This window comes from Mobula hypostoma, chromosome 17 (genome assembly GCF_963921235.1).
Source record: "Mobula hypostoma chromosome 17, sMobHyp1.1, whole genome shotgun sequence".
NCBI classification, from domain to species: Eukaryota; Metazoa; Chordata; class Chondrichthyes; order Myliobatiformes; family Myliobatidae; genus Mobula; species Mobula hypostoma.
In genome coordinates this window covers 53,203,818-53,308,079 of record NC_086113.1, presented here as the reverse complement: position 1 = coordinate 53,308,079, position 104,262 = coordinate 53,203,818, and the positions used below count along the sequence as shown (strand labels likewise).

General features: G+C 42.7%; 1 protein-coding gene across 3 annotated transcripts; it reads left to right on the top strand.

Annotated features, from left to right (window-relative positions):
- The first annotated feature begins 30,402 nt into the window (after positions 1-30,402).
- Positions 30,403-90,064, top strand: LOC134358038 (N-acetyllactosaminide beta-1,6-N-acetylglucosaminyl-transferase-like). Of its 3 annotated transcripts, none has more exons than XM_063069917.1 (3): positions 30,411-31,560; positions 67,873-67,968; positions 75,788-76,021. In XM_063069917.1, the coding sequence occupies exons 1-3, from the start codon at positions 30,594-30,596 to the stop codon at positions 75,856-75,858; spliced, it is 1,134 nt and encodes a 377-aa protein (XP_062925987.1). In that variant the 5' UTR covers positions 30,411-30,593; the 3' UTR covers positions 75,859-76,021. The 3 variants fall into 3 exon arrangements, with proteins under 3 accessions (XP_062925986.1, XP_062925987.1, XP_062925985.1); XM_063069915.1 differs by lacking the exon at positions 75,788-76,021 and adding an exon at positions 82,790-90,064 and having other exon boundaries at positions 30,418-31,560; XM_063069916.1 differs by lacking the exons at positions 67,873-67,968; positions 75,788-76,021 and adding an exon at positions 62,054-63,070 and having other exon boundaries at positions 30,403-31,560.
- The last annotated feature ends 14,198 nt before the right edge of the window (positions 90,065-104,262 follow it).

Below are 104,262 nucleotides of genomic sequence, written 5' to 3'. Positions count from 1 at the left end.
ACTCTCCAGCTGGCACAGACCTCCCTCGGAACCTCAGTCGATAGGTCTCTGGCGATATGTCAAATTTTGCCAGGAGCACCTCCTTCAGGTCAGGGTAACAGCTGGACCTTTCCTCATCCATTGTTGAGTAGGCTTCCAATGCTCTATCAGTCAGGAAAGGGACAAGTCGACACGCCCACTCCTCCATGGGCCACCCCCATGTCTTAGCCAGCCATTCGAACCCCAGGAGGTATTTCTCGATATCGTTTCCCTCTTGGAAGACTGGCATCTTGGCTCCTTCAGGTCATTGTAACAGCTGGACCTTTCCTCATCCATTTTTGAGTAGGCTTCCAATGCACACGGAGGCGCAAATAACAGAGAGCGCCAGGGTGATGGTGGTGGAAGCAGCACTCTTGGGTTTCTGCTATCTGAGGAGACTGGAGACGCTATGAACCTTGGGGGTCCTGATGCGGTGGGTGCTCCCAGGTCAACACTTGTCTCTGGTGGTGGCTCTGCTCAGGGTAGTTTGTAGCTCTTGGAACCACTGTAGAAGTTTTTCTTCCCAGTCCTGCTGCATGGAGAGGAACTGGCCAAGAAGAGCTGCCAGCTCGGACATCCCCACAGACTGCCCTGGCTCCTCAGGACCCCGACGTGTCTTGGGCCATGCACCTTGGGCCACGTAATCTTTCCCGGATTCCAATCTGTCCAACCATCCACCTTCATGAGACTCCATCCCTGGCACATCTGGTTTTACTCTGGACCTGTGAGCACAGCACAGCTCTTCGATATCTTCACCCCTTTTTGGCTAACACTCCCACCGCTGCCACCATTTGTCACACCTCACTATCAGGTGCGAGTAAGTGTGCCCAACAAGGGTCACCATTTTTTTAAAAATGCCAAAGCATGTTAGTGCAAGGGGTTTTTTTTACAGCCAGGTGGAAAAAGGCAAAAACTGCCCAAAAGTTTTGAAGAAAAGATGTACTTACAAATAGACCAATGAAAAAAAAATGTATGTGCAAAAATTTACAAACATACAGAGGCTTCCTCCACAACACACTAGTCTTTAACTTTCCAGTATAACTGTTCACCAGCCATCCAATCAACCTCCACACCTCTCTAGCAAAGCCAGACTGAGGGTTTAAATCTGTCTCCGCCGGCCTAGAAGGACCAGGAAATTCTCCTGTTGGTTTGAGCCGGGGGTGGGGGGGCATAATCACATGACTAGACCATAATAAATATTTCAGATGCAGAATTGGAACATTTTAGACAGGGATTCTAACATTCTACAGTTTTATTCCACAACAAATGCCTTAGTTAAACGCATAGATCAGTGTCCACATGCTCAGATGAATAGAAATGAATAATGCCTCCCCGCCACCAGTGGTGTTGCCCGTGTAGGGTGTGGTGCGCCTGTTTCCACTAACACAGGCGTTATTTCAGGACTTCCAAACTGTCCCTTGGGTCTTCTGGGGTTGATCTGCTGTCTATAAACCGATGTAACAGTGTGACAGAATATAAATTAATCTGTTTGTAATGCCTGTGTCTAGAATCCTTATTTTTGTGAGTCATAAACCAGTAGAGCATGTTACTGAAGTTTTGATTAGCTAAGCTAGCAATTGTTTTACTGTTGGGGTAGTGGTCACCAACCAGTCGATTGTGATCGACCGGTCGATCTTTGAGACTCCCAGTAGATCCCGAAAAAAAAAGAAAAATGAATACACACATGCATTATGCCTGATAAACCTTTTGATGCAAAAGCAAATTTTACCCCTAGGGCACATACGTGAGTCATTTTTAACTCACATTTAGTTGCTTTCCCTGGTTATTGTGTTTCTCTTTTTCCACAGCCCAGTGTCATATGTCACATGTGTGCTGGCATCATGTGACTATTACTGCTATCTGTCAAATTTCCATGGAGCGTGGGAGAGCTGATAAAGTGTTTAAGATAAACAAACGAACGGGCAAACTGTCCAATGGCAAAAGAAAACAACACATGAGGTTAAAAATGACTCACTTATGCATTCATGACTTAACTAGAACATTTCTCAGTATAGCGCAGACTTCTGCCGAGGGGGCAGTTAACTGAGGAGTAATTATTAAAGTCTGTAATTCAGATAATGTAATTGCAAAATGCAGTCCTCATTGGCATAAAAATTTGATCAACTTTAATTGGTTTTGACTCTATTATGCTGCTATCTATATTACGTCAGTTATGCAAAAGTTTGATCATTTGTACTGCTCTTTCTTTCTTTCTTTTGAATTTTTTGCCTTTGATTGCGTGAATTCATGTTTAGCACTTTGGATAGTGTGCTAGTAATTAGCATTAATTTTAGTTTTTACTGAAAAGTTAGCCCCTCTCTCTCTCTTTTGATTTAGCTGCTGTATTTTTTTCAGCTTAGCTTGCGCTGCATCAAAGTGACCGATTAGATTAGATAAGAGTACAGACTGTCGCAAAAATCAATATATGGCACTTGCTTGTGATACTTTCCCAACTTGGAGGAAGTGTTACAGGCCATCAAGGAAAAAAAAGCTTTTTGCCCTGAGCAGTACTGTGCTTACCTAGACAAACTGGCAATAGAGTTCGATCAGTGTTTTGGGGGGGGTTAAACGTCATGAAAGATATTGCTGCATTTATTTCAAACCCATTTCTGCCGACCGATATAGAACAGATAGCAGCCAAATTCCAGCAAGTATTTGGTGTGCCAAGTGATATTGAAATGGAAATAATTGATTTGCAAAATGACATTGAGCTTAAAGGAAGATCAAGGAATGGTGACTTTCGGGGGCTTGTCAGCAGGGAGAAGTTTCCTCATCTCACCACATGTGCACTAAAAGTCAGTGCCTACTTCGGGTCAACTTGTCTGTGTGGAATTTGATTTTCACAGGTGAAAATTATTAAATCTAAGTACAGGAGCTGTCTTAATGACAGATACCTCACAGACTGTCTCAGACTGGCTGTCTGTAGTTATGAGCCAAATTTCAGGGAACTAGCAGAAAGTATTCAGCCCCAGTCATCACACTGAGTGCAACAGTCAATTTTTATTCATTTATTTTTTGTGTTGAAATAAAATTAAATAATGAAACTTAGAATTAAAGGTATGAAGTATGGTAATATTCTTAAAGAAAGACAGCTATGGCTTGTTTGATATGCTAGTTACAGTGTTTTCTTGATTGAATTAATTTGAAAGTTTGACAAAAGCATTTTATGTAATTCAAAAACAATTAGCCCAAATAAAAGGTCTCAAATTGGAAGTACAATCTGAGCTGTTTTTTTCTCTAAATGATTTAGTAGGTCGATCTTGCCTTTCTCTAAGGTCGAGGTAGGGGATCTTGGGCTTAAAAAGTTTGACAACCACTATGTTGGGGTGTGTAAATGGTGAACTCCCAAGAACTGCAGAATGGAAGGGCAACGTGTGTGAGCTACTGGGGAAACCAGACCAGGGACAGAACAAGGAGGAGTGACTATCCAGGCAAAGGGGCATGGTTAGTGGGAGAATTAGCATTGCCAACCTGTTCAGCCACATTACCTCCAACCTCTTCTGAATTGCACGAGGTGGGCGATCGGGAGAGATAGTCTGCCATGAATTAGCATTGCCAACCTGTTCTGTTATAGTCACCGTATACAATTCTGAGATACATTTTCTTATGGGCATACTCAATAAATCTCTAGAAAAACAGCCATAACAGAATCAATGAAAGACCGCCTATCTAGGGCATTCAGCCAGATAGAAATAGAAGAAATAATTAGATTAGATTAGATTATGAGGACACTCAGTCCTCATTTATTGTCATTTAGAAATGCATGCATTAAGAAGTGATATGATGTTCCTCCAGAGTGATATCACAAAAAAAACAGGACAAACCAAAGACTAACACTGACAGTTACAGCAGTGCAAAGCAATACCATAATTTGATAAAGAGCAGACCATGGGCACTGTAAAAAAAAAGTCTCAAAGTTCCGATCAACTCCCGATAGTCCTGATAGCAGGTGGCAAAAGGGAGAAACTCTCCCTGCCATAAACCTCCAGGCACCGACAGCTGCCAATGCATTGGAAGCACCCGACCACAGCCAACTCTGAGTCCATCCGAAAACTTCGAGCCTTCGACCAGCCCCTCCAATACAGCCTCCCGAGCACCATCCTCTTCCGAGCACTTCAACACCGCCCTGGCCGCCGAGCAACAAGCAAAGCCAAGGACTCAGTGCCTTCTCCTCCGGAGATTTTGGATCATACAGTAGCAGCGACAGCGAAGGAGGCATTTCAGAAATTTCTCCAGATGTTCCTCCGTGCTCTCATGTCTGTCTCCATCAAACCAGGATTGTGCACGGCACCCTACTTGACAAATAACAGATATGATTCACCGGAGTGGCCACTGTGTGCTGTGTCGCGCTGCCATCTTCTCCTCCCTAATAATTAATATTTAATAATTAATAAGCAATAAATATTGAGAACATGAGATGATGAGTCCTTGAAAGTGAGTCTATTGGTTGTGGGAACATATCAGTGATGGGGCAAGTGAAGAGCCTTTGGTTCAAGAGCCAGATGGATGTGGGGTAATAACTACTCCTGTATCTGGTGGTGTACGTCCTGAGGCCCTTGTACTTTCTTCCTGATGGTAGCAGCGAAAGGAGAGCATGTCCTGGGTAGTGGGGTTCCCTGATGATGGATGCTACTTTCCTGTGACAGCCTTCCATGTAGATGTGCTCAGTAGTTGGGAGGGCTTTACTTCTGATGGAATGGACGATATCCACTGATTTTGTAGGATTTTCTGATCAACGGCATTGGTGTTTCCATACCAGTTGTGATGCAGCCAGTCAATAAGCTCTCCACTCCACAGCTATAGAAGTTTATGAAAGATTTAGATGTCACGCCAAATCTCCACGAACTCCTTCATAATTGCACTTGCGTGCTGGGCCCAGGACGGGTTCTCTGAAGTTTAGGAATTTAAAGTTGCTAACCCTCCCTACCTCTGATCCTCTGATGAGGACTGGTTCATGGACCTCTGGTTTCCTACTCCTAAAGTCAATAATCATCTCCTTGGTCTTGCTGATATTGAGTAAGAGGTTGTTGTTGTGGCACTACTCAGCCAGACTTTCAATCTGCCTCCTGCTTGCTGATTCATCACCAACTTTGATTCAGCCCACAATAGTGGTGTCATCAGCAAACTTGAATATGACACAGGAGCTGTGCTTAGCCTCCTAGTCATAATGTAAAGCGAGTAGAACTGAGGTCTAAGCACACAGCCCGTGGTGCACCTATGCTGATGGAGATCATGGAGGAGATGCTGTTGCCAATCTGCACTGACTGGGGTCTGCCAGTGATCCAATTGCACAAGGAGGTATTGAGGCCAAGGGTTTGGCCTAAATATTGATTAGTTTTGAGGGGATGATTGTGTTGAATGCTGAGCTGTAGTCAATGAAGAGCATTCAGACATATGCATCTTTGTTGTCCAGATGCTCTAGGGTTGAGTGACGAGCCACTGAGATGGCATCTGCTGGGGACCTGTTGTAACCCGGCAGCCGCCTGTAAGTATGGTCTAGAGTTATCCTGAGAGCTACATAGGCTCGATGAACTGAATAGTCTCCTTCTATGTCATAAGAAAACATGAAAACATTAAAAACATAATTAAAGAAAGATATAAGACAGAACAGATGCTGGAAATTGGAGCAAGAAAGAAAAAGCTGGAGAAACTCAGCAGGTCAGATACTAACCAGATAAAGTATCTCGACATGAAATGTCAACTCTCCATTTCTATTCACTGTGCTTCTATAGCCTGAGCTGCCGAGTTCCTCCAGCTTTTGGGTGTTAATTAGAGAGAGAGCCTGCAGTGTCCTCAGTTCTAATTATTCAACTTAATTTCTATCCCAGCCATTCATTAACAAGTCAAAGTCGAAGTATGTATAGTTCATAGAACATAAAACATAGAAAACCTACAGCACAATACAGGCCCTTTGGCCCACAAAGGCATGCTGAACATGTCTCTACCTTAGAAATTACTAGGCTTACCGACAGCCCTCTATTTTACTAAGCTCCATGTACCTATCTAAATGTCTCTAAAAAGACCCTATCATATCCGCCTCCACCACCGTTGCTGGCAGCCCATTCCACGCACTCACCACTCTCTGAGTAAAAAACTTATCCCTGACATCTCCTCTGTACCTACTCCCCAGCACCTTAAACTTGTGTCCTCTTGTGGCAACCATTTCAGCCCTGGAAAAAAGCCTCTGACTATCCACACAACACACATCAAAGTTGCTGGTGAACGCAACAGGCCAGGCAGCATCTCTAGGAAGAGGTACAGTTGACGTTTCAGGCCGAGACCCTTCGTCAGGACTATCCACATGATCAATGCCTCTCATCATCTTATGTACCTCTATCAGGTCACCTCTCATCCTCCATCGCTCCAAGGAGAAAAGGCCGAGTTCACTCAACCTGTTTTCATAAGGCATGCTCCCCAATCCAGGCAAGATCCTTGTAAATCTCCTCTGCACCCTTTCTATGGCTTCCACATCCTTCCTGTAGTGAGGCGACCAGAACTGCGCATAGTACTCCAAGTGGGGCCTGACCAGGGTCCTATATGGCTGCAATATTACCTCTCGGCTCCTAAATTCAATTCAATGATTGATGAAGGCCAACACACCGTACGCCTTCTTAACCATAGAGTCAACCTGTGCAGTTGCTTTGAGCGTCCTATGGACTCGGACCCCAAGTTCCCTCTGATCCTCCACACTGCCAAGAGTCTTACTATTAATACTATATTCTGCCATCATATTTGACCTACCAAAATGAACCACTTCACACTTATCTGGGTTGAACTCCATCTGCCACTTCTCAGCCCAATTTTCCATCCTATCAATGAAACCGCTGTAACCTCTGACAGCCCTCCACACTATCCACAACACCTCCAACATTTGTGTCATCAGCAAATTTACTAACACATCCCTCCACTTCTTCATCCAGGTCATTTATAAAAATCACAAAGAGTAAGGGTTCCAGAACAGATCTCTGAGGCACTCCACTGGTGACCGACTTCCTTGCAGAATATGACCCGTCCACAACCACTCTTTGCCTTCTGTGGGCAAGCCAGTTCTGGATCCAAAAAGCAATGTCCCCTTGGATCCCATGCCTCCTTACTTTCTCAATAAGCCTTACATGGGGTACATTATCAAATGTCCTGCTGAAATCCATATACACTACATCTACTGCTCTTCCTTCATCAATGTGTTTAGTCACATCCTCAGAAAATTCAATCAGGGTCATAAGGCACGACCTGCCCTTGACAAAGCCATGCTGACTACTCCTAATCATATTATACCTCTCCGAATGTTTATACAAATGTAAATCCTGCCTCTCAGGATCCTCTGATACCAACCACTGAGGTAAGACTCACTGGTCTATAATTCCCTGGGCTATCTCTACTCACTTTCTTGAATAAAGGAACAATATTTGCAACCCTCCAATCCTCTGGAACCTCTCTCGTCCCCATTGATGATGCAAAGATCATCACCAGAGGCTCAGAAATCTCTTCCCTCGCCTCTTACAGTAGCCTGGGATACATCTCATCCGGTCCCGGCGACTTATCCAACTTGATGCTTTCCAAAAGCTCCAGCACATCCTCTTTCTTAATATCTACATGCTCAAGCTTTTCAGTCTGCTGCAAGTCATCACAACAATCACCAAGATCCTTTTCTATAGTGAATACTGAAGTAAAATATTCGTTAAGTACCTCTGCTATTTCCTCCGGTTCCATACACACTTTCCCACTGTCACACTTGATAGATCCTATTCTTTCACGTCTTATCCTCTTGCTCTTCACATACTTGTAGAATTCCTTGGGGTTTTCCTTAATCCTGCCCGCTAAGGCCTCTTCTGGCTTTCCTAATTTCCTTCTTAAGCTCCTTCCTAATAATCTTCTAGATCTCTATCATTACCTAGCTCTCTGAACCTTTTGTAAGCTTTTCTTTCCTTCTTGACTAGATTTATTATAGCCTTTGTACACCACAGTTCCTGTACCTTACCATAACTTCCCTGTTTCATTGGAACGTACCTATACAGAACTCCACACAAATATCCCCTGAACATTTGCCACATTTCTTCTGTACTTTTCCCTGAGAACATCTGTTTCCAATTTAAGCCTCCAATTTTCTGATAGCCTCATAATTCTCCTTACTCCAATTAAATGCTTTTCTAACTTGTTTTTTCCTATCTCTCTCCAATGCTAATGTAAAGGAGACAGAATTGTGATCACTATCTCCAAAATGCTCTCCCACTGAGAGATCTGACACCTGACCGGGTTCATTTCCCAATAGCAAATCAAGTACAGCCTCTCCTCTTGTAGGCTTATCTACATATTGTGTCAAGAAACTTTCCTGAACACACCTAACAACCCTACCCCATCTAAATCCCTCGCTCTAGGGAGATGCCAATCGATATTTGAGATGTTAAAATCTCCCATCATGACAACTCTGTTACTGTTACACCTTTCCAGGATCTGTTTCCCTATTTGCTCCTCGATATCCCTGTTACTATTGGGCGGCCTTTAAAAAACACCCAGTAAAGTTATTGATCCCTTCCTGTTCCTAACCTCCACCCACAGAGACTCCGTAGACAATCCCTCCATGATGTCCACCTTTCCTGCAGCCGTGACACTATCTCTGATCAACAGTGCCACGCCCCCACCTCTTTTGCCTCCCTCCCTGTCCTTTCTGAAGCATCTAAAACCCGGCACTTGAAGTAACCATTCCTGTCCCTGAGCCATCCAAGTCTCTGCAATGGCCACCACATCATATCTCCAAGTACTGATCCATGCTCTAAGCTCATCAGCTTTGTTCACAACACTCCTTGCGTTAAAATAGAGACTTCTGAAACCTTCGGTCTGAGCACGTCCCTTCTCTACCACCTGTCTATCCTCCCTCTTGCACTGTCTCCAAGCTTCCTCTATTTCTGAGCCAACCTCCTCTTCCCCAGTCTCTTCAGTTCGGTTCCCACTCCTCAACAATTCTAGTTTAAACTCTCCCCAGTAGCCTTAGCAAACCTTCCCACCAGGATATTGGTCCCCCTGGAATTCAAGTGCAACCCGTCTTTTTTGTATAGGTCACACCTGCCCCAAAAGAGATTCCAATGATCCAGAATTCTGAATCCCTGCCCCCTGCTCCAATCCCTCAGCCGCGTTATCTTGAGATTTATTTTCTTGCTGGCATTTACCAGAAACTAAAGCAATCCAATAGAACTTGTGAAAAACTATAAAAAGGCAGACAACCAACATGCAAAAGAAAACAAATTGTCCAAATAAAAATAAGTATATATACGAACATATATATAGTAATATATATATATATATATAAAATACTGAAAACACAAGTTGTAACGTCCTTGAAAGTGAGGCTGTAGGCTGGGAGACCAGTTCAGAATTAAGGAAAGTGTAGTTATCCACACCAGTTCAGGAGCCTGATGATTGTAGGGTAATAACTATTCCTGAAACTGGCTCCTGTACCTCCTACCCAATGGTAGTAATGAGAGGAGAGCACGGCCTGGATGGTGGGGTCCTCGATACTGGATGTTCTTTTTTTGTGGCAGTGTTCCTTGTAAATGTGCTCAGTGGTGGGGAGGGCTTTGCCTGGGATGGACACGCTTGCATTCCAGTCCATCAAAGGCAAAAGTCTACTATCTGTAGACATTTTGGTTAAGGGGCATTGATATTTCCATACAGGCTGTGATACAACCAGTTAGGATACTTTCCACTGTGCATCTGAAGAAATTTATCAATGTTTTAGGTGACATGCCAAATCTATGCAAACTTGGAAGCAATCAGATCTTGTCCAAGAACCTCATTTGAAATGGGAAGCTTCATAAACTATTTATCCATTTTGTAGAAGTAAAACATTGTCTTTTAATGCAGTTAATTTTAAAACTGGTCACAATCACATAATGCAACTCAATCTCTCCACTATGAATACACCACAATCTGCTGTCTACAATTGAGGAAGAAAAGTTGCTGAAGTCATTCATTCTCGGATAGAGATGACTTTCCTACCAGAACATTGCCTGCAGATTCAGCTTGTCATTTCACTGGCACTCATCCAATTAAATGTAGACATTGAACTTTGTGGGTAAATAAAGTTGCTGAGTTATACTACCACAGAAAGTGATTCAACCCCCTCAGGGACAAGCTGTACTTGGAATCTTCAGGTTCTTGCTTGTTGTTCCTGTCAGCAGAAAAGAGGCTTTCATTCTCTGTATGTCTACTGCACCAGATGAACTATGAGAACAATCCAAAGAGTGACTACTAGGTTCTAAGGACTGAACAGCATGAAGCCATTTCCAAACCCTACACTGCTTAGCAGCATGCAGGCAGTGAAAATCATGTTCTGATCTGTGTTGTGGTGAAGTAGAGCCCAGACATACCACAACAGTAAATGTAAAACTCCAATAATCCAGCATCCGTTTGTTCAGGAATCCTGTTTTCCGACATTTGGTTCACTCATCAGTCTGACGTGTGAGCCATGGGTACAGAGTGCAAGTGGGAAATGCAGCCACACCCAGGAGTGTGAGCTGAACATGTGGCTAGCATCATAATTCTCCCTCCCCCAATTAAATACTTTTCTATACTTTCTGGTCCTATTGCTGTCCAGGGCTATGGTAAATGTGAAGGAATTGTGGTCACTGTCTCCGAAGTGCTCACCCATCAAGAGATTTGTCACCTCCCCATATTCATTACCTGGTACTAGATCCAATCTGGCAACTGCTCTAGTTTTCCTGTCCACATGTTCTGTCAGGTATACTTCCTTGACCTGCATAACAAATTCTGCCCCATCAAAACCTTTTGCAGTAAAGAGGTGTCAATCAATAGTGAGGAAGTTGAAGTCGCTCATGACAACAACTCTATTATTTTTGCTTCCTTCCAAAATCTGCCTCCTGATCTGCCCCTCAGTGTCTCTCTTGTTATTTGGGCATCAATTGAATACTCCAAATAGACTGATTGCTCCTTTCCTCATTCTGATTTCCAGCCATGGCGCCCTTATCTTTTGTAGCTGTGATCCTAATTAACTATCCTTAATTTGCTTTGCTGTTCCCCCACCTCTTTTTCCTCCCTCCCTACTCCTTTTCAAATGTATAAACCCTGAAACATCCAGCAGCCATTGCTGCCCTTGTGACAGTGAAGTCTCTGTAATGGCCACAATGTTGTACTGATCTATGCTCTAAGTTCATCACCCTTGTTCCTGATTCTTCTTGCATTAATGTAAGCACATTTTCACCCATCCAACTGAGTACATTTATGCCCTGACTATCCTTCCTCTCAGTTTCTCTGCACCCTGCCTCTACCTTTACTGCTCCATCCTCTGCCCTATCACTCTGCCATCCTCCTGCCAACTTCACTTAAATCCTCCCCAACAGCTCGAGCAAACCTACCTGCAGGGATATCGGTCCCCCTTGAGTTCAGGTGTCACCTGTTCCTTTTGTACATTTCCCAGCAGAAATTCCAAAGATCCACGAATCTGAAACACTGACCCCCGCATCAGTTCTTTGGCCACACATTCACCTCCCATATCATCCTGTTCCTACCCTCACTGGCATGTGTCACAGGTATATAGTCACTCTTCAGGACCTCATCCCTTTATCTACCTATGTTGGTAGTACCAATGTGTACAACCACTTCTGCCTCCTCACCCTAACCGTTATGACTTGATCTGACACGTCCCTGACCCTGGCATCTGGGAAGCAACAGACTATTTGGGAGACTCATTCACATCCATAGAATCTCCTGTCTGTTTCCCTAACTATTGAATCTTCTATCAGTACCACTCTCCTCTTCCCACCTCCTTCTTTTCTGAGCCACAGAGGCTCAGAAACTCAGTGCCAGAAACAGGGTCACTGGAGGTTTCCTCTGGTAAGTCATTTCCCCAACCCCCACAACCCCAACAATGTCTAAGGCATTGTACTTCTTATTGAGGGAAATGGCCATGGAAGTGTTCTGCACTGTCTGCCAATTCCCTTTCCCCCTCTCCTGACCCTTAGGTGTGACTGCCTCCCCGTAGTTCCTACCTACCAACCCTTTGTTCTCACCAATGAGCTGTAGGTCATTCAGCTCCAGCTCCATTTCCCTAATATGGTCTGTATGGAGCTACACTCAGATGCACTTTTCGCAAATGGAGCAATAAGGGACGCTGAAGGTCTCCCAGATTTCCCAAATCTTGCAAGTGAGCACACCGCTGCCCTGGAATTCATTCTCGAGTGCTCTAGCTAGGCTCTAATAAAGAAAGAAACAGAAACCTCAACGTAGCCTTTGCCTGGGTCTCTTGAGCCAAAGCCTCAGCTCCCTGCTGTTCACTCTCACTACAACTGCTCCCACAATGTCTGATCCACTTAAATCTAACTTCTTTCCATTGGCTTAATATCCCAAATGATCTCAAGATTGGCAGAAATCTCAACAGATCCATTTGTTTTTGTTTTAAACTGGCTCTGCTCACCACAAATAACAGCCCCCATGATCTCATACTCAGTAGGATTAAGTAATCATTTAAAAAATAATGAAAAAACAAAAGTCAACACCAAGTATAAAACTTAGTAAATACCCCAACTAATGGCTCTTGTGCTTTCCTTTCATGCCTATCACTTGCAACCCTCTGCTGAAATGTTCCTGTGCGGTGCTACCTTTTTGGGTTGTTGGACATGTGCTGTATTTGAAGGGAGGAGACAGCAAATATCCTTAAGTAATTCTGGGGATGGAAAGTTCACCTTCTGATTGTACTCCTGATTTATTTCCTTACTTAAGATGTATTCTAAAGATGTTACAAGCCATTTTTAAAGGTTTACTAGATTAATACCTGGAATAGAGGATGATAGGGTAGAGGATGGAGCAGGAAAAGCACAGACGGATTGCCTTATTGGAATAGATGAGAAAAAGTTGGACAGGTCACTCTTGCGAGTGATGGAGTTCAGAGGAGTAAGAGCAGACTTGATTGATAGATCCTCAATGGTCTTGACGGCGTGGATGTGGAGAGGATTTTTCCACTTGTGCACCGATCTAAAACTAAGGATTACCGTTTGAAAATGAGGGGTGAGGGATGAGAAAAGATGAGGGATTTTTTTTCTCACAAATGTTAGCAAGTCTTTGGAACTCTGCCTCAAAGGATGGTGGAAGCAGACACTTTCAATATATTTAAGGATGTGTAGATCTGTGAGAAGCATGAGAGTGAAAGATTACCATGGGCAGATGGGAATGTGTAGATGGAGTTGCGATCAATGGAGCATGTTTGAGGGCTTACTGCTGCTCCTAGTTCACATATACAGTATTCCGCTTGTCTTGATCTCCAACTTCATACAATACTACCTCCTCATGGGAATTGATATTTGAGACTGAATTGATGGAAAGCCCTTTAGTTGGTATGCTATCTGCATAGTGACGAGAATCTCTAAGGCATCTATTACTTACCTCCCATGTGGCAATAACAGCATGGAAGCATAACTGTATATTGACGGTATCTGCTAATGCACATTAGGGCTTTCTGTACTAACTTACAAGAGCCTAGGATTCTCATTTAATGTTAAACCTAACCTACTCCATTAGCCTTTGTTAGCCCTCGCAGGTGACTCACCACAGACCATTGTTGACAGATAGACCTTGAAGTTAATTTAGCTCTTTCGTTACCTTGGTAACAACCTCTCTCAACTGTTAATATCATTGAGACAGTACAGGATCTAGTGCATAAGTGATTCCTTTCAGAAATGACTGTTGCATTTTTATTGCTGGTAACCTATGGAAGACACCAAGATCAAAGATGTCACCAGTAATTATTATGATCTTACCAACAATAAGGGCACTGACTGAATGTCAAGGGTGGGATCACAAACAGAAAAGAAATTTCTGGAGGAATTCAGCAGGTTGAGAAACATCAATGAAGGCAAAAAGATAGTCAATATTTTGGGTCAAGACCCTTCATCTTGATCACAGTATCTTGTGCTTCCATTTCTAAGCTGGTCTGGTTTGCCTAACTAGCACCTAATTAGGTGCAGCAAACCACAAACATGAGTAAGTATGCCAATGCTGGAAATCCAGAGCAACACACACACAAAATGCTGGAGGAACTCAGCAGGTCAGGCAGCATCTGTGGTGATGGATAAACAGTTAACATTTTGGGCTAAGATACTTCTTCAGGACTGAGAAGGAAGGGGGAAGTTGTCAGAAGAAAAGGTGGGGGGAGGGAAAGAGGTTAGCCGGAAGGTGAAGCCAGGTGGGTGGGAAAGGTCAACGGCTGGAGAAGAAGGAATCTGATAGGAGATGAGAGTGGACCATGGGCGAAAGGGAAGGAGGAGAGGACCCAGGGGGATGTGATAGGCAGGTGACAAGAGGCAGTAGTTCTGAGTGGGGAATAAAGGGGGGGGGAGATTTTTTTTGACCAGAAGGAGAAATAGATATTCATGCCATCAGGTTGGAAGCTAACCAGACAGAACATAAGGTATTGTTCCTCCACCCTGAGGGTAGTCTCACCTTGGCACAGGAAGAGGCCATGGACCAATATATCAGAATGGGAATGGGAATTGGAATTAATATGTTTGGCCACCAGGAGATTCCACTTCTGATAGATGGAGCTAGTTAGGTGGATTCAAAATTGTCCCAGAAGTAGAAATCAGACAGTTGAGGGGATGGTTAAAGTTTCATTTTTGAAATGGAGGCGATGATTAGTAGTCTGTCACAGGGGTTAGTGTTGTGACCCTTGTTATTTGTTATTTACAGAGATGACTTGGATGCAAATGTACAAGGCGTGATCAGTAAGTTTGCAAATAATATGAAATTAGGAGGTTCAGTTGATAATGAAGATGGTTGTCAGGGGAATCGTGATCATTCGGGGGAAGAGGGCTCAGGGCCGGCAAATGGATTTCAGTACAGATAAATGTGGCATGATACACCTTGGAAAGTCTAACCTGCACAGAGCATTCTATGAATGATATTGCACTAGGGAGTAAAATGGAACAGAGGGAATTAGAGGTGCAAGTGCATAATTCATTGAAAGCAGTGTCATGGTTAGACAGGGTGGTGAAAAAGACATTTAGCACCTGGTTTTCATCATACAGGGCATTGAGTATAGGAGATGCAGCATTATGTTACGGTTGTATAAATCGTTGGTGAGGCTGCACTTGGAGTACTGTGTACAATTTTGGTCTCCCTGTCATGGAAAGGGTGTAGTTAAACTAGAAAGAGTGCAGGAATGATTTACGAAGATGTGGCCAGGACTAGACAGTCTTAGTATTAAGAAGAGGTTGCTCAGTTTAGGAAACATAGGAGAATGAGGGATGACCTTACAGAAATATTTTAAATTATGAGAGGCATCGATGAGGTTGGACGGTCCTGAGCCTGGTTTTGAAAGGAAGGGTGACTGTGGAGCTAGCAACCTCTTTCCATAAAAACCCAGAGCTACAGAAACTCCAACAGAAGCTCCGGGGACCTTATCCCCGGGGTACAGCCTGAAAGCTAGCCCAGGATGGAGGAATCAGGCTAGCTGCTGCCAGCGGCCTATGCCCCAGTAGGGGTGAAGGGCTGAAGAAGGAGAAAAGGTAGGGTGGACGGTAACTTTTGCCCCAGGGTAGGGGACTCCAAAACAAAGGGGCATAGGTTTAGGGTGAGAGTGGAAAGATTTAGAAGGGACCTGAGGAACAACTTTTCCATGCATAGGGTGATGAGTATATGGAACGTACTGCCAGAAGTGGTTGTATGGTACAATAGGATCATTTATGAAGCAATTGGATGGGCGAGGCTCGGAGGGATACGGGGTGAACACAGGAACTTGGGACGAGCTGGATGGGCAGTGGGATTGGTATGGACTCTTTGGGCCAAATTGCAAAATGCCATATTGTTCTATGGCTTTAAGACTCCATTTTATGATTCTATTTTAAAAGCTAACTGGGATGCTGACATCATGAGCAGCATTCATGCTTTCTAAACATCTGCTGCAAGACTGGCTGGCTCCTGCATATGCTGCATTGGAAGCTGAGGTAACCCTTCAGATTCGGCATTATCCTGAGTCCACATCTCTGCTCAGGGAGTATCTCACTGCTTTCACGCTGGAAGAAAGAAATGGGTGGCGAGCTCCCAGGTAAAAGCTTAACAGAATTACATTGTTCAAAACCTCCAGCTTGCACCTATGGCTTGCTTTGTCAAAATGTGTCCTTTGCAGCCAAACTTATCTCTCTGGTCTCATCCGCCAGAGAGATGGTATCTTCACTATCCACACCCTCTGCCGAGTTTGAGGTCACTAGGTCCTGCATATAATTCATCTCTAAGTTACACATGGTGGCCAAGAGTTTGAGATGGATTGTGGCAGGTTTGATGCTCTTTGACTGCAGCTTGGTCGAGTTGAACTGCTCTTGTAACTGTCAGGAGGATGGAACAAGAGTAATGTTGACGTCAGAGGGAGAAAGGCAGATTCAATTCAATTCAAGTTTAATTGTCATTCAACCATACGTGAATACTCATGAATACGAATGAGACAGTGTTACTATGGAGTCAAGGTGCAAAGACACGTTACTGACAGTCACACACAAGATCACAATCACATAAATAAGATCACAATCACATAAATAAGAGTTCCGCCCCCTGTGACACTGCAGCTTTGAGGTCTAGTCCTCATCTATACAAGGATATGTACAGAATTAGTGAAAACACAACCACACAAATACATATGTATGTAGTCCATATGTACTGTATGTGTATATACGCACTTGACACTACATGCAGCCTTGAAATTACAGGGATGAAGTGGCAGGATGATGTGAGAAGAATACTATCTGATGGTGAACTCACTTTGTATCTCTTCAGTCTCACTTTTGCCCCCTGCCTTAGGATTAGGCCCATTGGCCTACTAGCAGCCAGGTTTAGTGAGTATTTCCAGAACTTATTGTCGTTATTTCAGCTTAGTTTACATTATTTTCTCTCAAACTTTTTTTAAAGTTTAGTTATTTATTTGTTAAACGGACATCACATTTCAGTACGGTGAAACTTTACAAACTCTTTGCTGTCAACAGATTATTATCCATTTAAGCTATGAGTAAAATCACTTCCAAGAAAATGCATTGGCCATGGAGACTAGAAGCTTTAAAGAGATTATCTTTCGTATATTGTAAAAATGATTTAGGTATTAAAATAACCAACTGTAATGATTTTTCCAAAATTTTAATAGGAAAGGAAATTAGTCATATTTTTCAGAAAACCCATGACATACGATTTTGGTCTGGCACATGAAATTGCTCTTGGGATATGTGTATCTTGCAAAACCGTAAGAAAGGACTGGGCTATCTCTTCAACTTGGAAATCTATGTTTTGAAACTACTTTCACAATAACTTTAGTTAGAGATCTTCCTTTACTTCATGAAGTAATGGATGACAGTGAGTCTTCAGGTCCATTACTGTTCATATAGCAAAACCAAGCACCAGTCTTGGAAGAGGGAATAAAGAAGAATTGGTCCAAATACCAAGCTGAAGATGTATTAATCCACTGGTACACCAAAATTACCAATTAAACCATTAACCACTCAACACAAAGCAAAGCTTAATACAGCAAAGTAATTGTACTTCATTACACAAACAGAAATATATGATTGTTTATGAAGTGTGAATTGATTTTTTAACCTCGTGCATAGGTGTTTGTGAATACTTTGCAACTTGGTACTTACCACAGTTTAACTTGCCATACCATTTCTGTGTGTGTATGACCTTGAAATTACTAACATTATCCCCAAAGTGTAAACTCTGCAGATAACAAAATTATGCAAACATTTTGTATAATTTTCAGTACATGCCAAATTTATATTACAAAAGTAACTATTAAGTGTAGTGTTTATATTCTACATAAGGCTTCCACTACTTAAATCTCTTCCTACCCCATTCCCAAGTTTCTCTTTACTTATATCCCTCATGATGGACAAATATATGTCCCAATATATTCATGGGATGAAAGTCTTCATCCAATATCATCCTAGTGTTATTTAACAGTTTTTTTCTGTGTAACAATTAAAATCTGGTAAGAGAAACTGAAATGCTATGTTATAAGTCAGCAAGGAACATTCAGAAGGTGCATTATCATCTAGTCTTGCAATTTAACCAGGAATGTAGAAAGGTTTAAACAGAGGTTGGACCTCTTTTGTTCACTAAAATACATGAGAGAAAAGACCTTAGTTTTAACATCTGCAAAACAAATACCATGATTTCCTACTGGAAATATGGGGTTAAGATGATTCAAAAAGAAGATATTGAGTAACATTAAAAGCTTCACATGAGAAACTCTTAACTCAAGGGATATAGGAAACTTGGTTCGGAAAAAGAGAGGGATTTACAATAAATATAGGCAGCTTGGAGTTAATGAGTTGCTCGAGGAATATAAAGAATGTAAAAAGAATCTTAAGAAAGAAATTAGTAAAGCTAAAAGAAGATACGAGGTGGCTTTAGCAAGTAGGGTGAAAATAAATCCAAACGGTTTTCTACAGTTATATAAATAGCAAAAGGATAGTGAGGGATAAAATTGGTCCCTTAGAGAATCAGAGTGGACAGCTATGTGCAGAGCCAAAAGGGATGGGGGAGATTTTGAATGATTTCTTTTCTTCGGTATTCACTAAGGAGAAGGATATTGAATTGTGTAAGGGAAAGGAAACAAGAAGGGTAGTTATAGAAAGTATGACAATTAAAGAAGAGGAAGTACTGGTGCTTTTAAGGAATATAAAAGTGGATAAGTCTCTGGGTCCAGACAAGATATTCCCTAGGACCTTGAGGGAAGTTAGTGTGGAAATAGCAGGGGCTCTGACAGAAATATTTCAAACATCATTAGAAACGGGGATGGTGCTGGAGGATTGACCTATTGCTCATGTGGTTCCATTGTTTAAAAAGGGTTCTAAGAGTAAACCTGGCAATTATCAGCCTCTGAGTTTGACATCAGTGGTGGGTAAATTGATGGAAAGTATTCTTAGAGATGGTATATATAATTATCTGAATACACAGGGTCTGATTAGGAACAGTCAACATGGATTTGTGCATGGAAGGTCATGTTTGACAAATCTTATTGAATTTTTTGAAGAGGTTAGTAGGAAAGTTGATGAGGGTAAAATGGTGGATGTTGTCAATATGGACTTCAGTAAGGTCTTTGACAAGGTTCCACATGGAAGGTTAGTTAGGAAGGTTCAATCGTTGGGCATTAATATCAAAGTAGTAAAACGGATTCAGCAGTGGCTGGATGGGAGACGCCAGAGAGTAGTGGTGGATAACTGTGTGTCAGATTGGAGGACGGTGTGTAGTGGTGTGCCTCAGGGATCTGTACTGTGTCCAATGTTGTTTGTCATATATATTAATGATCTGGATGATGGGGTGGTAAATTGGATTAGTAAGTATGCAGATGATACTAAGATAGGTGAAGTTGTGGATAATGAAGTAGGTTTTCAAAGCTTGCAGAGAGATTTAGGCCAGTTAGAAGAGTAGGCTGAAAGATGGCAGATGGAGTTTAATGCTGAAAAATGTGAGCTGCTACATTTTGGTAGGACTAATCAAAATAGGACATACATGGTAAATGGTAGGGCATTGAAGAATGCTGTAGAACAGGGGGATCTAGGGATAATGGTGCATAGTTCCCTGAAGGTGGAATCTCATGTGGATAGGGTGGTGAAGAAAGCTTTTGGTATGCTGGCCTTTATTAATCAGAGCATTGAATATAGGAGTTGGGATGTAATGTTGAAATTGTATAAGGCATTGGTAAGGCCAAATTTGGAGTATTGTGTACAGTTCTGGTCACCGAATTATAGGAAAGATGTCAATAAAATTGAGAGAGTACAGAGGAGGTTTACTAAAATGTTGCCTGGGTTTCAACTCCTAAGTTACAGAGAATGGTTGAACAAGTTAGGTCTTTATTCTTTGGAGCGTAGAAGGTTGAGAGGGGACTTGATAGAGGTGTTTAAAATTATGAGGGGGATTGATAGAGTTGACGTGGATAGGCTTTTTCCATTGAGAGTAGGGGAGATTCAAACAAGAGGACATGAGTTGAGAGTTAAAGGGCAAAAGTTTAGGGGTAACATGAGGGGGAACTTCTTTACTCAGAGAGTGGTGGCTGTGTGGAACGAGCTCCCAGCAGAAGTGGTTGAGGCAGCGATATTGTCATTTAAAGTAAAATTGGATAGATATATGGACAGGAAGGGAATAAAGGGTTATGGACCGAGTGCAGGTCGGTGGGACTAGGTGAGAGTAGGAGTTCGGCTTGGACTACAAGAGCCAAGATGGCCCATTTCCGTGCTGTCATTGTTATATGGTTATCTGGTTATTGCAGGTATTTAGACAATTACAGCAACATTCCTAGGCAAATTAAACTACAATTTGTGAACATTCCAGAAACCCTACCCTCGAATGTAGACTAATAACCACCGTCCTCTTTATTGCCTCAGAAAAACAATGGCAAATATGAAATGTCACTTTGCACTTATTCCTTGACTTATTTTAATGTTTAATTGAAAGATAAATGTAGGGATGGTGACAGAATTTTTTCAACAAAGAAATACAGAGCACGTTGTTCTACAGGAATTCCTGATATTACAGCCCAACCTTAAATCACATTGTTTTTAAAAAGACATTCTATTGTGCAGCTTTGATAGTTACAATAGCTTATTGTCTATTTGCTGAATTTTATTATGACAATTTGGGCATAGCACTTCCTGATTTTTCTCCCACAGCTAGGAATAATGTGATTAAATGTTCAAAACACTGCCCCTTTGAGTCATTGAAACAAGAGTTGCTAAGACCACAGGCTATTGCCTCAGATAGGCTGTAATTGTAACCACCTTCAAAAGTGTCTCTGTAGCCTTGGAGGGTGATAGGAGCAGATGGTATGGGAAATTATTTAATTCAGCAACAACGAATTATAGTGTTATTAGGCAAAAACTGGGAGGTGTGCATAAACTGGAAAAAAAAAGGTGCTCAGCTAAATGGACAACAGAAGTGTGGAGGTTGTTTAGCGAGCACTTGCTGGGTGTTCTGGATAGGTTTTGTTCTATTGAGGCAGGGAAAGGATACATGAATCAAGGAACCATGGTTGACAAGAGGGGAAGGATGCACACTTAAAGTTTATGTCACAATGGGGTGCTGGGAATGGACCCAAGTGCAAGACACAGACACTGAAGTACTATGAACAGGACTTGACTAGAGTAGGGACATGACAGGATACAGACGAGGAGCAGGGACAAGAACACAGACTTGGGCTAGGATATGGACAAGACAGGGAATCCGTACAAGGAACAATGCACTAGGAGCCTGGGCTTGGGCTCCGAGCCAGAGACTGGACAAGGACCCAGAACCTGGGTCTTGCCTTGGGCTTGGGCCCCAGAATCAGGCAAGGACATGACATGACTACAGGACAGGATGTGGCTGGGGTCTAGAGACTTGGGGCTGCAGGCTGGGGTCTTGGGTCTTGAGGCTTGAGGCTGGGGTCTTGGTCTAGACCTTGGAAACAGGCTGGGGTCTTGGTCTTGAGCTTGGAGACAAGCTGGGGTCTTGGTCTTGAGCTTGGAGACAGGCTGGGATCTTGGGTCTTGAGGCTGCGGAGGCTGATAATTCGGAGGCTGGAGCTCGGAGACAGACTGGGAACTGTACATCAACAAAGAGCTAGGTCTCATCTTTAACACGACACTAACATGAGGCTGGACAGTACATAGATATAGAGCCGGGACTCATCCTTGGACAAGCCGGGACTCAACTTTATCTCCACACCAAGGTGGGACAGGTCCACCTGTTGGGTAACGGCAGAATGGCCGGACTTACCCATCAGAGGCAAATACAAGACAAGACAGGTCCTCCCGCAGGGCAACGGCAGAAAGGCCTGACTTACCCCATGGAGGCAAGCACAGGACAGAACAGCAGAACGGCCTGACTTACCCCACAGAGGCGAGGACAAGACAAGACAGATTCCCCCGCAGTGCAATGGCAGAACACCGAAGAACGACAGACAGTTCCATCTCTGCATTGAGTCACAGTTTGGCCAGCAACCTCAGCTGGCTACGGAAACAGCTGGATCCCTACCTAGCTCGGAGTGGCTGGCAGCCACTCAGCTGGCCCCCGAATCCATACTGCAACGACAGCTCTGACTACCGACAGCAAGGCTCGATGAAGCGATGGTTCTCCAATGCGGCCCAAAGATGACAAGTGGCCACCCCAGCCTTCCACCGGCAGTTTGCTACCACGAAATCTTGACAAGACAAACCAGTAGCCCACAGTCATCCCCAAGGCTACTTATATTCCAAGCCCCAGGATGGGAAACAGGTGCCTGTGATTAACTCGACCAAAACAGGGGACAGCTGGAAGACCCAGAGTCCTGAGTCCACGGACTGGACCGTGAACCGGAATGCGGACTTCAAGGACCGGACCACAACAGTTTAGGAAGCAAAGGTCTGAAGTACCTGCTTCCATATGACCTTTTCAATGAGGTCTGTCCTTTCAGATGGTTGGAAAAGGTCCCAAATTTAAACAAGAATTTGCCAGAAATAATCTGCAGCTCAGGCAGCATATTGTCTTGTTGGGGGTCAATTGTATCCTGTTACTGATTTGTGCCATCAACTGTGTGCAACATTCTGAGAACCGATCTCAAGGGAAAGGAGAATTTGACCAAGTAAATCTGATAAAGAGTTAAAAAGTCCGAAGTGGGCAAAGTACAAGGCAATTAAGAAAATCGGAAAATGTTGATTCTACTCATAAGTGTAATACACTGTAATCCAACAAATCAGTAAGTGATTTAACACCCTGAACTTTAACTCTAAACCTAAATACGCCTAGACTGGACAATGTGTGGCCAAGTTTACTTGGCTCTCTCCTTGCATTCTATTTTGAGCTCAGATGGAATGTGAAGGTGATCACTCAGAATTAGATGGAATTGATCTGTATGTACACAATAAGAACAGATTGGAGGCACAGAAGACTGCAGGCTTGTTCAAACCACAGACTATCCTGACTACAGTGAAAGATCATTGGGGAGAGAGGACTTCTTCGAGCATAATAAAAGAAATGATTCAATCCTCAGTGTTTATGTCAGTACTGATTTCAGTTCCCCAATCTTGCATTTTTCCTTTCCACACACAAGTTATATTTTTGTCTTTCCCCGGAGATATGGCCTAACCAGAACACTTATCGCTGTTTATAACTTTTGCTGACTTACTGGCAGCCCTTTATCATACAGTTTAAGATACATTTAGCTTTCTTCATCTTTTCTCTGCATTGATTGCATTTTGAGTGCCAAATCTGCTAAGATTCCTAGATCATTTTCAGTTTTATGCATCAGTTCATCTACGAGGGGTGATTGATAAGTTTGTGGCCTATGGTAGAAGGAGTCAATTGTAGAAAACCTAGCACATTTATTTTTCAACATAGTCCCCCCCTACATTTACACACTTAGTCCAGCGGTCGTGGAGCATACGGATCCCTTTTTTGTAGAAGTCAGCATTTTGGACCTCCAGAAAGTGGTCCACTGCAGGGGTGATTGATAAGTTCGTGGCCTTAGGTAGAAGGAGATGAGTTATACAGCTCTCGTTACATGCACTGCATAATCACTCAAAAGATTATGCAGAAAGTTTGAAGTTAATAACTCATCTCCTTCTACATTAGGCCACGAACTTATCATTCACCCCTGCTGTGGACCACTTTCTGGAGGTCCAAGACGCCGACTTCTACAAAGAAGGGATCCGTATACTCCACGTCCGCTGGACTAAGTGTGTAAATGTAGGAGGGGACTATGTTGAAAAATAAATGTGCTAGGTTTTCTAAAATTGACTCCTTAGGCCACGAACTTATCAATCACCGCCCCCCCCCCCCGTAGTATACTGTATATGTCACCATTTTTTCGACCCTAAATGCTACTTTTTTGAAATTGCTTCAAGGAATGTTCCAAGAACAAATTTTTACTGATCCCTATTAAGATAGCATTGGGTCTTCATTGTTAACCACAAGGTTGGTAGGCCATTTCTGAAGCATTTGAGAGTGAGACCTGCGGTGCAGCACAGGAGCCAAATGGGAAGCTTAGGGTCACTACTGTGGACTGAATGGAGGTATTCAGAAAGTTGACACGCAATCTGCATTTGATCAGATGCACGTGAACTCTGGCAGGGTTTGCAGGCCATTACTTCCTAGAAAGCGAAACCCTGACATCATGAATGGCAGAGATGCTTCACTCCCAGGTGGGCTCAACACCCCTTTTATGCTCGCTTTCAAAGGATGATCTGTCCTGGTGGCCGATGGCAAATTGTCTTTCTGGAAGATGAACCCTCGCAAGGCGACAGGCCCCGATGGGGTACCTGGCAGGGCTCTGAAAACATGTGCCAACCAACTGGCAGGTGTGTTCAAAGATGCCTTCAATCTTTCATTGCTACAGTCAGAAGTTCCCACCTTCTTCAAAAGGGCAACAATCACACCAGTGCCTAAGAAGAGGAGGGTGAGCTGCCTTAACAACTATCGTCCAGGAACACTCCACATCTAGAGTGATAAAGCGCTTTGAGATGTTGGTTATGGCCAGAATCAACTCCTGTCTCAGCAAGGACTTGGACCCACTACAATCTGCCTATGACCACAATAGGTCTACAGTGGATGCGATCTCAATGGCTCTTCACACGGCCTTGGATCACCTGGACGGCACTAATACTTATGTCAGGCTGCTGTTTATTGACTATAGCTCAGCACTTAACACAATTAATCCTATACTTCTGATCAAAAAGCTCCAAAACTTGGGCCTTTGCACCTCCCTCTGCAACTGGATCTTCGACTTCCTCACCAGAAGACCACAGTCTGTGCGGATCAGAAAAAACATCTCCACCTCACTGATAATCAAAACTAGTGCACCTCAAGGATGTGTACTTAGACTACTGCTCTACTCTCTTTGCATGTCATGTGAGTCTCTATGTCTTTGTGGCCAGGCACAGCTCAAATGCCATCTATAAGTTTGCTGACGACACAACTATTGTTGGCAGAACTCCAGATAGTGATGAAAAGGCGTACAGGAGCGAGATATACCAGCTAGTTGAGTGGTGTCGCAGCAATAACGTTGCCCTCAGCATCAGTAAGAGCAAAGAATGGATTGTGAACTTCAGAAAGGGTAAGATGAGGGAACACACACCAGTCCTCATAGAGTGATCAGTAGTGGAAAGCATGAGCAATTTCAAATTCCTGTGTCAACATCTCGGAGGATCTACACTGGGCCAAACATATTGATGCAGTTACAAAGAAGGCACAACAGCAGCTGTATTTCATTAGAGTCTGAGGAGGTTTGGTATGTCACCAAACATACTCATAAATTTCTACAGATATACCGTGGCATTCTAACTGGCTGCATCACCATCTGGTATGGTGGGTGCAGGTTGAAAGAAGCTGCAGAAAGTTGTATACTCAGCTCCACCATGGGCACTAGCCTCCGCAGCATCCAGGACATCTTCAAGGAGCCATGCCTCAGAAAGGTGGTGTCCATCATTAAGGACCCCCATCACCCAGGGCATGCCCTCTTCTCATAGCCACCGAGGTACAGGAGCCTGAAGACAGACACACACACACACAATGATTCAGGAACAGCTTCTTCCCCTGTGCTATCAGATTTCTGAATGGATATTGAACCCACAAACACTGCCTCCCTACTTATTTAATTTAACTATGTAATTCACAGTTTTTGTCATTAAGTTTAGCAGAGTCCTGCTGCCACATAGCAACACAATTCGGAACAAATGCTGGTGATTTTAAACCTGATTCTGCTTTCCCCAGTGTTGGCCGCATTGTGAGCACCAAGTGTGGTACGCTAGATTGGAAGAAGTGCTAATGAATTCTGTTTGGAACAACAATTTGGATTTCCAGTGACTAGGGATCTATTTTTCTCTTTCTCTCTTTTACCCTCATTGATATCCCTCTATTTTCATCTCTTCTATGCAGGTCAATGATCAACAAATGTCCCTGCTTTCTTACATCTCACCACCGGAAGATGTGCCATCTGAATTCTCTTGATCTCTGCACAATCGCAGATAGTCATCTTGATATCCTCACCCACCCCTCCCTTGCTTACCACTTAAAACATGCATGTTTCTCTCACTTGTCCCATCCTGCCGAAAGGACATTGACATGAAAGATAAACTCAGCTCTCAGCCCTTCAGAGATACTGCCTAAACCTGGTGTGCATTTCAGCATTCTCTGATTTTATTTGATATGACCTGTCATATTGCAAATTATCATAATGTAAAAATTAGCTGGTCATGAACAAAAACCATCTTGGTGCCTCATTTTCGGGTAGCTTCTTTCTGGTTACCTAGAGGCTTCCTACAGTGTCACCTCATTTGTTAGCCAACAATTTCGTCACTTTCATCACTGATAAATTCCATCAGTAGGACTAAGAAACAGCATTCCACAGACTAAGTAATCTATTGAGAAATTAAAATGAATCTCTGAATAATGCTGGGCTTTGCATGCATCAGCAGCCTTCTTTTACAGTGCCCTGAAAAAGTATTCAGCCCCCAGACCTTTGTTCACACAAATGAGTATTACAACGCAGGGATTTTGAACAATTTAACTGGGAATATTTATTTGTGAATCATATGCTACACTTTTCACAGCAGAGCTCCAAAAAACAGGGAAAATTGTAAAGCATGAAAAACTAGAAACTCAAAAATTGAAATGTCAGTAGTTCAAAAGTATTCATCCCCCTCTGCTCAGTACTAACCCTCGCAGCTATTTCAGCCAGTAGTCGTTTTGGATAAAGTCTCTGTTGGCTTTGCACAATGTGATGGAGCAAGATTTGCCCATTCCTCCATGCAAAATTGCTGAAGCTGTGCCAGGTTAGTTGGGGAGCGGCAGTGGACAGCAGTCGTGAGGTCTCGCCAGAGATGTTCAATCGGGTAAAGATCGGGACTCTGACCGGGCCACTTAAGGACATCATTTTCTTCTTTTGAAGCCGCTCCATAGTTGCTCTGGCAGTGTGCCCTGCTGAAAGACCAACTTTCACCCCAGTTTAAGCTTTCTAGGAGAGGCTAGCACGTTTTTATCTAGGATCTCTCTGCAGATTTCTTTTCTTTTTCAATCTTTTTATTAAGTTTCAGATTAATATACCTAACAATATTAATGATACAAAGAGATCGGTGTAACATTGATAATGGTTAACATATACAAACATAATTCGAGTAAAATATATAATTCAAGCTCTGAGTAATTGAACATAAAAAAAGAATTTTATAAAGAACCCCCTAAACTAAAAAAAAACAAAACTGGGATGTCCTATTCCTTCGGATAAGAACGTTATTTGTCATTAACTCCGCTCCTCCATAGATAAACAAAAGATTATTTTAAAAAAGGGTTCCGAAAAGGACAACTTACATCATACGAAAATGTTGAATAAATGGTCTCCAGGTTTCTTCAAATTTAACTTAAGAATCAACCATACCACACCTAATTTTTTCCAGGTTTAAACATAATATAGTTTGAGAAAACCATTGAATACTGTATTCAATACTGCAGAAAAGCATTAAGGATTCAAATTGCATTTATTATCAAAGAATGTATAAATTATACAACCTGGAAATTTGTTTGCTTACAGGCAGTTGCAAAGCAAAGAACCTGAAAAAACCCAAATAAAAAAATAAGACCAACCCCCAGTGCCCACAGAGAAACAGAAGAAAAAACAGAACTAATCATGCTAACAACAGAAGCGAGCAACAACACCTGCATTCTGAAGCAAATTGAGTCCTTGGATTCAAATCCCCAGCGCAGCCCAGAGTTAGGCCCAAAGCCTCAGTATACAGCTCCTCATATTAGCAGGGCAGCCTCACAAACTTAGTTTCATGGAGAGAAGTGCTCCCAGACTATCTGGGCCGGCACTTAAATTGTCCGAATCACGCACCAGGACCCAGACCCAGCTGTGATGAATTGTACTGGGCCTAGGTTTTGCTGCTAGAGAAGCCAATCCGGACCTCTCCAAATCGGCTCAGTGCTTAGAGCAAACCAACCTCACCTGACTCTCGACACCCTGTCTATTTGGGCCGGCATTTAGATTGTCCAGACAGCATATTGAAGGATAGCATGATGCTGCCTCCACCATACTTTACAGCAGGGATAATCTTACCCGGCTGATGTACAGTATTGGATTTACGCCACACATACCGCTAGTGTTGAGGCCAAAAACTTCCACTTTACTCTCATCCGACCACAAAACCTTCTTCCACATCTTTACAGTATGTTCTAAATGACACTTTGCAAAGTCTTTATGGACAAGGCTTTTGTTTTAGTGGTACATCAGACTATTGAAAAACTCAAAAGTGGTTCACTTCACTCAACTTAATTTGCCCCATTAGTGAAATGATTCCACAGCCTATATACTCACTTTCAAGGACTTCTCATCTCATGTTCTCAATATCATTTGCTTATTTATTGATTATTATTATTTATTTATTTTTGTATTTGCACAGCTTGTTGTCTTTTGCACACTGGTTGAAAGCCCACATTAGTACAGTCTTCCATTAATTCTATTATGGATTTATTGAGTATGCCTGCAAAAAAATGAATCTTAGAGTTGTTAATGGTGACACAGATGTACTTTGATAATAAATTTACTTTGAATTTAATTGAACCTCCTCCGGCATTTACTTGGGCAGCTCATTCCACATTCTACACTGTGAGGTAAAACCACATCTCAAATCACTTTTTATCTTTTCCATCTCACTTTAAATATTGTTCAAAGTGAAAAAGAGAGCAGAGGTGGAGAGAAAAGCTAAGAAAAGGAAAAGAAAGGCACCCAGATCTGTCAGAACCTCTTCCTACAGTCTCAGCATCAATGCCTACAACCACCATGGAGGAGGACCCAGAACCTGAGTTTCATAGAAACATAGAAAACCCACAGCACAATACGGGCCTTTCAGCCCTCAAAGTTGTGCCGTACATGTCCCTACCTTAGAAATTACTAGGTTTACCTATAGCCCTCTATTTTTCTAAGCTCCATGTACATATCCAAAGATCTCTTAAAAGACCCTATCGTATCCGCCTCCACCACCATTGCCAGCAGCCTATTCCACGCACTCACCACTCTCTGAGTAAAAAACTTACCCCTGGCATCTCCTCTGTACCTACTCCCCAGCACCTTAAACCTGTGTCCTCTTGTGGCCACCATTTCAGCCCTGGAAAAAAGCCTCTGACTATCCACATGACCAATGTGTCACGACGTTTGTTTCACAGCCACAAGTCTCACCTGCCAACCAGAAGGATAGAACCGCCCCTCCCCCCCAAGAGTAAGAAAGCATCCACAGTGATTAAATCTTTAAGGCTGAATGGGACAATTTAAAATTTTCTGTTCTGTGGATGCTTGTATATAATAGTTGTACTATATAATATACTGTGTATGTAGTTGAGATGCATTCTCTATTGAGTTGGAGTTTACAGCTGAGCAGGGAGGACTGTTATATATTTAATAGTTCAGTAATATTCAAGAAATATTGTAAATATATTGTTTGATTAAGTATACTTTGTTGTTTATATAATGCACTGCAGGTTTTATGTAAAAGTAAGAAAATGGCATATGTCATTATGGCACAACGTCATACGTGTGCACCTCACTTAAAGTAAAAGCAAAATTAATGTACATAGTTATCTTCCAGCTCCTTTCTTTTCCTTTCAATTAGTTTTTATGTTTTGGAGTTACAAAACATAGAAGTCACCCTTTAGCCTATTTAATTCCAGGAAAAGCAATCCCAGCTTCTCCTCATAATTCAAGCGGTATAGTCCAGAAAACTTTCCTGTGAATCTTTTCTGCACCTTTAGCTTAATGACATCCTCCTTGTGGTGTGACAAACGGGAACAGCACACAATACAGGAACAGTTATTACCATCAAGCTCCTGAGCTAGCGTGGCTAACTTCACTCACCTCAACTCTGGACTGATTGCAAAACCTATGGACTCATCTTCAAGGACTCTAAACTGATACTCTCAGTAATATCTGTCTTCTTTTGCACATTGGTTATTTGTCAGTGTTTGTGTGTAATTTTTCTTTGATTCTACTGTATTTCTTTGTTTTCCGTGAATGCCCGCAAGAAAATGAGTCTCAAGGTAGTAAACAACAGGAATTCTGCAGATGCTGGAAATTCAAGCAACACACATCAAAGTTGCTGGTGAATGCAGCAGGCCAGGCAGCATCTCTAGGAAGAGGCGCAGTCGACGTTTCAGGCCGAGACCCTTCGTCAGGACTTCCTTCAGTTAGTCCTGACGAAGGGTCTCGGCCTGAAACGTCGACTGCGCCTCTTCCTATAGATGCTGCCTGGCCTGCTGCGTTCACCAGCAACTTTGATGTGTGTCTCAAGGTAGTATATGGTTTAATATACGTACTTTGATAATAAATTTACTTTGAACAATGTTCCAAGTACAGCCTAACAAAAGCAGTAACGTGGGGAGGGAGGAGAGTTGAAGTTGGGGGTAGTGCGGGAGTCAGGGCTGGCGGAGGGCAATGTTATGAGGGTGGAGCCGAAATAAGAGAAGAACCGGGCAGCCAATGCCATGGACGGGAGGCTGGCCCTAATCCGTGACACGCCGCTGGCTGGCTTGTCTCGCTCGAAATCTGAGGCGGATGGCTGCGCCGGGACTCTGAGGCGCCACGGACGCCAATGAATCCGGCCAAACTGAGCGTCCTGTTTTGCGCGGCCGTTAGCATTCTCGTCTGCGTGTGCATTTATCTGGTGACCAAGACCAAAACGCCGGTGGCTCGGGGCTGGAGCTTCGATTGCGCCCAGTGCGGCGACTATCCGGACGAGCTGTGCTCGGCGCTTTTCGATGGCAAGTCAGTCGCCGCTGTACTAGGAGCGCAGTGCGAACAAGTACACCGGCAGCGGCCCGGACTCGCAGCCGGCCTGCCCGTTAACTGCTCCCGGCTGCTAGTTGACTACTCCTACATCACTAAACCCCTGTCTCAAGAGGAGGCGGATTTCCCCTTGGCCTATATTTTGGTGGTGCACAAGAACCTGGAGACCTTGGAATGGCTCTTCCGAGCCATCTATATGCCCCAGAACGTCTACTGCATTCATGTCGACCAGAAGACGCCGGTCGAGTTCAGACAAGCGGTGGAGGGGCTGGCTGCCTGCTTCGATAACGTGTTCCTGGCGTCCAGGGCTGAGAACGTGGTGTACGGCGGGTTCTCGCGTCTCCAGGCCGACCTCAATTGTATGCAAGACCTGGTCTCCTCCAGCGTCCCGTGGAAGTACGCGCTGAACTTGTGCGGCCAGGATTTCCCGCTAAAGAGCAACCGGGAGCTGGTGCAGCACCTGAAGCAGCGTTGGAAGGATAAGAACATCACCCCGGGCATCCCGCAGCCCGATCACATCAAACAGAGGACCACGCATGTCCATCGCGAGGTCATCTCCCAGTCCGAGTCGTACATGGTGAAGACATCGAGGACAAAAACTGGGAGCGTGCCCCACGGGCTGAAACTGTACTTTGGTTCGGCTTATTACGCTGTCACCAGGGAGTTTGTGAACTTCGTACTGAAGGATGAGCGGGCTAAGGATTTGCTACAGTGGTCGAGGGATACCTACAGCCCCGACGAGCATTACTGGGTCACTTTAAATCGCATCTCAGGTAACTCGAGGAGGCAAAGGGTGAATGTGTCACAGACAGAATTCAGGATCGGGCCTTTAACTCTACGGAGCAATGATTTTCTCTTGTTTGTGATTGAACTAAACGTATTCTGATCATCCGTGTATCTCCACTTCCTGCGTATTCATGTTAAAAGTCATGATCGTACATGTCTGCATCCCGTTTCAATCATCACCCTCTTTAAAAAAAAACTTGCCCGTACGCGTCTTTTAAACTTTCCATCTCAGTTTAGATGCACGTGTTCTGGTAATGATATCCTTGGGGGAACTAAAGTTCCTGGAACGACGCGATTTTCGGCAGTGTGTCTCCCAACAAATGTAATTTTGTTACAGAGTCCAAACTCTTTTAAAGTAATTAATTACTTACCTTTTGAGGGAGATTAATGGTAGTTCCTTCAGAGGTTCGTGAGAACATTTACCACCTGAACCTTCCCCCGACCTTGGCTCGAATTCTTTCCGTAGCTACTAAATGTCGTCTTCCATTTTAAGCAACTATTGCCACACTCATTTTGTATATTTATATAAAAAGAGGGAGGGGGTTGGAAGCTTGGAGAAACACGTTATGGAGCCAAAGGCAGGGTTTGAGACATGTTTTGAAACCTACTTTATTCGTAAGAATTTGTCACTGCCTGCTTCCGTGCCTTGGAGTAAGTACTAATTTGATTTTTCCTACTTTATACATCCACCCCACCCTTAGCTGTGACTGTGAGTTATTTAGCTTCCTCTGATAACGTTCTGAACATGTATTTGTCTACTTGTGCCTGATCCACCATTTATGGTGGTCATAGCTAAGCCTTCATCTCAGTATCTTTCTCCTGCACCAACTCCAATACTCCACAAGTCCTCCAATATCCACACCCATCGGGTCACTTTTGAATGGATTCAGCAGCAGCCCTCTAGTATAATCAAATCATTGATTCATTTGGTACAGGAGGCCATTGAGCCAATTTTCTGTGTCAACCTCTACCAGCAGAATTAATTAGTTCCACTCACCAGTCTTTTTTCATTGTAGCTTTGGAAATTAAAATTATCAAATTTTCTTCATCTAGAATGCCAAAGATTCCCCAGCATCTGTGTGAAGAAATTATTTTTCATTTCAACCTCACATAGCCTATTCTTTATCTTGAAATTGTGCTTTCTAGTTCTGGACTCAGTAAACAGGGGAAACGTCCTCCAAGTCTCTATCCAGTTGAGCCTTTTGTCAATCTTTGGTGAACAATTTTCCGTTGGAAGGTTGGTTTCATCTGAATCTCTGGAATGTACCAGGTACCAGTCTGTCCCTCCCTGCTGTTAACAGAGAAGTTTTATTGAAGCTTTGGATGAGAACAGTTTACTGGTAATCATTTATATCAGACCTCCACATGGTACCTATTAGCACAATATATGATAATTTCAAGGGCAGCGTATGCTGTTCACCAGCTTTAGTTTATTACTTGTTGTTTGTATTGGATCCAGGCCACATGTAGTGGTGATCTAGCATTTTTTTTGTAATTTATTTTTTATTGAAGTTCATCAAACAAACATTTCCATAAGATGTACTTCAAATACTGTACATATATATCATAGTCATATTTGTCACGAATTCCCACAATTATCTGAGGTGTACACTTATAGAAAGGAGAGGGAAGATAGAACAATCAAAAGAAGAAAACTATGTACAAAGTAGGGAGTGATTTTTTTTACAACATGTTCATTGACTTGTGAGAATAAAATCAGGCCTATGAGGTGTTATGTAGTTAAAACATTTTTCCCAGTATAAATCAAATTGCTCCAACTTATGATTAACAGATGCTGTTATCTTCTCCATTTTGTAAATGTCCATTGTAATTTCCATGCATACATTTAAAGTTGGGCTCTCCTGTGATAACCATTTCCTGGTAAGGGTCTTTTTACCAGCCACTAGCAGTATATTTATTAAATATTTATCTCTTTTCAACCATTCTTGAGGTATATACCCAAAATATATGGTCTTACTTTCTAAGGGTATTTCACATTTAAAGATGTCTTGTAGGGCATTATGTGTCCCACTCCAATAGTCTTTGATAATGGGCATTCCCAGAAAATATGATAATGGTTTGCATTTTGATTTCCACAATTTCTCCAGCAAACAGGGAGGTTACTATCATAATGGGATTTCTGAGAGGGTGTCATAAAATATCTTATCAAGTTGTTCCACCCAAACTCCCTCCATTTCTGTGAACTGGTACACTTCCATTGATATCTCCATATTATTGTCCATTCTTCCTCATATTATTATCACTCCTTCCTTCTCCCATTTTGTTTTAATGTATGAAGTTGAATGTGTTTTAAGATTTGACAAACCTTTATATTTGCTTGAAATGATACTACTACTGTTGTCTGAATTATATGCTTTTCTAAGTAGCTCTATCAGACATGTACTTGCCTTGGTTACATTTTTAACTGTCCTATTAACATACTGTCACATCTGCAAATACAGATAAGAGTCTTGTTTTTCTAACACGTGTTTCTCTTTGAGCATTTCAAAACTGAACAGTGTTCCTTCCTGCATTATATTGCAAATAGCTGTTATTCCTTTAGCTGTCCAGTCCTTAAGTCTAGCATCTAGTTTATGTGGCGTAAAATACGAGTCATATGCACACCATTTAAGAATTGCAATGTCTCTCTCTAGTTTATATTCTCTTGTAATAGTTTTCCATGTTTTGAGAGTCCATTTCTCCCATGGGTTATCAATAATATTTATATAACTTTGTAGTTTGTTATCAGCCAAAATTTCCTATATGGGGATGGAAAGTATCCTCTCCTCAATGTTTTTCCATTGAGCGTCATATGATGGGTTGCACTGGCATATCACAGCCTCTCAACTGTGCTGCAAAATAATAATCTGTAAGAGAAGGTAGGCCCTATTTCCCCCCCCCCCCTTTCCCCTGGCTAATTGCAAAGTTTTGAGATGGACTCTAGGCCTTTTACCTTGCCATATGTATCTTGATAGCATCTTGTTCCATTCATTGAATTGATTTTGGTTAATCTCTATTGGTTGAGTCTGAAAGAGATATAGTAGTCTGGGCAGTATATTCATTTTAATAGATTCAATCCTTGAACTGAGACTAAGAAAAGGAATTAGGTTCCATCTTGTAATATCTTCCTTAATTTTTTTTATATATAGGCTGATAATTGCATTCTGATAATCTTGCCAAATGTTTTGGCATGATGATGCCCAAATATTTGACAGACTCTGTTTGCCATGCCCAAGGATATCTACTTTCAATTTCTCTTGGTCGGCTATAGTTACATAAAAGTAGTTGGGTTTTACCTTGTATCCTGATAATTGGCCATATTGTTCAAAGAATTGCATCAGTTTAGGTAAAGAGTATGTTGGTTGCCCTAGATAGATCAAATGTCATCCGTGTAACAGGCCAATTTATGCTCTGCCGCTTTAATAGTAATTCCCCTGATATCTTCATTTTGTCTGATGTATTGAGCTAATGGTTTCAGATATAATGCGAAGAGTAGCAGTGACCATGCACAACCCTGTCTCGTGCCCCTTTCTAGGGTAAAACTATTAGATAAATATCCATTGATTTTAATCCTAGCAGTAGGATTGTCATATAGTGCCTGTATAGTTTTAATAATTGTGTCATGTAGACCAAATCTATGTAAAACTCTGTAAAGAAAATTCCAATTAACTGAATCAAATGCCTTTTCAGCATCCACACTTATCACTATTGCTTCAATTTCATTTTTTTTAATACGATCCATAATGTGAAGTGTCCTGTGTTTGGCGTTGTTATATAAAACCTGTCTGAACATTATGTATCAGTGTAGGTAGAAACTCTTCTAATTGTTTGGCCAAAATGGAAGTAAATAATCTATAATCCACATTGCGAACAGATATTGGTCTAAAACACCCACATTCCATTTTATCTTTCCCTTCTTTCGGTATAGCTGAGATTATCACCTCCTTCCAGCTGGGTGGCATTTGCGCCTTTCTTAGAGCCCAGTTCAGTGTGGGGAGCAATACAGTAATTAACTCACTTCTAAACTCTTTATACCACTCTGCCTTATGTCCATCTGATCCTGGTGACTACTAATTGCAGTTTTTAGTTCAGCTTCAGTTATGTCAGCAGTCATCTTTCTATTTTGTTCTTTGATTAAAGTGGGTAACTCTAAAGAATTCAGGAAGGTGTCAATCTGGGCTATGCTTCCCCCTGGAGCTTTGGAAAACATTTCGAAAGCTTCTTGAATTTCATATAGCTTTTTTTTTAATCACTTTTGTTCTTGGATCCCTAATTCTATGATTGTATTTTCTGCTATTTTTTTGTTCAGTTTCCATGCCAGTATTTTCATTGATTTAGATCCACTTTCATAGTGTCTCTGTTTCAGAAACATTAAACTTTTTTCTAATTTCTTGTGTAGCCAAACTATTAATATCATTCCTAATTTTTTAAATTTCCTCTAGTGTATCCTGTGCCAAACTCAATTACAGTTTATTTTGTAATTCCTCTAATGTTTTATTCTTTTTTTATATGAAGATATTGCTATAATTTTCCCTCTTAAGACAGCCTTCAGAGTATCCCATAGAATGGGAGGTGAAAGCTCTCCATTATCATTGAATTCTAAGTAAACACCAATTTCTTTTTTAATTTGTTCCTTAAGATGGGGATCATTGAGTAGACTTGAATTTAGTTTCCAAATAGTATTCTTTGGTTGTAGGTCAAAATCAACAGATAAATATATTGGTGCATGGTCACTTACATCTATTGTCTCAATTCCACAGGTGATTATTTTGTCTCTATCTTTTCCAAATGTTATGAAATAGTCTATTCTTGTATATACGGAATGGGGGGCAGAATAATGAGTGTAATCCCTTCTGTTGGGGAAAAGGTCCCTCCATATATCGATTCGACCAACATCCTCAAAAAGAGTGTTAACTTTCTTACGTAAGGACATTGTTTCATTAGTTTTTCTATTGGAAGAGTCTAACTTTGGTTGTAATTGTAAATTTAAGTCTCCCCCACATATCAAGAGGCCTTCTGTTTCCGTTACCATAATATTAGTAATTTTCTGGAAGAAACTAATGCCACTTCCTGGGGGTGCGTTTATATTCAATAAAGTAACTGGATTTCCATCTATATTCCCCCTTACCAGAATATATCTGCCCTCCTTATCTCCCATTTCGAATACTTTTTCAAAATTTAGCTTGCTTGAGTTGAGAATAGCAACTCCTCTTCTATGTCCTGATTTATATAAGGAGAAAAGCAAATTAGTGAAGCCCATTCTCTTTAATTTTCCATGCTCATTATCACTTGTGAGTTTCCTGTAAATATACTACATGGGCTTGTTCTTTTTTCATAGAATTTTACTTTGATTGGATTTAACAGTCCATTGACATTAAAAGAAATGAATTTTACTTTGTCCTCAGCCGTGTATTTAGCTGTTAGTATATCATTGGGACTTGCAGAATATAACTTAATCATTCTACTCCCTGAACAAATAAGAACCAAGAAACACGAATAATAAAAAAAGGGTAACAAAGGTTCCAAGGCTGGGGTCTCTAGATGACCCTGGGTTGAGCTAGAAGAAATGTCTAGCCATGGGGGATAGCCCCCCCTACCTGTGAGTTGAGGGCCCCCGCTGCAGTACCTATAAAAGTAAGTAAAAAAATCTATGTTCATTACACAGAAATGATTTTCCTGTGTATTCCTCCCATATATATATATTCCCATTTAGGTGGGGAAAAAGGAGTGGATGAATGAATTTAAAAAATTGAGTAATATAAAATACACATTATAATACGTATTTCTTGAGATGGGTATATCACCGTCTATTTTTGCTTCCATTTAGTTTATCAGAACTTTTAAAGTTAGCCAAACCTTATGGCCCTTCTGGAGGAGGTGAGGGCTGTCTTCGGAGAACTCAGTCTCTTTCTAATATCCTTCTCTCGTCCTCCTCCCTGCTTTCTTGGTTCTCTTACTATTTCCCAAGCAGATCGGGATAACTGCTCAGCCAGACTTTCCCTTGGTTTGACCACGCTAACGGACAATCCTCTGTTGTTCATGTCTGTAGTCGCCTCTTCCACTGTCTGATATAGTTGTATCTCTCCTTCGTAAAATACTGTCAGTTTAACAGAGTATGGGGTTTGGTATTTAATCTTTTCTTGCTTTAATATTCGTTTTGCTTTGGAATATTCCTTCCGTTTCTACAGGACCGCCGGGGGGGGGGCCGCGGGTAATCATGATCGAAGTATCTTAACTTCCCGTTCCAAAACACCCTCTTCTTACCCCAGGCCCTTCGCAGAATCACCACCTCGCTCTAAATCGAAGGAGTCTAAGTACGATTGAGCATGGCTTACTTTCTCTGTCTCCGGGAGGCCTCGGGACGAGCGAACAATGTGCCCTCTCAATTTCGATCTTGATAGTCTGGGGAATCTCCAGCGCATCCCGCAGCAACTTTTCTACAAACTCCATCATCGACAATCCCTCCGCTCCTTAGGGAACATTATAAATCCTGATATTTTTCCGTCGCAATCTTCCCTCCTGGTCAAGCAATTTACTTTCCTGTTGATTTAATATTTTTATCGTCTTACTTAGTACCTGTTCCATGTTTTGTACACGATCTTCCATCTTCTCAATTCGAGTTTCTGCCACCGCTATTTTCTGATTGATGTTGGCGAGCTCTGACTTTATATCATTGAGTTGCTGTTTTATATCTTTTTGGACTTTCCTTCTCTCTTCCAAAATCCTTATCATATTTGCCGCTTCGCCTGCACTGGGCCCAGTGTCAGCCTCGCCGCCACGTGCACGTGTAGGAGAGCTGCGCGCTGTACCTCTCTCTTCCATAGGCTCCGCAGTGATGCTTTTTTTAATCTCCATTCTTTTTCCCTATTCTTGCCCTCCTTATCAATTCAGATATTTTTTGGAAGATCTTATACTTGATGGATTAACGGGGCAAAATATGCATTTTTCCGGAGGGGCTGTTGACTTAAGCTGCCATTCTGGACAATGATGTCACCGGAACCCCGTGATCTAGCGTTCTTAAAGAGCTGTGACATAGAAGATGATTTGGCTCTCCATAAAGTAACCCAGTCATCCTCATTCACTTCTCTTTCTAAGTGTACCTCAAAATCTTTTACTTTACGTGTCTAGCCCATTCTCTTCAAAGTTCAAATTACATTTTATTATCAAAGTACACATATGTCACCATATACAACCTGAGATTCATTTTCCTGTGGGCATACTCAAGTCCATAGAATATAACTATAACAGGATCAATGAAAGATCAACCAGAGTGCAGAAGACAACAAATGCAAATATAAATAAATAACAATAAATAATGAAAACATGAGATAAAAAGATAGACCTGAAAGTGAGATCATTGGTTGTAGGAACATCTCAATGGACGGGTAAGTGATCTATTCAAGAGCCTGATGGTTGTGAGGTAGTAACTGTCTCCTGAACCTGGTGGTGAGAGTCCTGAGGCTCTTGTACTTTCTACCTGGTGAGAACAGCAAGAAGAGAGCATGACCTGGGTGGTGGGGATTTCTGATGATGGATACTCCTTTCCTGCAACAGCATTTCATGTAGATATGCTCAATGGTTGGGAGGGCTTTACCCTTAGCTGTATACCTGCTCGCACTCCAGGATAGTGAGCAAGCCAGTTGCCGAATCAGAGGGTTTCTGATCAGTGGAGTTTTATTATAGTCCAGATACTGAATGATGTTGATATTCAGAAGGTTGTACACAAGTAACTGAAAACTCATATACCAAAACAATGAGCAATTAGGAAGACAAAAGGATATGAATGCAAGGCTAAAGATGTCTTAGTTAAATTATATACTGTTCCCGTGAAACTGGACTGGGATATTGTGTGTGTAGCTGGTCTCCTTCCCACATTTAGGGGTAACATGAGGGGGAACTTCTTTACTCCGAGAGTGGTAGCTGTGTGGAACGAGCTTCCAGCAGAAGTGGTTGAGGCAGGTTTGATGTTGTCGTTTAAAGTTAAATTGGACAGCTGTATGGACAAGAAAGGAAAGGAGGGTTATGGGCTGAGTGCAGGTCGGTGGGACTAGGTGAGAGTAAGAGTTCGGCACGGACTAGAAGGGCTGAGATGGGCTGTTTCTGTGCTGTAATTGTTATATGGTTATATATTTGTGATAAAGCGAGAGAAATCATGGTTCACCTAGCCTGGAATCTTGAATTTCAAAGTTCAAACTAAATTTATTATCAAAGTACATGTATGTCACCATATGCAGCCTTGAGATTTGTTTTCTTTTGGGCATGTTCAGTAAGTCCAAGAACCATAATAGAATTAATGAAAGACTACACCCAACAGTGCAGACAAGGAACCAATGTGCAAAAGACAACAAACTGCAAATACAAAAGAGAAAAAAAATTAAGGAATAAATATAGAGAACATGAGATGAAGAGTCCTTGAAAGAGAGTCCATTGGTTTTGGGAACATTTCATTGATGGGACAAGTGAAGTTGAATGAAGTTATTCCCACTGGTTCAAGAGCCTAATGGTTGAAGGGCAATAACTGTCTGTGAACCTGGTAGTGTGAGTCCTGAGACTCCTCTACCACCTTCCTGATGGCAGCAGCAAGAAGAGAGCATGAGCTGGGTGGTGGGAGTCCCTGATGATGGATGCTGCTTTCCTGTGATAGCGCTCCGGGTAGATGTGCTCAGTGGTGGGGAGGGTTTTACCTGGGATGGACAGATTGGGCCTTATTCATACTTTTTGTAGGATTTTCTAATCAAAGGCATTGGTGTTTCCATACCAGGCTGTGACACAAACAATCAACATACTCTCCACCACACATTTATAGAAGCTTGTCAAAGTATTAGGTGTATTCACAAACTTCTAGGGAAGAAGAGATGCTGGCGTGCTTTCTTCATAATTGCATTTATGTGCTGGCTCCTGGACAGACTCTCACCAAGGAATTTAAAGTTGTGAATTTCTCCACATTTGATCCCTCAATGAGGACTGGCTCATGGACCTCTAGTTTCCTCCTCCTTGGTCTTGTTAACATTGAGTGAGAGATGGTTGTGGCACCAGTCAGCCAGATCTTCTATCTGCCCCCTATATGCTGAATTGTCACCACCTGTGTTTTGGCCAACTGCAGTGGTGTCATCAGCAAACTTAAATATGACGTTGGAGCTTTGCTTAGCCTCACAGTCGTAAATGTAAAGCAGGTAGAGCAGGGGGCTGAGAACACAACCTTGTGATACCCCTGTGCTGATGGAGATTGTGGTGGGGATACTGTTGCTAATCCGAACTGCCCAGGGTCTGCATTTGAGGAAATCGAAGAACTAATTGCACAAGGAGGTATTGAGGCCAAGGTCTTCAGGTTTATTGATTAGTTTTGAGGGGATGATAGTACTGAATGCTGAGCTGTAGTCCATAAAGAGCATCCCAATGTATGCGTCTTTGCTGTCCGGATGTTCCAGGCTTGAGAAAAGAGCCAACAAAGTGGCATCACTGTAGACCTGGTGTGCCAGTAGGGAAATTGGAGCAGATCCAAGTTACTTCTCAGGCAGGAGTTGATCTGTTTCATCTCCAGACTCTCAAGGCATTTCATCACAGTAGGTGTAAGTGCTACTGGATGATAATTATTGAGGCTGGTTACCATGTTCTTTTTCGGCACTGGTACGATTGAGGTCTGCCTTGAAGCAGGTGGGTATCACAGACTGCCACAGTAAAATGCAATCTTATTCAAAGTTTGTGCAACTTGTACTAACTGGGCTTGACAAAGAGATGAAGGGGTGACTTTACTTCGGTTTGGGCAATGTTGAACTAGGAGTAATCTCAAAATAACAGATCAATATTTCAGGGCCAAGATGAGAAGCTATTTATTTACCCAAAGGCTAGTGAATTTTTGAATTTCTCCACTCAAGCTGTGAAGGCTCAGTTTCTGAGCATATTGAAAACAGAGATGGATAGATTTTTGGATATTAAGAGATTCAGTGCAGAAAGTTTCTACTGAAGAAACAAGATCAGCCATGATCTTAGTGAATGGTTGACGGGGATCAAAGGCCTGATTAACTTGCAGCTTTTAATCTTTAGTATAAATGTTCAACATATAGTGATCTCCTGGCCATTGTAATCTTTGCCTCTAACTAACTGAGTTCTCAATATATGCACCCATTTAAAAAGATATACCAGGTTACTGCACATCCTTTAGAACTATGATACTTGCTATGTCTCAGAGTACCTTAGACAGTGTGACACAATGCATAACTTTGGAGAAGAAAAGAATGTTTATTAGGGAAAAATGATATATTCAGATAATGGTATGAAAAGTTGTAACCAAGCTGGAAGGGTTTATGGAGAGAACATCAGTGCTCACAGGTAAAATGATAGATGTCAAGTAAAGTTTACTGTCATTGATCTAAGTACATGTATACCGTCAAATGGGACAGCATTTCTCCGAACCAGGTTGTAAAGCACGGTAGTACGCTTAATACACAATAACTTAGGAAAGTAAAAATTAAATCTATAAATGAATTATGCACAGATAAACAAAGTAAAGTGCATAAATTAAATACTGTAGGGTACAAGTACAGATTACCCAGTGACACTTCAAGTGTGATGCGGCAGGGAGTTTAGAAGCCTCATGGCCTGAGGCAAGAAGCAGCTTTCCATCTTGACCATTCTTGTCATTATGCATTGGCTTCTCCTGCCTGATGGTAGAATGTCAAAGAGGATGCTGGACGGATGGGTGGGATCCTCGATAATACTAAGGGCCTTGCGTATCCAGCACTCCTGATAAATGTCCCCAATGGATGGTAGAGAGATTCCTGTAATCCTCTCGGCCGGTTTCACGGTTCTTTGTAGGGACTTCTGGTCAGATGCTCTGCTGCTCCCGTACCAGATGGAGACTCCCTGCAACTCGGTGCATTTAACTCTCTCTATGAAGAGGCCATGTATTGCAGAGAGGGATGCTTTATCTACACCTTCCTAAAGTCCACAATCATTTCCTTGATCTTCTCCATGTTCAGACTTGGGCTGTTGTCCTCACACCAGTCCACCAGTTGCTACACTTCCTCTCTGTACTCCAACTCACCGTCATTGCTGATGAGGCCAGTCACTGTCGTGTCATCCGCAAACTTGATATCAATCAAAACCTTTTAGATTTGGCTTTTGATACTTGTATAATGCACTGTAAGGTTTCACTGCTAACGTAATGGCCTCTCTATAATGTTTCACTGCTGATGTAATGGTTTCTCTGTGGCAGCAGTGTTTTGGTTATGATTGAAGACAACAGGAGCTTTGGAATCTGTACCATCCAGTGAGAGGCATGTTGTTCTTGTGGGTCTGAGAGAAGGGATTTGGTGATCTTTTGTCGGGGAGAGATGAAAAGAGAAGACGCGAATGGAGAGAATTGTTAGACTGCCAGACGGAGTGGACATGGAGCAAGGGTCCGAGGGTCGGCTACACTGGGAGGAGTTCGACGGGGAACGAACGGATGGAACCGTGAGCTCCAACATTGCGCATTAGACTGTTTCATGAAAATGGGCCCTTTTCCTTTTTTTGCTTCTTTACTAACCATATAGTCAAATTAAGAATTATAAAGTTAAATCATTTAATTGTATATGGTGTACTGTTTGTTATTTCGTGGTACTGATTTGTAACAGGGGAACACATCACGCAGCAGCCACCCAAACAAGATTTTTTAAGTTTGGCCAGGCTGAGGCTTTCTTCCCCTAGATTAAGCTGCTAGCCAAACCTAGGGTTACACTTGGATGATAGGGAATATTTTTCCAAAATGTGTGAGGAATAATAAAGTAAGTTTGGTGGTTTTATTGTGTGTTGTGCTATTGTGATCCAGTCATTTTAGTACAAGGTAAGTTTTTAGGTATTTAATCTCCAATGATCTTTGTGGTAACACTTGAGCACCTCAGACTTGCTCTAAGATTATCTATCACTTAAGCAGTCTACCTAAATACATCAATGACTCTTCACATTATGAAGAGAAAGCAGGATCTCCCGGTGGCCACACATTTTAATTCCACATCCCATTCCCATTCTGATATGTCTATCCACGGCCTCCTCTACTGTAAAGATGAAGCCACACTCAGGTTGGAGGAACACCTTATATTCCGTCTGGGTAGCCTCCAACCTGATGGCATGAACATCGACTTCTCTAACTTCTGTTAATGCCACACCTCCCCTTCATACCCCATCCATTATTTATTTATTTATTATTATTATATATATTTTTTTCCTCTCTCTTTTTCTCCCTCTGTCCCTCTCACTATACTCATTGTCCATCCTCTGGGATTCCCCCCTCCCCCTTTCTTTCTCCCTGGGCCTCCTGTCCCATGATCCTCTCGTATCCCTTTTGCCAATCACCTGTCCAGCTCTTGGCTCCATCCCTCCCCCTCCTGTCTTCTCCTATCATTTTGGATCTCCCCCTCTCTCTCCCACTTTCAAATCTCTTACTAGCTCTTCCTTCAGTTATTCCTGACGAATGGTCTTGGCCGGAAATGTCAACTGTACCTCTTCCTATAGATGCTGCCTGGCCTGCTGCGTTCACCAGCAACTTTTATGTGTGTTGCTTCACATTATGAATTACTTTTGTGCCTTTTTATTAATTCTTCATGATCTTGCATGCTTAGTTTTTATTACCCATTCCTACATGGCAGTAGGTCCAGGTCCCTGCAATCTGACCTAAAGCTGCGTGTGTCACGTTGGCCCTGCTGGGTCAGATTTTGATAGTATACCTGAGTCACCTTGGATTGTGGAGAGGAATCTGTGGGGATTGGTGTTTTGATATTATCCTTGGTGGTACCAGTTACAGGTTGGAATAGCCTAGGTTTGCAAACGAGTAATGACTTTGAATTTTAGAGGTGGCATACACTGGTGCCACGGTGCCCTATTGAATGGACGTTTAGGGCAGTGGTTGTGACACAGGCAAGATGAGTGCATGGTCCTGAATGAAGCCAAGCTTTTAAAATGATTATTGTTGCCCAGTCAAACCTGCCAACTTGAAATCCTACCGGCACAATAATTGCCATGCTATGGTTCAGTCAGTGTAGCCATATGGTTAACTTGCAATAGTTTTATCACAAACTAGACAACAGAGTGACCCGTTGGGGCACCCTTTGAGAGAAGGGTAGTGCAGTCTGATGTGACCAGAATGAACATTAAATTTTCCTGAATGCTATTGGTATCGCTTTGCTTTGGAAACTGAAGTAGAAAACCTCAGTTTATTAAAGAAGAATGACACGTAACCAAGCAAATATAGCTGCTCATATAACAAAGTACACCTTTGATGGCATCATTTCTGGTTTATCTGCCACCCTTGTGCCTCTCATCATTCTGGAGATGTGCAGTCCTTTCATCCCCCGTCTCTTCAGCTTTTCTGCTGTTTGTTGTTTGTCTCTGATCCTGGAGACGTGCATGCCTCTCCTCCTCTGTCTCTTCTTCTCTCATCTTTTTTTGTCCTGACTCTTTGATCCTGGAGTCGTGCGGCCCTGGCCTCATCCGATTCTTGTTCTCTCCCTCGCCACTTCCTGACGATGTTTGGCGTCATCTCTTGACCATAATGTCCCACTTCCCTTTCCACGCGGCATAATTAGGCTGACCATTTTTTTTTACACCCTAATGCTGGATAGAAGATATGAAGCACTAACACCAAAGGATGCTGATTATCTTGATGATGTGGTTGGTGCACTCCTAAATGGACGTGATATAGTCACCACTGTCCCTTGACTGCAGCAAAGGGTTTTATGGGTGTCTTGAAGTACGTCATTACGGTAAGATGTAACTATATCTTATTGATGGGTGGCAGTTAGATCTGTCCCAATTCACATGCTGATGGTGATTAGCAGAATGTGACCCCTCGAAGTAGAGCTGCCCTGCCCTTTTGCTCCGGTAGGTGTCGCTGCTGAGGCTGGCCGTGCACATGCATCAGGCTGTCGCGTCCCGATTTCCATGATAGCCAATCAGGTCTTGGGTGAAAGCCAGACTGTTGATTTTTGGCGAATGAGCAATTTTATCCGAATATATAACCCTGAACTTTGCCTGCATTCTGTAAGTTAGCGCATTTTAATTGGATTTAGCCAAAAATAGTGCCGCTGTAATGCACCATTTGCGCTAATTGGAGGTCACAAACAGACAGAGCATGAGAGTTTTAGTAGTATATAGATTGCTGACAGTATAAGATATCCTCGACAGAAATTCCTGCAAGGTGTACTTTTTCACTTTCACCAGTGGTAGGTCAAAGGGTCGAATACAGTGCCATCCAAAGAAGATCAAAGCTTCAGATTCGATCACAGAGAAGATTATTGTCCATGGATAGCAGAAGACCAGACAGAGACTTGTTGCTTTTTCAGAAGCTGAGTACCATGGCAAGCTTACTCTTATTGCCCATTCCTAATTGAAAGTGAACTTTGGTTTCCAAGTCCATTTCAAATGGCATTTAGAAGGAGGGTTTGGAGTCACATTTAGGTCAGGTATCATAAGGCCATCAGATTTCATCTCCTGAAGGACAACATAGAAACAGGTGACAGTGCTGATAGATTTGCAATGAGCCTGACTGATTTTTTTTCCCCCCACTTTCCAGATAGTAACAGAATTTAAATTTCACAGCTACTTTCGTAAGATTCGAATTTGGGTCTCTGGATTATTAGCCAGACCACTGAATTATGTCTGGTAATTTAAACACTGTGCACCAATTGTATCCATCTCTGGACAGGCAGATGCATTAGCAAAATGTGAAATAATTTGTTTTTAATATTTTCACATTTTTTTACATTTCTGCATTGCTTATGGGTGATTGAAGTGAAATTTCATGAATAAATATTCTTGACAATGTGAACATCTGCTTTTGAAAATGGTTTCTTCAAGGTGTTTTGTTGGTTGTAAAATGACACTACCGTGTGGTGAAATTGCTTTATCTATATTTATTTGCATTTCAGTTTCTGGTTTGGAGATGTTGTTTATCAACTGACTAATCAACCAGACAAAATGCTTCACCCTTTTAACCTCCATTTGCAGCTGAAACATGCCTATTTGTTCACCTGCTCTTGTCAAATAGGGAAAGCATTAATTTCACTCATTGTGATTTTGACTCCCGTAAGCTAGAATCTTTACAGAAAACTTGGCCTCAGCACTGGAAGGAAGTTTGCAAAGAGGAAAACATAATTTCAAGAACAAGGAGTGTGGCACTCTATTGCAGAATTACTTAATCATTCTTTGCGAAATGTGGTGAAAATTTAAGATTAGATTACGTTTGTAGGTTATGAGATCATGTATGCATTATTAGAAATGCATACATGCGTTAAGATAGGGGGAGGAATGAATTTATTTATTTATTATTGGGATAAAGCGTGGAATAATCCCTTCCAGCCTTTCGAGCCGTGCTGTCCAGCGATCCCCTGATTTAATCCTGTCCTAATCGTGGGACAATTCACAATGATCAATTAACCTGCCAGCCAGTCTGTCTTTGGATTGTGGGAAGAAACCGGAGGACCCACACAGTCATGGGGAGGACTTGCAAACTCCTTACAGGCAAGGGCACGGATTGACTCTGTGTTACTGGCACTGTAAAGCGTTGTGCTACCATGCTATCTGTAGATGTAACAGTTAATTTCAGCATTGTGGAGGGGGATAATGTGCAGGGAACCATTCTGTGGGGAAAGGATTCGGGTTTTGATATGACTCTCAATTTTCCAATAACTCTGATCACGCAGTTTGTAACCCAGTGGATTTCATCAAACCCTTGAGAGATTACTTTACCTGTGATACAGAAATAAACAAAACTTGCTAATACCCTGCTGTATTGAAGCAAACAAGACAAACATGACAACACATCAACGTGGATGATTCTTAGTTATTTATGTCTTTAAGTGTATTTTTATATATACAAGGTATTTTCCTAGCCTTGCCAGTATTTCAAATTGTGACGTGCAATTTTTATTTGGTGGATCCTGCATTCATTAGATGAGCAATCTCTGGGCCTGGAATGGAGGAAGTCAGAATCTGGGAGAGCTTGCAATAAAGGGTCAATTTACAACAGGCAATTAAACAGCATCTCCTTGGGGTTTGGGAAGAAACCAAATAATCTAGAAGAAACCCGCTTCGTTAGTAAGCCAGTGGTGGAGTGGCAACTGCAGTGGACTTCAAGGTGAATGGTCCTGGGTTCGAATCTGGCCAGCTCCTTGCACACTTTCCAGCTTTGCTGGGTTGAGTGTGGAGCTAGGAATTCAGCCTTGTAAAAAAAACAACAGACAAAAAAATGTTAAAGCACTGGCAAGGTTGCCAGCTGGGGCACCACAAGGCGTGGAAAGGAACAACAAACCCATGTTATCATAGGGACAACATGCAGACTCCACACAAATAACACCCAAAGTCAGGATTGAATCTGGGTCAAAGCTGCAGCACCTTTAACTATCAGGATTTCCACATGGCACTCTGCAGAAATCCTAATACTTAACAGTTAGTACTGCGCGATGTCAAGGAGACACTGCTAGGTTAATTCTGGTAAGTTGCAAGAAGAATCAAAAGGGAGTTGATGGACACGTGTAGGCAACAGTTTGCAGGAATCTACCAGGGACAAATTCTGTACTGTATTAAAGTACAGAAAATAATATCTTGTAGAAATACATCTCATCACTTGTTTCTTCCAAGGTCATGATGAGCAATGAATAGGGCAACAACAAATCGAACTAATCTGATTTGTTTTATTACCATCACCTTGCTGTGCAGCTTATGACCAACTGGTTATTGGAGTACAGGTTGACAACTGAGTTTCCAGATATATGATGGACTGGACTATGAGATTGCTCTGCCAGTAAAATCAATATTTGATGTGACCACTCTTTGCCTTCAAAACTGCATCAATTTTCTTTAAAAACACTATCAGCACTGTCTCTTCCTTCAGTTAGTCCTGACGAAGGGTCTCGGCCTGAAACGTCGACTGCGCCTCTTCCTATAGATGCTGCCTGGCCTGCTGCGTTCACCAGCAACTTTGATGTATGTTGCTTGAACTTCCAGCATCTGCAGAATTCCTGTTGTTATCAGCACTGTCACCTGTTTTATAAGAAAATCAACTGGAAGGTTGTTTCAAGCATCTTGGAGAACTTGCCACTGCTCTACACATTTTAACTACCTTGATTGCTTCTATCTGTCCAGGTAATCCCAGACAGCATCAGTGACGTTGAGATCAGGGGTCTGTGGAGGCCATACCATCTGAAACTACTTTTTGTTTTAAATAAATAAATCTAGGGTGCCCAAGACTTTTTCACAGTACTGTATGTCTACTTGAACTGTGGAAACTGAGGCTGTCTCAATTAATTTTACGCTGTATACATTGCGTTTTTAAAAGCAAGTAAACAGCAGGCTGAATTCTACCTCGGGCTCAACATTTTAGAGGATTTTGTTTCCAGTCCAGTTGTTATCAATCCACAGTTCTGTATTTTTTTCCATTTGGTTCAATTGTTTTCAAATAATAGAACATTATCATATGACTAACTTGGAGAATGTTATGGAGTGCAATTACTAAAATGTGACCTAGTTGTAGTAGGAAAAGATTACTGGTTCTCTTGGATTACGCAGAAGGAAATCCAGAAGACTATTGTAACGGATTAAATTGTGGAAGGATAACCCACTCTAATATTAGACTGAATTGGGACAAGAGAAGCCCCCTTGTGCAGAAATGAGCATAACTCTTAAGTTATTTGCATCAGTCTTCATAAAGAAACAAACTGCCAGTGCAGCAGTTTAATAATAAAAGAAGACAGTAATGATATTGAATAGGATTAAAAATAGATAAGGAAGAACAAGACCTTTTTCCAGCTTTGTGATTGAAAATCAATGACTTTCTTTCCAAGATTGAAAGATTGTCATGATCATGCGATGAGGTGGAGGATAAATGCGTGGCTGAGGGATTGGAGCAGGGGGCAGGGATTCAAGTTTTTGGATCATTGGGACCTCTTTTGGCGCAGGTGTGACCTGTACAAAAAGGACGGGTTACACTTAAATCCTCGGGGGACCAATATCCTGGCAGGGAGATTAGCGGGGGCTACTGAGGTGACTTTAAACTAGAATGGTTGGGGGGTGGGAATCAAATTAAAGCGGCTAGGTGTGAGGAGGTTAGTTCACAACAGAGGGATGGGAACCAGTGCAGAGAGACAGAGGGGTGTAAAGTGAGCGTAGAAGCAAAAAGTACAAAGGGGAAAAGTAAAAGTGGCAGGCCGACAAATCCAGGGCAAACATTAAAAAGGGCTAAGAGAGTTGTAAAAGAGTGCCTGAAGGCTTTATGTGTCAATGCAAGGAGCATTCGTAATAAGGTGGATGAATTGAAAGTGCAGATTGTTATTAATGATTATGATATAGTTGGGATCACAGAGACATGGCTCCAGGGTGACCAGGGATGGGAGCTCAACGTTCAGGGATATTCAATATTCAGGAGGGATAGACACGAAGGAAGGGGAGGTGGGGTGGCGTTGCTGGTTAAAAAAGAGATTAACGCAATAGAAAGGAAGGACATAAGCCGGGAAGATGTGGAATCGATATGGGTAGAGCTGCGTAACACTAAGGGGCAGAAGACGCTGGTGGGAGTTGTGTACAGGCCACCTAACAGTAGTAGTGAGGTCGGAGATGGTATTAAACAGGAAATTAGAAATGTGTGCAATAAAGGAACAGCAGTTATAATGGGTGACTTCAATCTACATGTAGACTGGGTGAACCAAATTGGTAAAGGTGCTGAGGAAGAGGATTTCTTGGAATGTATGCGGGATGGTTTTTTGAACCAACATGTCGAGGAACCGACTAGAGAGCAGGCTATTCTGGACTGGGTTTTGAGCAATGAGGAAGGGTTAATTAGCGATCTTGTCGTGAGAGGCCCCTTGGGTAAGAGTGACCATAATATGGTGGAATTCTTCATTAACATGGAGAGTGACGTAGTTAATTCAGAAACAAAGGTTCTGAACTTAAAGAGGGGTAACTTTGAAGGTATGAGACATGAATTAGCTAAGATAGACTGGCAAATGACACTTCAAGGATTGACGGTGGATATGCAATGGCAGGCATTTAAAGGTTGCATGGATGAACTACAACAATTGTTCATCCCAGTTTGGCAAAAGAATAAATCAAGGAAGGTAGTGCACCCGTGGCTGACAAGAGAAATTAGGGATAGTATCAATTCCAAAGAAGTAGCATACAAATTAGCCAGAGAAAGTGGCTCACCTGAGGACTGGGAGAAATTCAGAGTTCAGCAGAGGAGGACAAAGGGCTTAATTAGGAAGGGGAAAAAAGATTATGAGAGAAAACTGGCAGAGAACATAAAAACGGACTGTAAAAGCTTTTATAGATATGTAAAAAGGAAAAGACTGATAAAGACAAATGTAGGTCCCCTGCAAACAGAAACAGGTGAATTGATTATGGGGAGCAAGGACATGGCAGACCAATTGAATAATTACTTTGGTTCTGTCTTCACTAAGGAGGACATAAATAATCTTCCAGAAATAGTAAGGGACAGAGGGTCCAGTGAGATGGAGGAACTGAGCGAAATACATGTTAGTAGGGAAGTGGTGTTAGGTAAATTGAAGGGATTGAAGGCAGATAAATCCCCAGGGCCAGATGGTCTGCATCCCAGAGTGCTTAAGGAAGTGGCCCAAGAAATAGTGGATGCATTAGTGATAATTTTTCAAAACTCGTTAGATTCTGGACTAGTTCCTGAGGATTGGAGGGTGGCTAATGTAACCCCACTTTTTAAAAAAGGAGGGAGAGAGAAACCGGGGAATTATAGGCCGGTTAGCCTAACGTCGGTGGTGGGGAAACTGCTGGAGTCAGTTATCAAGGATGTGATAACAGCACATTTGGAAAGCGGTGAAATGATCGGACAAAGTCAGCATGGATTTGTGAAAGGAAAATCATGTCTGACGAATCTCATAGAATTTTTTGAGGATGTAACTAGTAGAGTGGATAGGGGAGAACCAGTGGATGTGGTATATTTGGATTTTCAAAAGGCTTTTGACAAGGTCCCACATAGGAGATTAGTGTGCAAACTTAAAGCACACGGTATTGGGGGTAAGGTATTGGTGTGGGTGGAGAATTGGTTAGCAGACAGGAAGCAAAGAGTGGGAATAAACGGGACCTTTTCAGAATGGCAGGCGGTGACTAGTGGGGTACCGCAAGGCTCAGTGCTGGGACCCCAGTTGTTTACAATATATATTAATGACTTGGATGAGGGAATTAAATGCAGCATCTCCAAGTTTGCGGATGACACGAAGCTGGGTGGCAGTGTTAGCAGTGAGGAGGATGCTAAGAGGATGCAGGGTGACTTGGATAGGTTGGGTGAGTGGGCAAACTCATGGCAGATGCAATTTAATGTGGATAAATGTGAAGTTATCCACTTTGGTGGCAAAAATAGGAAAACAGATTATTATCTGAATGGTGGCCGATTAGGAAAAGGGGAGGTGCAACGAGACCTGGGTGTCATTATACACCAGTCATTGAAAGTGGGCATGCAGGTACAGCAGGCGGTGAAAAAGGCGAACGGTATGCTGGCATTTATAGCGAGAGGATTCGAGTACAGGAGCAGGGAGGTACTACTGCAGTTGTACAAGGCCTTGGTGAGACCACACCTGGAGTATTGTGTGCAGTTTTGGTCCCCTAATCTGAGGAAAGACATCTTTGCCATAGAGGGAGTACAAAGAAGGTTCACCAGATTGATTCCTGGGATGGCAGGTCTTTCATATGAAGAAAGACTGGATGAACTGGGCTTGTACTCGTTGGAATTTAGAAGATTGAGGGGGGATCTGATTGAAACGTATAAGATCCTAAAGGGATTGGACAGGCTAGATGCAGGAAGATTGTTCCCGATGTTGGGGAGGTCTAGAACGAGGGGTCACAGTTTGAGGATAGAGGGGAAGCCTTTTAGGACCGAGGTTAGGAAAAACTTCTTCACACAGAGAGTGGTGAATCTGTGGAATTCTCTGCCACAGCAAACTGTTGAGGCCAGTTCATTAGCTATGTTTAAAAGGAAGTTAGATATGGCCCTTGTGGCTACAGGGGTCAGGGGGTATGGAGGGAAGGCTGGGTTCTGAGTTGGATGATCAGCCATGATCATAATAAATGGCGGTGCAGGCTCGAAGGGCCGAATGGCCTACTCCTGCACCTATTTTCTATGTTTCTATCATTTCTAGTCTGTTTCATGTCTGGAAATATAACTGGGCTGTTCTGGATGTGAGATGTGCTTATGCCCCTGAAGAGTTTTCACATTAGCGTTGCTTAGAATATTATCATTTTGGAGTACCATGGGGGGGTTGGGGGAGTTCTTGATCTACATTCCATCCTTCCACCAATATTCTTGCTCTTGAAGCCACATTCTTTTAGTTTTGTGATCTGCGGAGACTCCGGTGAAGATGATCTCCCACACTAGCTCCCAACCTTTTCCTTGTTGATCTTGATCGTCAGCTGATTCTTAGCGTGGAGTCTTAAGGAACAAGATCCTTCCTTCCAAGTTCACCCCTCTCCCTCTACTCCACCATTAATTGCTGTATACTGGACTTCAATTTGATCCCGCTTTCCTTTGCCTATTTAAATTCAAGGAAAAAGACTTTGAAAATCACTCTTTTTTTCTATTTCCTGTCACTGTTATCGGTGTTGCCCATAGACGAGGCCAATACTTTCTCCAAACTCTCTCATGGGTAAGATCAAACTTTACAAACCCCAAGCCACCTTTTGTTAGTGCATTCTTTTAGTCAGTCGAGTTTTTTATCTTGTGTACAAAAACACGTGTAAAGATGCAATGAAAAGCATGCTTCCAGCAGCATCCCGGGCTTAAAGCATCATACAAGTAGCATTCACAAGAAAAACTCAAATTAGTCATCAATCATAAACAGTTTTTACAAGAAAATCAATTGAAACAAACAAAACAAAGTCCATTTCAGAGCAAGGTGCTAGAAATGGTTGTAGTGCAAAACCGTAATGAATTAGAGTTTTGTCGATAGATTCGAGATCCATATAGTTGGAAGTGGATGTTCTTGAAGTGATGGACTTTTGGCTTCTGTATCTTCTGCCTCTTGGTAGTAGCGAAAAGATGAAAGAGCCTAGATGGTGACGATTTTTTTTTGATGGATGTTGTCTTCTTGGTGTAGCATCTCTTGCAGACACTAGCAAAGCTGGAACGGGATGTAGCCATGCCGAGTACCAGGCTGAGTTCAAAGTAAATTTATTTTCAAAGTACATGTACGTCACCATATACAACCCTGAGATTCATTTTTTTATGGTTATACTCAGAAAATCCATAGAATAATAACCCTAACAGAATCAAAGAAAGGCTGCACCAAATTTGGTGATCAACCAGTGTGCAGAAGATAACAAACTGTGCAACTCCACAAATAAAGAAATAATAATAAATAATTAAGTAATAAATATCCAGAACATAAGATGAAAAGTCCTTGAAAGTGAGTCCATAGGTTGTGGGAACATTTCAGTGATGGAGCAAGTGAAGTTATCCCTTTGGTTCAACAGCCTGATGGTTGAGGGGTAATAATGGTTCTTGAATCTGGTGGTGTGAGTCTCTGGGCTCCAGCACTACCTACCTGAAGACAGCCGTGAGAAGGGAGCATGTCCTTGGTGGTGGTGGGGTCCTCGATGATGGATCCTGCTTTCCTGTGACAGTGTTTCAAGTAGATTTGCTCAATGGTGGGGAGGGTTTTACCTCTGCTAGACTGGGCCTTTTTTTTTGTAGGATTTTCAAATCAAGGACATTGGTGTTTCCAAACAGGTCTGTGATGCAACCAGTCAATATATTCTCCACTGTACATTTATAGAAATTTGTCGAAGTTTTTGATGTTATGCTGGATCTCTGCAAACTCCTAAGGAAGTACAGGTGCTGCCGTGCTCTCTTCGTAATTGAACTTGGGTGCTTGTCACAAGACAGGCCTTCCAAAATATTAACACCAATGAATTTGAAGTTGCTGGCCCTCTCCACCTATGATCATTCGATGAGGATTGGATCGTGAGACTCCAGTTTACTTCTGAAATCAATAATCAATTCCTTGGTCTTGCTGACATTGGGTAAGAGCAGGGGGCTAAGCACACAGCCTTGATGGAGATCCTGGAGGAAATGTTGTTGCCAATCTGAATTGACTGGGGTCTGCAAGTGAGGAAATCGAAGATCCAATTGCACAAAGTATTGAGGCCAAGGCCTTGGAGCTTATTGATTAGTTTTGAGAGGACAATGGTATTAAATGCTGAACTGTAGTTGATAAAGATCAACCTGATACATGCATCTTCGCTATCCAGATGTTCCAGGGCTGAGTGAAGAGTGAATGAGATGGCATCTGCTGTGGGCATGTTGCTCCATTAGGTAAGTTGGAGTGGATCTGTCTCTTCTCAGGCAGGAGTTGATGGGCATTAATCTTTACAGCTGCTTGCGTTCCTGCATGTTCAAATTGTCATGTAAGAGACTTTTACACTCGTTTTACCGTCAAAACATGGAGGAACCATCATGAGCTCTCTCAGCCCCCAGTGATCCTGTGATTTCAGTCTCTAATGTTGATGTGAGATCTCTCAGAGGACCACAACCTTGTCATGAAGGCTTGCATGCTCCAATGACCTGGAGAGCTATGCTGGCTGGAGTCGGGGCTTTATGCTTTGGCCCTTGGTGGGGTCACCCATGCCAAACAGGTCAAAGGGTTGAGGCCAGACTAAGAATGGTTCGCCAGTCATCCAGAACTGGGGGTTCAGTTCAAGGCCAACAGCCCTGACTGTAAAAACAAAACTGTTACGGGAATAACAATGAAGAATCCTTCTACATCCTGAGTCTCCTCCAGGATTTGCACGACTGACAGAAGTGAAGACCCAACTACGGACACAATGAAGGAAGCCTGAACACTGCCAGAGAAGGGGGACCTTCATTGCTGCCCTGCGTGCCAGTGGCGTAGCGGGCAGTAGAGAGAGCAGGCGTAAGAGCATCCTTCAGGAGGGTGAACCCACAGAAAGCATCCAGCTCAGATGAGGTACTTGGCTAAGTTCTAAAGACCCATGCTAATCAACTGGCTGGAGTGTTCACTGAGATCTTTAACCTCCAGTGTGAAATACCTACCTGCTTTAAGCAGGCTTTGATTATACCGGTGCACAAGAACCTGGTAACCTGTCTCAATGACAAAGTGTTTTGAGAGGTTGATGATGAAGCATGTCAGTTCCTGCCTGAGAAGCAGCTTGGATCCATTCCAGTTTATTAACCGGCACACCAGCTCCACAGCAGATGCCATTTCATTGGCTCTTCACTCAAACCTGGAACATCTGGACAGAAATGATGCATACATCAGGATGCTCTTTATCGACTACAGCTCAGCATTCAATACTATTTTCCCCTCAAAACTAATCAATAAACTCCAAGACCTTGGGCCGAATACCTCCTTGTGCAATTGGATCCTCAATTTCCCACTTGCAGACCCAGTCAGTTCCAATTGGCAACAACATCTCCACAATCTTCATCAGCACGGCTCCAATACCATACTCATGTTGGTTGATGACACCAATGTCAGGCTGAATCAAAGGTGACGATTCAGCATATTGGAGGGAGATTGAAAATTTTGAAGGGTGGTGCCACAACAACAACCTCTTACTCAATGTCAGCAAGACCAAAGATCTAGTTGACCTCAGGGGGAGGAAACCAGAAGCCCATGAGACAGTCCTCATTGGAGAGAGTCAGCAACTTTGCTTTCCTCTGTGTTATCATTGCAGACGACCTGTCCTGGGCCTGGAACGCAAGTGCAATTATGAAGAAAGCATGACAGCCCCACCCCTTCCTTAGAAATTTGGGAAGATTTGGTGTGATACCTAATACATTGACAAACTTCTATTGAGTATATTGACTGACTGTATCACAGGCTGGTATGGAAACACCAATGCCCTTGAATAGAAAATCCAACCAAAAGTAGTGGATATGGCCCAGTTCTACGGGTAAAGACCTCCCAACCATTGGAGCACATCCGTATGGATCATTGTCACAGGAAAGTAGCACCCACCAAAAGGGACCCCACCACCAATGCAATGCTTTTCTCTCACTGTTGTCATCAGGAAGAAGGCACAGGAGCCTCGGGACTCACTCTACCAGTTTCAGAAACGGTTACTACCCCTCAACCATCAAGCTCCTGAACCAGAGGGGATAACTTCACTTGCCCCATTACTGAACTGTTCCCACAACCAATGGACTTGCTTTCAAGGACTCATTTCATGTTTTTGGTATCTATTACTTATTTAGTATTATTATTTCTTTTTGTATTCACACAGTTTGTCGTCTTCTGCACACAGGTCTTGGATTCTATTACGATTATTGGATGTAGTGAGTATGCCCACAGGATTGTTCATGGTGACACTGACCTGCTTACTTACCTATGGCCCGTTACGCTGCTGGCGTTTAGGGCAGCAGTGAAGATCCTCCATCTCTGGCGGTGTTTCGGGCTTCCTTCATCGTGTCAGTAGCTTCCTCTCAGGTTTTACTACTGTCAGTCATGCATTTCCTGGCTGGAGACTCTGGATAGCTGTCTCACTCAGCTGTAGAAGGATTTTTTGTTGCTGTTTCTGTAACAATTCTGTTTTTCCAGTCATAGAGTTGCTAGCCCTGAGCTGAACCCCGCCCTTGGAGGACCAGACTGGTGGGCAACTTTGGCCTCTATCCTTTGAACTGTTTAACCCTATCAACAGCCAAAGCATAAAGCCCTGACTCCAGCCCATGTAGCTCTCTGGGTCATTGAGGCACACAAGCCTCGAAACCTAATGGCAAGGCTGTGGTCCTCTTGAAGGGACATGTATGTACTTATTTTGAATGCTGAACTGGAATATATTCATGGAGCAAGAAGCCAGTAGTTGTTGCCTACGACAAATTCTATAAAGCTGGTGTTGAAGTGTACCGGTGTAACTGCGTAACGACTGGTTAAATAAGTGCAAAAGGGGCAACATAAAGGGGAAGCTTTTTGACTTTCTAAAGCTGAGGACAAGATGATCCTGAGGCTTAAATAAATCAGAGCAGGTGCTAACAAGTGTTCCGTTTTCACTCTCTAGGCCTGGATGTGAGAAGTGCACAGCAAGATTGTCTGTTGTTCACTTCACCTTCTCAAAACTGTATTTGAATTTCCAATGAGCACCCTGTCTGTGTCAATATTAAGGGCATTTCTAAAGAAAACCAGTGCAAAACTTCATGGATATCATCTGTTAAGCATAGACGGCCTCTTTGATTAGGCTACACCAGAACAAGAATGGAGTTTTATGCTGATAGAAAGGATAGCTTGGGAACTGAGCAAATTAATACAAATAGGCATATCTCACCTATCATTTATTTATTTAGAGATGAGGCTTAATGAGCCACACTGTCTGTTTAACACAGGCCTAATCACAGGACAATTTACAATGACCAATTAACCTATTAACTGGTAAGTTGTTGGACAGTGGGATGAAACCCACGCGCTTATGGAGAGAACGTACAAATGCCTTACTACCCTGAGCTGTAATAGCATCATGTTGACCGCTATGCTACCATGGCCCCCAATCTCTGTTTCAGTTTTCTTGAAGGACTACTTGTGATGACTGTTCACTGGCAATTAACACTTGAAACACTGAACAGCTCAGTCGGCATTTCTGAAAGAGGGATGTGACATATGTGATGAAGGATCATTTTCTGGCTGTCCTGATAGTCTAGAAAGCAACACACACAAAATGCTGGAGGAACTCAGCAGGCCAGGCAGCTTCTATGGGGGGGGCGGGGGGGAAGTACAATCGACGTTTCAGGCCGAAACCTTTCAACAGGGCTCGAATAACTAGAAAGGCTGTGATCTGAAATGAAGTCTGAAGGTACAATGTTGTTCCTCAACCTTTCATAACCAAATTTGGATAGGTTGGTAGTGACAGGCAACTGGATATTCAGGGCATCCGCAATCTCTCAGAATCAAAGTTAGACTTATGTGAAATTTGTTGTTTTGCAACAGTAGTACAGTGCAAAGATATAATTGACTATAAATTACTAATAAAAGTGCAAAGCAAAGGAATAATGAGACATGTTCATGGACTGTTCAAAAATCTGATGGTGGAAGGGAAGGAGGTGTTCCTAAATTCTTGATGCGGGTCTTCAGGCTCCTGTAACACCTCTCCAATGTCAGTAGTCTCTGTGGTTTTCTCTCTATAATCTCTGGACCCTAACATTATCCCAATATTCCTTTCTTGCACTATTTATTTATCTAGTTTTATTTTAACTTATAGTGATCTTTTATGTCTTGCACTTCACTGCTCCACAAAACTGCAAATGTCACGACATATGTCTATGGTAATTAAGCAACACACAAAATGCTGGAGGAACTTAGCAGGCCAAGCAGCATCTATGGAAAAGAGTAAACAGGCGCCCTTTCGGGCTGAGGCCCTTCGTGAGCCCTGAAGAAGGGTCTCAGGGCCTAAAATGTCAGCTGTTTACTCTTTTCTGTAGATGTTGCCTGGCCTGCAGAGTTCCTCCAGCATTTTGTATGTGTGTTTGTGTTATTTTGATTTTCAACATCTGCTGACTTTCTCATGTCTGTGGTAATTACACCTGATTTTGATTAAGAGTCTTCATTTTTGCTATATGTTTGATTTTTCCAGCGGGTTTTTGTGTGTTTTTCCCCCCCATGAGGATGGTCACAAAGCAATTGTTTAGTCCTTTTGTCATTTTTTTTACTCTCCATTATAGACACTCCCTACTCTGTAAAACCAAGTGTTTTGTTAAGTACAGTATCTTCCCAAGAGGATACCAATGAGCAGGGGTGCAGTGCTAATTTTTTAGGTGCTGGAGCTGACAAAATGCTTGCCATTTTCCCCCTCCCCCCTCTCCCCCCATATATAATGTATATTTCACACCCAATTTGTGTACCTGCTCATTTCATGTACTGGGCAACTTCCGTGTATGTGTGTGTGTGTATGTATGTGTATATATATTATGAATAGGGCTTCTTATAATGTCAAGCACTAAACCAAGATGAAAGAAATATGAATTCCAGAGCTCCACAGAAATATAGTGATAGTTAAGACATTAACAAGATTATAGCCTATCACTACATTTCAGTGTATAACTGGTATGTACAATAAAACGTATAATACTTAATAATATGACAAAGTATTTTACTGTTGCACTCACTAATTATCATAAAATATAATTATCAAGCAAGTAAAGAAAAAGACGGTAATTATGTATTTTACCAATTTAAAAGTAATTACCTACTTACCAAATCCTACCAATGAGAAGTTTCACAATAATTTTCACAAAGGGTCAGGCATAATATGTGTTCGGGGGTCTGAAGCAACTCTTGTCCTGGTGTCATCTGCCGATCTGTGGTACCGCAGCCATGATGTGACATACGGCTCAGGATTCCACTGAACTAGAGGAGGTCCGTGTAGTTTAACAAACATAAGTGATGATACATGATCTATGAGAATCCTTGAGCGTGTTGTTGTGATTATCAAGTTCATGTGACTGAATCCTCTCTCACATTCAGCAGTACTAATAGGAATAACTTGTGAACAGCTCAAATCTTGGACATAAATCTTGGGGGATGCGGCGTCCACGATCCTCCACATTATCTCTGAAGGCATTTATTACAGAGGAAGAAGAAAGCTTAAACCTCTTACAGAGAGATAATATTGCAGCTTCTCCATAATTAGGTGATATTTCAGCAGGCCAGTTATCTTTATCAAGGACACACATTTCATTTAGCAGGGATTTTTACATACTTTGAGGTTTGAAAGTTTGAGAACCTTTCAAGGATGTTGCCATGAACATTCGGTGCTGCAAAAAAGACTAGTAAGAAACTGCAGGTAATTAATGGAGACAATTTTGTTGTTGCTTATTAAGGTATTTTCTCCAAACTTCCCCTTTTCAACTGCTTCTTGAGCTTCTAGAGTTTTTGTACCAGGTTGCTTTTTCCGTCCATGCAGTGATCTTGTGCTCCGTTGGATCAGTTTGTCTGCATAAACAATCGTAGTAGTGTGTTCCTGTAAACATTCCAACAGTAAACCAAGTTCATGCAACGTGTCATACATTAGAGCAAAGTCCAATAGAAACTGTTCTGAAGAGAGTCTTTTCAACAGACTTTCATAGGTTTTTCTGTCACTCCCAGATCTTGTTTCATCCTTCATTGCTTTTTCAAAATGAAAACACAGTGCTTCATAATTTTGCCACACTGCTGAAACTGTTTGAAACGAGCTAGTTACCCACCTGGTGCCCAGAACACGGCCTATTTTGCAAATTTGTTGATCTAGTTGAGAGGCACATTCAGACAGTTCCTTTTGATTTAGAGGTGATCTACTGTAAACAGTACAATTCGTCCATAAATGATTGAAAATGATTTATTGCATGAACTTCTCTCACCGAATCACCTACTGCAAATTCTAATCTGTGATTAAGACAGTGTCAAATTATCACGTCAGATTAATGTTCCTTGAGAATTGTAGCAACACCAGATTTGACACCAAGCATTATGCTCACCCCATCACTAGCAAATGCTACAAGGTTCTGTTTCAAGTAAGAGTCATCAAACCCATGGTTATTGAGACAGTTCAATAGATGCTTAGCAATAGTTGCAGCTTTCTGATCAGGCAGTTCAATTAGATCTAAAAATATAAAATGGGGATCACCTTCCTTATCACTTTTACATTTCAAATAAACTATTAGGACAGTCTTAATGCTCAGGCTTGTTGATTCATCAATGAGAACAGAAAATTTGCCGCTTATCTGCTTGATATGCTGGCAAATTTTCTTTTTCATATTAATGGTTATGTGATTAATTATCTCTGTAGCACTAGTGTGGGAATGCGGTCCAATTCCAATGTCAATACCATTAATTTTTTGAAGTTCCAATAAGCCAAAGTGATCAGAGTATGGTCTGTCATTCTGAGCTAAATAATATGCAGAACAAAATATTGAACAAGTTGCTTTTAGATGCGAAGCATTCAAGGTGTCACATAATTTTCCAACAGCACCTTCACTAGCTATATTTTCAACACTTAGAGTGGCAGTGTGAGCTTTTGATAGTTTGTGATCAACAATTTTTTTTTCTGAGAGACTTCAAGCGTGTACTTCGATCGGCTCCGTAATAGAATACTTGGTACATCTGCCATGCCGATTCTCCCGTGATCTTTAAGTTCTTGAGGCTGTAGCGCTTTACATAGCTAGCCAGCCATCCCTTACTAGCCTTAAACTCCTTCCTCTCGCTCTCCTCAACCCCCTCACAGTAGTGCTCATAGAGGCTAAGTGCTTTTTCACGCATAATTTTGCCATCAACAGGGACATGTCCCCTAGCCCCACACTTAATGTTTTCTCAGTCTTTGCAAGCACTTTATCACGAACCAGAGAGACCATTTTTGCTGCTGTAGGGGCAGCACTAACACTTCCACGAATTGCAGCTTCTTTCTGCTTTATTGTGCGAATGCTCGATTCGTTCTTACCGACCTTACGGCCCACTTCGGCAAGTGACATGCTACTTTTCAAAAGATCTAAGGTTTTTATTTTCCTGGCAGACAATGCTCCAACAGCGAGTGCTGGAGAGAGACTGAGGATCTGTGAAATGGCGGGAGGCTACAGCAGGGTATGCTGGGACAACGGGTCGAGCGAGGAGGAATTTCACGAAACAGTCACAGCTCCAGGATTTCACCAAAAACGATCAAATATCCTAATGTTATTAGTGGTATTTTCCCTACCAGCCACCACCACCCCCTCTTCCCAACCCCCGCCTCGGTAAAATTCCCTCTATTTAATATGTGGCTGCTGTTAAAATCCTCGCTTGTTTATTTTGACTTTTTTTTAAACGGGGTTGCAGGAGCGGTGCTCTGGTGAGCTTTGACAGCACTGCACCCTGCCAACGAGCAGAGGAGACGTGGGGAAAGTAAAAAGCTCGAGGCCATCCTTGCGTCTGTGAAAAACAGCACACTAAGGTTATAAGAAGAAACACTTAAGGAACTCTGGAAAAGCATTTGAGGGAAAAGGGGAGATTTTTACTGACAGTTGTTGAAAAATCACAGGGAGAGATGTGAGTGGACCTTAAACACCAGAATAGTCTATGTGAGCTGAAAGGTGGTGTTATGTATTGTATGCTCTGTGCAATTGTATGTAATATTTAGTTATTTTTAGCCTAGGTAGCACACCTCCAGCTTCAGGATTGGCTATTTATCCTGCAAATTTGAGGCTCCTGAACTAGTGTGAATAGCTTCAATGTTCTCTGAATTGATTCTACAATCTACGGATTTACTTTGAAGGACTCCTTGTACCTCATGATCTGTGTATTTTTTAATTGCCCAGTTTGTTTTTTGCACATTAATTGTTTGTCAGTCTTTGATTATGTATACTTTTTGTAAAATTCTACTGTATTTTTCCCCTATAAATGCCTGTAAGATAATGAATCTCAAGGTATGGTAACATAGTCTATTTACTTTGATATACTTACCAACCCTGGATAGCAATATCGTATGTTAATTTATAAATTAATATGACCATATTATCAATTTACTGCACAAAGCATTGTCTAAACAATTTTGAAGGTCAAGATTAAATTAAATGTGATGCTGAATTACTTTGCTTAGTCTTTTAAATTTATTTAATTTATCCTCCGTTACTAAGAGGAAAATGACAACTGTTGACTTCCTGTAAACATCCTCACAGGAAATCTGCTAGTAACGAGAGAGGTTGATTGGTTAGCAGTTCCTGTCCTTTCATATGCAGAATACACTGGTGTCAAGGTAACTATATCATGCTGGCATTGTATTGTTGCTTTAGAGAGAAAAATTCCACCTTGCTTTACAGAGAGTAAGATTTCTGCTTTTTGAAAATACATACCATCTCAATCAACTGAGACTAATACAACAAAAGGAACCCTGCTCTTTGTGTGTCCATTTTGCTTTGTCACTGATGTGGGGTGTAGAATTTGCAACCTCAGATCTTTGATCTGTGATTAGCTTTACGTATTTACATCATTGATTTTAAACAAATACGCATAATGCTTTTGATTATGCCATACGTGGAAGTCTACATATTGACAGCTGGAATTTACTTCAATGTGATTTTATTAAGAAAAAAGCTCTATTACAATCGGAGATGTTTTTCTGCTCACCCGTGGTTACTGTCGTCATCTTGTCAGTTTTAACCAGACTGGCCGTTTTCCTCCGACCTCACTCATTAACAAAGCATTTTTGCCTGCAGCCCTGGCTGTTTTGTTTTATTTTTCCACACCATTCTCTGTAATCTCTAGAAACCGTTATGCGTGAAAATCCCAGGAGATCAGCAGTTTTTGAGGCCCTCAGTCTGGCCTGTCTTGACACCAACAATTGTACTTCCCCATTCTGATCTTTAGTATGAACTGCAATTGATCCTCTTTGATGCATTTAGTTGCTGCTACATGATTGGCTGATTAGGTATTTGCATGAACGTGTCGACTAAAATGGCCACTAAGTTTTTAATCGAAGTATATGGGTGAGAATCAACCAGGTTTAGTCATACTCCTAGTGAATCCTGCTAGATTATGCCATTCATTTGTTTTCAGGATAAGGCTTTCTGAGATGTCCTCCTTTGCCAAAGAACAGGGTTTCCTTTCCTCTACCACGGATGGTGCACTCCTCTGAATCTCCTCCATTTCCCAGATATCTGCCCTCACCCCATCTTCCTGCCACCTTAACAGGGACAGGGTTCCCCTTGTCCTTCCCTACCACCTCATAAGTCTCCATTCCAGCACATCATTTCCCATAACCTCTGCCGTCTTCAATTGAATCACACCATTAAAACCATCTTTTCCTCTCCCCAACTGTCTGCTTTGTACAGCAGATGCTCTTTGTGACTCCCTTCTCCACTTCTCCCTCCCCACTGATCTGCCTTCTGGCCCTTATCTTCTCAAGTTGGACAAGTGTTACACCTGCCCCTCCGCCCCCCCCCCGTCACAATTCAAGGTCCTAGACAGTGCTTCCATGAGAGGTGACACTTCACCTGCCAGTCTTTTGGGGTCATCTACTGCATCCAGTGCTCCCAGTTGGGGCCCCCCTCTACATTGGTGAGACCCAACCTAGATTGGGGAACCACTTTATCAAACACCTTTTCTGCGTACACTACAAAAAGCGGGTTTTCCCATTGACCACCCATTTCAATTTGACTTCCCATTCTAACAAGTTGGTCCATGGTCTCCTGTACAGCCATGATGAGGCCACTCTCAGGTTGGAGGAGCAACTCCTCATATTCCATTTGGGTGGCTTCTAACCTGATGGAATGAGCATCAATTTATCTAACCTCTGTTAATTTACCGCATCTCTCCTCATTTGCCACACCCTCCCTCTGGTGTCCCTCATTCCTTTAGACCATCTAGCAGAAATAGGCTATCTGACCTATCGAGTCTGCTCCACCATTCAATCATGGCTGATCCTTTTTATTTATCTCCACCTCAACCCCAGTTCCCGGCCTTCCCCCGTAACCTTTGATGCCATGTCCAATCAAGAGCCTATCAATCTCTGACTTAAATACACCCAACGACCTGGCCTCCACAGCTGCCCGTGGCAACAAATTCCATAAATTCACCACCCTTTGGCTAAAGAGATTTCTCCGCATCTCTGTTTTGAAAGGGCGCCCCTCTATCCTGAGGCTGTGCCTTCTTGTCCTGGACTCTCCCAGCATGGGAAACATTCTTTCCACATTTACTCTGTCTAGGCCTTTCAACATTCAAAAGGTTTCGATGAGATCCCCCCTCATCCTTCTGAATTCCAGCATGTACAGACCAGAGCCATCAAACGTTCATCGTATGATAACCCTTTCATTCCTGGAATCATCCTTGTGAACCTCCTCTGGACCCTCTCCAATGCCAGCACATCTTTTCTAAGATGAGGGGCTCAAAACTTCACAATACTCAAGGTGAGTCCTCACCAGTGCCTTATAAAGCCTCAGCATCACATCCTTGCTCTTGTACTCTTGACCTCTTGAAATAAATGCTATGATGGCATTTACCTTCCTCACCACCGACTCAACCTGCAAGTTAACCTTCAGGGTGTTCTGTGCAAGGACTCCCAAGTCCACTTGCATTCCGGATTATTGGATTTTCTCCCTGTTAAGAAAATAGTCCGCACATCTATTTCTACTACCAAATTGCAGGACCGTGCATTTTCCAACATTGTGTTTCATTTGCCACTCTTACCTGTCCTCCTAATCTGTCCTTCTGCATCCTACCTGTTTCCTCAGCACTACCTGCCCCTGCACCAATCTTTGTATCATCTGTCAACCTGGCAACAAAGCCATCTATTCCATCATCTAAATCATTGATATACAGGATAAAAAGAAGTGGTCCCATCGCAGACCCCTGCGCAACACCACTAGTCACTGGCAGCCAACCAGAAAAGGATCCTTTTATTCCCACTCACTGCCTCCTACCAATCAGCCAATGCTCTAACCATGTTAGTAACATTCCTGCAATACCATGGGCTCTTAACTTGGTAAGCAGCCTCATGTGTGACACCTTGTCACTCCCATAGCCCACTCTTCTTGTCGGATCCCTTCTTCAGCTCTTTAACTCTTCCACCTATCACCTTCCAGTATCTCACTTCAGCCCCCTCCAAAAACACTCACCTGTCTTCACCTATCATATGCCAGTGTGTACTCTTTACCCTCCCCAACACCTCCTTATTTTGTCTTTTCTCCCCTTCCTTTCCAGTTCTGATGATGGCTCTCTGCCTGAAACGTCAATTGTTTATGCCTGTCTGTAGATGGCGCCTGACATGCTGTGTTCCTCCAGCATTTTGTTTGTCGCTGTAGGTTTATTGTATAATGGGTGCTGGATGAGTGTGAATTTTTATGAAACAAAGGGTCTATTTGTGGGCTTTATCATTCTATGACTAAGAAGCCATGATATCCTTGACTGCAAGGTGCACAGGCAAGACGGATGGTAATAAAACAAATCAGATTAGGTAGATTTGTTGTTGCCCCATGCATTACTATCATGACCTTGGAAGGAACAAGTGATTTCTGCAATGTATAATTTTTTTTTCTTCGATGTAGTACAATATTTGTGAACATTTAATTTACTTTTAAAATACAGGAGGAGGCCATTGTATACATGCTGTCTCCAGGCAGAACAGTCCCACAGTCCAGTCCAGTCCCTGGTATATTCCTGTAAACTGTTGGCCTTCACATATCCATCAACTCCCTTTTGATTCTTCTTGCCACTTAACCTAGCAGTGTCTCCTTGACAACAGAAAGTATTAATTGTTAGGTATTAGGATTTCTGCAGAGCACCAGGTAGAAATCCTGATAAGTAACAGTGCTGCGGCTTCACAGCTCCAGGGACGCAGGTTCAGTCCTGATCTCGGGTGTTGTTTGTGTAGAGTCTGCACGTTGTCCCGGTGACCGTGTGGGTTTCTTCCAGGTGCTTTGGTTTTCTCCCACATCCCAGAGAGATGCTGGTTGGTTAACTGGCCATTGCAATTTGTTCCTTTATTGTAATTAACGGACCAAAGGAGAGTTGTTGGGCCTGTAAGAGAGAGGAGTTGCAGGCTGTATACGGAAATAAAGGGATGCCGAATAGGACTGCAGAACAGCTGCTCTCCCGTCACATAATAAATAAATTGATAATTGTCAGTAATGGTTCTTAAAAAGAAAATTGCCCTTGATAACATTATAACTTAATCATATACAGTTATTATCTATAAAAGCATTGATTTTTGGTATTTGATTTGTAAAAGGAAACCATGTATGTAGAAGTCAAAGGTTTTTGACTTGAGTAATCATGGAATTAATGCAAAAATAGCAAGCCTCTTGTGTGCCTCTTAAGTTATGGATGGGTATCCTTTTACAATACTGATTTGTTTTCAAGCACAGGAAAATAAAATGTGAAGGTGCAAAGTACAAACGTAAATTGTTTATTTCTGTTCTTGGCTTTCCCATTAAACTATTCTCAGTATTACTGAGTTGTATATGTTTTGGCATTAATTGGAAACTAAGGTGTATGGAGTAGGGCGAATGCACATTTCCAGTATACTTCAGAGTCACAAGAGACTGCAGATGCTGGAATATGGAGCAAAAGGAAAACAAACCTCTGGAGGAACTTCGCTGATCAAAGGCATCTCCGGAAGGAAATGAACAGTCAAAAGTTTATATTGGTTACCTTCCCTCTAATCTTTCAGTTCGGATGCAGTGTTTTGACGTAAGTCATTAGATCATCATTTCCCTCCACTGATTTCCTCTCTCAATTTATTTTGTTGCTCTTGTATATTTTGGACAGACCAGGCAGTAATTTTAAGAATGTTCCAAGTGACTTCCAGGGTTAGGAAGAAGTATTTCATTGAAGTTCACTAAATAACTCTCTTTCTCTTAACAGATGCACCAGGTGCAGATCCCAATGCTGAATGGGAAGGCAGCATACGATCGATTAAATGGCTGGACCAGGCTAAAGTAGCTCACAAGGGCTGTAAAGGTAAATTTGTACACTGTAGAATAACAACCCTTTCATTTGGATTTCCAAGCAAAATATCAAGTGCAGATTAAAATTATTTTCACATGGAAACTAAAATGAATGTTTCTAGTAACATAGACAATAAGAGATAGGAACAGATTGGACCACTCGGCCCATCGAATCTGCTCCACTATTCCATCATGGCTGATTTATTATCCCGCTCAACTACATTCTCCTGCCTTCTCCTCATGACCTTTGATGCCCTGACTAACCAAGAACCTCTCAACCTCTGCTTTAAATATACTGAATGACTTGGACTCCACAGCAGTCTGTCGCATTGAATTCCACAAATTGACTGCCCTCTGGCTAAAGAAATTCCATTTCATCTCTGTTCTGTGCTCTCTGGTCCTAGACTCAGCCACTACAGGAAACATCCTCTCCACATCCATTCTCTCTAAGCCTTTCAATATTTAATAGGTTTCAATAAGAACTCCCTAACCCATTCTTCTAAACTCCAGCGAGTACAGGCCCAGAGCAGTCAAACTCTCCTTATATGTTAACCCTCTCATTCCCTTAGTAACTCTTGTGAATCTCCCCTGGACCCTTTCCAATGCCAACACATCTTTCTTAGATAAGCGGCCTCCAAAACTGCTCCAAGTGCGGTCTGACCTCAGAGACATAAAGCCTCAGAATTGCATCCTTGCTTTGATTCCTCTCAAACTGAACAATAACATTGCACTTGTCTTTCCAACTCAATCTGCAAGTTAACCTTTAGGGAATCCTTCACAAGGATCCCCAAGTCCCTTTGCACCTCTGATTTTTGAATTTTTTTCCCCCATTTAGGAAACAGTTTATGCGTTTATTCTTTCCACCAAATTCCATGACCGTGCACTTCCCTACACTATAGTCCATCTGCCACTTCTTTGCCCATTCTCCTAATCTGTCCTAGTCCTTGTCAGCCTCCCTGCCCTTCCACCTGTCGTCTTATCGTCTACAAATCTGGTCACAAAGCCATCAATTCCATCATCCCAATCAATGGCATTCAATTGTGAAAAGAAGCAGTGCCAACACTGACTTGTGGAACACCACTAGTTACCAGCAGCCGATCAGAAAAGGCTCTCTTTGCCTCCTGCCAATCAGCAAATGCTCAATCAATCCATGCTAATATCTTTGCTGTAATACCATGGGCTGTTACCTTGTTAAGCAGCCTCATGTGCGGCACTTTGTAAAAGCCCTTATGAAAATCCAAGAACAGACCATCCACAGATTCTCCTTTGTTTATCCTGCTTGTTAATCCCTTAAAGGATTCTAACATATTTGTCAGGCAAGAGTTCCCCTTGAGGAAACTATGTTGACTTTGGCCTACTTTATCACGCACCTCCAAGGACCCAGAAATCTCATCCTTAATAATGCACTTCAACATCTTCGCAACCACTGAGGTCAGACGAACTGGCCTAGAATTTCCTTTATTCAGTTTCCCTCTTTGCTTAAAGAATGGAATGACGTTTGCAATTTCCCAGACCTCTGGAACCATTTCAGAATCCAGTGATTATTGAAACATCATTACTTATGTATCCACAAACTCTTAAGCTACCGCTTTCAGAACCCTGGGGTGTGCACTGTCTGGTCCAGGACCTTTCGATTTCCCAAACTACTTCTTAGTATTAGCAAATGCTCTCACTTCTGCCTCCTGACACTCTCAAACTTCTGGGATACTGATACAAAATACTTATTGTTTGTCTGCCATTTCTTTGCCCCCCATTATACCTCTCCAGTGTAGTTTTTCAGCAGTCCAATATCCACTCTTAACACACAAAACTGGGAGAACTCAGCGAGCCAGGCTTCATCTATGGAAAAGAGTAAACTGTTGATGTTTCATCAGGACCAGGGGGGAGAAAGATGAGAAGTTGGAGCAAGATGGTGGCAGGGAGAGAGGAAGAAATACAATGTGGTAACTTCTACTTTGAAAAAGGACCATTCGACAACTTCATGCCCAAAGGAACAACTTTATCTGGGATGGCAAAACTGATATTACATACAATGCACACCGGAAGTGAAAAGAACAGAAGTAAAACCCCACCAACCCCGGAACCAGCCTCTCTTTAAAAACAGCTTCCCCTAGCGGGAGTATTGCTATATTACCATTATCCTAATTAGTATTAACTTGCTTTTAATAATGCTCACATTACAACACTTCTCCCTCTTTAAAATCCAACGTTCCCTAAATGTAAAAGAACTGGGAAATAAAAACGGTGGTGTCATTAGCTTGCTTACCCCTGAAACTTATACTAGTGTCTCAGCAACAGTTTACCAATACTAAACACCTGGAAAATGTGGCAGATTCAACATTTAATCTAACAAAAAAAAAACTGTCCTGTCAAAGATTCAGTGTCAGGAGGTTTGCGAGTGCACTACGATCTGCACACTACCCCCAGTGACCCAGCAGACACCGCTGGTGAGGATGTTTTGGGTGGATCTAGTGTTGGGGGTGTGAGAGGGGTCTGTGTCCGTGTGAGAATGTCCATCCTCTTCAGAGGACCCCGATCTCTCTGCCAGCGTCTCGCCCTCTGGCAAAGTCACTGATGGACTTGCTCCCACAGTAGTCTGCCTCACCACTGGAAACTCCGTGGAACTGTCTGCCTCTGAGCCTGTATCATGACGCAGGTGCACGTGGTCCTGATGTCTGCGGAAAACACAGCCATCCGTCAACTTAACAACACAGGAGACGGGACCACTCTGTTTAAGAATAACCCCAGGCAGCCATTGCTGATTGTTTCTCACATAGACATTGTCATCCGGTTTTAACTGTCGCTCTCGTGCATGTTGATCATGTCCCTCCTGCTTTTCCTGCTTTCTCTCCACTTTCGGTTTCATGTCCGGGCGCAGCAGGTCCAATCTTGACTTGGGCCTATGCCCATCAGCATCTCTGCTGGAGTGCGGGCAGTCGTAGTCTGTGGCATGAGGTGGTATTTAAACAGGAAATGTGAAAAACGAATGCTAAGAGAGTTCCCTGTCATCCGCTTCAGGCCTTCCTTCACTGTCTGAACAGCCCGCTCAGCCAAACCATTGGAGGCTGGGTGGAAAGGGGCCGTCCGAATGTGATGAATGCCATTCTGCTGCATGAACTCACTGAACAGCTCACTGGTGAACATCAGGTCATTATCTGTGACGGGTGTCAGACAACCCATGGACTGCAAGTACTTGTCTGAGTTTGTCTATGGTTGAGGGGGCTGTGATGTTGCTCATAATGTGAACTTCACTCCATTTGGAGTGCGCATCCACCATTACAAGAAACATCTGCCCCATAAAAGGGGCAGCAAAGTCCAAATGTAGCCTAGATCAGGGGTGGTCTGGCCACTCCCATGGGTGCAAAGGAGCTGGTGGTGGCATGTTTTAATTGGTCTGACATTGTGTGCATGAGTTTACCTTGTTCTCCAGATCCTGATCCATTCTTGGCCACCAGATGTAGGATCTTGCAAGACTTTTCATTTGAGACACCCCTGGATGAGTCTAATGAATTTCCTCCACAATCTGTGTACAGCCAGGGGGAGGCACGATGACTCTCGCGCCCCCCCCAGAAAATGCAGCCATCCTGCAGACTGAGTTCTGTCTTGCGTTTGGCATAAGGCCTCAGTTCCTCTCCTTCCATGACACTGGGCCAAACTTGTAAAAGAAAAGTCTTGACTTGGGACAGGACTGGGTCCCTCTCTGTCCACTGCTTGATCTCGGTCGCCTTTACAGGTGTCTCTGACAGCCTCGCCAATGAAAACAGTCTCTGAAGACACATATGTAGTAACAGGTGTCTCAGGTAAAGGTAGTTGACTCAGTGCATCGGCATTTGCATTATCCCCACCTGCACTGTACACTATAGTATACTGGTAGGCTGACAGTGTGAGAGCCCAACGCTGTATCCTGGCTGAGGCTAGCGATGGGATGCATCTCGTCTCACTGAACAGTGGTTTATGGTCCGTATAAATTGTGAATACATGTCCATAGAGGTACTGATGAAAGCATTTGACTGCAAAAGCAATGGCCAGACCTCCTTTGTCTAGCTGTGAATGTCCCTTCTCAGCAGCCGTCAGGGTACGTGAAGCAAAACCAATAGGCGTCTCTGAATGGTCCTCCATTACATGTGAGAGAACTGGCCGACTCCATAGGGTGAGGCATCGCATGAAAGGGTAGTGGAGGAGTTCTTCCACTTCCTTGAAAGCTTTCTCCTGCTCTTCACCCCACTGCCACTTAGTGTCACTGTGAAGCAGCTTATACAGTGGGGCCAAAACCTTTGAGAAGTCAGGAAGAAACTTGCCATAATAATTCACCATGTGCAAAAATGATCTGAGTTCAGTGACACTCTTGGGGCTTGGGGCCTCCTCAATAGCTCTCACTTTGTCCTCCACTGGGCCGAGCCCCTCAGCTGTGATCTTGTGTCCCAGGTAGGTCACACTCAATGCCAGGAACACATATTTTCTGCTTTTCAATTGCAGCCCTGCATCTGAGAGCCTCTTCAGCACCCATTCTAAATTAGCCAGATGCTCCACCTCCGTAGCCCCTGTGATCAAAATATCACCAAGATACACTGCTACGTGCGGAATCCCCTGCAGCAAAGTGTCCATTGTCCTTTGGAAAATGGCGGGGCTGGACGCCACTCCAAACACCAGGCGATTGTATTTGAATAATCCCTTGTGCGTATTGATTGTCACACACTCCTTTGAATCCTCGTCGAGCAGCAGCTGTTGGTAAGCGTGGCTCATGTCCAGCTTTGTGAACAGCTTACCCCCTGACAGGGTCGCAAACAGGTCATCCACCCGTGGCAATGGGTACTCCTCCAGCTTGGAGACCTGATTCACCATAAGCTTATAGTCCAAAATATATCCTCACCGTTTTGCCTGCCTTCAAAACTGGAACACCTTGAAAACTGGACAGGCTCAATGATGCCCAGCCTCTGTAAATGTTCCAGCTCCTCCTCAATTTTGCCTTTCATGGCATAGGGCACCGACCTGGGCTTAAAAAAACACTTGGTGTGGCCTCAGGGTCGACATGGAGTTTCACTGTCACACCCTTCAGTGTGCCCAGCTCATCCCTGAAAATGTCACAGTACCGCTGCAGAGTGTCCTTCGTCGTGTGTACATACTTAATTTCATGCCAGTTGAGCCAAATTTTGTGAAGCCAATAGTGACCCAAAAGACTGGGCCCACTGCCCTTAGCTATCACCAGCCTGGCTTCAGCCTTCTGACCCCCAGCTGAAATGTCCACATATAACACCCCTAAATGAGGTATGGGCTGCCCCGTATAGGTCCTGAGTTTGAACTTTGATGGTCTAATGGGAAGCAGGTTGGACCCCCATGTCCTCCTGTAGGTCTCCTCACCGATGATCGATGCAATAGCCCCTGAATCAATCTCAAACTTAATGTCCTTTGCCCCACTGACCCCCGTTGCCTAGGGTGAATAGCCGTTGACCCTGCCAAACAGTGCAAATGCTTTGGTGCAGATAAAGTGTGAGTCGCCCAATAATCAGCCACGACGCAAGTATGAAACAATATACAAAGTACGAGTGAAGAATTATACTGTATAGCAAATTTTTGTGATGAGTTAGTAGGAACAACTACAAGAAAAGGTGCCACATAAGTAACTTATCAGTCTTGTGCACATAATATTTTAATACGTTGGAGCTCACACGTCCAATTCCATTCCCAACGTCCTTCCGAGACTCCGGCCACCCTCCGAACCCCCGAGGTCCGGTGTCCACCGCCCTGGAACCGCTGTCCATTCCTCACACGTCCGTCCTCTCTGCTCGCCTCCCAAAAAGCCTGCGCTCCTCAACTCAGCACACATATACAAGATAACAGAACATGACTTCCATTGGCTAACAAATGAATACAATCTCCATTATCACGCTGTATAACCCAAACATTGCTGTTACAGAGAACCCCTTACTCAGCAGTTAACATTACAAGAAGCCATTTTAATATAACACTTCAGAGAAGCCATTTTGGTAATAAGCGATCAACAGTTAACAGTCCATCTAGTATTACTGAGAGCCCTACATTCTCCCCCCACCGAAATAAATCATGCCCCCATGCCGCTCAGATAATTCGCCATCCCTTCCTGCAGAACACACAGTCCAATCCACGTGCAGAAAGCAGTGATCTGACTCCCCAACACAGTGGAGATCACCTTTTGTTCCCCAGGTGCTACGTAGGCCAACCTCTCTGGGGGTTTCCGACTCCTCTGAGGCCTACGTACCCCCTCGTCTACCCCTTCTGCCTCAGACACTACAGGGGACCCTTTGAAACTACGAGGCAAATCCTCCCTCGAGCAGTCACCCAAGCCCCTCTACACCTCGGAACCCTCTATCTCTGGTTCAGGCCCTACATCCTCTCCTCCAGCGCCCTGCGGTACCACGGACTGCCCCTCACTAGCCCCATCTAACCCAGTGGGGGAAAAGCCAGGAGTCTCTTCCTCCATCCCGGGAGCATCAGCAAACGGCAGAAAGTACCAACCATCCCAGTCATCATTTTCTGAATCAGTATCCCTCACAGGGGCTGGGCCCGGGCCTGTCTCTCCCGGGGTAAGCACGTCCTCCACCCTGCGGGGACGCAGAGTCCTGGTACTGGGTGCAGCCACCTTTTCAGGCTTCTGCTCTACCTGCACATTTTGCCCCGTTGGGACAGTGCATCTGTGTCGACATTCCGGCTCCCCGTCCGGTACTTCAGGCTGAAATCATATGAAGACAAAGCTGCCAGCCACAGATGGCCTGTGGCATACAATTTCGCCCAGGTCAAGATGTAAGTGAGTGGGTTGTTGTCTGTCCGCACCTGAAACTTGGCCCCGTAGAGATAGTCACTCAGCTTATCCACCACCGCCCATTTCAGTGCTAGGAACTCCAACTTGTGAGTGGGATAGTTTCTCTTTGAAGGTGACAAACTCTGGCTGACAAACGCTACAGGCCTCAGGCCAGCGCCCTGATCCTGATATAGAACAGCCCCTAACCCCTCATGACTGGCGTCAGTGTGTAGCATGTAGGGCAATCGGGGGTCTGCAAAAGCCAGCACTGGTGCCTGAGTCAGCATCTCCTTCAGTGACTGGAAAGCCGCTTCACGTTTGTCATCCCATCTCTGTCCGAAGGGCTCTGATGGGTTCAAATATTCTCCCACCTCCCGTCCTTTCCTCCCACTCCCCCTCTGTCTCAGGGGAGCCACTCAGAAGCTGGTTCAAGGGATGACTCACCTGGGCGTAGCCCTTCACTAATCTCTGATAGTACCCACAGAACCCTAGGAACGAGCGCAGAGCACTCACGGTCTTGGGCCTCGGCCAGGTGGACACTGCTTCGATCTTAGCCGGGTTGGTCGCTACACCATACCGCGAGACAATGTATCCAACATAGCTAACAGACGTCTGGCCGAACTGGAACTTGTCCAGGGAAAGCTTCAACCCTTCCTGTTTCAGCTGGTTGAGCACCTTCATTAGCCTCGCTTCCTGTTCTTCCAAGGTGGATCCAAATACTATGAGGTCATCCTAATATACCAGCACTTCGAGCAGGTTCATATCCCCCACCATCTTCTCCATGACCCTCTGGAAGGTGGCAGGGGCCCCCGATATGCCCTGGGGCATCCTGGGGTAAAAACCCAAAAGGCAAATGAAGGCCGTCTTCTCCTTATTGGCCTCACTCATCGGGATCTGGTAATACCCACAACTCAAATCCAGCACGCTAAACCACTTTGCCCCACTCAGACAGGCCAGCGCATCTTCCACCCGGGGGACCGTGTACTGATCTGGGACCATAAGCCTGTTCAGTGTTCTATAGTCCACACACATACGAACCTTCCCATTCTTCTTCCAGGCCACTACGATAGGAGACGCATACGGGCTTCGGGACTCCGTGATGATCCCGGCCTCCTTCAATCTGCCTAACTGCTGCCGCATGTCTTCCACATCTGCAGGGGCCAGTCGCCGTGATTGTTCTCTAAACGTTCTCAGTCACCCGTGTGGTGTGGCGAGTGCTTCTGGAACAACACACATCAATCTCGTCAAGGGAAAAAACATCTGTCATCGTCAACGTCTTCTCCACCAGCCTCCGCTTCCAACCCTCCGGTACAGGTGATGCCCCAAAGTTAAAAGCTTCAGCAGTCAACTTAGGCCTTTTTCCCAACTGCTGTTCCCCAATTGGCCTCATGGGGACGCTATGCATCACCGTCACCGGGAACAAATGCGCCAGAAGCATTCCTCGCTTACAGGTGACCTCCCGTGCGGTAGTGTTCCTGACGATCACCACTAGCCTGCGTGCCTGTACCACCGAGGGCTTCTGCAACTCGGGTCGCACCAGCACCCCAGCAGGGAATCTTGACTCCCCTTTGAGATCTTCCTGGGTGTCCACTAAAAGGGCTTCACCCTCAGGCACCCCCAGGAATCTAGGGATCCCCATCACTCTCGTTACTTCACCTGGCCGCACCACCCTGGGCTTCGACTGGGCACACCACACAGTACCTCGTTCACACGTGGTGTCCAGCCCAGGGCGACCCCACGCTTCCTCAAAAGCAGCTCGGAACACTGGGTGCACTGACCGGGTCTCCAAAAAGTCTTCACCCGCCTTCTCCTTGCAGGCCCCCGGGAGTCCCCGCACAATAGGGGTGTTGGTCCCCACCACAATTAACACACCCCCAGTCTCACCAGGGTCTGGGCAAACCAGTACCAGGGCCTCATGAGCCTCAGACACCCCCACCTCAGCTTCCAGGAACTCCAGTTTCATAGACAAATAGCCATCGTACAGGTAATCACCATCACTGATGCCCCAAATCTCCAGTGCACTGAAAGGTGTCGGGTAAATGCGCCAGATACTGATTGTAGAATGACCGGTACAGTAATGTGACCTGCGACCTGGTGTGGAGTATGGCTTTTGCATCTATCCCCTCGATCCGTATCGACACGCTGGATCGGGGCCCCACCAATCCTTCTGGGATAGGGTCTTTTCCTCTCGATGGTCCTGCGGCACATTGTTGGGAACGTATTTTCCCAGAGACTCCAGTCAGTTCCCTCACAGAATCTCCTCTAAGTTTCCCGACCCCGCTTCCTGCTGGGACACCCGGGGGCTCTCCCTCCAAGGGGCTCCCTGCCGTTCACATTCTCGCCTGAAGTGACCCTCTTCCCCGCCATTATAGCACACGCCTCACCTCACCCGACCCCGGCCTCCGCCTGTCCTCAGTGCCGTCCGTCCCTTCTGGGAGGGGCCTTCTCCGCTAATCCCCTCCCGCGGAGGGACCCCACCTGCCCTGACCCCCTTAAGGGTCTCCCGCATGGAGCTGGCCCCGGTCATTTCACCACAAGAGGCTACTACCGAGGACTGTACCTTGTTACCAGAGAACTTCTTCCGCTTCCAATTCGTCCTCCTCCTCCCTGACCCAACTGAACAAAAGACGGGGGGGGTGTGGGGGGAGACGCACTCTACGAGACTGTCGGAGGCTCTTAGTGATCGCATCATGTCTCTGCGTGCCCCTGACTACCTGGTCGATCCTTATCCAATCCACCTCAGCTGCTGAAATGACCCCTGGCGCCTCAAGCAATTTAGCCTACGCTCAAGTTGGAGAAGATACTCAGAAAGCTTTTCCCCTTTCTCCTGACACAGATTCTGAATCCCCCCCCCCCCCCCAACAGCTCCAGCGGGCTTCCCATCAGCCCAAACGCCTCCTCTAGGGCAACTAGACACTTCCTCCAAGAAGCCAGGGGCTGGTTAACTCTCACCCCTTTTACCACCTCAGCTGCTGCCCCTCTCAAACTGTCCCCCAATCCTTGCCGCTTCTCCTCCTCAGAACACTGCCACTCACCTAGCAACTGAGAGGTATGTTCTACCCAGGACTCGTAATCATCCTCCCCGTCGGGGATAGGGGTCCTCCCTGAGAAAGTTCTTAACTTCTGTTGCGGACCCTCCACCCGGTTCACCAAAGAGTTAACGGCTGAGGCCAACTCAGAGCCCTCCCCCTTCCGTGGAGAATGAGAAATAATTACATTCTCCAAATCTGACCACTCCCTCCCTTCATCCCTCAAAAACGATTGGACCCGCTCTCTAAAATCTCCGCCCCTAGCTTCGGGCAACTCCTCTGGTGTATCTTCAAACCCTTCCTCCGTGACAGCCCCACCTCACCGAGGTCACCGATAGACGGCAGCAGTCCCAATTCCTTAACGTCAGCACCCGTCTGTACCAGCACAAAGGCTGAGTCCCCCGTTATACCAATCTTTCTGCTTACAATCTCAACCTTACTGATAGTTCTGACCGTACTCAAACATTGAATTAACACATAATCCGGGGTACGTATATCCACCCCACTTAACACGCAGGCATGAGTAACTGGAACATCCTCGATCTCACACCAAAGTTCGATCTTATCCGCATCCATTCCTTTTAATTCAACCCGGGCGACTTACCCCTTATCCTGACAGAATTCAAATTCGCGGAACAAGCCCCCAAATGTCTTTGGTCTTTGCCCCACTGACCCCCATTGCCTAGGGTGAATAGCCGTCGACCCTGCCAAACAGTGCAAATGTTTTGGTGCGGATAAGGTGTGACTCACCCAATGATCAGCCACGACACAAATATGAAACAATATACAATGTGCGAGTAAAGAATTATACTTCATAGCAAATTTTTGGTAATGGGTTAGTAGAAACAACTACAAAAAAAGGTGCTGCATAGTAACTTATCAGTCTTGTGCACATAATATTTTAATACGTTGGAGCTCACGCGTCCGATTCCATCCACAACGTACTTCCGAGACTCGGCCACCCTCCGAACCCCCGAGGTACAGCGTCCGTTCCCTGCACGTACGTCCTCTCTGCTCGCCTCCCGAAAAGCCTGCGCTCCTCAGCTCAGTGCACATATACAAGATAACAAAACATGACTTCCGTTGGCTAACAAATGAATACGATTTCCATTATCACACTGTATAACCCAAATGTTGCTGTTACAGAGAACCCCTTGCTCAGCAGTTAACATTACGAGAAGCCATTTTAATATAACACTTCAGAGAAGTCATTTTGGTAATAAGCAATCAACAGTTAACAGTCCATCTAGTATACTGAGAGCATATGGTTCAGGTGGTTCTTCATCGCCATGGACAGCTGTGGAGGCCAAGTCGTTGGGTATATTTAAAGCAGAGATTGGGAGGTTCTTCCTTAGTAAGGACATCAAAGGTAATAGGAATAAGGCAAGTGAATGTGGTTGCAAGGGAAAGTAAATCCACCCATGATGGACTGGCAGACAAAACTTGGTGGGTTGAATGACCTAATTTTACCCCCAAGTCTTATGGGTCCAGTATAATTCACAGGCTTCACTGGAAAACTGTATTCTTTCTGAAACTATTTTCAATCATGTTTTGCTACGTGCAACATCTCATTTTTAATTTTTTTTGAAATTATTATTGACAGTGGTGAAATTTGTTGCCCATCCTCGACTGTAATTTCCACCATCTTCTTAAATCATTGCAGCACTTGCTCAACACTTGTGTGAGGAGATTCAGGAGTTTGACCTGGTAAAGATTAGGTTTGGCAACATGGCAATTCAGAAGGAATATCATAAGAATGGATGGAGGGTGGACTATGGAATAAAGGGAAGGAGATGGGGAATTAGAGGAAGGAGTTGGGCAGGTCATCAGAGCAGTAGGGAAGCACTGAATGAGGGAAAACAAAGTGGGGTGATTACCAAAGTTAGAGAAGTCAATGTTGATACCGTCAGGTTAGAGACAATCAAGGCAGAATATGGGCTGTTGTTCCTCCAACTTGCATTTGCCCTCAACATGACAGTAGGCTGTGGACAGACTTCAGTGAGACCTGACACAGATTGGGAGGCCATTTTGTTAATACAAATAACTGATCAGCTGGTCATGTGGCAGCAACTCAGTGCTTACAGACATGGTCAAGTTGTTCAGACCGAACATCCGAATGGGGAAGGAATTTGATCTAAGTGACTTTGACTGTGGAATGATCATTGGTGCCAGACGGGGTGGTTTGAATATCCCAGATATGGCTGCTGTCCTTGGATTTTCGTGCACAACAGTCTCTAGAGTTTACAGAGAACGGTGTGCAAAACAAATTTAAAAATCCAGTGAGCGACAGCCCTGTAGGCAAAAATGCCTTGTTAATGTGAGAGGTCAGAGGAGAATGGCCAAACTGGTTCAAACTGACAGGAAGGCAGCAGTAGCCCAAATAACCACACATTACAACAGTGTGGTGTGCAGGAGAACACTTGAACGCACAGCACATTGAACCTTAAAGTGGATGGGCTACAACAGTAGCAGAAGACTGTGAACATACACTCTGTGGCCACTTTGTGTAATACAGGAGGTACCTAATAAAGTGGCCGCTGAGAGTGCTTTACCACATCACAAGGTGGAGCTCCTCTAACTGAAGTATCTATCTTCATGTGTAAAGAGAGCAATGTTTTTTTTTTGTCTGAAACAAGCTTCACAAATAACGATTTAACGAAGAAGTGTGTAGATTTACCTACATGCAGATAAGCTTATTGCATCCTATTTTTAATAAGATGTGTTTCAACTTCAGATTCTAGCACATGTACACAGACATCTGGAAAACATGCATGTTATTTAATGTTACCTGCCAGACTGCAACAGGAGAGTAACTACATTTTGCCATGATAGTTAACCAAACCTATTGAAGTGAATGTGACGAATTGCATGAGAAATGACAATTGAGTTTGTCATGAAGCTGAGATTTTTTTCAATACATGAGAGATGAGTAAAATGTCAAATGAGAGAGCCTTATGGCATGCAGCATGTGGCTTTCCTTCTCTGAAAAGACCCTGGTGAACGAGATGGTAGCTGATGTGGTAGTATCAAAGTTACCATTACTGGGCCTCTAGCTCCAATTTAATTTATGAAAGGAAAGTGCTTTGGAAAGATCTGTAATTGGGCTCTGGATGGGTGTTTATGTTCAAGTTTAAAGATTGGTTGCTGAGTATTTTTCTGTACACCCTCCTGTATACACCTTACATCTGATGTGACCTTATGAAATGATTGGAGCAATATGGCTTGCACCTGCTTTCAATTCTATGTTCTTTCTTGGGCCATTGACCTAGAGAATTGAAGTTCCTGGAATTGAATGAGTGTGGAATATAGTGTCAGTAGTGGTGACCAGGAAATGAGCAAATTGGGCCGTACAGGGTTTCAAATGTACATTTAATGTCAGAGAAATGTATACAATTTACATCCTGAAAAGCTTTTTCTTCGCAACCATCCATGAAAAAGAGGAGTGCCCCCAAAGAATGAATGACAGTTAAATGTTAGAACCCCAAAGTCCCCCCCCCCGGCAGTTCCCTCCCGCGCGGCAGTGAGCAATAATCCCCCCCCCACCGGCAAAATAAAAGCATCGGCACCTGTCACCGAGCACAAGTGTGAGCAAAGCAACAGCAAAGACACAGACTTGCAGTTACCCCAAAGACTACATTGTTCATCCAGCATTCGACATACCACGGGCTCTCTCTCTCTCCCTAATAAGGGAGAAAGGGGTGTCTCCGTTCCACAGGCTTATTTGCAAACAAATTTGAAGCTGACAACCACCCCCTGGTGGCACAATGTATGGAGCGGTGGTTAAGACGAAAAACATTATCTCTATCTGAAGTACCTATTCAACAAGAATGGCATATTCAAAACAACAAGTGTTTCTTTGACATTGAAGGCAACAACTGCAGTACCACTTCAATGTGATCTGGAGATCCTTGACAATCTAACAAATACATAACAAACAACTCGCTGGTTTACGATGTTAAAAGTCCGTTGTGTTACTTTTTCCGAGCTCTGTGCCCAAAGGTCTCTGGGCACACAGCCTTATATCCTCCATCTCCCGCAACACACTGATCTCCTGCCTGGACGCTGACCTTCGATCTGCCTGTCTCCAGAGCCACAAGATCTCTGCCCTCCGAAGGTGAGCTGAGCTCTTAGGCCACGCCCTTGGCGTGCCAAATAACGACCAGTTGTGAAACCCCAAGAGCGGGTCCCATTCCCACAAAGAACTGAAGTCAGCGTGCAACTCCAGGTCAGGGTCTTCAAAAGAACCCTGAAAGGGAGAAATAGAGATATTAAAGATGGAAATAGAACTGTTTCTGAAGATGCAAGCAAAAGAGACGCTGTTAGGCACCATTAATCCTCCTAAGCACTACAAATTACTTCTGCGACGTTGGCACTTCGCTTCCCACTTGCATGGTCTGCGGAGCAGCTGGGGCTGGACCACACAGTATGAAGTGCACAATATGAATGAAATTTTAAATAATTTAACATTGCTTATGCTTTCACAGTCATTGGCTAATAAACTTTGGGGTATCATGAATTTTTGAAAGATGCAATATACTAGAACTCTTCTATAAATACAGTAAACCCATATTGGTGTTGGCATGCAGTCAATACAAATATCAAAGCAATGCACAGACATTGTCACGGGCTAAAATATGGAATATCATGAAGTTTCGAACACAGGCATACGGCCATTTCATCTTTCTAGCCGCAACACTTTTTTTGACTGTCAAGCAGCCTCGTGTTCACATCATTAATTAGCATGTCAAACGAAATTTGAAAATTTGTATTGCTTTGCAATGAGTTTGAGTTTTGAGCAGGACCAGTGGACTTTCATAAAAGTCCTCATTCCTTTCAATGTTATTGTATCTTACAGAAAATAGAGATCGTCCTTCCGTGCCGCAGTCCAGTGCATCACTCAAATACATGGGATTTCTCAGTTGGGGATCAATAGCGATTAATTTTTAAACCAAGGCAGTATGATTGTAATGCCAGTGCTATCACAGTGCATAAATTAAGATGCTTTTTCTCGTCTGTTTTGTTTCCCTCAGGTCACTATGTTCGTGGCATCTGTGTGTATGGGTTGGGAGACCTGGAGTGGCTGGTTCAAAGTGAAGGCTTATTTGCAAACAAATTTGAAGCTGACAACCACCCCCTGGTGGCACAGTGTATGGAGCGGTGGTTAAGACGAAAAACATTATCTCGGTCTGAAGTACCTATTCAACAAGAATGGCATATTCAAAACAACAAGTGTTTCTTTGACATTGAAGGCAACAACTGCAGTACCACTTCAATGTGATCTGGAGATCCTTGACAATCTAACAATTAAAATAGCGTTCATTTATCTTAAAATATGTAACTACCTATCCATCAGTTAAGTAGTTTCTCATCTACATTTACATTTCCTTTACCGAATGTATGTAATCACTTGGTCTTTGTATTTTATTGGAAGTTTTATATTTATCCCCAATTTTTTTTCAGTTGCTTTGCTGAAATAAGGAATAGCTGCCCAGCTGACCCACGTGCTGCTATGTAATCGCTTACTTTAAAAACATGTTGAGGAGAAGCAACCTGCAGTTTTCGCTCTTTTCCTCTCTAAGTTATGAGATTCTTCATGTTTATCATAATGAAAGTTGTGAATTTGTGTAAATAGGTAACTTGACATATTTTATTAGTAGAAATCAGGGCTTTTTTTTTAAATGAAATTCTACTAGTTACTGAGACTAAAGGATCTGATTTTAAGCCTCTTCCAAATGTTTATGAATGTGCTGACTGTTAAGTGTTTGTAGGGATTGAGAAAATCAGAGCTAATATTGATTAAAAGTAAACATTACGGGTAAAGAGTGCATACATTAACATATCTTAAATAGCACCATTTAACATTGGTAACGCGAGGCTGTTCACAGAAGAATAATTGAAAATAGGTATTGAGCCAGGGATGAGTAAATTACATAACGTAGGTTTAGTCAGAAATGGGTTTTCAGATTGGTCTCAAACATCGAGCAAAAAGGTGGAGATTTAAATCTGGTGCAAATGTAGATAGTTGAAGCCCTAAACCATCAGTGAGGCAAAGGAAGTGTGAGAGGCAGAGTAAGGTAGAGCAGGAGGGACATAGATTTATGTAAATGAATTGGGACTGCATGAGAGGATATTTCTGAGATTTAGAAGTGGGGGAAGCTAAGAATGGATTTTAAATCAAGAGGCGGACTGGAAGTTAGTGTAGATTACAAAGGACCAAAGAAACGAGTGAGCAGAATGTAATGCAGGATCAGATTGAGACAGTAAAGTTTTTGGATATTTCTGAAATTTTAAAAAGTGCAAATGTGCTGCAGAAAACATAGATGAATTTTCTTGTCAATACAGTGTTGAAAGTAATGTTGAGTAAATCGCAGATTTAGAGCAGCTTGACTTAATAAAACATGATGCTTTTTACTTGACAGTTACTGTAATTATAACGTGAAAAGCTTAACAAAAACGAGAATGGGTATTATATCCAGTTCAACAAGAATGGAATATCATTGGTGAAAATGTGAGTGGAATTGTATTTACAATTGCAGGATTGGTGTTGATGAGCCATTTCTTAGAGAGTACTTGGCTGACTCCAGCATGTATTTGGTCCTCAACTTAGTTCCAGAGTCAGCTTGGGCCTTGACTACGAATTTATTCGAAGTTCACAGATGACGCTAGGATTGTTGGGTTGGAGCTGTTGACAATGTGGAGAGTGGTATCAGTGATGCCAATGTGATGGAGAAATGGGCTGAGGAATGGCAGATGGAGTTTAATCCTGGTAACTGTGAGATGATTCATTTTGGAAGTACTGATGAGGCCAGGAGATGGTTCTTGGAAGTATTGAGGACCTTAGCGGCCACGGTGTGTGGGTCCAAAAGTCTGTGAAGGTGGCAGTGAAGATAGATAATGTGGCCAAGAAGGCATGTTCAATACCGTCATTCATTAGTTTGGGCACCAATTGCGAAAGCAGGCAGATTATTCTCCAACTTAATAAAAAAACACCTTGCTCAGATCTCAGCTGAAGTACTGCCTTCTGGTGTGTTCATCACACTATAGAAAAGATGTGATGACGCTGGAGATTGACCAGGATATTGTCTGGAATGAGGTGAGGAGAGGGCCTCTTTTGGTTACGGATACACAGCCTGGGCAGTACGATACAGAGAGCAAGCTGTCGCCCGTGTAGCAAGCTCCCCCTCTCCACACAACTGATGAACCCAAAGGAACAGCAGAGACCAATACAGTTTGGTACCAGCAGCGTTGCAGGAGTAATGTAGGACTGCCTTAGGGATTCCAGCTCCAGATGTTTCCCTCAGGGTTTACTCTTGAAGTCTTCTCCATGAGTGGGTGTAGCTGCAAGGCAGCAGAAGTTTGAGATCAGAGTTTTCCTTCTCCTAGTTGAGCTGCCAACCATGACTGACGAGCTCCATCCGCCCAAAGCAATTGGTTTTAAGGCGCCAGTAACCTGCCTTTGCCCCTTCTCCTGTCAGTAGAAGCAGTTCCTGCTGGGCTTAGTGGCTAAGCCACACGTGAAGGCCAGGAGCAGGACATGGTTGGCTGAGGATATTTGAAGCACACACCATTGGGAACATCAGAATCAGGTTTATTATCACCGGCATGTGTTATGAAATTAATCGGTAGTGAAAGCTTGTCTCCATTACCGCCCCCCGGCTATGACAACCGTACAGAATCTGGAATGGGGCATTGTAATTGTAAGCACTGACAGTCTTGGTAAAGGATTTCGGCCTAAAACATAGACTGTTTAGTCCTCTTCGTAGACTCTGCTTGGCCTTCTGAGTTCATCCTGAACTCTGTGCGTGTGTTCCTTCCTTCCTTCCTGGAACGGAGGTTAAGAGGGGACATGACTGAGGTGCAGTATAAACTATTAAAGTGGGGTATAAATAGAACAGGCTACCAGAATCTTCTCCATATCAGAGGTGAATAAACAGGAGGATGTAAATGTAGGGTAAAGTGCAAGTGAGATCTGAGAGGAGCCTGTTTTCATTCGGAGAATAATGAGCATCTGGAATGCACTGACAGCAAGATTGGGGAACCAGAGTCATTGATAGCATTTCAGAGGTGTTTAGATAAGAATTTGAATGGTCTAGGTGTGGAGGGCTATAGGCCAAGTGCTGGAAGATGGAATCAATTCAGAAGGGTGTAAACTGGTTGGTGTTGGTATGGACGTAGTTAGTTTAACGGACTCTTACTCTGCTGTACGACTTGGATTCTGTTATAAAATGACCAGCGAAACAACTTTTGCATCTGTGCTGCTGTTTCTAAAGTAAATGTGGAATTATAGCATAGGAAATCAGTGAAATGAACGAGGAACATTTTTGTTGGGGCAAAGAATTCCCCAGTCTGAAAGCGAGGTATAATATGTACCAGAGCTAAAGGGTATAAGGAATAGTATTGTTATTTTGTGTATTTTCCATATTTGGTAATCAAATCCATATTAATTAAATTGTATGCTGTGCATATTACACTGAGATGGAGCAAATATTAACATTTAACATACACTATGGTAGAATGTTCTTGACAAAAATGATTTATTTGTTTCTTGTTATATTGTTTGGAGTCCAGAAATTAATATTGCTGATAGTTAATTTTATATCTCTGTGTCTGCTACTTCTATGCAAGTTCTAGCTCATTTATTTTGAGTTAATATTTTTGGTAAAATCAGGGACAAGGAAGTGCTAAGTGATCAGCTGGTAGCATTTCCAAAATGAATTGGATAAAACAATACTATAAAAGAGCCAATAACTACCCCAAAGTTTAATATTTTTGTAAAACACCAGTATTAAAATAATATAGATTGGAAAATTGAAGTTTGCAGAAGAACCAGAAAAAGAAACTTTCATTCTTTAGTTTCCAAAAGACTGAAGTTACCTGTGTTTCATGGGGGTGCTACTCCCTTGGTTTCAATATTCCAATTATGGGCTAAATGTACTTTCAAAATTGGTTGGATTGCACTTCAATTATTAGTCTACTACATTCACTATTAAACTATATTATCTTGCAGTTATTGGCATTTTCAAAATAGTTTTATTTCTGTAATAGTCCACAAAAATCAATTCAGATTGCAATATTTACCAAGTATGTTGTATTAATCTTATAAACTGATATAATTTGTTCAAGTATTTATGTGACTGTAAAGGAAATTCAGAAGCCAAATAGCAAACCTCTGTGTCATTAAAGTGAGTATTGCATTTCGTATTTTTACCTCAACCTTTTGCTTTTGCTTTGTGTTCAGCTCCCTAAAGTGTTATTAAGAACACAATAACTCCTTTTGGTTCCTGTTGACATTCAGCTGGACTTTTTTTTAAATATATGTAGTTTGTGGGCCGATATTTTAATAGTAAAGTTGTTGAATGGTAATATGCCCAGGCAGCCTGAAGTTCTTAATAGCACCAGAATTATTGTGATTCCACATATCTGAAGATGTCGCACATAATAAAGTGAAATGGATATTTTTTAAAAAGTTGCGCAAGATATTTAATGTTAGAAATAAAAGGCCTGGACTACAAAAAGGGCAAGTCTTTATAACATGTAGTTAGTCTGCAGCTGGAGTATTGTTCCAATTTGGTATCACAGTGAGAAAGGATGTTAAGGTCTTGGAGAGGATGCAAAGATTTAAAAAAATATGCCATGAAGGGACTTAAGTTAAATAAATATATTAGAGGAGCTAGTGTTGCCCTTGCAGCAGAGAACGGATATTTCAGAAGAGTTTTGACAGTATAGAAATGCAAACACTGTTCTATTGCACAAAAGAGCCTGCAACCACAGGTCGTGAGAAATGGATGCAGGAATGGGCTGCAGGTTACTTTGAACATGCTTGGCCTTTCCATTTTACATGTCTGGCTCTGTACTATGCTTCTTCACTACTATATGATCTCTGATTCCATTATTCATTCCAAATATTGATACCAAACTCAAAATACTCTAACTAAATGTCCACATCTCTGGGACAGAGCATTCCAGGATTTTATTGCTGAGTGAAGATATTGGGTATTTGTCATCTCATTCCTTGTTGGCCAGCCTCATATTTTGAGATGTGACCCCTGGATCTACACTCTCCAGCCTAGGAAATGGCTCCTTTGTGATCCACCACTCCAATTCCCCTTAGAATCTTTTCCTCACCCCCCCCCCATTAAACTTGCCTCCTCTTTGGTTATACCAACCTTTCATAGTCTCTCTTCATAGCATTAGTTCCTCACCCCCAATAATCTTTCCAGTGAGTTTACCCTGTACTATCTCAAAGCTAACTATTTTTTTCTAGTGATAATGCTTTGAAAAGAACAGGAGGCATCTTAAAAAGCCTTCTCATATAGTGATATCTGAACTGGAACAGGCTGCCAGTCTGTAACATTCAAAGGGAAAATTGAATAAATATTTGGGATACACGAGAGAACTATGAGGAAATGGCAGCAGAACTTATTGATTTCATATCTCTTTAAAAGGCATGAGAGGGCCCCTATGATTTTTATCTTGTAGCTGAAAGTATACCCACTCTTTTGCACTCCAAATGGTTCCAGTGAAAACTAATGGCTGTTTCTAATGGTCAAAGATGCTTCAAAATTGTTTGAAGTAAGAGTGATTCGTGCAGTTTGCTGTAGGTAAGAAAATTGTCTAGTGATTCTGTGTTCACCAGGATATGGTTAGCTTAAACTGTGTGTATGATTGGAATTAACATCGGTGTGGGGCCATCTTTAATCAAAATAGCATACTGAATAAGAGAGTAACTATTGTGGTTGCGTATTATGAAAGCTTGCTGCCTACTGGATAGATGCACTTCCTTGTGCATGTTAATGCATGAGACTATGGGAACATAAATCTTTTAGCATTTTGTAATTCCACAGTTGAACTGCTTTTCAATTGTTCACAAATTATCCTGGATTTGTGCCTGGTTTTTGTGTGAACCTTGTCGATAAAATACTTGATGCTAAAATTTACAATGGCATTTGTGAACTTGTTGCTGTGTAATTGGATCCTCCAGCTATTGATTGTGCGATGGTATCTCAGTGTTGGGCCTCTCAATTACTCAGCCCATGTCAATCTAACTTTGCTGCGAAATACCATGAACTTAAAAAGAAATTCTTCCGTTGCTCTGCAGGCGGTCCCATGACATGGAGGCCACGGAGGAGCATAATTTCTAATATGCAGTCTGTACAATGCATTGTGCTTGTTAATGTTGCTCAGTCACGACAGAAATAATCTCTGATGTGACAAGAAAACATTGTGTCATAGGAGCTGATTATAGCCTTTCTTATTAGATAGCCCCATATCCTGACTATGTTTCATTTTTGTTTTGTAATTCCTTGTGAAGAAACAGTTTACATTTGAGATTGAAGGTATTGGGACCATGTTTAAAAGTTTCACATCTTGGTTGACTCACTGTTGGAACCTGCCTGACTATAAAGGTTCTTTAACTTAGAATATCTTAGCCAGCTGATAAACTGTAAAGGTGATAAAGCTTAAGATTATTCTTTTATTCTATTTTTTTAGTAAAACTTACAAATTTTCTTTCCCTGATCAAGAGTGCTGTATAGGATCTGTGCTCTGTGGAGCACTGCAGGGCAGGTACCAATGTATGTGCATTTGCACTATGTAGTTGCGTCAATATGCAAACCAAATAACTTAACTTTTGATCAAGGGGAGTAATGCATTTGTGTGCAATATCTAAATGCTTCTGAATCATGGTTTAAATATTTTCCATTCAAATTTCTTTCAAAACAAAATATGCAGAATCTGCTTGTATCCAACCTCAAGTCCTTCTTACTCAATTATTAGATGTTATTTGAATGCTGTGGTTTGGTATCTGTAGATTGGAGATTGTGTGAAGTTCTATTTTGGGTATTGTACTGAAAATTATGATTTAAGCTTCTGCCACTATGTCATGTCTGTGTCTAATATGTGCAAACTTCTGCATTAAAAACAATAAGCAGATGCTGCTGATTGTTTAATGTAAAATCTTCCATATTTTGATATTTGCATATTCTTAAAGAATCTGAAAAATTACGGTACTGTGATATCAGGTTTGCTCACCTATGAAGACCTTTAGTTATTCTGTTCACATTGCACTGCTAAAATATATCTAAAATAAAAGTTTGCACTTAATTTTCCATTAATTTAGTTTCTGTGAATTTACTATAAGGAAATCCTCTTAATTATTCTTTATAAGCCAGGTGAGATTCCTCATGCTTTAAGTGACTTGCTACCATTTTGTGATTTGATGTGAGTTTGGCATATTAATGACAATGCTACACATTATTTACATATGCTGGCTTACCCTGATTATTGGGGATGGTGGGAGTGTGGGCATTTTGTATATTGATTTCTTGCATATTCACAATAGATGCTTGTACAAATAAAGATGAGACGCCTTCATAATGTTTTATTGAAAAACAAAAGCTGCATATGCTTGAAATCTCAATTTTAAAAATTTATAAAGGAAAATGATTGTTCAGATTGCCAGCATCCATAGAGAGGAACAATGAAGGTCAATGGACCTACAGAACCAGTTATGCTATAACTTTTGTTTTTGTTTATCTTTCTTGATCTGCTGAGTATTTCAAGCAATTTTCTGGTTTTATTTTAGAAATATTATTTAGGTTTAATTCTTTTTGCACTAAGGAATACACAACCAACTTGTCATTACAAATGTCCCACAACAGTTTAATGATCTTTAATCTAGATAAGACCGAGATGTGCTTTTTTATGCGAGAGAAAAGTATACAGTGAAGATAGAACCGGGAGGAGTTTTCTGTACAGAGGGATCCTGGGATCCTGAGCGCACTGAAAGCAGCAACGCAAGTGACAGGGTGGTTAAAAAAGTACACGGCATTCTTGCCTTTTTTGATCAGGAAAATGCATTTAAATAAAAGTTGGGAAATCATACTGCGGCTGCATAGAACTTTGGTATGCCTGAATTTGAATATTGTGTGCATTTCTGGACATTGCACTACAGAAATGATGTGGAGACTTAGGAGAGGGTGCAGAAAAGGTTCACCAGGATGTTAACTGGATTGGACTGTATTAGAACAGTACAGCACAATATCGTCCCTTCTGGCCACGATGTTGTGCTGGGCCTGCTGTGTCTGTGCATCTACATATCAAATAAATAAAGGCATGCACTCAGAGCAGAAGTTAACTTGTGTATTCACTTTGCAAAGAGAGCAGCAAATCAATGTGCATGCATAGCTTATCAGTCAATAATTAGTCCTAAGGGAAGTCATTGTTCTGAAAGAAATAGATCCATACGTTACAGACCCTTTAACCTATTCAAAGATCAATCTAAACTTCCTTTCCCACATACCCATCCATTTTTTATTTCTAAAACTCTTTGAGTCTCTTAAATGTCCTCATTGTATCTGCCTGTACCACCACCCCTTGCAGTGTATTCCACGCCCCTACTACACTTCGTTTAAAAAAAACTACCTCTGACATCCTCCCCCCACCCCGGTACTTTCCACCAAACACCTTAATGTTATGCCCTTTGTATTAGCCATTTCTGCCCTGGGGGATAAAGTCTCTGTCTATCCACTCTTAAGTATCACTCATATCACCTTGTACACATCTATCACGTCACCTCTTATCCTCCTCCTCTCCAAAGAGGAAAAGCCCCAGCTCGTTCAACCTATCCTCATAAGAAATACCGTCTAATCCAATTAACATCCTGGTAAATCTCCTCCACACCCTCCACATCTTTCCTATAATGAGGCAACTAGAACTGGACATAATGTACACAGTGTGGTATAAGCAGTTTAATAGACCTGTAACATTTACCTCGTGGTTCTTAAACTCTGTCCCTTGACTAATGAAGGCTAATGCACCATACATCTTCCTAACCACTCTGTCCATCTTCCAAAGCGATTTTGAGGGATCTATGGATGTGGACACCCAAGGTCGCTCTGTTCCTCCACACTCTTAAGAATCCTGTCATTAACTCTCTCCTCTTCCTTCATTTTCAACCTTCCAAAGTGAATCACATCACACTTATTGAACGCCATCTGCCAGTTCTCAGCCCAGTTCTGCATCCTATCAATGTCCAGTTGTAACCAACAACAACCTACACAATCCACATCATCACCAACCTTTGTCATCGGCAACATTCGCGACCCTCAATGACTCCTCACCCAGAATATTGTATATTACAAATAGATTCCTTCTGATCAGATAACTAACTATAACCTACTTCAATGTAAAAACTCCCAAAACAACAATATTGTCTGAAATGTTGTCGTTTTTGTGACACAGGCGTAGAGGTCATTAGCTGCCTTACAAATGTAGTAAAATACAAATAATCTATTTAAGTATTTGTTGAAGGATAAACATTCCCCAGAACATTGAAGGGAAACTCCTTCACTACTGGAAACTGGCTTAGAAATGTTACGTCTGCCTGAAGGAGTTTGGTTTAACATGCCATCTAACAACACTAGGCTGCTGCAGTATTTCACTGGATTGTCATTGTCTGCCTGGATACACTGAGAGTTCATTTTGACTTCCTGCAATAGAGTAGGAAAGCTGATAATGAATAATAAACTTGGCTTACATCTCTCTTGATTTCCTACTTCAATGGGGAACAGGTGGCACAGGTTTTGCAGACACAACAGCAATGTTTGAAGAGGCATTTATACAGCCAGGGAAAAAAATGGAGTATAGTTGATGTGCAGGCAGATGGAACAGGTTCGGACTGCCATCATGTTGGCAGAGGCATGGTGGGTCCGAGAGCCTGCTCCTGTGCAGCACTTTCCGGACAGTAGCACAACACCGAGCCAGAAGTACTGTATACAAGTCGGTGGTAAAGACTTCGAGACGCAGGAACAGAGTGAGACTGCTTGGTCCATCGTGGCTGAAAGAAAGCGAGTGCAATGTTGGCATTCATTAGCATTCGATGACTAGAATATAACAACAAAGGTATGTTACTAAGATTTTGTGTTGTGTTGGGCAGAACACATCAAAATCAGGTTTAATGTCACTGGCATATATTCGTGAAATGTGTTGTTTTGTGGGAGAAGTACATTGCAATACATAATAAACTATAATTTACCATAAGAAATAAATTCTTAAAAATTAAATAAGTAATGCAAAAAGAGCAAAAAAAAATTAGTGTACATGGGTTCATTATCCCTTCCGTAATCTGATGGTGGAGGGGAAGAAGCTGTTGCTGAAACGTGCCTTCAGGCTCCTGTACCGCCTCCTTGACGGTAGCAATGAGAAGAAGCCATGTCGTGGGTGATGCGGTCCTTAATGATGGATGCTTCCTACTCGAGGCATCGATCCTTGAAAAGGTCCTGGATGCTGGGGAGGCCAGTGCTCACGATGGACCTGACAGAGTTTACAATGTTCTGTAGCTTACCTTGACTCAGTGCCGTGCCCCCCCCCCCCACCGCTAGATGGTGATGCAGCCAGTCAGAATGCTGTCCATGGTACATCTGTATAAATTTGCGAGCGTCTTTGGTGACACGCCAAATCTCTTCAAACTCCAAATGAAATACAGCTGCTGTTGTGCCTTCTTTGTAAATGTATTGATACGTTGGGCCCAGGGTAGATCCTCAGAGATGTTGATACCCAGGAATTTGAAATTGCTCATTCTTTCCACTTTAGATCCCTCAACTGGTATGTGTTGCCTTATTTTACCCTTTCTGACGTCCATTATCGATTCTTTGGTTTTATTGACATTGAATGAAAGTTGTGTAATTTTATAATTGCAGATTAACAGTGAACTCTATTTTATAAAGTCATTAAACATTAATTTGTTTGGCTTATTTAATTAATTTAAGACAAATTTTGAAAATGTAGGTAGCAGAGTCAACTGTTGCAACTGTCTTTGATATAGATATGCTATTGTTAGGTTTGTTTTTAATTGATCACATCTCTGTTTACACAGACAGTATCCGTCACAGATCTTATTTTCTGTTATCTTTGGATAATGTGCCAGATTACCACACTTTAAAATACAAATTCATAAATAGTCATAGTTATAGTCATAGTCATACTTTATTGATCCCAGGGGAAATTGGTTTTCGTTACAGTTGCACCATAAATAATTAAATAGTAATATGTAAATTATGCCAGGAAATAAGTCCAGGACCAGCCTATTGGCTCAAGGTGTCTGACCGTCCAAGGAAGGAGTTGTAAAGTTTGATGGCCGCAGGCAGGAATTACTTCCTATGACGCTCAGTGTTGCATCTCGGTGGAATGAGTCTCTGGCTAAATGTACTCTTGTGCCCAACCAGTGCATTATGTAGTGGATGGGAGACATTGACCAAGATGGCATGCAACTTGGACAGCATCCTCTTTTCAGACACCACCGTCAGAGAGTCCAGTTCCATCCCCACAACATCACTGGCCTTACGAATGAGATTGTTGATTCTGTTGGTGTCTGCTACCCTCAGCCTGCTGCCCCAGCACACAACAGCAAACGCGATCGCACTGGCCACCACAGACTTGTAGAACATCCTCAGCATCATCTGACAGATGTTAAAGGACCTCAGTCTCCTCAGGAAATAGAGACGTTTCTGACTCTTCTTGTAGACAGCCTCAGTGTTCTTTGACCAGTCCAGTTTATTGTCAATTCGTATCCCCAGGTATTTGTAATCCTCCACCATGTCCACACTGACCCCCTGGATGGAAACAGGGGTCACCGGTGCCTTAGCTCTCCTCAGGTCTATCACCAGCTCCTTAGTCTTTTTCACATTAAGCTGCAGATAATTCTGCTCACACCATGTGACAAAGTTTCCTACTGTAGCCCTGTACTCAACCTCATCTCCCTTGCTGATACATCCAACTATGGCAGAGTCATCAGAAAACTTCTGAAGATGACAAGGCTCTGTGCAGTAGTTGAAGTCTGAGGTGTAAAAGGTGAAGAGAAAGGGAGACAAGACAGTCCCCTGTGGAGCCCCAGTGCTGCTGATCACTCTGTCAGACACACAGCGTTGCAAGCTCAGGTACTGTGGTCTGCCAGTCAGGTAATCAAGAATCCATGACACCAGGAAAGCATCCACCTGCATCGCTGTCAGCTTCTCCCCCAGTAGAGCAGGGCAGATGGTGTTGAATGCACTGGAGAAATCAAAAAACATGACCCTCACAGTGCTCGCTGGCTTGTCCAGGTGGGCGTAGACACGGTTCAGCAGGTAGACGATGGCATCCTCAACTCCTAGTCGGGGCTGGTAGGCAAAATGAAATCACACCTTACTATCAATAAAAGTCTGATCCAGTTTTAGAGTCAGAATACCACAAATTATGTTACAACCGATCAGTTATTACAGATAGGACAATCCATAATAACTGGCTGGATATAATAATACAAGATAAACAAGGAATAACAACTTATATATAGATATAGCCATTCCAACCACACATAATCTAGAGAAATCAATAAGTGAAAAACAGCAAAAATATGCTGAATCAGAATCAGGTTTACTATCACCAGCATGTGACGTGAAATTTGTTAACTTAGCAGCAGCAGTTAAATGCAATACATAATCTAGCAGAGAGAGAAAAATAATAAATAGAATAAAACATAATAATAAATAAACAAATAAATCAATTACATATATTGAATAGAGTATTTTAAAATGTGCAAAAACTGAAATACTAAATATTAAAAAAAAGTGAGGTAGTGTCCAAAGCTTCAAAGTCTATTTAGGAATTGGATGGCAGAGGGGAAGAAGCTGTTCCTGAATCACTGAGTGTGTGCCTTCAGGCTTCTGTGTCTCCTACCTGATGGTAACAGTGAGAAAGGGCATGTCCTGGGTGCTGGAGGTCTTTTATAATGGACGCTGTCTTTCTGAGACCACTTTCTAAAGATGTCCTGGGTACTTTGTAAGCTAGTACCCAAGATGGAGCTGACTAGATTTACAACCTTCTGCAGCTTCTTTCAGTGCTGTGCAGTAGCCCCTCCATACCAGACAGTGATGCAGCCTGTCAGAATGATCTTCACGGTACATCTATAGAAGTTTGAGTGTATTTGTTGACATTCCAATTCGCTTCAAACTCCTTTTATGCATGCACAAATTGATTACAAAAGCAAAGGCTGTTCAATTAACCTTGTGAATTAGAAAAGATAAACTAGGTTCACATGCACTTCTCTGATAAACTAAACCCACAGCAAAAATAACAGGGTTGTTATCATGGGTGACTTTAACTTCCCTAATATTGATTGGCACCTGATTAGTTCCAAGGGTTTAGATGGGGCAGAGTTTGTTAAGTGTGTCCAGGATGGAATCCTGTCACAATATGTTGACAGGCCGACTAGGGGGAATGTCATACTAGATCTAGTATTGGGTAATGAACTGGCTCAGGTCACAGATCTCTCAGTGGGTGAGCATCTGGGGGACAGTGACCACCGCTCCCTGGCCTTTAGCATTATCATGCAAAAGGATAAAATCAGAGAGGACAGGAAAATTTTTAATTGGGGAAGGGCAAGTTATGAGGCTATAAGGCTAGAACTTTCGGGTGTGAATTGGGATGATGTTTTTGCAGGGAAATGTACTATGGACATGTGGTCAATGGTTAGAGATCTCTTTCCTCCGAAAGGCTGCTGGTTTCGAGAGTTTGCTCTCCCCACTGCTTTCAGAGATGTTATCAAAGTTCTGAGATTTATGGATTTGACTGTGGTTCGTATTGGCCCCTTTCATTACTATGTTTATTTTTGTGTTCTCACCCATTTTTTCTTGTTGCCAATTGGTGGGCTGGGGGTTTGCGGTTCAATGTTCTTGTTGCCGTTTCTCCATGTGGGCGATCTGTTAGATTTTGTGTGTGGGGGGGTTGGGGTTTGCAAGTTTTTGTTTCTTTTCTCTTTTTGTGCGGGGGTTTGTTTTTTCCTCAACTACTTTTGTGTTTTTTTCTGTACTCTATGGCTATCTGGAGAAGACAGATCTCAGAGTTGTATTCCGCATACATATTTTGATAATGAAACGAACCTTTGAAATCCAGGGAGATTAATAATAAGTAACCACCTTATTTGGTTCCATGCTCCACATTCCTTTCCTATGGGAATAGCAGAAGGGAATAGTGGGGGGAGAAAACTTAGTGGGAACAATGTGCAGGTAGTGTAGAATTGGGGGAGTTGAAAGAAACAGGGTGTCACTGAGATGGGGTGTAACAAAAAGATTCCTTGTTCTGATTCTGCAGAAAGAGGTATCTGCAAACAAAGAAGGCACTGTACACATTGCAATCAGAGGTTATAAGAAATTATTAGGATTATATCAAGAGTAAAGCACATAAATGAAAATGATGCATGAAGTAGTAAAAGAGGGAAAAAAAACAAATGCACAGCATGAGGGAACTGTAAGTATCTGAAAGCTTGTCCTGTCACAGACTTATTTGCTCTCTCTCCCTATATCCCTCTATCTCCATCTCCCTCTAATCTATCTCTATATCCCTCCATCTCTCTAATCTATTGGTATCTCCCTCTATCTCTTTAATCTATCTCTATCTGACTGATGATTGCGCCTGCCAGGATTTGCAACAACGCTTCCTCTGAAATTCCAATACATAATTATTGTATCTTTATACCTTCTAGGATAAGAAAGATTTTGTTCGTGCACATTGAATATCAACCACACAACATAAACTCATTTCTTCTAGTTCTGGAATAATACCGACTATGATCCCAGTCACAGTTACTTCCATTGCAATGAGGAAAATTACTTCCTTCACATTTGGATACAGCCGCTCTGTGCCCTTCCCATTCACCTAGATAATTTTCTCTACCTGGAGGAGGTCCATGTTGTTGATGGAATAACATCCAGTGTTCTCCTATCAATTTTGTTTTCAGGTAATGCAGCTAACAATATTTGAGCTTCCATCAGTGGCTCCTCCCCAATAGCCAGTTGATCTAACAGAGCTCTAACCCTTTTCTTGTTCCCATCCTTCTTCCACAAACTGGATATCAGGTCCATCTCGTGGAGAGTCTGAGTCTCTAGGTGACAGACTGCAGAGAGCTGTACCACTCTGGATCAATCCCACGCTCCCCGCCCCCCGTCAGTTACTCTTTCCACTATTCTTTCGACTTCAGCCTGGGTCACGAGCGAGGCAGTATGCGCAACTGCCACATTATCACAGGCTTTTTAATTATCACTTTATAGTCCCTCTTTAGTCCTGACAAAGGGTCTCGTCCCGAAATGTCGACTGTTCGTGATGCTGCCCGACCTGCTGAGTTCCTCCAGCATGTAGCTTTGACCCCAGCATCTGCAGAGTATTTTGTGCTTATTACCACAATGATGTTTCCTTACCTGCTTCCCATGAGGATATCATTCATCTTTGCCTTTTACACTGCTGCCTTCAACAGAGCCAGAAATATTTCTCTCTAGGTTCATCCCCCTTTGCCGGACTCTGTGCTTCTTTTAGACAGCAGAGCCTTAATCTTCGCCTTCTCAAGTCAGGAGCTGTGACCAGTGAGGAGGTGCCTCCGGCGGGACGACACTGTCCTCACTCACTTTGCACCGTTGTAGCCAATGATACCAATGATAACAGATGCGATAAACCCCTGCATGTGTAACTACAGACTGAAGCATCGTAGTTCCCTCGTCTACATTGCGCTAAGGTGCGCCCTCTTTTCTCCAGTCTACTGAAAAGGGCTAAACCCTCAACACTGTGCATCAGACTCGTGTGAGAACAAGCCCACAGGCTCAGCGTTCTTCTTCCATACCTGGTTGTTAAGATCAGTTTGATTAGAAAGTGAAAGCAGATCATTTTTCTCCCCTATCGTTAAGTGTATTCTGTCAGCACCCATATCCCACAATCGAGTTAACCATGCAGGAAGGGATTCCCCAGTCTTTTGTATATATCCACACAGAATCAGAATCAGGTTTATTATCACCAGCATGCGATGTGAAATTTGTTAACGTGGCAGCAGCAGTTCAATGCAATACATAAAATTGAAAAAAATCACAAAATAATAAATAAATGAGTAAATCAATTACAGTATATGTATATTGAATAGATTAAAAATCATGCAAAAGACAGAAATAATATATTAAAAAACTGAAGCTTCATTGTCCATTTAGGAATCGGATGCCAGAGGGGAAGAAGCTGTTCCTGAATCGCTGAGTGTGTGCCTTCAGGCTTCTGTGTCTCCTACCTGATGGTAACAGTGAGAAAAGGGCATGTTCTGGGTGCTGGAGGTCCTTAATAATGGACGCTGCCTTTCTGAGACACCGTTTCTTGAAAACGTCCTGGGTACTTTGTAGGCTAGTACCCAAGGTGGAGTTGCCTAGATTTATATCCCTCTGCAGCTTCTTTTGGTCCTGTGCAGTAGCCCCTCCATACCAGACAGTGATGCAGCCTGGCAGAATGTTCTCCATGGTACATCTATAGGAGTTTTTGAGTGTATTTGTTGACATACCAAATCTCTTCAAACTCCTAATAAAGTATAGTCACTGTCTTGCCTTCTTTATAACTGCATCAATATGTTGGGACCAGGTTAGATCCTCAGAGATCTTGACACCCAGGAACTTGAAACTGCTCACTCTCTCCACTTCTGATCCCTCTATGAGGATTTGTATGTGTTCCTTCATCTTACCCTTCCTGAAGTCCACAATCAGCTCTTTCACCTTACTTTGAGTGCCAGGTTGTTGCTGCAACACCACTTCACTAATTGGCATATCTCACTCCTGTACACCCTCTCGTCACCACCTGAGATTCTACCAACAATGGATGTATTAACAGCAAATTTGTAGATGGTATTTGATCTATGCCTAGCCACACAGTCATGTGTATATAGAGAGTAGAGCAGTGGGCTAAGCACACACCCTTGAGGTGCACCAGGGTTGATCATCAGCAAGGAGGATATGTTATCACCAATCCGCAAAGACTGTGGTCTTCTGGTTAGGAAGTCCAGGATCCAATTGCAGAGGGAGGTACAGAGGCCCAGGTTCTGCAGCTTCTCAATCAGGATTGTGGGAATGATGGTTTTAAATACTGAGCTATAGTCGATGAACAGCAGCCTGACAAAGGTGTTTGTGTTGGCCGGGTGGTCTAAAGCCATGTGAAGAGCCATTGAAATTGCATCTGCCATTGACCTATTGTGGCGATAGGCAAATTGCAATGGGTCCAGGTCCAGGTCCTTGCTGAGGCAGGAGTTTAGTCTAGTCAAGACCAACCTCTCAAAGCATTTCATCACTGTCGATGTGAGTGCTACCAGACGATAGTCATTAAGTCAGCTCACATTATCTTCTTAGGCACTGGTATCATTGTTGCCTTTTTGAAGCAAGTGGGAACTTCCACCCGTAGCAGTGAGAGGTTGAAAATGTCCTTGAATACTCCTGCTAGTTGGTTGGCACAGGTTTTCAGAGCCTTACCAGGTACTCCAGCGGGACCTTCTGCCTTGCGAGGGTTCACTGTCTTTAAAGGCAGCCTAACATTGGCCTCTGAGACAGAGATCACAAGATCATCAGCTATGTTCCCTCTAAGCTGTGCGTGTGCACACATTTTTCAACCAGCGCACAAATGAAATTAATGTGCGCACAAAAGGTTAGTTACCTAAAATAATGTAGTAATCAATAATTATAGTTATTGAAAATAATCTTTTAGCTAAATGTTTCTGTTAACTAGTTAGTCGGTTTTTCAAATACCACAATGCATGTCACCTCACCTTTCCTGTTCCAGTTTGTACAGCTGCATCATGGCAGCAGCCATCTTTGGTGGACAGTGTTCATATCGTAAGGTTTACAAAGATCTGTTTCAAATCCTGTAGATAGCTTACTAAGTTTTTATTCAAAAAGATCAGTCAAACGACCCTGTGGCTAAATACTGTCACAAGAAATTGATAAACATTACATACAAAGTAGTTTTACAGGTTTTAAGTGATGCCTTTGATGAACTGGCTGCACTGTGCAAGATTCTGCAAAAGAGTGGCCTGACACCGATTGATTCACTTCATTTTGCGCGAGGCAAAATTAACAAGATAAGAAAGCAGTATCTGGGAGACAATGTTTCATAGAGAGACAAAGTTAAAGTTTTGCTAAGCCAACAACATGAAGAAAACATCACAGTAGATCCAAGTTTGCTGTTGACTTTTATAAATAGTCCTTGTGTTCATTCAGAAGAAAGGTTTCCTGAAGATGAGGTACAAGAATGGTCAGCTTTTGATTTCTCCACAATTGAAGATTGTGACTTCACATTTGGTGATGAACAAGTTAATGCTTTATGTCTAAAATATGATTTTCTAGCTGAAAATACTGTAATAGTTAGACAGTCTAATGATCTCAAATTTTCTGTGCAAGAAAAAATTAAATCCAAACTGATTTCAAACTTTGCTCAAATGGTGTCATTTGTACTTCAAAATGAACAGTTTTGCGACCATGCACAGTTGGCGGACATTGGGGGAACCTTTCCTGCATCTAGTGCAAACTGTGAGCGAGGTTTTAGCCTAATGAATCAACTCAAAAACAAACTGAGAAATCGTTTAGGTGAATGTCATTTGAATATGTTAATGAGAATCAAAAGCTGTCAATTGGATGGAAGTTCTATTAGTCTAGACAGAGTTTACAAAGAATGGGTAAATGCCAAAGACAGGAGAGAGAAAAAATAAGTGTCTTAAATATGTATGTATTTTGTTGTTATTCTGTGCAGTTTTGTCAAATATTTTGTAAACCTACATAAACTGTCCCATGTGTGCATTCAGTGCGCACGTACTTTTGTCACAGGAAAAAAATTTGCACAACATAAGATTTTTGCGCACACCGACTACTAAAAATTAGAGGGAACATTGGTCATCAGGTAGTTATACTCTCCCTTTCAAAGTGGGCATAGAAGGCGTTCAGTTCATCTGGTAGTGAAGCATCGCTGCCATTCATGCTGTTGGGTTTCGCTTTGTAAGAAATAATATCTTACAAACCTTGCCAGAGTTGTCGTACATCTGATGTCGCCGCCAATTTCATTTGAAATTGTCTCTTCACCCTTGAAATAGTCCTCCGCAATCATACCTGGTTTCTGCCCCCTTCTCCACAACTTCCATGCTCTAGTCACTCTTTCCTCTTATACAATTTATTCACCATACAGGGCAGACAATGGACCCATACTACCAGGTCCTAATGTGTGAAACCCTACTCATAACTTGATAGGGGAGCCTGAAGACCATCTCCACACCAAGTGTCAGAATCAAACCCACCACTGCTGTACCAGATTTTGAGATCCCAACCCTTAGCCATCACTCCCTTCCTTCTATGGGATCTGGATCCCTGATCCCTCAGCCTCGCCAAATCCTCCTGACATTCAAGATTCAAGATTGTTTATTGTCTTTCTTTAGAGTTCAAGTGTAAAAGAAAACAACGTGATTGGTACTCCAGATCTGATACAGCATAATAAAACAATAAGCATAAAGAACACAATAAATATGCTTAGCTTATATTCATAAACTGATAGTATGCACATAAATTGATGCTACGTACAGGAGTATCTGTACATAAGTTGACTCTAAAAAGAAATGATAAAGTTAATGAGTGAACACTTTAATGAGAAGTGTAGATTAACCAATGGCTTGGGGGAAGTAATGTGCTATGGAAGTGCTACTGGGTTTGGCTTTGTTCATGGGCTGACATAGCCAGTTCAGTCAGGGTGACATTCTGTTGCTCTGGGCTTACCACTTCCTCAGGGAGGGTGACCGCTTGTAACTCTACTGACCAATATGTCTCCTATGTCATTTCCATAGCAAGATCTATAAGGCTGTACCCTTACTCTCTTCCTGTTTGGAATAGCCTAACTTATTGAACAGAGTGGCTACTATACCCATTGTAGCCCCCCCGGCCACCCTCAGGGTCGCTCGGCTCGCTGTCATCTAGGGAAACAGCCTCAGCCCCACCAGACTGGATAATTCGTTTGTGTGGATACTTTGTGATGTACCCCACCCCGCCCAAATAACAGACAATACACCAGATGCAATTAAATGATTTACAGTTTATAGATATTACTGGAACTATATAATTAAGAGAGAATAAAATATAAAAGGAAAATAAAAGGCACCACACTTATCAAAGCTCAATCTCTTGGTGCACAAAACCGCTGGAGCTCAAGGACCTTCTTCTTCACCCTGCGACCCCTCGGACCACCTCGACCAGCCGCCTGGGACCAACAACGGTGGTCAACCAGACGCTCCACACGAGTCCATCTCCGTCTCCTCGCCGAACGCCCTCCTCGGGGTCCAACCCCGATAGCGGACACCACAGTACATCATCCATCCTCTGTCTCGCTCTCCTGCCTTTTGCCCCAAAACCCCGCGCATACAGTATCTTCAAATACACCAAAAACATAACAACTATCCCAATTGGTTAATAGCACCCTCTTATCACCCTCTAAACCAAAACAAGCTGCTAGCGCAAACTTTCTCAGCGTTTAACACAACAAAGCCGCATTCCCCACATTAACATAACAAAGACGCCATTTTAATTAGCCTCCGCAGTAACATAAAAGTTGAAACCCTCTTATACCGTGATGTCACCACTACGGTTCTCCACCTTGGCCCTCCAACACGTGGGAGGGCAACGACTGGACAATCAGATGGCCAGTTCTCCAAAACTACCGGTGTTGTCCGACCACTCTGCTACCCTGAATTCCACCCCGCCTGCGGGTACACACTGTTTGTGGAATGTTGTACTGAATCCCATCAACTTCACCAATCGTGTCACACAAAAATATTTTAAGTTTCTTTCCTTGCCCTTTCCTGATTCAACAACCAGAGGTATTCTCAAACAAAGGAGGCACTGCTGCACATGCATTTAAGGTTATAAAAATATATTTGTTATATAAATAAGAAAATACAGAAAGAAAGAAATATGGTTAATGAAGTAGTAAAAGAGACAATATAATAGCCTGTCCATGTCTCTAACTCCAGCTCTTATCACTAGTCACAACCCAAGATTCCCATTTGCACAAAGAAATTGCCCCACTTTATGCTCCTCAAAAATCTCTATATCTTTTATAGAAACATAGAAAATAGGTGCAGGAGTAGGCCATTCAGCCCTTCGAGCCTGCACCACCATTTATTATGATCATGGCTGGTCATCCAACTCAGAACCCCGCCCCAGCCTTCCCTCCATACCCCCTGACCCCCGTAGCCACAAGGACCATATCTAACTCCCTCTTAAATATAGCCAATGAACTGGCCTCAACTGTTTCCCGTGGCAGAGAATTCCACAGATTCACCACTCTCTGTGTGAAGAAGTTTTTCCTAATCTCGGTCCTAAAAGGCTTCCCCTCTATCCTCAAACTGTGGCCCCTCGTTCTGGACTTCCCTAACATCGGGAACAATCTTCCTGCATCTAGCCTGTCCAATCCCTTTAGGATCTTATACGTTTCAATCAGATCCCCCCTCAATCTTCTAAATTCCAACGAGTACAAGCCCAGTTCATCCAGTCTTTCTTCATATGAAAGTCCTGCCATCCCAGGAATCAATCTGGTGAACCTTCTTTGTACTCCCTCTATGGCAAGGATGTCTTTCCTCAGATTAGGGGACCAAAACTGCACACAATACTCCAGGTGTGGTCTCACCAAGGCCTTGTACAACTGCAGTAGT

Bases quoted from the DNA above. Each gene is read 5' to 3' on its own strand.
- LOC134358038 (XM_063069915.1), top strand. From the start codon at position 30,594: ATGAATCCGGCCAAACTGAGCGTCCTGTTTTGCGCGGCCGTTAGCATT. The intron at 31,561-67,872 runs GTAACTCGAGGA...TTCTCTTAACAG, and splicing joins CACTTTAAATCGCATCTCAG to ATGCACCAGGTGCAGATCCC. The intron at 67,969-82,789 runs GTAAATTTGTAC...TGTTTCCCTCAG, and splicing joins AGCTCACAAGGGCTGTAAAG to GTCACTATGTTCGTGGCATC.